At 38.0% G+C, this 144179-nt stretch overlaps 5 protein-coding genes and 1 long non-coding RNA gene across 9 annotated transcripts; 2 read left to right on the top strand and 4 right to left on the bottom strand.

The window, feature by feature from the left end:
- The first annotated feature begins 7123 nt into the window (after nt 1–7123).
- On the top strand, nt 7124–8930 carry GATA6 (GATA transcription factor 6). Its single transcript, XM_088943861.1, has 3 exons — nt 7124–7352; nt 7465–7797; nt 7910–8930. The coding sequence occupies exons 1-3, from the start codon at nt 7236–7238 to the stop codon at nt 8600–8602; spliced, it is 1143 nt and encodes a 380-aa protein (XP_088799987.1). The 5' UTR covers nt 7124–7235; the 3' UTR covers nt 8603–8930.
- Nucleotides 8931–46741: 37811 nt separating this feature from the next.
- On the top strand, nt 46742–48995 carry LOC148851227 (cytochrome P450 84A1-like). The gene is made up of 2 exons (XM_088943198.1): nt 46742–47900; nt 48030–48995. Exons 1-2 carry the CDS (start codon nt 46992–46994, stop codon nt 48651–48653), a joined length of 1533 nt encoding a protein of 510 aa, XP_088799324.1. The 5' UTR covers nt 46742–46991; the 3' UTR covers nt 48654–48995.
- A 6961-nt stretch (nt 48996–55956) lies between these two features.
- Nucleotides 55957–83247, bottom strand: LOC148851226 (coiled-coil 90B-like protein (DUF1640)). The gene is made up of 7 exons (XM_088943860.1): nt 82281–83247; nt 82037–82168; nt 81737–81796; nt 56819–56895; nt 56668–56724; nt 56457–56523; nt 55957–56358 (listed from the first exon to the last, which is right to left on the bottom strand). Exons 1-7 carry the CDS (start codon nt 82545–82547, stop codon nt 56239–56241), a joined length of 780 nt encoding a protein of 259 aa, XP_088799986.1. The 5' UTR covers nt 82548–83247; the 3' UTR covers nt 55957–56238.
- Nucleotides 83248–87952: 4705 nt separating this feature from the next.
- LOC148851225 (uncharacterized) lies at nt 87953–88453 on the bottom strand. Its single transcript, XR_016098961.1, has 2 exons — nt 88362–88453; nt 87953–88213 (listed from the first exon to the last, which is right to left on the bottom strand). It is a non-coding gene; the product is annotated as an uncharacterized LOC148851225 (long non-coding RNA).
- Nucleotides 88454–88676: 223 nt separating this feature from the next.
- On the bottom strand, nt 88677–108333 carry LOC148851224 (altered inheritance of mitochondria protein). The gene is made up of 5 exons (XM_088943679.1): nt 107932–108333; nt 102479–102648; nt 101966–102029; nt 89180–89249; nt 88677–89081 (listed from the first exon to the last, which is right to left on the bottom strand). The coding sequence occupies exons 1-5, from the start codon at nt 108086–108088 to the stop codon at nt 88961–88963; spliced, it is 582 nt and encodes a 193-aa protein (XP_088799805.1). The 5' UTR covers nt 108089–108333; the 3' UTR covers nt 88677–88960.
- A 12700-nt stretch (nt 108334–121033) lies between these two features.
- Nucleotides 121034–137694, bottom strand: LOC148851223 (transmembrane and coiled-coil domain-containing protein STS1-like). Of its 4 annotated transcripts, none has more exons than XR_016099516.1 (16): nt 137012–137694; nt 136472–136553; nt 134686–135177; nt 129856–130021; nt 129597–129749; nt 127906–128003; nt 127514–127605; nt 126005–126075; nt 125774–125909; nt 125541–125600; nt 125347–125432; nt 125188–125267; nt 124749–124819; nt 123083–123140; nt 122761–122975; nt 121034–121290 (listed from the first exon to the last, which is right to left on the bottom strand). XR_016099516.1 is itself a non-coding variant. In XM_088946218.1 (15 exons), exons 1-15 carry the CDS (start codon nt 137233–137235, stop codon nt 122832–122834), a joined length of 2013 nt encoding a protein of 670 aa, XP_088802344.1. In that variant the 5' UTR covers nt 137236–137694; the 3' UTR covers nt 122431–122831. The 4 variants fall into 4 exon arrangements, 2 of the variants coding, with proteins under 2 accessions (XP_088802344.1, XP_088802345.1); XR_016099517.1 differs by having other exon boundaries at nt 125188–125264; nt 137012–137635; XM_088946218.1 differs by lacking the exon at nt 121034–121290 and having other exon boundaries at nt 122431–122975.
- Nucleotides 137695–144179: the final 6485 nt, after the last annotated feature.

Genomic DNA, 144179 nt, shown 5'->3' with positions numbered 1-144179 from the left:
AATACAACCTAAGGGGGAGTTATGACGCTGCACACAATGTGTTTCAATAGATATCGGTGTTTTCAACCCACCGTCAATTCGACCAGTTGAACCATTCAAATCGTTATCTGGTCTTGATTTTAGGTTCAGTTTTGTTGAAATTTGCCATTCAGTGAAAAAAACATTGACTTGATAAAAAAACTATTTGATCAAGTGGTTCAACTGTTGGCTTGTTTGACCTGGTCACTGGAGTTGCTGGTTGCACACTTTATGTATGTGCAAACTTTTGGAGGCTATAACTTTGCACTATGATGTGCGATTGGGGTGAATTTTTTTTTTGGGTAAAAATTTTTAGATCAATGGGTCCCAAGGCACCATCGCTATTTTCACTAAAAAAATTCACTTCAAATAGAATTTTTTAATATTTTTTATAAATAAAAAATAAAAAACTGAATTAAATATAAAATAGTACACATATTATATGAAAAACATAATTATATACTATTTATTAATAATATATGTATTTCTACACACATATATACATATATACACATACACATATTATACACTATATATTAATTAAATATGTGGAACAGTCTGATCCATTCGATCCGGATGATTAGATTGGTGACCTGTGATCTAGAGGCCAAAGCTGGTTAGACTCCGGGTCAACTTTTAAACATTGATGGGTGCATGAAATTGCTCTCTTTCTGTTTCAATGGATTGAAAAATTCCTTTTGTAAGGAGTGAACTCTGAGTTAGGCTGCCAACGATACTAAAAAATGCGAGGCCCAATCCAACATTCGATCCGATTATATCAGATTCGGATGATGTATTTATGTAATCGGATTGGATTCGGATTTGACCCCTTCCAGTCCAATTAAAATCTAAATCCGATTATATTATAATATTTATTGATTTTAATATATAAATTCTATATAGTTATATTTAAAATTATAAAAAATATATTCTATACCTTATATATATAAAATAAATTCAATATGTTATATCTACATGAATTTATTATAAGGTAAAATACGAAAACCTCCCTTTTAGTTTCAATTTAACAAACAACTCCCCTAAACTTTTAAAAAAGTCAACAAAAACCTCCCTTCCGCCATTATTCCAACAGAAAATGTATAAACTTACAAAATTACCCCTAACTAATCGTCATGGCATTTTTTAAGCTTCTTCATTGGATCCTTTGGAGTTACAAACCGACATCACTCATCCACATGTATGGTATAAAACTAATACTTACTAATATTGAAACATAAAGACGAGATATGAATAAAAGGCAAGAGAGATGGAGAGCGAGATTCAGAGTTTGGACGAACACAGAGCGATCAATGAAAAAGCTGTAACACTAGTCTTTAGAAATAGCATTATGTTACATGCAAAAGAAAGTTCAAAGAGCTAAACCAAAGCAAGTACTGACACTCTCAGTTAAAGAAATTCAAATCCCAATTTTTCAGAAGCAAATCGTCCATCACCAAGTACGTACACTAAAAGAATATATAGAATGAATTGTTGTCTTTTCAACTTCATCAAGATCATCTCTAAAAAGAACATTGTAACTATCTCAAACTCAGAGAAGTTGTCTCCTCGCGATGTTATCTTGGTGTTTCTTGTAAACAAAACCTAAGAAGCTAAATATTCAAGTGCCAATGATGAGTGCGGTGGCTATTCCGGCCTTGTTTTAATTTTCAAGGTGTAGCAAGAAGATGAATGACATGTGGCTATCTATCTCGTTTTCCATCCATATTGTCTAGCGGTTAATAATCAATGGTTTTTCTTTTATGCACATCAATCTGCAACTGCATGCATGACTATAAAAAGGTGTTGATGGGGTCATGAATCTTCTCATCAACAAACCATTCCCTGTCCTAGTTAATCGTTGGCTTGTAGTTGGGATTTGGGCTCTCAACCACTCCTCTCTCATTGACACACGACATGGCTTCCTACGTCCCTATAGCTTTTTTGGCACTGTTGTTTTTGTACTTGCACTTCCCATGGAGATGATTGTGACTGGTTTTATCCTTAGTTTGATATATGTAATATGGGTTTAGCATGGTAATAATTTGCAGTGGCGTGGTTTTTATTGCAAGCAAACCCGTGTATGCTGGGTGTTGCCTTCCCAAGACCGGCCAACCTGAACTTGACTTCCTTGTGAAAGGCCTCTAGCTGCCTTACTCTAATGTCGGGAAGCCTTTTACATAGTGCAATATGAGCCCATTCTATCTTGATGAGGTTGATTTACACTTTATACATCACATTCTCTTGAAGTTCAAACTACATTTATATATTATCTCATGACTGGATCATTAATGAAACTAATTAGCAGGGTTGGTCTAGCTTGTTGTAGCCATTTGCATCCTTTTTAAGGAATTTCTAACTAGAATGCACACATTTAAAAGTTCTCACTATGATTATATTCTCTTGTTGATCCAATGCAGCTCTCGAATTTGAAGGACTTGCCTAGCTACTGGTCTAGCATCAAATACCCAAGCAGCAGGAGTCGCCACCTATGGAAAAATACATGAAAAACATATGGTGTTTAGAATGATTTTTGTAATTAAGATGTCAAATCATCCAAACTGGTCCTATGTTTCTTCAGTCCTAGAGGCTAGAATTGATCTGCCCAAAGTGAAGACCAGTTCACATGTATCCTAATAGTACTCCATACTAATTACTATCCTCAGTGGGCGTTTGCGGGACATGGACAATGTTGTTTTTCTGAGTGAAATCTCTATTAAGGAAAAAAAAAAAGACCAAGGGACGGTTGGATAATGGACTCAGTGGTTGAACTTAATGACTTTTTGGTTTGTCTTTCGGTGAACAGTGAACTAAGTTATTAAAAGTTAGGAATTCCTTAAATGACTGAATGGTATGGTAGGTTGATTATTATAACCCTGACATATTATTATATATATAATTATTAATTTTGTCCATTGAAAATGAAAGAATATATAAGTCATTAAATTCAGCAACTTCAGCCAATATCTAACGACCACCAGGATCTCTCTGTTTTCTCGCAAGGATTTACATATTCTCTCTCTCCCCCATCAGTCTCCGTTCATTCAATAAGATAATCTAAATTGAGCAAAAGGATAGTACATATACTCTGATTCTCCATCAACAACCTAACGAAGGGATTGTGGATTGTAGTAACTTCAGCAAACAGCTATCGATTGTCTTAATACGTACAAAGAATTGTAAGTTAAGAATCAGGATGCCATACAGCTAAATAATTATCACCCAGTTCCATAGATCTTTTCTTTTTCAAAATTAAAAAGAGTATAGGTTCAGTTTAGAAAGAGTCCAAATATGTAGAGGGTAAAACCTAGTATTTTGTATTATATAAATATATATATTTCTTTCAAACTAAGCAATAAATGCAAATACAAGTGTAAATATAAGATTCAATATAGTATACAAGGTTTAAGAAATCAGACCGAATACGGAATCATACTGGCCTTCTCTAATTTAAAAAATAAAAAATAAAAACAGCCAAAACCATTGTCGGGATCAATAGTTTGACTATCTGAATTAACGGGTCACTAACTAATTCAACTATTTTTGACTCAAGAATGATTTTGGGGTGAATCAGAACCAAGAACCAATTACCTAACCGATTTCTGGATCAACCAATCCAACCATCTGATCCGATCTGATTTTCAAAACTATGGTTTTGTAGTGATATTTGTATTTTCACTCTTTCCAAAGATAATGACCAGATAAGAAATTGTATAATGAAGCAGCGAACCCACCGTTTGGACATTTGCATATGGCAATTCAAATTTCCAAAATCATAGCAACTTAACAGTGGGGCATTTAATTAATGTTAGCCTAGAAGGTTGCAACTTGGGCCCCGATCCCAAGGCCAGTTGATGCAATGTACCCTACCAATCCAACCCAAGACCACCATTACTGTCGGAGTCATCACACATAAGCCTTCGTTCTGGTCATTAAGCTCAGTTTGTAAGGAATGTGAATACAAATATGTAGAGTATAAAATTTTAATATTTTATATTATTTTATATGTATTTATAGTGTATATATTTGTATTTGTACTTTTTCCAATGAGCTTTAGGGATCAGTCATTCGTGATATAGATATAAGTTTGGCTCCACCATTAGTCAATCATTTGCAATAAAGGCCAAGTTTGAAAGGAGTACAAATGAAAAATGTATAGTATAAATACAAACAAAATAATGTAAAATACAAGATTTTGTACTCTACATATTATTCTTTTTAAATTGAGCCTTAAGAAGGAGTAAAAATGAAAATATGTAGAATGCAAATCTTTTTGCAAATTGAGTATTTGCATTTGTATTTTTTCCAAATTAAGTATTTGTATTTCTTCCAAGCTGAGCCTTAGGCTGTGTTTGGTTGTAATGCATTTTTATTTGTGTATAAAAGCCCAAAAGAAAAGAATGTAAATTCTAGTTTAGTTTTATTTTATTTTACTCCAAATCTTATTTTACTTAATTTGCACTCCAATGAAACAAAATAACATAAAATTTGAAACTAAATTACACCACCATTTTCACCCAAATCATTGGCACTATCATAATTTTGCAATGTAATGAAAAACAGCCTTCAGAGAAAATCTAGAAATCATCCCAATACAAAACACATAGACCTCATTTCTAAATGTTTTGTTTCAACGTCGATCTGAAAGTAACACACCGCACAAGAGAGCCTCCATCTCCATGAAATCATTTCATTTTATATTGGATTATCTAAATGTGAGAACTGCATACATGATATAGGCTCTATACATTTTATGACTGGCGTGGACATGGATCCTATTATCTGACATGAGACACAGTTTGATAAACAGCCATTGCCATCTGTAAATCCAATCTCTTTTGATCTTGCACCCTGTCTAGTTAAATATGGCCATGACCACGTAGCTCCAAGCAGGAGCCATGCATCAATTTTAATAAAATTTGATTCCTAAGATTCGGCATTTGTGATGCGTTGTTCTTATAAATAATATTCCTTTCTAATTTATTCTTCCCATATAATAACATAAATATTGGGTCTATCAAAAAAAGTTCATCAATTATTATATCGAAAAGATATCATACCAGAAAAACTTACAACCAATAAATCAACATTAGTGGTAAACAAATTAAGAGAATTTTTTATCAAAATTCACATGGTATATGTTTGGCATACAGTTCTGAGACATTGTGTTTTTGTTTGAAAACGTTGTTATTAGGTAGGATGTTTCTTAGCTTTCCATATCTATTTTAACACTATTTTGTTTGAAAATGTTGTTGTGCCATGACACTACCACAATATGTTCCCGTTTACATCAATCAACTCCAAATTGAAAAATTGTTGAATTCGACATTTTCTCAAATTACGCCTTTTCAATTTTTAAGATGTAATTTAAGGTATTCTTCTTTATGGAAAAACAGTTCCAAACTTGTTACGGTTTTCTAGAACACCGATTTTTTAACATGATACTGATGTATCACCAAGCAACGGCATCGATGTCAATAAAGTAATATTAATGCTAGCCTGAACCTTCTCATGGCATCCCATAATAATTTGAAAATTGAAAACAAAAGGAAAAAATCCCTGCAAGTTGCAACCTACGGGTTGGCATGAAATCCGGACGCTAATAATGGCCAGACACGCAAAGGAGGTGAAATAAAGACAATATTGGAGAAGCCGAAAACGACTCGGGCCGGCGGTCTCCTCCTCCTGGAGTCATGTTTTACCGAGTAAAATCGTCCGTTTCCCTTTCCCATTTCCCATACGCGTTTTGGACTTTTTACTTTTCATTTTCTAACTTTCTCCTCTTTTCCCTCTGTTGATTCTCATTTCTCGCTGACCAAATGGCGAATGCTCTATTCTCCCTCCGAATTGGGCTTCAGCCGGTGCAAGGCCCGTTCGAAGATATTCCCAACGCAAGGCTGAAAAGGGCTGTTCGAACGGGCCTTGCACTGACTGAAGCCGATCTCTCTCCCTCCCCATTTTGGACGGATATTACGAATTGCCCGGATAAAACTCCAAAAGGCCAAAACACGTGACTAAAAGCAGATGCACGTGCACGGGAGGCTTTGGGCCTTGGAGTTGGACCTGTAGTCTATAGCGAGGCCGCCGGAAGTGGCAAATCACGTAATTTGAACGATTTTCGGGGATTTTTTCTTGTAAGAAACTGAAACCATTCATGTGTCAAATCTCTAGCGATCCAAAAACGTTTGTATCATTTCGGTTCCGCTACTTGGCAACAAAAAAGCTGGCCCCCTGCTTTTTTCTCGTTTGCTTCGAAACTTACTTTGCTCATTACGAAGGGTAGTTTAGGTACTTCATCAGCGTTTGCACCACGTTTCAAAGTATGTAACGGTTTCCCGCTTGAGGACGGACTATCGTATTAAGGTGTAGATAGAAAAAGTAACCTAATCATTGAGCGATCTAACTAATCAGTGTAACCCAGCCTCAGCCCTCAGGTGGAAGAATTATCATGTCTTAGAGATTTGTGTTCTAAGCGAGTGGTACCACAGCTGAGAGCCACCGGATTGGAATGGAGTCCTAGGTGGGACCTTCCTATTTTTAAAATCTGGTGGTTGTGAGGAGCGGTGTCACGTAGGGTCCATCTCATGCAACCACGTCTTAGAGATGAACGGGTAAGAAATGGAGGACAGCCAGAAAGAGCGGCCATCCACGCCGTGTTGGTGGGCAATCGCCAATAGGAAGCAAAAAAGGGACAGCAGCCAGCAGGTAAAAGAGTGGGTGTAGTATTTTTGTAGTTTAGTCAAAAAGTGGGGGCCAGTTTCTTAAAACGAAAATAAGAACCGAAATAAAAACAGAGGGTGGCGGTTTCGTGAGAAATCCGTTTTTGGTTGCTCTTTATCTTTAGGTGGGGGTTGGGACGAAGATTCAAAATTCTTTTTCCTTTTTATTTATTTATTATTGTAGAACCTTGATTTTGATTGCGGTCCGGGTCCGACCTGGCGGGCCAGAGGCCAGCCCTATTCACCGAGATTCGAACTGGAGACCACTGACCAATCTTGACTCTTTAAACAGTTGAAATTTGCAATTTACGTCATTTAAAAATTAAAAATACTGGCTGTATTATTATTGCACCCGTTATTAGTCGTTACAGTAATAAAATTCACAACTTTTAGAAAAAAGGAGGAAAAATATAAAACAAGTGTAGGTGGAGAAATAGTTAAAAGATAAACCAGAAACGGGGGGGCACTTGTTTCGCCACGGACGCTTTCATCCCTCATTCAATGCTGTACCAACCTCTGCCCCTCTTCTTCCCTTTCAACCCTTCCTCAGCCTCCTGCTCCTCCTCTGTAATTTCTACTCCCTCTCATATCGCCTCCTTGCCTCCGTCGTTTCCTCAGGTATTTTAAATGAATCAACAAATAAAATTATCTAAATTCTTTTGGAAACTGTTTCAGGGTATGAACGTTGAACTGAACTTTTTTTCCTGGTTTATTTACATATTTATTATAGGGAAAATCAGGAATGGAGTGTGTAGAAGCAAGAGCCTTGAAAACCAGTTTGTGGCCGGAGATGGGTTTGAAATCGAGCCAACAAGTGTCTTGTGATGATGATTGTTTTGTTAATGGCTCAAATGGCTTTGCTGGGGACGATTTTTTCGTGGACGGCTTTTTTGACTTCTCTAATGGAGATTTGGAAGAGGGTATTTTTGAAGGACAATTAGAAGAGAAGGACCATGCGTCTGTTTCTTCTCAGGAACAAGCGGAGAACGATAACTCCAACTCTAGCGCTTTTTCCGAAAAAGATGATTTTGGGTCTGTTCCCGGCAGCGAACTCAGCGTTCCGGTATGCCGTTTCTCCTTTGAAAGAATAAAAAAACTGTTTTTTCCCTCATTTTCCTTTATTTTTATTTTTTTTTTCGGATAAAAATTCTGATTTGAAGAAACGCGCATAACAGGCGGATGATTTAGCGAACCTTGAATGGTTATCTCATTTCGTGGAGGATTCTTTCTCAGAATTCTCGCAACCTTACCCAGCGGGAAACCCAACAGTGAAACCCCAAGGTGAGTCCTTGAACCGGTATGAAACGGAGCCTGGAACGACAACGGTGAAAGTCCCGGTTTTCCTGACGCCTATACCAGGCAAGGCGAGAAGCAAGCGTGCGAGAACCGGCGGGAGAGTGTGGTCTCTCGCGTCGCCTAGGCTTCCGGAATCCTCTTCGACGTCGTCGTCGTCTTGCTCTTCCACGTCGTCTTCTTCAACGTCCTGTTTTACCTTCCTGAACAGCGGCCATAACCTGGAACGGTTGTGCTATACTGTCGGAAACCCGCCGGCGAAGAAACAAAAGAAGCCGTGGACGGAGACGGGTGGGGCCCAACCGCCCCGCAGGTGCAGCCATTGTCATGTTCAGAAGACCCCACAGTGGAGAACCGGCCCTCTGGGGGCCAAGACCCTGTGTAACGCTTGTGGGGTTCGCTACAAGTCCGGTCGGCTCCTACCGGAGTATCGGCCGGCTTGTAGCCCGACGTTCTCGAATGACGTTCACTCTAACAACCACCGCAAAGTATTGGAGATGCGACGGAAGAAAGAGATGATGATGATGATGAGTGAGCCAGAATCCGGATTGGCTCCGGCGGTGCAGAGCTTCTAAAACATAGATAGGAAATAGGAAACGGGAGAAGAGACTTCAACCCAACCCGGTCGAGCCGTTGCGGTTCGAGTGTATATTCCGCAGTGATAGTGTGTGCAGTGTAGCATAGAATGATAGGAATAGGACCTGTAGGCTTTGTAGTTTTGTAGTCATGTAACGGATCCGGATCAGGCAGTTTCTTTTCTTGTTGGTGTATTTCTTTTCATTGATTTATTTGCAATGTTAGTGTCTTAGAGTAGTGAGCAGAGAAAGGGATAGAGAGAGAGAGAGAGTTCTTCTATTAAATACTTTTAATTGAGATTTTCTGGCTGCTTTTTAAGTGAGGAAACAAGAGTTTCAGCTTTTGCATTGCGGTTTCAACTATCAACTATAGAATTGTTGAAAAGCCAAAGCATTGTGAGAGAGAGAGAGAGACATAAGCCAAACATTTCCTTAATAAGAAGTTATTTATTTATATGAAATGAAATCCGGACAGGTGGTTTGTGCAATGTATTTTAATGTAGTACATTATTATAACGTGACGTGAACGTGATGAATGAGTGGTGCTCTCCAGCTTCCTCCACGTGCCTCCCATTCATTTCAAATCCACTCTCAACCAACATCAACAGAGATAGGCAATATATATAAAGACTGATCGAATGTGGAGATATTCCCGATGCAAGGTTATAAAGATTGTTCGAACGTGAATTGCACTGACTGAATTCGATTTTAAACTGATACATCAATGAAATAAAGGTAATATGCAGTGTGAATAGAAATAAGTAAATGAATATTAATAATAATAATAATCTGATGGTGGAATTCCGACCTTATCAATCACTCCATCAGCTCCCACTGTCTATGATGACTACTAGTACCAGTTTCTCTCTTTCTCTCTCCCTCATTCAGATTCAATCACTCTCAAGGCCATACGTGCGGTGGGAGCGTTGTGCTGGTTAATGTTGCTGGGCGGGGGTGGGAAATGGAATGGCCGAATGGGATGTTGTTGTACACGCACGACGCGCCCACACCCACCATGAGGAGGAGAACTTTGTACTGACGGGACTCATCACCCATCAACTCCATCGTGGCGATGAAGAATCAAGATATACATGGATGGTCAAATTTCAAGTAAAAACCTCAACCTTATAAATTATAATCGGCTTTTGACTTTTGCAGTCAACTTTCTTCTGAATTTTTTAAGTATCAGTGGGCTCGCCTTTGTTTCTCACCATTTATCTCTCTCTCTCTCTCCCCTTTCGTTAGGCAGCAGTCACTTTAGCTATAAGTGGCCTTATGTGATGGTCCTGATGGAAATTGGGGCTGGGGGTACATCATTTTAATTTGAAAATTTCCATCTTCAAAACGGGGGAAAAACTATGATCTCTAACTACAGTTCATTTTATCTCTCCAGAAATCACATGGTTGTATCTCTTACATGTAAATTTCCATTTGTTTGTAGGATAAATCTGATTTGGATGTAAATTTTGCACCTAGCTCAGTTTTGTGTTCATTTGTTTTTGTTATATTTGGGTTTCATGCAAAGTTTGTACTTTTTGCCTCATGATTTGTGATGGAGCGTGATCCGGCCGGTCTTATCTACCCGCTGCCTTGCTTCCGAACGGGGTAGAAGGGAATCTGAAACGGAGGAGATGGGAAAGCTCCGGGGGGAACCCCGTGTAGAGGCTCTGAAGCTCAAGTTAGAATCTTTCAAAAGCAAGGTAATACCAGATAGCGCAAAGTTTGCATACCTCCGTTGTCGGGGGGGGGGGGGGCAGGGGGCTCTTATAGTCACTTCGTGTACTCGTCCCGAGGCCCATGTCAGATCGGGTATGATTACCCTTGCGCTTGTCAACTCGGCCGTCGTCCCTTCTGTTGAGACAGAACCGTCACTGCCTAACCGTTTAACTGGAGATGGCGACGTCAGTGGCGGTGGCAGGTGGGCGTTTAGAGTGTTGTTGCCAAACGTCAGATCCCAAGTCAGTCAGGCGTGGCGTCCTCGGGCACGGACTTCCCTGGTGTCAGGCATGGTACGACTTGTTTGGCTTTGGTGCCTAGAAGATGATGCGAAGTGCTGAACGAGGCGGTCTTGAGCTCGGAGGTATCCTGAACTGTTACAAGGTGGGTCAGTTCGACGAAGTGTATCCCGAGATGTTACAAGGTGGGTCAGTTTGGCGAAGTGTATCCTGAGCTGTTACAAGGTGGGTCAGTTCGGCGATGTTTATCCCGAGCTGTTACAAGGTGGGTCAGTTCGGCGAAGTGTATCCCGTGTCCCCGCCTAGGCTTGGCCCCTTCTGCCGAGCTGTCGTTTCTGCCACGTGTCACATAATGAAGAGGTCGGGCCAAATCTTCCTTCATCAATTGCCCCCCACTCCTTGCGCCGAGGATCTTGCCATGGTGCGGGGAGTTTTCGCGAGGTAGCTGGTGGATTTGTCCCGTCCTTTAAACCTTCACTGTACGAGACGCTTTTGCTAGGGTTCTTTTAGTTTCCGAGGAGGCTGGGAACGTGCTTACTCAAGAACGCTGGTGGTTGTGACCGCGCGCTTTAAATTTCAAACCAACTCGCGCCGCTGGGACGTGACAACGGGTCATCTCAAAAAGGCACGCCACTGCTGTACGTGCACGGTTGACTATCAGGGAGACGTGCGGCGCGTCAGTTTTGAAAAGACGCGTGTCGAAGCGACGTCGGTTTCAAAAGGACGCGCTGACGTTTCGCTTTTTTCGGAAAGACGTGCGCCAATCACGTCTCGACCTAAAGGGTTGTGCGGCCGGTAAGAACGTGGGCCGTCGGATCGTCTTCGGTCTGCACGGTCGATTCTTGGTTACTGTATCTATAAATAGTGGGGGACCCCGGTTGTTTGTCACTTCTGCGGTTTGTCTACTGAGCTCGCGTCCAACCTTTCAGCTCGCGTCCAAGTCTTTTCCAGCTTGCGTCAAGGCTGTTTACACAGTTCACGGTTCTTTAGTTTTTCTTCAAACTTTCCGGTGAGTACTTTCTTGAATTCATCTTTTCCCTAATGTCTAGCTTTGATAGCTCAGACGACTCTTCGAGTAGGGCCGATGTAGGTTCCACCAACCGAGCCGTGTCCGTAGACTGCCTCAGTGATCCTGAGGTGGAATTTGAGGACTACGAACCAGTAGGTCGAGTCGCTTCGGGCAGTTTGGTGTCTACCTCCCGCCGAGGTCGGATGCTAGACCGGTTTGGCCCTTCGACCATGACGCCAGAGGGGCTTCAATCCATACTTCTGTCTTATAATCTTCCCGGGGGGTACACATATTTTATTCCTTCGGGTAGCTTTCCTTGGGAATACAGTCCCGACGAGATCGTGATTTTTCGAGAGTAGCTTGCTGCAGGGTTGCGACTTCCTTTCCATCCCCTTCTCGTCGAAGTCATAAACCACTTCGGTGTCACCATTGGCCAGCTTCATCCGAACTCTATCCGGAACCTGGTGGGGACAATCTCCCTTTTTTGCGAGCAGAACTTTCCCTTAGACTTAGAGATATTCTCCTCTATCTTGATGCTCAAGAGACAGGCGGGTTCTCTTCCTGGGGGGAGACGGGCGTATTACCTTACTCCTCGCCAGGGTTTCAAGCTTCTGCACGATCTTCCTAATAAGGTCCCGACTTGGAAGCGGGACTACTTCGGCGTGCGAAGTGCACAAGGATGGCCCTTTCAGACCGGGTGGGGTGAGGCCGCTCCCGATTTGGGCGTAATTCTTGATAAAGAGACGGTGAAGGGTCTCCGGCAGTGGGCACGGCAAGGCTTAAAGTGCCACCACTACTTAACGAAGGCTAAGCTTTTTGCAGTCGGCCTAAGTTCGGGTAGGTTTCTGGCTATGCGGGTTTTTTTTTTTTTTTTTGATGTCGAACTCGTTTCTGTAGGTGTGATAGATGCGGAGAGAACTCGTGGGGGGCGTTTGTTCCAAGGTATGAAGAGGAGGAAGTGGGTCGCCAAGCGAACTCGTAACGAGCTACCCCTGGATGAGGAGCCCCAAGCCCCAGACCATACGCCAGAGGATCTGCCCAGGGAGCCCGAAGTGACTCCACCGGTGCACGAGACTGCCGGGGCGCCTTTCGCTGAAACCACTCATACGGACGCTCCTGCGTACTCAAGTGCTCCTGCTCACTCCGGGTCTGCTCATACGCGGGCTGGGCCCTCAGGCTCGGGAGCTCAAGGGGAGTTTAGGAGCGTGTTGACGCCGAACTACGCTCTTCAGAAGAGTAGGGATGCTACTTTCCCCGAGGAGGTCGCGGCGTGGACCGATCTTCCCTTGAATCAGGTCGCTTGCCGTGCCGTAACGCATGCCATGGTGGTAAGTTAGATTCTGTCTTCCTTTTTTATTATGTTGCTTCTGCTGTCATTTTGCTCACTTGTTTCTTTTGGTAGGTGAATTCTTTGATTCATGCCTTGGCGGCCCAAGTGGAGAGGAGCTTGCGACAGGCACGAGCTGCTGAGGCTGCCGCTCATGCTGCTGAAGAAGCCTTCCGTGCTGCAGAGGCAAATACCCGGGCTGCTGAGGTGGCTGCTTATGCTGCTGAAAAGGATGCTCGCGTCGCGATGGCCAGACAGGCGATGTCTCAGCGTGACGCCGAGGCCATGGGGGTAGTTGTCAAGCATATGGCGGACTTGAAGTTGGATTTGCAGCATCAAGTCGAGTATCTTCAAGAGGACATTAGGGAGAGAACACAGATTTTTTCCCAAGGCATTGAAGACGCCAAGAAGAAGGCAGTTGAAGACTACATTGCCTCCCCGCGTTTTGACGATCTGATGGTGGACTCTTACAGGAGGGGGTTCAAGTTGAGCCGGTGGATGATCCGGAATACATACCCCGACCTCGATGTAAGTGCCATAACCACTTTGCGCATAACTCAGGAGATGGCCAATGCTGTCGATGGCGAGCCGGACTCTGAAGGAGAGGCAGGGCCTTCGGGTGTTGTTGAAGTGCCTTCCGATGGCGAAGAAGTGGCTCCGGGCATGTAAATTTATTTATTTATTTATTTTGCCAGTATACTGTTTCTTGCAATGGAGTGTCTTTTTCCCCTTGCTCATCTTCCCCGAACTATTTCTTTGCCGGGTTTTTAAATTTCCGTGGCCTTTTATGCCGCGAACTGATTTTTGCCGAGCTGATAATGTGCTGAAGTTCCTCGGCTTGCCTTGTGGCACATGGCCTGATTTCGTCCACTTCGCTAGGTGGTTTATAGGTAGTATCACCTCAAGTTCACGATGTTCCACGTTCGGGGTACTCGTTTGCCCTCCAAGGTTTTTCGTATGTGCCCCCGAGCGCTGTTTTCACTTTATAGGGCCCTTCCCAATTAGGTCCAAGCTTGTCGACGCCGGGTTCGGGCACCATAATCTTACGGAGGACCAGGTCGCCGATTCGGAAGCTTCGTTGCTTTACTCTGCTATTGTAGTAGCAAGCTACCTGCTGCTGGTATGCCGCTGTTCGGATGTGCGCGAGGTCCCTTACCTCGTCCAGTAGGTCGAGGTTGGTGTGTAACTCATCTCCGTTCGTCCGATCGTCGTATGTTTCTAATCGCAACGTCGGTATTTCGATTTCCGCCGGGATCACCGCTTCAGTGCCGTAGGTGAGGTTGAAGGGGGTTTCTCCCGTGGCTGCTTTTTCGGTCGTTTGGTGAGCCCATAAGACACTTGGTAGCTCTTCGGCCCACAATCCCTTAGCACGATCCAGACGTGCTTTCAGTCCGCGCAGGATGGATCTGTTCATCACTTCCGTCTGGCCGTTTGCCTGTGGGTGCGCGACTGACATGAAATTTTGCCGAATTCCCATGTCTTGGCACCACTCTTGGAACTTGATATCCTCGAACTGTTTGCCGTTGTCGGAGATTAGAACCCGAGGTAATCCGAACCGACATACTATGTTCTTCCAAAAGAAGTTCTGTATGTTTCGGGTCGTAACAGTTGCCAGAGGTTCGGCTTCTATCCACTTCGTAAAGTAATCTACTGCAACAACTAAGATTTTTCTTCCGCCTGTTGCTGGTGGGAATGGCCCTAGGAGGTCGATGCCCCATTGTGCAAAGGGCCACGGGCTGGCGAGGTATTTGAGGTCGGAGGCAGGTTGATGGTGGATGTTAGCGTGCTTCTGACACTTGTCGCATTTTCTGACGATCTCGACAGCTTCTGCCTTCATCGTTGGCTAGTAGTATCCTTGTCGAAGTGCCTTTTGGGCGAGTGCTCTGCCCCCCAAGTGTCCGCCGCACAGGCCTTCATGAGTGTCGCGGAGTACAAACTCGGCTTCGGTAGGTCGCAGGCACTGCAAATAGGGGAGCGTGTACGACCGTCGGTATAACCGTTCGTCTATTATGACATATTTGGCCGCCTGGCGCTACACCCTCTTGGCCGCATTGCGTTCTGCAGGGAGGGTTTCGTCTATCAGGAAGCTCGCGAATGGATCGATCCAGCTCGGATCTGCTTCTAAGATGGGAGCGACCTCCTCTGTCCCCCCGAGAATGCTAGGGCGAGGTAAGTCCTCTATGTACACAGTTCTCATATTGTTGTGACTCGTGCTGGCTAACTGGGACAGGGCGTCAGCCTCAGTGTTTTCGGACCTCGGGATTTGCCTGATGATGTGTGACCGGAAGTTGAGCAGGGCTTCTTTTACTTTGGCCAAATATGCAATCATGGAGAGATCGTGTGCTTCGTATTCACCGGTAACTTGGTTTACCACGAGCTGAGAATTGCTGTAGGTGACCAAGTGTTTTGCCTTAACCTTTCGCGCTAGGTCTAGCCCGGCGATCAGTGCTTCGTACTCTGCCTCGTTGTTGGATGCCGCGAACTCAAAGCGTAGTGCGTACTCTACTTTTGTGCCACTCGGGCCGCACAAGACTATTCCAGCTCCGCTGCCCTGCCGGTTCGAGGAACCATCCACGTGAAGGATCCAGGGCTCCTCATCCCAATTTGCTCTTCGCCTGATCAGGAGAGATTCCACACTGGGTGCTACTTCACGGGGTTCGAACTCTATGGGCTCAGGAGCTCCGGGTTCGTCGCAAATGGGGACCTCGGGCTCGACCTGTGGAGCTTCGTGGCTGAAAGTGCACTCGGCGATAAAATCTGCCAAAGCTTGGGCCTTGATAGCGGTTCTTGGTTTGTACTGGAGGTCGTACTCACTGAGTTCGATGGCCCATTTCGTCAGTCGACCGGAGACTTCGGGTTTGAGTAAAACTTGTCTAAGAGGTTTGTTAGTTAGGACGATGACGGTGTGAGCCTGGAAGTACGGGCAGAGTTTCCGAGCTGCTATTACTAGGGCGCATGCTAGTTTTTCTATCTCAGGGTACCTTGCCTCTTCTCCCTGCAAAATTTTACTAACATAATATATGGGTCATTGGACCCGGTCTGTTTCCTTTATTAGTACCGAACTGACCGCCTCGTCGCTCGTCGAGAGGTATAGTTGTAAGACCTCGCCCACCTCGGGCGGGCTAAGGTTGGCACACTAGCGATGTAACCTTTTAGTTCGTCGAACGCGAACTGGTACTCCTGGGTCCATTCGAACCCTTTGCCTTTGCCTGCCTTGAAGAAGGGTAGGCAGCGGTCTGCTGACTTAGATAAGAAGCGGCTTAGAGCGGCTATGCGGCCGTTTAGCCTCTGAACCTCTTTTACTTTCCGAGGAGGTTTCATATCTAGAATGGCTTTTATTTTGTCCGGGTTGGCCTCAATACCGCGCCGATTGACAATGTAGCCTAGGAACTTGCCCGAGGTGACGCCGAAGACACACTTGTTGGGATTCAACTTCATGCTAAACTGACGCAGGATTTGGAAAACAGAATCTAAGTCTTGTATTAACTCTTGTGAAAACTGAGTCTTGACGACCATGTCGTCTACATAGCACTCTATCTTCGTGCCAATCAGGGGCCGAAATAGCTTATTTACAAGTCTTTGGAAAGTTGCCCTGGCATTTTTTAGTCCGAAGGGCATGACTTTGTAGCAATACAGGCCGAACTCGGTAATGAAGCTGGTTTTTTCCTCGTCGGATGGGTCCATCCTAACTTGGTTGTAGCCCGAGTAGGCGTCCAAGAAGCTTAGCAACTCGTTTGCCGAGGTCGCGTCCACTAGGCGGTCAATTTTGGGGAGGGGGAAGCAATCTTTCGGGCAAGCTCGGTTCAGGTCGGTATAGTCGACGCACATGCGCCACTTGCCGCTTGCCTTTTTTACCAACACCGGGTTGGCCACCCAGCTCGGGTAGTGGACTTCCCTTATGAAGTTTGCTGCGAGGAGCTTCTCAACCTCCTCGTCGACCTCTCTCCAGCGTTCTGGGGCTAGGTTGCGTTTCTTCTGTCTAACGGGTCTGACTACAGGGTCAGTATTAAGTTTGTGAGTTATCAGTCTGGGGCTAATGCCGGGCATGTCGGCCGCGGTCCAGGCAAAAATATCTAAATTTTGAAGTAAAAAACTCACCAGTTCGGCTCGTAGGGGGTCTTCGATGGAAGCTCCGATGCTTAGTGTGCAAGCTGGGTCTGTAGCTGAAGTCGGGATTGCGACTGTTTCCTCCGTGGGTGAAGCTCGCTCCTCAGCTTGCTCCGCCGGCCGCTCCAGCTCGAGGTCGTCGGCTGCCTTGGTTTTTCCCTTTAGGGCGGCAACGTAGCACTTGCGGGACTCGAGCTGGTCGCCCCGCGCTACCCCTATACCGAAGTCCGTAGGGAACTTCATGGCCAAATAGTAGGTGGAGACCGCCGCCCGTAGGACATGCGTGATCGTCCACCCTATTATGGCATTGTATGGGGAGGGGGTCGCGACTACTAGGAAATCATGGTTGAGTCTGACCGCACAAGGCCATGTGCCGACTTCCATAGGGACAGTTACTTTTCCGAGGGGCCTAACTTCCTCTCCGCTGAAACCTACCAGGGGAGTGTTCGCGGGCTTCAGCTCGCTCCTCTTTAACTGCAGCTGGTCAAATGCCGATTTGAAGAGGATGTCCGCTGAGCTGCCCGAATCTACGAGTACGCGCCTGACCTCGAAGTCGCTGATCCTTAGCTTAATGACAAGCGCGTCATCATGGGGATAGTGGACTCCTCGCGCGTCGTCCTCCGTGAAAAAGATTGGTTCTTCGGTCTTTGGTCTCTTTGGGGGTTCCTTTTTTCGAAGGCTGCTTCGCGAACTGAAGTCCGGGCTGCTGTCGAGGTACACCCCGCTACCACGGATCCTCCCACTATTACATGGATGGTTCCCCGAACTGGCCTCTCTTCCGGAGGCTGCTTCTGCAACGGTTCGACAGGTCTGTTGCTAGACTCGGGTGCATCCTTTTCTTGCTCCCCTTGCCGACCTGCTTTATTGTTATTGTTGTGCTGTACAAAATTTCTAAAGTATCCGCGACGGATGAGTCCCTCTATCTCGTCCCGGAGGTTATTACACTGTTCGGTGCTATGACCATGGTCTCTATGGAAACTACAATACATATTCTTGTTTCTATCGTTCGGATTTCCCTTCAGGCGAGGTGGCCACTTAACGTACGGAGCGTCTTTGATCGTCATTAAGATCCCTGTCCACCTCGTGTTTAACGGCGTGTAGTCCGTCCGAACTGCTAGGGGGCCCGGAAGGACTGGTTCGGCTTCGGCTCCCGGGTCGGGTTTTTTCTATTCACCGGGTTGGAGAGGTCACCTTCTCTCTTTCTTTTCTCGTTCCCGCCTTCGGTTCGTTGGTTGATTTCTTCCTCTGTCCTCATGAACTTATCCGCGAGTTTGAGGAATTCGGCCACGGTCGCGGGCTGGTTGGCCACCATGTGCCATTTGAACTCTTTGTGCGTCACCCCTCTTTTGGTCGCCGCGAGCTGCACTGCGGGGTTCAACCGCGGTATTTGCAAGCATGCTTCGTTGAACCGCTTGATGTAGCCTCGAATAGATTCTCCTTCTCTTTGGACCACTCCAAAGATGCTTTCCTCTGTTCTGGGGCACCATCGGCTGGTGACGAAGTGTGTGGTGAAGACTTGCACGAACTGGGCCTAGCACTTTATCGACCCGGGGGCCAGGTTCCTGTACCAAGTGCTGGCTAGCCCCCTGAGGGTGGTGGTAAAGGCCACGCACATGCACGATTTGCTGGCCCTGGCGAGGTGCATTTGCGACTGAAAGGCGTCAACATGGTCGTTGGGGTCGAAGGACCCGTCGTACTTGTCCAGAGGTGGGAGCTTGAAGTCTCTGGGTAAGGGGACCGCCAGGAGTTCCGATGCGAGGGGGGAAGGAACGGAGAGAGCCGGGGTAGCCCCTACCTCGTCCGAGCTCGTGGCTTTGCCTCTGAATTCCGACAAGGCGCGGGTGGCGGTTTGGTGACTTCGCCGTTGATCGGGCTTTGTGCTGGCGCTGCTGGCCTCCGTGTTACCGAGCTTGATGGGCCCGGAGTGCTTGCGGTCTGCCGCCAGGGCGCTTAATCGGTTTTCGGTGAGCGGGAGCTCGGGCTGGGAGCGCCGGGGTGCCGACCTCGCGGGCGAGGTTTCCGACCCGCCTGCGGGTTGCGAGGCGAGGATGACATTTTTCTCTCTTCGGCCTGGGGACGAGGCCTGGCTGTTGGGGTGGTTCTGGGGCCGGGAGGCCTTCGCCTGGCGGGGGCGCCCATCCTGCGGGGAGGCCTTGGCCGGCCTCGGAGCGGGGTGGCGAGGTGGAAGTAATGGTTGGTTCAGTGGCAGTTGGGGGAACTGCTGTTGATAGTGATACTGGGAGATGTTGTGCAGCACTTGGTGCTGGTGAAGCTGGTGTTGCTGGAACTGTTGCATTTGGGCTTGCATTGCCCGCATGCACTGCATCAGGTCCTCCAATCGGTCTTGGCTAGCTGCTAGGGGGACGGCAGTTGGTTCAGTGAAGGTTGTCTCAATGGGGAGAGGAAAGGGGACGTTTGTGGTAGGTGGGTTTACGGGTGCCACTGCTTGTGGCGTGTTCAGGATGGGGATCCCATCCGCTGAAAGGGGGATGGTGAACTGTCCAACGCATACTACGGGGACCTGAAGTTGCTCCCCGGTGGCGTTTGTCTTCGTGCCACGTCCGGTGTTGCTGGAGGAGGCAATGAGTGTTGGGTTTTTTGAAGAGAAAAGGGGGTATCGAAGTTTGGAGGGAGGCTTTTTGAAGCGTTTTCCCACAGACAGCGCCAATTGATGGAGCGCGATCCGGCCGGTCTTAGCTGCTCGCTGCCTTGCTTCCGAACGGGGTAGCAGGGAACCTGAAACGGAGGAGATGGGAAAGCTCCGGGGGGAACCCGGTGTAGAGGCTCCGAAGCTCAAGTTAGAATATTTCAAAAGCAAGGTAATACCAGATAGCGCAAAGTTTGCATACCTCCGTTGTCGGGGGGCAGGGGGCTCTTATAGTCACTTCGTGTACTCGTCCCGAGGCCCTTGTCAGGTCGGGTATGATTACCCTTGCGCTTGTCAACTCGACCGTCGTCCCTTCTGTTGAGACAAAACCGTCACTGCCTAACCGTCTAACTGGAGATGGCGGCGTCAGTGGCGGTGGCAGGTGGCCGTTTAGAGTGCTGCTGCCAAACGTCAGATCCCAAGTCAGTCAGGCGTGGCGTCCTCAGGCACGGACTTCCCTGGTGTCAGGCATGGTACGACTTGTTTGGCTTTGGTGCCTAGAAGATGATGCGAAGTGCCGAGCGAGGCGGTCTTGAGCTCGGAGGTATCCCGAACTGTTACAAGGTGGGTCAGTTCGGCGAAGTGTCCTGAGCTGTTACAATGTGGGTCAGTTCGGCGAAGTGTATCCCGAGCTGTTACAAGGTGGGTCAGTTCGGTGAAGTGTTCCGAGTTGTTACAAGGTGGGTCAGTTCGGCGAAGTGTATCCCGAGCTGTTACAAGGTGGGTCAGTTCGGCGAAGTGTATCCCGAGCTGTTACAAGGTGGGTCAGTTCGACGATGTTTATCCTGAGCTGTTACAAGGTGGGTCAGTTCGGCGATGTTTATCCCGAGCTGTTACAAGGTGGGTCAGTTCGGCGAAGTGTATCCCATGTCCCCGCCTAGGCTTGGCCCCTTCTGCCGAGCTGTTACAAGGTGGGTCAGTTTGGATGTAAATTTTGCACCTCGCTCAATTTTGTGTTCATTTGTTTTTGTTATATTTGGGTTTCATGCAAAGTTTGTACTTTTTGCCTCATGATTTGCAGCTTAAAAAATTGATACAAAGTTTGCATTATCTTCTTCCAGCCCCAACTTTAATTTCTTATATAAAAGTTGGAACCTCATTATCTTTCTTCCTATTTTAATTTATTCCCAAACAAATATAACCCTCGCATCTCCACCCTCTTTCTTATAAAGTGGGTACTGCATCATTTTACTTAGTTCACAAATGAGACAATTAATTTTTAAATAAGGCTCAGTTTTGAAAGAGTAAAAATCAAATATATACAAACAAGGTTTTGCACTCTAGGCATTTATATTTATACTCATTCCAAACTGAGCCCAAAGTACACTATAATTTACACTCATTCCATTCGCACTCGTATACATTTCCACCAAGGCAAATGAAATTTGTACTTTGCCTTTGTAACCGGAGGATATGGGATGTGATAAGGAAAGAATTGATTAAACACAGAAATGTTGTAGGAATGGGAAAGTATGGATTTATGTCTGTATCTCTAGTCTCTACTTTGTGCAATTTCACTTGGGTTCACTTTGGACGTCCATCATGGGTTCAAGCTTTTGTGCAATTGGAATAAGCATTTTGTTGATATGCATGCAAATAAATATATAATAAATAAAGGGTTCCACTATGATATCAGAAAAATATTACAACTAATCAATCGACTTTGTAAAAATGTAACCAAGTGGGTTTTCATCAAAATTCATGATGGGTTTTGACTGGTCAAAATTTGTTCCGCCGGTATCATGTTTTTCCAGCATCACGCTCCTCCTAAAGCATTGTTTTCTCTAAAAGAAATCAACTAAATTCAGCTTTAGGCTTTTTTTACTCTATTTTATATGGTTTCTGAATCAAGAGAATATAATCTGTTGCCACATTTTCCAACTCTATCTTATCTTCACAGGCAATGCATTTATTATGTATTCAATTTTATGAAGCTTCCCGTAAAACTGTTCAACAGAAGAACAGAAGCCTATGCTTTTGCATAGAGCACAATAGTAATTAATAATAATGATGATGATGTTTTATAAAAACCATAAATAAAAAATAATGAAGTGGATTAATAGTAACAAGACAATATGCATGGAAAAAAGGTCATGAGTTTGAATCTTGACATATATTTCTTAAAAGCCATGAGCCCCTGATTATGGGACGTATTCTTACCCTTCTTATGTACGCTTTCATTATTCAATAATATCCATATTATTGGCTTTTTAGTTTTCATTTCCACTAAGAAAATAAAATATAAACAAATTATTCCGGATTATTTTGTAAAGAAAAACAAATTATTCTTGGATTATTTTGTCAACTCATGGGTTTCTTTATTGAAAGAGGTTATGTTTATGTTTATGTATGTATGTATACATGCAATTCTCTAATCCAGCCTGATATATTATCAATTTGAGAGTGAGCTGAGTTTGAGTTGAATGCATGGTCGACTGATGCTCAATTGTATCCATTCAATAAACAGGTATTGATCAAGGATTTAAGATGGGCCAGAGTTCTTATACACACGTCAAGTTAGGTAGATGCCGGAAAAGGTTTCAAGCTACGTCACCTCTTCACATGCGTCAAGTTTCAGCCCAATAAATCAATCCAAGAAAGCCCAAATAAAGCCTGTTGAAGTGCAGATGTGATGAGGACCATATCTTCATGTCAACCTTCCACATGGTTAAAAGAAGGGAAACATTGTTCATACAGCCTAAGGGTTCTAAGAACCCACTTAGATAAAACTTTCTGCCAAGGATGATGGGCCTTCTGAGTCATACTCAAAGAATCAAAGAGATGAGGCGGCTAAGGAAGCAAAATTAGAACAAGACATCTCTGGTACCCACTCAACCCAAAAAAACCTATATTGGGTACCCTTAGCTTGAAGAGTCAGATTGTGCCACGTTATCACTCTACATGTAATATATGTATTATAATGTATAATTAGATTTTATATGTATATTTAATTTATATTTTAAAACTTTTATTTATAAAAAAATATTAAAAATCACGACTATTAAAAAAACAAAATTTATAAGGAATCTATCATATGATTCTTAGAGCAGGTGATAAATCTCTTAGATGAACCGAATGGCTCATGGAAATTAAGAAATATCGTCTAATGATGTTTGGTAATTGGTATGGAGTCTCTCTCATGTCTCTCCTTTTCGGAAATGAAAACGCATCTGCTGCGACTGTGGTCACAGCACTCTAGCTCTTGCGACTCCCCAGACCCCAATGAAACACAGACATATCAGCGACATAAAAATAGAAAAGAGCTTGAATTTAGAAGTTTTATTTTGTTACATTGGGGGTCGCAAGGAAGTGCTGCAACTATGCCGTAGCCGAAATGAACTCTGGATTATGGGCACTTAATTGCATTGCTGATGGTTGTTACTTGTTAATTTGCTATTGACGTTGCCTTGCGATCCATGAATACTATCAAAATTTCTTCAAAAGTAAATGAATAAATTTTCATAAAATACACACATCGTAATTTCATGATCTTTTAATATGAAAGTAATAAAAAGGAAAGGAGTCAAGGGATTTTCTGTTTTTCTTTTTGTGGCAACTTAAAAAGTTTTCCTGACCCAATCGTTAAAGGGAAAAAAGGAAGGAAAAAAGAAAAGCGCATTTGATCAGACCCGGTATTTCAAACAATGGTCTCTTTATTTTTAAGCATCGAAGCTAAAGTAATCAGTGGTGGAAAAGCCATTTGGACCCTTTTTTTTTGTTCCCACCACCAAGCAATATCAGATTCTATTGGTACACTGTACATCCCATTTGATGTATCAGTGTGTGTTGATATTATGAACCTTGCTAGGGTTGGTATAATATCATTTAGTCTCCGAAATGGCCTGTTATGTGGGAATTGCAAGTAGGGCTGTCAATGGGTCGGGTCTATCAGACAGACTTCAACTGATCAAACTAATTATAATGGTATTAGTTCTATCATTTTGTCCTAATTAATAATTGGGTCGGTTCTATTTTTCGCCTATCTTGAATCGTTTTAGATTTGGAGCCGTTTATTTTATTATATATATAATATTTTCTTAATTTTTTTTATAATTTTATCATATTTTATGTTTGAAATGGTAAATTTGATAGATAATAAATAAGATAATATTAATTAAAAATGTTTAATTTATTAACAGATAAATAGTTCAGTATCTTCTATCATTTTTATTAAGGATATACTATCAAAATTTAAATTTTAAATTATAAGTGAAATAAAAAAATATAGTTTTCAGTATAACTAGGTCTATCGGGTTTGAACCCGATTACTGGGTTGGTTCTAAGTCAATGATTTTGTCCCAATCAATAATCGATTGAAGACTGGTTTTACCTAGACTTAACTAGGGGTGTTAACGGTATTCAAAAATCCGATTTCAAATTCGGTATTCTACAAAATTGAATACGGATAATTGGAATATCTAATCAGTTAAATTTGGATATCCTATTCATACAAAATAGTTAATCGGATTTGAATGCGAATATGACCTGATTTGATTAGACAAATATCCAAATTTGATCGATTATTTAATTCTTATATATAATATATAAAAGATTTTATATAATAATTAAATTATATAATTATATACTTTATATAAAAATATTTATTTTATATATTTATTAATTACCTAAAATAATTAATTAGTTGAATTCAAATCGAATTGAATATTTGAATATTTAATTGAATTCAAATTCGAATATTAATTTTCAATATCCATAGGATATCAAGTCAAATTTGGATATATTGAATTTTCTAATTAGATTCAAATTTAGATATTGTCTGATTTGATTAGAATTCAATCTGTTTACACCCCTAAACTTAACCCATTGACAATCCTAAGCGCAAGTATTCAACCTTTTGTGTGCATTCCTTTGGCTTAGTTTGTGTGTAGTGTTAATTTCATTTGCATTAGTGTAAATGCATGGGATTGTAGGCTGAATGTATAGAATATTCTTGATTTAAATTTGACTTTATCTTATAGTTGTTAATGGTCCTCACCTTATAAAAGAGAATGGAGGCATTGGGGATCTACTGCTTACCATGGTGGTGTATTGCTTGCTACGTAACACATCAGTAGTGAACACACCAATGTTCATTACCCATGGGATCCACATACCAGTGTATGGAGCATTGGCTTGTTCACTTGTGACTTGTAACACATAGCAAATGATACACAACCAACCAAGCAAGCAAGCAGCAGATTTGAGCTCAAATAGAGGTAGGGGAGAACTATTTATTTAGGGCAGATTTGAGCTCAAATAGAGGTAGAAAAACATATGTGATGTAGGGGTGTCTAACTGACCTACAGACCTTGACATGAGGCATCAGTTGGATGCATTGTGGCTGTCCCATGCATCATGGCATGTGGCGCCGGCCGGATGCTTCCTGACCACTTATCACCAACTAGTGCCAACCGTCGCCACCTGTTCCCAATTCCTTCTCCTCTTAGGCAACTCTGATTCTAAAAAGGGGCTCCTACATTGAAATAAGGATTCACTGGAATTTAAGCTCTAAGTCTCATTTCTTGTTTGATCCGACCCTTCATAGCTCTCGGCTAATTTGATCATTAGAGTTTTCATCCCTAAGATAACTCCCTACGCCTAGGTTGGACCCGTTGACCTTGAACATTGAAAATTATGTTGTTTCCCTCACTCTATATTTGATAACAACAATATGAAATATGAGAATCTTCAAAAGATGCGGTTTACTTAATATAGAGAAAGAGTATACAAACAGAAAAAGGCTGATGGTTATGACTGTAGATTGTAAAAATATTGACCAAATAACCCGATCAGTTGGGAGTTGACTTGTGATCCTCGACTGACCAAAGGATGTATTGTACAGACCGATAAGAAGTCAGCCACATGTCAAGTTATGATTAGTCCACAAAATGAAGACTAAAGGGGCGTTCTCCAACATCAATATTTTTATTTTCATTTGCTTTTTAAATTATTACATTAGCAAAAGCAAACACACGTTTTTGAGCTGTATTTCTGTTTTGAAAAGCAAAAAAGCCAAAATCAATTAGTTTTACTTTAAAAATACCATGAAAACAATAGTTTTTTTAAATAAAAGAAAATTTTGTGGTATTGAAATTATATGATTTATGGAATTTGAGATAAATAACCCATAGAAAGAAGGCATGCTCTTTAAAGTTATACTTTGTTCGAAGGAAAAAGTCTTTTCCCTATTTCTTCAAACCAAACGCAGTATAAGGGTTTAACCACACTGTACTATGGGGTCAGTGACAGTTACACCCTGAACTTTCAATTGCGGCGAAGACTCACCCTCTACAAATACCCAAGCCATTAAATCAGATGGCATAATGTGTTAAATTATCAAAATACCCACTTGAACATTCCTTATTTTCTTTTTCTCGTCCTTCTTCTCTTAAACCCTAATTGACCCAAAAATACCCCTACTTTTTCCAAACAAAACAACTAAAAATAACAAGTCATTTTGTTGACATAAAAACAAGTTTCTTTAAATTTTTTGTTTCATTTTAGTGACATGAAATTATTTGAAAATATAAAAATTATCCACTCGTTTTTTCAATACATAAATAAGAAAAAGGATAATTTAGGATTTAAAAATTTTAAACAATTGAATGAAAATCCTTTTGGAAGTTAACCAACATAACTCTAATGGAGGAAATTATTTGTGGCAATGTGAAAGTTCAAAGAGGTAATTGTAACTAACCCATAATACAAGGGGTCTTTATAATTTACCCAAAAACTAACAAACTAGTACAGAATATGTTTTCGTTTTTTTTTTTTTTTGTGTTTTTCTAAGAATATCTAACATACCCTGTTGCATGAATCAAGAATCTTGCTGTTATAACAGAGAAAAGAAAAGTGTTAAAAGAATCAACGAGTTGACTAAGAAGAATCATTTATTGTTCATTTTTCAATTGATAATATAATTAGGAAGAGCGTTTTCATTCAGTTTGAAGTAAAGATACAAACCGATACGCTGCTAGATGGGCAGAGTCCAAACCAATCCTGACAAATAGTAAAGCCTAAAGGAGTAGAAGCATGAACAACTTTGTTTGCCAAGAAATATTTAATGGTCTAGCTAGTTCTAAAATATCCAACACCAAGAAGTAGATGTCCTTTAGGCATCCTTAGACCCTAACCAAAGATTAAAATATCGATATAGAGTATTGTATCGGACAACTCAGATATGGATATGTTTTAAAAATATATAGATATAAATGAAAGATATGGAAACATTTAGATACACTAGGGAAATGCATAAAAATCACATAAATCATGTGATTATGCAGAAATGCACATTTTAGTAGATTATACGAATAAATTGTTGTTATAATTTAAGGTAGATAAGATAAACTCTTGTTATAATTTTCAGTTTTATTAAAGTTTTGGGAAAATTAAATCTTAAATTATTTAGTTCAGTTTTTATATTTATAAATTTCAAATTTTATTAATTTTTTGAAAAATTTTATTTATTTAGTATTTTATATAAACAATAATTCCATTTTTTCAAATAATAAATACATATTCATTTTTATCATATAATTTATATGTAAAATAGAATATATAAATCATTTTCAGTTTTTTATTAAATTTTAAATTATTTATTCCAATTTTTATAATTACAATTCTATTTTTAGTTTTTATAATTATAATTTTTAATTTTTATTAAATTTAAAAAACAATCCAAAATCGCAAAAAACCCAAAATCAGTCAATATACAATTTCATGAAACTAGGCATTGATATGCTTTCATATTGGTGCGTATCAGACTATATCCATTGATAAAGTGCAATACCACCCAATAGGGAGGTGTATTGTGTTGATATGCATGATTCATAGGGCTGTCAATGGGTCGGGTCCTACCCGATGGACTGATGGATCTAAAGCATTTATTAGGCTGGTTCTAGTTTGAGGAACTGGAACCAACATGTCAGTTTTGGGTCCTAATATAGTGTCCCGATTATTATCAGTCCGAAACCGGTTCCATGCAGTCCCAAATTGGTTTAGACCTGACCTGTGCTATATACATTATATATATAATATACTAAATAAATTATATAATGTATAATATATTAAGCATATATATTTACTTTATTATCTGTTTATTATAATCGGGTCTATCGAGTCAGACCTAATTGTCTCAAGAAACGATCGGTTCATTTCTGAGTCTAGAAATTACAGACTCTATTTGGTTTGGGTCGATTCCAAACCCTCAATATTTTATGTCGGGTTGGTTCGGATTCTAGCCGGTCCCAACCCAGACCGAACCTGTTGACAGCCCTAATGATTTATAGAATGGCCATAGATATGAATATGATACACCCCACATGAAATATTGGCCCTAACCACCCTTTAGCAGATTTAATTTACTCTTTGCATTTAGATTCAACAACGCTTCCACTCACATTCAAAAACGATGCTAATTTGACTGCATTCAGAACTGAACCAGCAACAAGGTGGCCTAATTTTGCATCTACAACAAAAGGAGTCGCGAGCCACTAAACCAAAAGATGCAACACCTGGGGACCTAAACCCCACATCAGCATTCATCTTCAAAAAACTACCTCCTTGTAGGGTTGCAACTTGGGTCGGGTTGGCCAAACCCAATCCGAAAAAGTCGGGTTGATGATTGGGTTGAAATTCTTGAACCCGACCTTTGTTTGGGTTGGGTTAGGGTTGACCCCTCGGGCAACCTGACCCAACCCAAACCCGACCCCCTGTAGTACTAGACTATTAGTCTACAACTCTACTACATGACATATATATAATTATATATAGGGGTAATAGCATATAAGGACAACTTTTGGGGTTTAATATCAATAAAAGTAATGTTTTTTAAAATAAATTCAAAAATAGGTTAACTTTTTAAAAATAATATCAATAAAAGGCAAAAACATTGTTCATCATCTTCTTCTTGCCATTTGTTCACCAACAATGTCGTCCACTGCTGCCTGCCGCCGCCTCTGCACAACCCAACTTGATTTGTTTAGATGCATGATAGTTGTATAGCCCCCTTTCTTTAAGTTATTCACATGTATTTGACTACTTGTCTTTTCCTTTTGCCTTGTAATTTTTATGTGTGATCTATCTAATAGATTCAAATGATTTGATTGATCCTATGGGTTGTTATTAATGATTTTATTTCTATAATTTTGTGTTTCATTATTGTTGATTTCATGAATTTATATTTTTGAGAAAAAATCTATCATAAGTCATAACTCACGATAAATAAATACTTATTTTTATACTAGATTTTAAGGGATGAGAAAATTGGGTTGGGCCCAACCCAACCCAAAGTTGACATCGGGTTGGGTAGTTCGGATTGAGTTAGGGTTAGGGTTGGGGGTTTAGAACATAGGGTTGGACTCAACCCGACAAACTGGCCCTACTTGCAGCCCTACCTCCTCGAGCATACCAAGGAACTTTTTTGGAAACCTGTCAATTACGACTAAATTAAATCTCTGTGATATCTGCACAACCCGGATTAATGCAGTCTATGACTTAACTTGTCAACATTAATTGAGTTGCTGTTAATTATGTTTGAGTGTGAACAACTGGTTTTTATCGGCAAATTTTACCCTAGTCCGACTATTCTTGTGATCGAGTAGAGGTTTAGATAACACAATCAAGGTTGAGGCAGTTAGAATTGTATAATGACCGAACTACATACTCAGAAATGCATGGTAAGGAAGAAAAGATCGAAGTAATTTGCTTTGAAAATAACTGGAAACAAGAACTTGAAGGGTTAACCTTGTTGGCTTTTTTGCTGTTTTTTGTTGTTAAAGAGAAAAGAAAGGAAGGGAAGATGATAAATGTGCTGTTGAACGTAACTCACATGCTGATGATCGGTTGTTTCGTTTCGTTTTCCCCATGGTGTATGAAATGGGTAATTTCTTCTATTAATTGTTCTCTGATCTGGGTGTTGGATTATGATTCATCTGTTACGCATGATGCACCATGGAGTGGTGAAGAGAAAAATCGCAGTTGCGAATGAATAATGACTGAAACGAGTGGGAAAGAGTGGTAATAAGAAGAACGTAAAATGTGAAGCGGAATATTTATTAGTGAGAAGCAGCTAGCTTCTGGCTTCTGGCATCAAATCTATTGGGTGCATGTAGATGGAGCAAGCATATTGATGAATTGAAACGCAGATCGAAGTGTTTTCGCTTTTCAGTACAAGAGAAGATTGCACAGTTACTCAAAGACGATCCATTCACCATGCCATCAAGATGCATGGGTAGTTTGGATAAGAAGGCACGCAAAGCTACACTAACTTGTGCTTCACAATATCACTCAAAGTCTGTCCCCAAAACAAAAGCAATAAGAAAAATCATCCAACCCCAAATACCCAATAGAATCAGCAGTCTTATCTAATGAGAATTGAGAAGTGAACAAACAAACAAACAGACACAGCAAACACCCAACAGACGCGGGAACATGCACTCACACCAGCAAGTGTAATTGACCAGACCTCTGAACTAATAAGCCAATAAGGGTGGAAGATGATCAGAGAGAGAGAGAGAGAGACGGTGGTGGTGGAAGGCTCAAGGTCGTCGGCAATGTGCACGGCACATGTATTCGCAGTCGTAAAAGCAGGGTCCACCACAGTGAAGAGGGCAGTCGAGTTTCATGCCCATACAACGTCCTTTGCCCATGCATTGTGCGTACTCTCCCATCTTATATAACTCGTTCTTGCGATTTCTCCAATTATGATTCTGGCTCCTTCTGCTGCCTCTTTCTCCATTTGGGTTGGTTGCTCCACCGCATCCCCATCTAAACCATCCCCCACCCCCGCCACCTGCTCCCCATCCCCAGCTCACTCCACCACCACCTCCTCCTCCTCCACCACTACCCCATCCCCATCCATAACCTCCACCACTTCCACCCCCGCCACCGCCGCCTCCACGACTTCCACCCCCGCCACCGCCACCTCCACTACTTCCACCCCCACCACCGCCACCTCCACTACTTCCACCCCCGCCACCGCCACCTCCACCACTTCCACCCCCTCCACCGCCACCTCCACTACTTCCACCGCCACCTCCCCCTCTTTCACCCCCACCCCCACCCCCCCCCCCACCACCACCTCCTCCTCCTCCTCCTCCTCCACCACCACCTCCTCCACCACCACCTCCTCCACCACTACCTCCTCCTCCTCCTCTTCCCCCTCCCTGACCACCTCCACCTCCACGTCCATTGCCATTATTATAATTGTTTAATGCAACTTTACTATTTGAAGTCGTGTTACTCCGTTCAGCAACAGAACCATTGGTTCTGTGTGGAATATTAAATGAAGAAATGCCATTGTTTCCATGAGGAGCAAGCACTTTCCCTCGAGCATCACCCTCTTTCATTGCATCAGGTCTCAACCCATCGAGCTGATATGGGCTGAATACAATGGAAAGAAACAAGAGAGCACACAGACGTCTTGCAGTCTCCATCTTCATCTACGTATGCTGACACATTCGAGTCCCTCCCTCTTATAGATCTGGTATTCGAATCTGAATTGAATTGCCAACTAGGCTTTGTCCCCATTAAATCTTCAGAGAGAGAGAGAGAGAGAGAGAGAGAGAGAGAGAGAGAGAGAGATGCCTTAGAAAGCACATTGTCCCCACCTGCAGTTGAGGAGGCCAGGTTTTCCTCCAGTAGCACCAATGCACGCACACAATTGGAGGTATCTTTTGTAGCAGTACTATACATTATACAGTAGATGTCAAGAAATTAACTCTGCACGCGCATACTTATCTCAGCCTCAGCAGCTACTCTAGCTTTCATTGATCCCCGCCAGCCGTGGGACCACGACTCGTCCATGACGCGGTGCTCACATCTGCTGCGGCCAATCTTGAAGCCCCCCAGTCAAAAACAGACACTCCGCCCTTTGCTTAATTAAGCTCAAAACGCCGGAGTATCTGTCTGTTGATTCGACCGCTGCGCTGGCCTTTCCGTGATTCATTGGAGGATGACATGAAAATTCAGATGTATGTTTCTCAGTCGATCGAGTAGACCTACTGAATTAAACAATTTGCCAACCTGGGCCAAGGGAGCGAATGAGAATGACCGAGTTCTGTGGGGCAATTGGCCAAGGGCTCAACACTCAACAGCTAGTAGAAAAAACAAATTCAAACAATAAAGGAAAAGAAAACAGGGAAAGAGGCATGATAGTGTCTGGCAAAGGATGACAACCCTCAGGCTGCGTCGCTTAGGTTAAAATGATTGGCAATTTTATTTACAACCTTTTTATTTTTTTGATTGATGGGATTGCTCGTTGCATTGTCAAGATTGCACCCATTCCATCACGGATCTTGGTAAAATCACAAAAGGAACGAGAAAGAGAAAAAGAAGAATGAAAGAAAAAGGAGGAAGCTAGCTAGGTTCCTCGCTGAGGCCACAATTTTCTTAAGGTTCCATCAATTCTAGCCGAAAGAGAGCACCCCATCTGTAATTTACATTGTCCTGTTAATTGATGCCATTGAGTTTGCATAAAAATGTTTTCTTTTCAGGATTTGATTGGGAATTTGGGATAATAAGCTTCCTGTTGACTGTTGTGCATTAATTTACAAAATCTTTCTCTGGTAATATCTTCTTTTATTTCATTTTTTCTAGGATTAATTAATTAACGTTTTTATATTATTTATACTTGTATATACTTGTATTTTCAATTTTCTCAATTGTTAACAGGAACCGCTGAATGATTCCTACAGACTGTCGAAGTAGGCCACCTGTTTTTAAGACCCATTTAGTATTAGACCAGAAGCTGGTTTGGGTACATCCATTATTTCGTTTTTCTTTTTTAAATCCGGAAGGCAAGTTGGAAGAATTATTAATCTGTGGATAAATGAACGGAAGATATCACGATTGCACGACGGAGTCTCAGTGTCTCACTCTCACAGTCTCGCTGAATAACATAGGAAATTAAGAATGACAAAAGCCACCAACTGAGCTTCAACGATGAAGAAAGGGCTTAGAAAGAGTAGGCCCGCATTTCTAACACATGAGCTGTGGGCTTCAAAGCCCATACAATATGAACCTGGTTGAAATGACGAGAGGTTTTCAAATCCCATCATGTAGGAAGCTTAATTTCCTGTACAAACCCACCGATATAGGCATCCAAACGGTCCATCAGATAGGGGACCCACTGGAATAGCCACGTGTTCAATCGTAGAGTCCATATCATCAATCCATGTACCCTGCCTTATATTGATGTCTTTTACAGTAAATACCAGTTCTTCAAAATGGACTCATTTCAGACATAGCAAAGTTTTTTTGGGACAAAATTTTCTTTGTTATTGGAAGGTGGAGAAAAGAACTTAGAGACTCCTATATCCTTTGTATTCCAAACCAAATTTCAAAGTAGAGGATTACATGGTGATGTCAGAGTCTAATGTAAGCTTTGAGTGGCAATTAAAGCATCACATTTGTTTACAGCCTCATGTCTAATGGGTTATGCTTTCTTTATTGCGTGCAAATGAATCTCCTTTAACTGAATATTTTATTGCTGGAACTTTCCTCCTAGGCTTATTTTAATCCGAACTCGATCAGTTGTGGGAATGACTACTGTCTCTTTCCGTTCAGCACTCAGCAGTGGAAAAATCCATATGGGTGTTCCTCTTTTAGGAAGAAAGTGAAACTCACCCTCATTTTTTTTTAGCACGTGGGCCTCACAATTAGTCTTGGACTCTCTGGGCTTTATGGCCCAAACCGACCAACAGTATTTTGGAAAACATGGCTAAGGGTTTTGCGTTATGGTACATCATATTCACTTCTCAGCTACCAAAGAATTCTCAAAGGGTTTGATCACTTCCCTCTCTTAACGCTAATGAGATGATTACAAGAATAGCTGAACCAGGAAATTCGAATCAAAACCCTTTGAACGGAGGACTGGTTCAAATGCAAAATCTACATTAACATTTGGCAAAAGCCCTAGAATTTTATAGGTTGGGCTTGTAATGTTTGTGTCTCAACCTTGGACACAGAAAAGTGGAATTATATGGTTATAAGAGATCATTAATCCACTTATTCTGCTGGGTTACTCAATGTTGGATAGGAATAGACTTTATTTTGAGTGCGGGGTGGGGAAGGGGGGAATGCTGAAGAGTTGAATCAAGGAACAGTTTTTACTCTCCACCATCATCATAATACTTTTTGGGTGGGCAACAGATGGATTGGTTGGTTATATAACATATGATGAGAATAGTTTTGGAAATTCTTTGGAAGACCGAAATGAGCCCCACAAAATAATGGTGGTCAGTGGGAGTCTGGGGTTTGTTATTGAGTTTGGAGGAACTAACCAACACAAAGTGGCGTAAAAGGGAGGGATGATCATCCTGATATCACAACTCACTTTATTATAAAATTTTATACATACATACATATACATAAAGAGGGAGATTCACTACGCAAGGATTGCTCATGAATTCTTTCTTCCAAGTAATTTGAAGGAAAGCTTGCATCCTAATCCGTTGGTGGATTGGCTAAATAGTTTAAAGTTTGGGTTAGGCAGAAGTTTCCAACCTGGCTTGGTTTGACATCGAAAAGGTCTCACTTGATCCCCCTCCCCCTTTTTCAAGCATATTTTTCTTGTTGAATCACTCGAGTGTTGTCAATGTGGAGTCCAATTCATTGTATACATCGACTTGTAATGATCAGAGCTTTTGATTTCTTTCCATTTTGGCATTTCGTTGGTCCACCCAGTCGAAATAACTGATTTTCTTTTTCCAAAATTTCAGAAGACTTTAAAAACATTTGTGTTTTATTTATGTTATGATGAAGGATAATTTAACACAACTTAGTAAGTAGATGTCATGTGGACGTGATCTGTCTAAAGGATAACAACTCAATAAGAGGAGCCTAGTCAGTAGTTTCAGAGTTCGGGTGTTTAGTCACCTCGGTACAAAACCACCTCGACATAAAGGCACATTGACACATAAGCCAGTTTGGGGCCCAAGAACCGAAGTAACACGTAATCGACTCCAGAAGCTTCCCAGCGGACTCTGAACCTCATGGGATCACGCCGCGTAATGGCAGTTCTTATCCTCTCTCTGCTCGGATTAGGTGGTAACAATAGACTTCATTGACTGATACGTTACTCTTCGACTAAAGCGGAAACGGATCTCATCTACTCAAGTCGAAGATCCCGAAACAGTCTTTTTGTGAGACCCATGGCAGTTCAACTATATAAGAGCAACAACCCCTCTAGGGCCCATGTACGCGCGATTACTTGCATACAAGCTCTCTAGCACTTAAACTTTATCTTGCAACCACAACAAAACTACTAACTTAAACATCGAAATGACCTCACTAGGTCATCCACACCGGTCTCTCTGATCCATATTTTGCAGTTTGATTCAAATCGCCACATGAACATGTCTAGGCAACCTTCCAACTAAAAGCTTCCGGATTGGGCATCATTACATATTAACTAGGTTTCTTCTACATCCGCTCTTATTATATAACTTCTATCTATATTTTCTTTATATTTTTATATTCCCTTCAAAACAAAATGCTGCAAAGAAAAATTTTTGAATATTTATTTATTTTTAAATCTTCAACCATCAAATTTAAAAGTTTCATCCAATAAACACGTGGTAAGTTAAAAAGAGCTTAATGGTATAGATTAAGGAAGGTCAGGGTGTTTTATCTCCACTCACTCCATTACTCACATTGCTGAATTTGCCGATGGGTCCAGTTTTTTTGGAATAGTTTGTTGACTTAGGCCGGGAAGTGGCCCACTGGGTCAGTGCATTGATTTCGACTCAATCCAAGCAGCCAAGCCCAGAAACAACAGTACTATAGTGGTTCTGCCAAAATCCAGCAAATTCTAACGACGAATCATGGGCTTATCCTAACTTTTTAAGTTCACAAACTGACACATCCGCAGAATCAGGCAGTTGTTTCTGTCTTGAGAACCAAAATCATATATGTTGGTGAGCACCCCTTCACTTAACTAACCCTGAAAAACATTGGCTCATTGGGAGGACATGCATCCAATCAAACATATTTTACATTCAAGCACCGTTCGTTTTTCGGTAAGTTTTTTATCCGTGTAAATGTATTTATTCGCGCAAATGTCCCTTTTATCTAGATAATGTATTTATTCATTTTTTTAAGTAAATAAGATAATGACCGTTTTATCCATAAAAATCCATTATTAAAAGGGACGTTTTTCTCTTATTCAAGTGTTGACAACTTTTTCTCAGGTGATAAAGTTATTTACCTATTTGAAAGAAAAATAAACTTTCCTTGATCCTCACAATCTCATTGACCAACTTTCCTCATTCTCAAAATCCAAAAAAATAACATCCTCTTAAATTTAAGGGTTTAAAGATTTAGAGGTTAGGGTTTAGATAGCAAAACCAAGAGACGGTCGAATGCTTTCGTTAACCCATGGTAGAAGTGAATTAAAGCCCAAAATAAGAGTTGGCCACCCATATGCACTTTTGCAATAGGGCTTGAATGGATCTCCTCCATGCTCTTATCGACTTGTTTATCCATGTTTAGGTAGAGCATTACTATATTAACCAATTCTCGCAAAACTAGAGATCTATGGCAGTTCATTTCTCATTTATACTTGAAATCTGCAATAAGCTCAAACCCGGTAACCCATGGTTGGATGAAAGTGTCTGACCACTTCTTGATTTTCGCATTTAAAATTTAAACCCTAAACTATAAATTCTTAATTTCCTCCTTACAGAATTGATCCTCACATCTACCTCACACACCACCGCAGATTGGTAACATCTTTGTATTTGTATTTTTTATTCATGAGGAAATATTCCCAATGCATGGCTACATGTATTGTCAAATGGCTGTGAGAACCAATTCTGTGAGAAGGAAATCCAGATTCTCCTGTTCAATACAGAAATCTTTGCAAATTATTTATTCTAAGAAATTTATTCATTTATTCCTTTCATAGATCAAGATCTTTTATTAAGGGCCACTGGTACTGCTTTCTATTGCAGAAGAAGAATTATATTTGATGTTAGAAATATCTGCAATGTTTATATTCTGGAATTTCTAGTTATTTTGGACAATAGTAACTTCTTTCTATTATAAATCGTTTTTTTTTTGGCAAAATAAGTAAGCAAAAGACTAAGGGTCTGTTTAGTTCAGTCAGAATTGGAACCAGAATTGAAATTGGGAGGGAATGTTGATTTCTTAAGTAAGGGAATGCCATTCCACAAAAAAATGGGAATAGAATTCCTTTTTCATAAAACCAAACAGTTGAAATCAGATTGGACCATTTCAATTCGAATTCAGATTCAATACCCCTGTTACCATGAACCAAAAGGCACCCTAATTAGAAAATTGGGCGTCTCCTTTTGTATAAAAACACGTCGCAAACATTGATGGTAGAAAAGGTCATAAGTTTAAAAGCCATTTGAATTTAATTTCCAGTCTAAAGCTTGACTTGATTTTGGTAACCATCGTTTCATCACCAAAAGAGAAAATGGGTTTCTTGACTGTTGTGAACATTATCACGTTGGCTATACAACATTTGGTGACTTTCGTGTTCCTGCTTTCTCATGAGTCATGAATGTCCCATTGGACCTTTCTGATTGATTCTTCATTCTCCAAGTATAATAACAACAATTTAGTCCATTAAATTCCTTCCGCCACAAAACTCCCGACCCCAAAATATCCATTGCGTATAACAATTAACTTAATGGGTGCCCGGCCCATCAGTCTGTCCTATTTGTTTTCCTTCACCACGTAATCACAAGGCCCAAAATGTTGCCCCTGGACCCTGGGTGAGTTCACATTGGAGGAGCGGCATTTTCAATGATGCTAAGACGTAAGAGCATTTGAACAAGCAACTTATCGACACATAGTCAGATTTATATATGTCAGTTCATGGCGGTTGGGCAAGCAAAGCATTGAAAAGAGTTTGGAATTTCTATCCATCACAATTCTACTTACACTATTTGTGGTGACACCTCTCCGTTGGAATTGAAGCTAATGGGTTGGCCAGGTGGAAACACCATCTATTTAGTTGGTGTGGGTGGGAAATCAAAAATAAATGCATCAATCATATCAAGCCCATTACATAGCAAGTAAAAATCCCATCAGATTTTACATTAATTGTATTGTCAGCAACAATACTGTTTATTTACTTTTCACATTTCATAATATCTACTTATCAACAAGATTTTAATCACATTAAAAATGTCAACTTTGACGTTTTGTTTTGTCATTGGTTTACATTATACTGTTTATTTACTTTTGTCATTGGTTTACATTAAAGACGTTTTTTTTTTTCTTTTTTTTTTTCTTTTTGTAAAATCCCAAGTTTTATGAAAATCAAGCTTAAAATTAGGAGTAGATGGGCAAGTAACGATTTGAATGGTGTGAACATCTAGATTAACAATGGATTGAAAACATTACCATTCAATGTAATATTCAAAGCTGAGATCTCAACTTTAAATGTTTTTCTTAGGGGGTGTTTTGTATTGTGGATGAGAAATTGGTGAGTGTGGATTGGTCCACACCGCACTCTATGGCAAGGACCAATCCACACCACATCATAGTCCACAACTGTTTTGAACAGTGGATAGATTGTATGGATCGGATCAATTCACACCCACGGTAATATTTTGTAGGTAGTCCACACCACACATTTTTATTCCATTTATCTCATATACATTTTATGGGAAATCTATACAATCAATTATAAATGTCTAATTTTTTTATTTTATATAGTAAATAAATTGAAAAAAAGCATCAATAAATTAATATGTAGGCAACAATTACACTTTTTAAATAATTAAAAATATTGCTTTGAAAATAAAAAATAATAATATTTTAAATATTATTTTCTTGATAAAAGTATTAAAAAAGTTAATATTTAAATAACAAAAAAAGAGTGGAGAACGAGAACCGTCAGACTTGTGCTAGAATTAACATTAAAAATTATTATTTTATTGATAAAATATAAAAAATAAAATAAAAATTAAAAATTATTAAAAGATTAAATAAAACGAGAGTAATTAGAACAATTTGGAAAAAGAAAACCTTCCCACACCAAGTATAGACCATTCACAAAAAAATACTTTGGATGATAAATTGGGGTGTGGCATACCCTTGTCTATACACAGTATTACACAGTATTGATATTGATGAACAGTAGATTCTGAGCCGTGTATAATGAATTTGGCACAATGGCACCCAATCAATCGAGAATGAACACATCAATATTTTGTAATTATACACATAGGATGGGATCCATAGCCATTTTAATGGTGCCATGCTTCCGAAATTCGCATGAGAACATTTCTCAAAAAAGAGATGAATTTGGAAATCGTTGAGTAGGATGATTTGGTGATTTAAACACTACTTTTTTACTTTTCTCCCTGAAATGTCTTGTCAGTTTGTCATATTATATGTGAGAGTTGCTTCGGCTGCATTTGGAATCGATGTAAAACATCTTTGATGTAAAACTACATCTATGAGATTTGAACTGTAAAAATTAATTGTTGAGGCTCAGTTTGAAACTAGTACAAATACAAATATGTAGAGTGCAAAACCTTGCATTTTGTATGCATTTACACTGTATATATTTGTATTTGGACTCCTTCCAATGTAACAACAAAAGCATAGAGTTTTATATCGATTTTATCGATGTAGTATTTACATCAATAATCAATGTAAAATTTTACTTTAGATGAAGTTTTTCATTAATTTACAACGTAAAACTCCACTCCATCCAAACACCAGCAAAGTCGATCCGGAATGGAGTTTTACATCGATCTTGATTTACACTCTTTTCAAACATCGACAAAACCGAACCGACATAAATATTTAGATCAACCTTAATTTACATCGCTTCCAAACACAGCCGAATCAGTTAAAATGGTTATACTTCACCCCATGGGGCAATAAACACTAATTTAATGTTTTTAGCAATAACTTCTCGCACATGCATTTTTAAAATATGTCTATTTTAATTATAAATAGCCTTAAATAATAGTTGTATGACAAATTATATTGATTAACTCAAAATGATTGATGTAAAAACAGCAATGGTATCAAATCAATTCGGTCAAACCTACCCAGATAGCCATCATTCCCACAATATCCATTTAATTTATTCAAATGTTTGCATGCTTTTTATAAGATAATGCCTCATAGACTTTGCCTTCATCGAGTTCTCACCTTTTTAGGCTATATTAGGTTTGAAGGAAAAGGTAGGGAAAAGAAGGGAAAGATAGGAAAATCTATACATAGCCTTCAAACCAAGGTTTGTATAGGTTCCCCTATCTTTTCCTTCCTTTCCCTACCTTTTCCTTCAAACCAAACATAGCCTTAAAGGCAGAGAAATATTCAAGAAGCGTGTTTATTGATGTATATTCTATTCATGGTTAGTTGAAGATTCAGTTAAGTTGGTTAAGCTGGATTGAAGTTGAAGCGGATAACTTAAAAAATTAGGATTGTTCATGAAGTGAATCAAACCGGCCCACAATTTGATTTGATTGGTTTCTAAATGATATTGGTCAGTTTTGGTTCATAAAAAATGCAACCCCCAAATAGTTGGGTTCTTTTCGCTTTATAAGTGTGTAAATCGAAAATTAACAAAACAGACCCAATTACATGATCATCTATCTTAGGCTGTTTTTTTTTTGTCCCGATACATGCGAGAGATAGAAGAAAAAGCTAGAGCAGTAGGGATGGCAACAGGGCGGGTTCGGAGAGGGTTTTGTAAATTCTAGACCTTACTCGCCTCCAACCTCCCAACTCATATTCACGCCCAAAACCCGTAGCAGGTTGGATTTTGAGAATACAAACCCTTCCCACACATGAAAGTGCAAAACCCTCCCCGACCCTATCCTCCCCACATTCAAGGGCAAGGGCGGGTTGATTTTAGAACTTGCATCTAATTTCCTATTATTTCTTGTCATATATATAAGCAATAAATAAATAAAATAATACAAATAAATAACAGAATTTCTAAATTTTTTATTAAAACAAATAGAAAACACATAAACTATAAATTATCATTCACATAAAATTCAAAATATTATTAAACTCAACACCTATTACATAAAGTTCATATGCTTTCTAACAATATGTGGATTGTGGAGGGTTTAGCCTAATACCATACCCTACTCTTAAGGGTTGTAGAATCCCAAAACCCATCCTACCAGCGAGGAAGGCTCCTACCAGCTGCGTCAAGGAGAATTAAATAATTAATATCCTAGGGGATCACATAGAAGAAAACAAATCACATCTTTCTAGTCCTTTGTTAGTCATCCAATCTGCAGCATAGTTAGGTTTAGACATCTAATGGAACTGGAAACGTTAGGTTGATACATCTAATATAGCCTCCCAACTGCAAACAACCACTCTCTCACTCTTTCTCCACATGTAGTTCCCAAAAAATGTGACCAAATGGTAATGCATTAAGGTTGTGTTTGGTTTAAAGGAAAAAGTAGGAAAAGGTTTTTCCTACGTTTTCCTTCAAACCAAACATAACCTAAAAGTTATCATTCTCCTAGTTCCCAAAAAAATGAGCCATGATCACATGGCCCAGGCGAAAAGCATGGAGTTTTTGGGATTTTGTCTTGGATAATAATCTTGATATTTCAAGGGGCGCTTCCCTACATTTACTGTTTTATTCCTGTATCAGTAAATGCATACACTTATTTAGGTAAATATTTCTTAAAAAATATTTATCCGGATAAAAGTACTTATCGGTGTTATTTTATTTTTTAAGTCAAAAAGTATATAATGATTGATTTATCTAAAAATGTGACATCAATCAAAGGGCAATATTGTCACATCAAGTATTATCGATTTTTGGCAGCCATGGGTAAATAAGAGTATTACTTCCCCAAGTAAATGAACTTCTAGGAATTGTTCTTTTCTGTGGGACCTACTAATACCGAAAAATGAATGTGATTTTAATTCTTTTCTATGGGACCTACCGACTTACTACCCCCTATTTCTTGAAAAACAAATGAGGCCTTGGAACCAACATTTAGGTTATATTTGGTTTGAAGGAAAAGTTTGGGAAAGAAAGGGGAAGGTAAAGAAACCAATACAAGGGTTGTAAAGGCTTCCCTTCCCCTTTCCTACTTTTTCCTTCAAACCAAAACCTTAATTAGATAATGAGGCTTTTAAGAGGAAAAAAAAAAAATCTACGGTAAATGTAATATATAAGAAATGCTGCTGGTGCTGGAAATTAATTAATTGCATGTAAGGTGAGTTTTGAGATGTGATCACAAAGTATTATCTGGGTGTTGATGTATTGTTCTCAAAGTATGACTATCATATCATATATTGTGTATGATAATCCTTTATTAAGTTGTACTTTACTATAAGATACAGTTCAGTGGATTACACACAAGAATATGTATTGATAGAGATTCATCCCAACTGATCGACTTGTCTTACCCCTTGATCATGACAATGCAATTTGTGAATGTGTTTTGTCGCATCAAATGTCAGACACCTAATAATAATGATGCTGATGATGAAAGTTGGAATCTGACAAATCAATGACACAGATGAGACTGATCTACTAATAACCATGGGGACTTAGTTATAAATCATTCAATAAAAGACAAAGATGGGAGCTAAACATGGATAAAAGAAGGTGGTAAGGTGTTCTATCACTATTAGAAACTCTTCTTGATGATCACGTTTCAACTTAAAAGAATAACAAGAGGAGAAAGGTGTTCTGTTTTAATTCAAGAGTACAGGCGTGGTCTTTGTTTATCAAATTTGATTAACTCAGACAAGAAAACGATTTCGCTTAGTTGGACCAATTGATGCACATGAACCATCCAGTCCATTCAGTAGTTCTGTTGCTTAATTAAATGGAACTCGATCGGCTAGCTCCAAGACCAAAACTAGTGCTGGCACCGTTGGATCCAATCTCTTTTAATTGGAATGGTCGTAAGCTCGACAAACTATGATGGATTACCCAAAACTCCGGAAAGGGGATTGAAACTTTGGAAGAAGACCCAACAACGCAAAAACATTCCAACCAGACAGCGAAGCATACCAGCGTTATCGTGTAGGTTTCTTCTATTATTTTATCTTTATATATATAAGCGAGACCGGATGTATGAAATGTCAAATTTAACGTTTCATGCATTGATGGGTCTCGATTTTTGAGATACATAAATATTTGTTGAAATATATATATAGATCTAGTGTAACACTATTTTTTTGAAAAACGATCATGATTCCATAATCTCCTTGATCATCAAGCCGATTATTCGAAATGGTATGATGCGAACAAAACAGCCAACATTACTGAAATTAAAGCAGCAAGTATTCGAGGAGGGGATCGACAACTTTGGCCAAGCGCTCATCTTAGATTTGGACCGACATCTTTACATCTCTCACATAGTCACATGCCAGCTTAAAAGTTTAAACAGAGAAAGCAAGGAGCCCAGCTGGTGTATGTGACGAAGCAGCTCAGCTCATGTTAATGAAAGAGATTCGATTTTAGCATGAATTTCTTCATTGCCGAGCTGTTTGGTTAATACGCGTACGTATTATTTGGAATTGTTTGTATACGTGCAGACCAGTCATTTATGGACTGACTGTGATTGTGAAGTCTGAAGAGCCGATTCAGCTTTAGTTATTGGGAAATTTCCGGATAAGTATGTATTTTGGCTCGAATGATAATTTGGTTTTTGAATTTTAAAATTTGACAATTATTATAACGAACAACGACACGACTACACCGCCTTTGCTGAAGTCTGAAGAGCCGATTCAGCTTTAGTTATTGGGAAATTTCCGGATAAGTATGTACTTTGGTTCGAATGATAATTTGGTTTTTGAATTTTAAAATTTGACAATTTAATACTTGAATTTTTGAAACACGATAATCTAATTACCTGTTGTTAATGGACCGTAAGTTATGTATATTACATAATTTTATGTGTGATTTAAGATTTTTAAAATTTTTAAAATTATTCGTAAAAATAAAACACATTATTAATCATCTTCTTCTTCAAGAATAGAAAGTTTGGCCTCTGTCCTTAGAGGTTGGAGGTTTCCTTTTTCCGGTTTTAGGTTTTGGTTTATCTGGAGTTTTGTACATCTCTTCCGATACATCCTTTGTTCTTTTAATGAAAGTTAACCTTTTCTCTCTCTCATAAAAAAAGTAATCCACACATATTTACCATTACATATCATTAGAATAAAAGCCTAAGTGAAAAATAAAAATAAAGGTTATTGTGGCTGATGCTTACAATCCATCAGATAGGGAACCCAATGGATTGGTATTGTGTTCAATCCCAATAGCCGTATCAGCCTTGTACCTAATCTTATGCCTATTTTAAACACATGGCAATGGCTTTTCAGCCAAAAACCTTCATGAAGGCAGGAATGGAGGGAGAGGAAGCCGCAGATTCCCTTTGAGCTCCAAGTTTACCTTATTGAAGATTCCCAAGTCAAGTCATGGCATTCAAGGTTTAAAATTTCGATACTATACGCTCAATATGAGGCATATCGTATCGTATATTTGAAAAACTGATATAGGATACACATGAAAATCGGGCGTTGTCTTTTTTCATGCATATCAAACCCATATCATGGGCGTATTGGGGGTGTATCGGGACGAATCGGTAGCGTATCAACGAAAAAAATACAATAAAAAATTGAAAAAAAAAATAAAGGGAGAAATCAAGCTTCTTTTCCCTTAAATAAGCCTTCTTTCACCCCTAAATGACTCTAAAACTCCAAACCTCATTCCTAGAGTACTAGATTTGCAAGAAACAAGTGTGAACCGTTAATTTTTTTTTTTGAAGATTTTTCAAATTTTGAAAAAATATGGAAAAATAAGTACATTTTTATCAATTTTTATAATATCTTGTGATTTCTTTTTTTCTAGGATGTATAAATTTATGTTGATCTACATTTCTTATATTCAAAATCACAATTTTTCTTGTGCTATCAATAGATTTATGGAAATTTCATGAAGAGATTTGGGGAAAATATGAATTAACAAAAAATTTAAAAAATGTATTTTTTTCTTTGCCTATAAAGACTAAATATGTTTTAAATCTATGGATTTATCTATCATATCTATAGAGCAATTGAAATTTCTTCTTTAATATTTTTTTTATATTTTTAGAATTGAAATATAAATAATAATTAATAATATTTTATCATTTGATCACAATAATTGAATATATCATAATTCTATGGATGATCTATCATATCCATAGACCAATTGAAATTTCTTCTTTAATAATTATTTTTTATTTTTAGAATTAAAAATAAATAATTAATTAATTATATTTTATCACTTGATCACAATGATTGAATATATTGTAATTCTATGGATAATCTATCATATCCACAAAGCAATTGAAATTTCTTCTTAAACAACTATTTTTTGAATATATTATATAATGTTTATTTATTTTATATAAATTTTGAAAATAAATAATAAATAATTATTAATTATAATTTCACTTAGAAGTTGTATCAATGCATGTTTTATGGATGGATAGGAGGGTTGGGTTTTTTCCATCCCATAAAACACTAAAACTTAAGAATTATAATTTTTAATGAAATTATAATTAACTACAATATATTTCTTCATAAAACCATTAAAATATATTAATTTAATGAATATACACCTCATTGAGGTGTATATTAATTTTATGATTTATTAAAGTATTTATAGTGCTTTCAAGTATATATATACGTATCTTAGTTTTTCTACGATACACATACATATCCAAAGCGTATCCCAATATGTCTCTTAAAATTGTCTTTTCAATACACTTGGTGTTTCTAATACTTTGAACCTTAACGGCACTATCTATGGTGGACCTGCCATGGATACATTGGATTGATATGCACCTTTATCATTATTAATTTTTGATAGAAATGCTTATGGAGTATATGATGTTGATCAAAGAACTCAACTCGAACCAACATAAATACAAAATCAGGAAGAACATTAAATTGAAAAAACCCAAACAAGTGGGAAAAAAATTAATAAAATTAACTTAGGTCCCATTTGGCAAGTTATTTTGAGAAGATCTTCTTGTACCTTTGACAGTCAAAAGATGCATTGAGATTTTGACATAAGATCTGGGCAGCCCGAAGACCGTTTGGCGGACGTGCATCTTTCCGTGTGTCGTTTTGGGTCTTTCCGCGCAAATTAAAATGCGAAAGATGCGAGAAGCTTCATTTGGAGCTTCTCGAAATTAGCCCAAGATAGGCTTCTCGCATCTTTTCGGTGTCCCATCTTTTGGCAATTAGATCTTTTGTGTGCCAAACAGAAATAGACCGATTTTTTGTCTTTCCGACTTGTAAACAGTCGGAAGACCATGCGCCAAACAGACCCTTAATTTGTTGCATCTAGAAATTAGAATGGTGAGTGTGTCATAGGAATTATAGCAAGAGATCAATTTGGGGAAACCCTCCTAGCCCAAGCAGAACCAGTTGACACAACCTCCATTAATATACCCGAAGCTTAGGCTGCCACATAAGTGCATTCGATGGCAATCTTGGAAATAGCTTGGACTAGATCCACCATGGAGAATCAAGGGATTAAATTAACTTTGGGGATGTTTGGAACCGTGGTCATTTTTCAAAAAAATGGTGCCACATCGGATCTATATAGGCGTTTCAACAAACACCCATATATTTGAATGTTTGATTCAGGTGTTTATTGAAAAATCAGGCATGCCTTCTAAATCGGGACCCACCTATGTATAAAATGCATTTATTGAAAAATTTAACATTCATGCATCGGTGAACCGTTTCCCCCAACACGTAGTTGACTAATGTATTAGGTCACCTATGCTAGGTAATTTTATATATCCTTTGGGTATCATGACTACTGCGCTATCTGATTGTGTGTAGCCCTTTTTCCTTGTTTGATTATATGGGTAGTGATCTAGACCTACTATGTAAAAGTCCATAGGGCTCACAAAAGATATTAATCAATCCTATATAAAAATTTGATCAGTTACAGTGTGAACATCGGAGGCCTTTAAGCTGTTTTGGTTATACATCATTATCCTTTTCTGTGTCTTGACATGTTTGCAACCATTTTATTTGTAAGATCAGTTACTAAAAGGAACATTAATAATAAAAAAATAAAAACACGTCTCCCCAACAAATGTCATCCAACCATTTTTTTTCGGGGGTTAGAAATATCATCAAAAACATTAATGGAGATGTTGTCCTTCAAGGCTTCAACTAGTATAGAAGGGTCTCCAAGCCATCCCTCGTCGTCCCATAAAGCGAGTCTGAGTGATATATTATTGCGTTGTGTTGCAGTGTTGGCAAGTGTGCGAGGTGCGACGTTTCAGAGATACCTATAAATTAGTGGGATAGAATAAGAGAAGAAGGTGGAGAGGGAAATTAAAGAAGAATTTATGGAGTCTGCAGCTCTGCACCCTTTGTACATGATATTGTTCTATGCGGTTCCACCACTACTGTTTTTGCTGGGTGTGTTTGTTCGGTTTCAACGGAAACCGTACCCTCCTGGGCCAAAAGGGTTGCCGGTGATCGGGAACATGAATATAATAGACCAACTGACTCATCGAGGGCTTGCCAAGCTTGCTAAAGAATATGGAGGGCTCATTCATCTCCGGCTTGGCTTCTTACACATGGTGGTGGTGTCCACCCCAGAGATGGCTCGTCAGGTTCTTCAAGTACAAGACAACATCTTCTCCAACCGGCCGGCCAATATCGCCATTAGTTACTTAACATACGACCGGTCGGACATGGCCTTCGCTCACTACGGTCCCTTCTGGCGTCAGATGCGTAAGATCTGTGCCATGAAGGTGTTTAGCCGCAAGCGGGCCGAGTCATGGACGTCTGTGCGCGAAGAGGTTGATTCTATTATTCGATCAGTAGCAGGAAAAGCCGGTTCCCCAGTCAACCTGGGTGAGTTGGTATTCTCACTCACCATGAACATAACCTACCGAGCTGCTTTCGGGTCGGACATACGTCAAGACCAGGAGAAGTTCATCGCCATATTGCAGGAATTCTCGAAGCTCTTCGGAGCTTTCAACCTGGGCGATTTCATTCCTTGGCTTGGCGGACTCGACCTGCAGGGTTTCAACAAGAGACTCTATGGAGCCCGACGGTCCTTGGACGCTTTCATCGACAAAATCATCGACGCTCACTTGGCAAAGCGGAAGAACAAGAGAGCCAATGAGACGGAAGAAGATAATGATATGGTAGATGATCTGCTTGCCTTTTATGACGAAGAAGATGACGAAAAAGATGAATCAGGCAACTTACAACTGAGCAGAGTTAACATCAAGGCAATAATCATGGTATGTGAACTGAAACTTGAAAAAGAAGGAAAACGATTAATGACCCACCACCAGACCAGATTTATATATTTTACTGTTTCTTCTCCTCATTATCGATTATGTCACTGATTTTATCAAAAATTATGATAGGATGTGATGTTTGGTGGCACCGAGACTGTCGCGTCGGCAATCGAGTGGGCCATGGCGGAGATGATGAGAAGTCCAGATGACCTGAAGCGAGTACAACAGGAACTCGTGGACGTGGTGGGTCTGGATCGAAGAGTTCAGGATTCAGATCTTGAGAAGCTAACCTTCCTTAGGTGTGTAGTAAAAGAGACACTCCGACTCCACCCGCCCATCCCACTCCTCCTCCACGAGACTGCGGAGGACGCAGAAGTCGGTGGCTACTTCATCCCGAAGCAAGCGCGGGTGGTGATTAACTCTTGGGCGATCAACCGAGACCCGGCAGCCTGGGACGAACCGGAAACGTTTAAACCATCAAGGTTTCTGAAGGAGGGAGCACCGGATTTCAGAGGAAGCAACTTTGAGTTCATACCATTTGGATCAGGTCGGCGTTCCTGCCCTGGTATGCAACTGGGGCTCTACACTTTGGAGTTGGCCGTGGCTCATCTGCTTCATTGCTTTACGTGGGAACTACCAGATGGGATGAAACCCAGCGAGCTCGACATGAACGATGTCTTCGGGCTCACCGTTCCCAGAGCTGAACGACTAGTTGCCATACCGACTCCTTGCTTGCAGTGTCCCCTCTTCTGAGATATGAGATCTGGTTCCAAGAACCAAGAACCAATCATTCATCTTCTATTCTGTCCTCATATGACTATTTTAGTGAAATAATTTCCTTGCCTCTGTGTTTTTCCTTTTTTGGTGGAGAAACAGACAATCACAGGAAAAAGAAAACTCGAATTGAATTGTCTTTCATGTATAATATAATATTGTTTGTGTATCGAAAGAGAGAGAGAGAGAGAGAAACATAAACATTTTTGTTCTGTGATTCTGTTTGGTTTCCCAGAAAATAACAACGAAACCGAAAATTGGAATGGTTTTTTAGTAATTTCATAAATATTATTAATAACTTTTACTCAACATTGGGTTCGATTTTTCTTTTGGTATATCTGTTATTTTTTACTGTAACCAGAAAAACTTACAACCAATATTAAGGTATCATATTTTCCGGCATCATAGATTTTATTCTATATTTTTCATCAACTAAACAGTAAACACATTCATGCGGCTTGACTTGAGGATATGTTTTGTCGATTCCGGATTTCCTGCCTACGATAATTCTCTTCACGCCTACTCATACTATACTACCCCTTGTAAATTGGGAATATCTCCCCCTTCATAATATTAATCAGAGAACGAGATGTGCTACATGTATAACTATAATTGATGTGGACAGAGTTCTTGTGAGTAGGAAATCCAAACTCTATTTTAACGGATACCAACATTCCGCGTCTAATAGTAATAACAATGTGTGGATGTGTAGACTTGGTGACGGTTACACTGTCTTGGGTTCAGGTTCGGGCTCGGGCTTCATGCTAGGCCATTAGAATTTCAACAAAGTGAAACCCGAGCTTCACCCATGAACATATACACATGTCTACAGAGAAATGAACCAGGCCGTAGATTGAATTGCTCATGAAGCCCATATTGTTATTTCGGTGTTTGTATCTTTTAACTTATCTTACCTTCCCTCTTCTTTTTTCCTCTATTTATTTAGCCGGGGGTGCACTATCCCCCGTTTGTTGTAATGCTTTCAGGATTCAAAAACAAATAAAAAGAGAAATCAGATTTGCTACATCGCAGTAGTGCATTAAAAATCTCTATTTTATATATACGTGGCCATTTCTTTCTTTACTTCAAAATTCACCCCAAAAGCCCCTTTCTGATTTTCTAAATTTTTTAGTTCTACTAAATTGGGAATTCAACGACTACAAGCCTTCCAATATCAGAGGAAGTTTAAAACCTCTTTACTCCTAAAATTTTTCCCACTATTTTCTCTCTCATATTAATTACAAAATCATATCCCACCTTTTTCTCCTAAAATCTCACACCCCTTCCATTTCCTTTCAAGAAAACTTTACATCACATCTCTTAAAGAGGATAATTAGATTACACTTCTCAACTATCCCACGTGTTGCTAGCTTCTCCTAAGATAATGAAAAATAATTTTTGGTAATTTTAGTAATTTGAAAATTAATTTTGATAAATTATTTTGGTAGATTTCGTAATTAATTTTGATAGATTAGGAATTTATTTTGGGAACTTTGGTAAATCAATAACACTTGTAAAGAATTACCGAAAATTGATTCAAGGAAATTCGTTTTGCTTAATTTTGGTAAATTAATAATTTACTAAAAACTACTAATTAATTTTCGCAATTATCAACCAACAATTTTATTAACTTAATGACTTTAGAAAATTCATTTAGAGACAATTAATTTATGTAAATTATTTTTGGCAATTTTCATAATGAATTTTGATAAATTAATTTTGTCAACTTTGTTAAGTTTTGTTATATTCCCAAAAATTAATTTCACTAAATTAATTTTGATTTATTTTGGTAAATTAAAGATTAACCAAATATTATTATTTTTCTAATTTATGAATGAATAATTTTGGTAATTTTATGAAATTATTAATTTATTGGTTTTGTTAATTTTGGTAATTTATTAACTTAAAAAAAGTGAAGTAATTTAGATAATTTTGGTAATTTTTGTACTTTAACTTTGGTGATTAATTTTTTTATATATCAACTTGATTTGGTGTGACCCAAAAACAAGTCAGCTGAGCCCCAAAAACAAGTCAGCCTGAAGAAGACCTGACCAGCCAACCAATCCGGGGAAACTGAAGCGAGTCCAATTAATTAACCAATGATAACGCCTCATTTCACGACAGCCATCCAAGTGCCCATTTGGTGAAAAACAAACAAAGCCCAATAAGGTTAAGGTTGAGTTAAGAAATCAACCTTCTAGTGAAGTTAATTTTGCTAGTTTTTTTGAAGCAGCTCAATCAAACCTGAAGCCCTCCCAAACTAATTATGATTATAAGCGTATATTCCCCACAATCACTCAATTGTTTCATTTCACTTGCATGACTCATGAGGAACTTTATTGGTTAAGCAGCCCTTAGCGTAGCCATTAACTGCATCTCATTCCATCTCTCTTTGCAGCACAATGCGCCACATTCCATTATATAACCTATTTACAAAACAAAACTTACAATCTTGAAAGACAACCCACCACCACCAGGGCCTTTGAGCCCAGCCCAAAGACCCAAGCGTGAAACAGTGTAAAATAATTTGGACTAGCTTGAGCTATACCCTTAAAGTAAAAAATATTAACAAGGCACTTTTTACAATGACTTTTGAGACAATTTACTAGAGGCGGGTTATTTTGTTCAAGAGGCCACCTTCGACCAATCCATTTTCTTTGCAAATAAAATATCAATGTTCAAAGAATTGAACCAGGCATCAAATCAAATAAGGGAGAGATTCACAGGTCAAAAGTTCAACCAAGGTTGGGCATATACATATGTTGAAAATATATAATTATACTATAACATATATTTTTTATTTTAGTTTCATTTTTTTATAATAACAATTATGATTTGTCTTAAGGTCAAAAAAGGCATTTTCTGAAAAAAAAAATAATGAGGCAAGTGCCTTGAGAATGTGTAAATGTTGAAAGTTACCCAAAATAAAAAATGATCACCCCAATCGGATATCCAAATGCAAAGTTATGACCCCTAGAAGTTTGTATTGGTGTTTAACAAATTCAAAAAATCAGACAATTTTCTAAAATCAAGACCAAGCCAGTTCACTAGTTTTTTAATTGGACCAATTGGGTAGATACTTTTGTTGAATTTGGATTAGCTGAATGCTTTAGCCCTTCAGCGGGCTGTGGAACCAGTGATGAGGTTTCACGCCAATAATAAATTCATGGGCCCCATTTATTTAATACTGGTGTGGAACCTTGATCATTGGTTACCATTGATTTTTTATGACTTTCAATTTTAGGGGTATAACCAAATTAACTGGCCAAGGGCTCTTAATCATGGTACAACCAGTCAGTGGGCTTTATGTGCACCCTACTCTGTCACATCCACAATTCCCCTATATAATACCAAAAGATAAAATAAAATAAAATCCCACCAATACTCTTTCAAGCTAATAAAATTTGAAAATGGTCATAATGCCCTCCAAAGACAATATAAAATGATTTTTATGATCATTAAACCCTGCATAGTTATTTCACCCACCATTATTATCCAAACTTTATTCATAACCCACTTTTCCAAGTGGAGGTAAGCCCTGAATAAGTTATCACATACTTAGATAGTTTAATTTTTCTAGTTTTGCTTGCATATCCCCTAAAATAAATTAAACAACAAGCTCTTTTGTTATGAAGGGATATTGGGTGGCCTTGATATTACATTTGATCACTAAGGCTCGGTTTGGAAGGAGTACAAATACAAATATGTTGCACTGTATTCCTTCCAAACTGAGCCTAAGGTGGCATTCCATAAAGCTAAACTCCAATTTGTATGCATGTTATTTATACATATGCATTCTTTTTCAATTATATACATGCACTATAAGCATTAAAAGCCTTTGAAACCCAGCCAACACATACACATCCTGCCTGACCAAGTGACCAAGCCCAAGCCTCGCCAAGTTATGTTGGGTTGGCAAACTCAAGCTTTGACTGAAAGTTAGATTAGACCTAAGTCCCCAACTGGCTAGACCAATCAACCCCATCAGCTGGCCAGGTTTTTCCGTCTGTTTAATGCCTTAGCTATTTAATTGAAAAAAAAAAAAACACTCACACACACACAAAAGATGGTGACTCTCTCAACGACCTGCTGATTTGGCAAATTAAAGTGCTTAATTGTTTGACCTAGTCAGTGGTTCACAAGTTAGACATTTAGGTCATGTTTGGTTCAATTCTCATTCTTTCTCATTTTTATCCAAGATGAAATTCTAAAATGAAAAATAATAAATAAAAATAGGCAGAATGAGAAAATATTGCTATGAGCCAAACACTTTTTTTCCTAAAAATGATTTCTTTTCAGACTAACAAGTGTCCCATGTTACTCAATTTCATTCTTCAAAAAAAAGTGTCCGTATTGGCAAACTGCCAGCCTATGTCTCCAATAGTCAATGTTTACCAATTGGCATAGATGTTTTGTAAAAGTACTTTCATAAAAGTGTTTTTATAAAAGTACTTTCATAAAAGTGCTATCATAAAAGTGCTTTCATGTAAAAGTAGTTTTATAAAATTGTTTTTATAAAAATACTTTTGTAAAAGTACTTTCGTAAAAGTAAGCATATATGACAACAGTCTTATAGGTAGAGTTTCCTCAAAGAATGAAATGAGCAAGATGGGGCATGATTATTTTTCACGTTGTAGGCCAGTCAATTTTTGTGCTTTGGGGCTGATTTTTCATTTTAAAAAGAATGTGGCCGTTGGTATTAATTTTGTAACTAAACACTCTAATGTTATCCATTATTCCCTATTCTTACCTAAAATGAGCAAGAATTAAGAGGATGAGGTTCAGAGCAGTGAACCAAAAATGGCCTTATTCTCTCTTTATTTTTGTATTTTATACATTTTCGTAATTAATAACAATAATTCTCAAAAATTCAGATGCATGCTCAATTTTTCCCAAAAATTCAGTAATTTCTGTATTTTATATTTTATATTTTTTATTATTTGTTTTATAATATCACAGGTGGCCCATTTGAGTTGGACTACTGCCGACCTCACCTAGAGGAAAAAGTGGTTCCATTTCATTCTAAATTTTTAAAACGCCAACTAGCCCATTTACTCCATATAAGTAGAGAGTATGAATCCTGACCTCACTATGCTATGTCAGAATAGTTCTCTTTAAAATGATTCTTAAGGAAAATCACTATTGGACTGTAAGGTTATGTTTGGTTTGAAGGAAAAAAGGTAAGCAAATCTTGTTACTTTTCTTTCAAACCAAACATAGCCTAACAGAACCCAATTTGAAATCTTCTGCTCTCATTCAGCAAGCCTTGAATGAAGGCTCTAACTTCTGCTGTCATTCAGCAAGTATTGGAGGTTTTTCTTTTGTGTATATCATGGGTTTCTAGTTTGTATGTACTATTTAAGAATTGAGTTTGAGATCTTTTGTCAACAAAATACGTTCCAACCCTCTACCAACATGATATCACGTCACACATATCACCATGAGATTGGAGATGTAAAAAATTTTGCTTCACAGGTGATCCGGGCTCTGAATTTATATTACCTGAATCAATACCAAATCCATGGGCAGGACAAAGAGCGGCTGTAATTGCAGTTTTCTGAGATGGAGTGCAGTTGACGTTGGAAATTGAGAGCCCCGAATTAACCTAACACAAATGGTTTTGTTGACGTTGTATTTGTTGCTTATTACGTGAAAAGATTTATTAGACATGGCAATGTCTCGTACCTATCCACCAACTAGTTTTCGATTAGTCCCAATTAGTATTAATAGTTGCACTTGCGTTTAACGTCTTCTCTCAAGAAAACAGTACTGTATATTTTTCATTAAGCTGCTTTTAGTAAATATGTAGAAAAGCATATGTATCGATATAAATACATATATCAAAACTCACTTATGAATTTTGATAAATAATACTTGATTGGTTATCAATTTTATAATTTTACTTGACTGATCAGAAGTTTTTAGATATTATATCTTTTTTATATTATAGTCGAATCCAAATTAAAAAAAAAAAAAGAAAGTGAGAATGAAATTTGATTCTGTTTTAAACCACTGACCCAGGCGATTGAACCGATCAAACCGTTTGAACATTTTAATGGTTTTGGCCATTTTTTATTTTTTAAACTTTGTTTTTTGTCAAAACGGGCCAACCTTTCGATTCGAACAATCAGACCATTCAACCCGGGAACCAGACCCCTGACCGGTTGGTTCTCCGGGTCGATTTTAAAAACCTGTTCAAATGTTCTGATGCTGCTAGTTTGCTACAGTGAGCAAGAGCAACAGAACAAGGTAAAAAAGCTCGTTTCTTGCTAATTGGTACCTACAGTGGTTTTAGACAGCTATGGCTTGCCTCCTGATGCGTTATCGGAGGATGAGAAACTACGGAGAACTGATACGACCTAGGAGATGAAGAAAGCTAAACCCACTCCCTGGAGTAGAAATGATGATTTACTTCCACGCTTTTCCTGTTTATTAGTTTGTCTTACACTTGTGCTTATGAGGGTATTTTTCTCTTTCATATGGCATTGACCGAGGGAGGTCTGTTGCGTAATATTATAGATTAAAGAACCTTACCATGGATACATGCAAAATTGCCTATCTTGACGGCAATCCCAAGCAGCTTCAACTTTCCCACCAAAATGACAAGTTGAATCTAAACTCTATTGCTAGAGGGTATGCATATGGGCAATAAAGAGTAGCAGTACAGCATATACATTCCATGGTTAAATTATTGTCAGTCAATTTTTTTTTTTTTGATAATTATCTTGCCCTTCAAATCTCATACTTTGTGACTGTTGACTGAATAATTGATCTAAGATAATTCATGCGAAGTTTGTTAGGAGCAAGAAGTTAATAATGCGAGGAGTACAAAAAACCCAACTCACCACCCACTTCCCCCAACATAACCAAAAGGCAAAACAGCACCTGATAAGCTATAGAAGAAAAAGATCGAACAACAACAAAAGAAAAAATCCAGCATCAACCCTCAATCATGCAGGACAATCAGTCAAGGAAACCTACCAGCCCAACCCACGCAAGAGAACAAGGTAAAACACCCATGGCCTCAAATTGCATGAAAGCCTCTAGCTTCACCATTAAAGAATTCTCCAGTTTCATTTCTTCCCAGGCCTCAAAATCAAAATTTATTACTCCCTATTTTCTTTTCCTTTTTGTTTCTTTTTTTTCCCTCCAATTTTAGAAACATGTTAATATTGCCACCATATTCATTTGCTCTTCCTAAATTCATACAATTCCTCCTATTTTATATTTAAACACAAACCTTGAAGTTTCCTCTTAAGCATGCAAATTTTGAATACTCAAATAGCAAAAGGCACATTTAACATGCACAAATTTTATTTATTTTCCAAATGGCATGAACATAATAAGAAATGACACAAGAAATAAGGGTATCACCTCCCCCCCCCCAAAAAAAAAAAAAGACAACTATTCAAAATGGACATGTTTCTTTGAGCCACATTTGCCAACCAACGCTGACACTGAATTTCAAAATCTTCAGCACCCAGTATCCCAGGAAAAAAATGAATGGGCTAATATATCTTTTGCTCACCTTAAATTGAAAGAGTAACAATAATACAATATTTCTTTACATCAGAATGCGGACTATAGCAAGACCAACAGCACATATGGACACAAGGGTACCTATGCAGTATTTGATTACATCATACTTAGCTGCTTCTAACTGAGCCTTTAATGCATGAATTTCCTGTAAAAAAGAATCAAGAGATCCCAGATTTAATGCAATAAGCCCAACTGCTTTTCTATCATATCTTAAATATCAACTGCATTAATCACAAAGCTCACCCGGTCAAGCTTGTTAGTAAGGTTGGTTGTTTCTGCATTTTGGTTGGCCAGTTCATCACGAATACGCCTACATTGATTGGCTAACAGTTACTAAGAAGGATATAATAGAGGTAACACAGAAGAACTCATCTGATTAAGGTAGCAAAGGACCACAATACTTAACCATGCAATTTTTAGAAAGTAAGGAATTTACGGTTTTTATTTTTTATACCCTCTTTCAAGATTCAAATCCAAACGTTGACCTGCAGTAACTTTGTCAATCTCATACCTGTGTCAAATCAATGTTCTTAAGTGTAAATATTTTGATTCAAAGTACATAGTCATAGGAAATGGCATAAAGAATTAAAATTCTACAGGCATACCTCAATTCACTGCGCATCTTCTCTATGTCACTCCGAAGTTTTTCAGTCTCTCGTTGCAACAAAGAAAAATGATTCTCCTGCATTAAGAATTTAGAACTACCTTAAGAAATAAAAGAATCATAAAATCAAGATAGAGAAAAAAAACAACGTCCAAGGTCCATATGGAGAATAATAGAGGGGTAAGAAAAGAAAAAGAAGCAAGGCTTGATCAAGCTTGATCAAGTCTCAAGAATACATATGCGTAAGAATAAAAAGACAAAACAAGTAAATATGTTAGAAAGAAGGCTAAATATACAACCATGAAATTTAACATTTACAGGAAATGGCTGTGGTGGCATGTTACAATATGGTTTTCTCAAGTTCAAATTCATTTAAAGGAAACAAACGACTTTATTCTTGCAAAAGTTAAATTTATCTTCGGAACATCGAACTAGTTAGTTATATATACATAATAAGTCCATTAGTGGTACAAATAATAGAGGACGTCCACCACTAGGAATGATCAAATTTGGCTACCAAACCAAAAACCAAGCTTTGGTTTTCAGTTTGGAAAAAAATTCAATTGAACCAAACCAAAATATGAAAACTGATATTATTTATTAATATAAAATATATTTTATTAATATATTAATAAAAATATAATATATTCTCTTTTTATTAATGGGCCCAAACTGAACTGAATTCGGTTTGGTTCATTAAAATGGATAAAACCAAAATGTCAGTTAGATTCTCAATTCTAACCAAACCAAACGAATGAACACCCTTATCCACCATGCAATATGGGCAAAATCTTCAACCCAAGAACAAAAGCCACACTGAATAATCCAATTCGATTTAGTTTATATGGTTTTCAGTTCGGTTTGGCAAAAAAATTCAACCAAGCCGAACCAAAAATTGAATAAACTGATATATATGTATTAATATAATTTATACTAATATATATTATTTATTTATTATTAATATAACATATGTTTTATTAATAGATATATACTAATACAAATATAATATACTCTCTTTTTGTTAATGGGCCCAAGCCAAACCAGACCAAATTGAATTTGATTCAGTTTGGTTCATTAAATTGGATAAACCAACATGTTGTTTAGATTGGCGGTTATAACCAAATCAACTGAATGAACACCCCTATCCACCACTTTTATCTGGCAAGTAATATAGGAAAAATCTTCAGCCCATTATCAAGTTACTAAGTTTTTTTTTTTTTTTTTTTTTTGTTAAGTAACAGAATTGTATTAGATTAGAAAAAGAGCCCCAAACTGTCCTATGTAGAACAATTGAAGGTGGCTCAATTGGTAAGTTCTCTGGTTGATTGTGGGGGAGGCGTGGGATCAAATCCTATTGCCACCAGGGTTTGGGGTTATGGGTATGGGTATGGGCTACCCTCTGTTGTGCAGCCCCATGAAGCCAAAAAACTGTCCTGTGTAGAGTGTAGACAGTAGGGAGAGTACAAGAAGCAGCTATAAGCTGAACACACCAAACAGATATAGATAATAACAACCCCAATTACACCCTTGACACTTGATTGAGCAGTTCCCCTTCCTAAATTTTTAGCATCCCTCACCAAAAGTCTAATAAACTACCAAGCTGGTTCTGCTTCTCAGTTGAGCCATGAAATCACTACTTTGCAGTCACCTTCAATAATCATTCCCCCCAATTCATAATGTTATTAATTTAAGCCCTTGTATTACTGCCAACAGTTCAGCATTTGGATAAAATAAAACGTTGCACACGTATGAATGACATGTGGCATCTATATATGCTGCCACATGGTGTATCCAAATACCATGTGACATGCATATATACTACCATATGGTATCCATATATCCACCATGTCACATTTTATTGAATACATTTAAGTGCCACATGGCATCTATATATAATGCCACATGGCACATATATGTCATTGAATACATTCTAGTGCCAGTTGGCATCATATATTCTGCCATATAGCACACATGAAATGATTCCACATATCATCCATATATGCTGTCACATGGCACACACTTGTCAATGAAAACATTCTAGTGCCATGTGGCATTATTATATGCTGATACATGGCACGTGTCATTGAATACATTCAACTGTCATGTGGATCCATATGTGCTATCATATGGCAATACATGTCATTGATGTCATATGACATCCATATATGCTGTCACGTAAAATATACATGTCATTGATACCATATAACATTTCCATTGGGGCACACACGTCATTAATATCATGTGGCATCCATATATGCTGCTCCGTGGCCTACACAAATTTTATTGAATACAAAATTCACATGGCATCCATATGTGCTGCCACATGACACACTACATTCAAGTGTCATGAGTATCCATATATGCAGCCATGTAGTGGAAGCTTAAATTCCACACATGCAGTTGATGCACATGTTATAGAATGTATAAAATATTTTTAGGCCCCAAAAGCACGAATTATCAAAAGCCAGCTTCAAAATTGAATTTAAGACTGTCAACCCAGGATGGATGGCAATCATTCAGCCTCGTTCTGCCCACTGAATAACCAGCTATAGTTTGCAACCCTCTTTATAGGTGTTCTATTTTAACACCTTTGAACTCGTTACAAACCAGCATCCAATGGTCCACCCTTAGATCAAATTTGTCAATAGCTCCACCCCCAATTGCTTGTTATCAAATAACCTTGCACTCCTTTCCACCCAAATGATCCATAAAATTGCTGCCCTTATATAATGCCAAAGCAATTTCATTCTTTTGGTGTGACAGCCAAGAAAACTTTGTGAAAACAACTTCATGGTACTTTGAGGGGCAACCTGATTTTTACAAAACAAAGAAAAGAAACAGCTCCAAATCTGGCAAGAAAATTGACAAGATATGAAAATGTGGTTTGAGCATTCCCCACTCTTGAGGCAAAGAACATATTCATGTGGGATACGTACCAACATTTCCTGTTCCTCTGGAGTCTATCATATGTATTGATAAGTTTAAGTATATAGTAATATATATACCTTGTAGCATCCATCCTTGGCCTCTGGTTCAAACTCCTACAATAGTCTTTAATTGACATTTGTTTTATACATCCATTAAGGAGCCATTGCTTGGTGTAATGGTAAAGGCTAGGGATGACAAGCATGAAAACATAGTCTGTATCCAGACCCCCCATATCTGTATCCATGTTACGCATCTATATCTGGGCATCACAGATCAAGAATCTTCACAACTGATCACCTTATCTCAAGAAGAGATATTCAAAATGAATGCTCTCTTTGCCACTAGGTGAAGAATCAATGGCCCACTTGCTACTGCTTTGCCCCTCTCCTACCAGATGTAGTGCCACTTTATCAAGTTATTACTATCAGAAAGAATGAAAGATAAACTTGGTAGAAAAGGTAATTGGGGAATTTTTTTATTATCTTTGTAATTTTTATTGGTATAAATAAAACAATGCTATTTAGAACGAATCTCTTTTTTGTTGGGCTACTTGTAGTTCTAGCTACCTAACCCCTTTAATTTCAGCATCATATAAAACAAGTGTTCCCTATTAACCCCCTGTTGGGCTAGAGAGTCAGCCAAGTCATTTGCCAATCTGTGAATCCAAACAAAGGAGTGCACCATTTATCTTGCCAAGTGCTTCATTTCTCTCAATGCATGCCAATGTAGCCAAGTTGCTTGACCATTTTTTTAACCATCCTATGACCATTTAGGAATCCCCTCTCACTGCTAGATTTCTCAGTTTCAGAGTTCCACCCAATCTTCAAACCTTGTAGGAGAGCAATCAATTCAGCTCTTATTGAGTCCCCCAACTAACGAGTCCTGAAAAAAGCACAATGATACTCCCACTGAGATTCTGAAAGCACCTCATATACCTAAAATGCCCAGACTACCCATTATGCATCCATCAAAGTTCAACTTGATTTGGTGTGGTGGTGGTGGTGGTTGCAAATCCCTTTGTATAATAAGCACAGCTGTTAATGGTAGCACAGCTGATGGAATAATCTGGAGGTGGTAAAAATCAGGCAGATTCACTGTAAGATCCTTCTCCAATTTTCTAGCAACATTGGAGGATCAGGTTGTACCAGTAAATATTATTTGGTGTAAAATGGCCTGCATTTATGAACAGGGAATCCTCAGAAGAGACAAATCTGATGATGAAGGGTATGGTGGTGCACTCTCCTAATTGTGTGTTGTATGGTGATCATTTTAAATCTATCAATCACTTGCTGTTGCATTATGAATTTTCCACAAAATATGGTCCAGAATTTGAGGTATGTTTTTAGAAAGTAACTGCTGTCCTGAATCTGTTGCAGAGTTTGTAAAAGGCTAGAGGGTACAAGGCTTGAGCAAGGGAGGGAGATTGGTTCAGAACATTGTTCCTGCTGTAGTCTTTTGGTGTTTTTCTGTTTTTTTTTATAGTCTTTTGGTGTATTGGGAAGATAGAAATGCCAGGATATTCAAAAACAAGGGAGGCTCTACAAATTCTGTGTTCCAAAAAATCTTGGGAAAGATGTATTCTTGGCTGGCTACTAACAAGTTGTTCGAAGACAAACTATAATGACCTTTTGTACATGAGATTATTTTTGTAAAGATGTGGGATTTGGTTTATAGAACTGTGGGGGCAGCAGTATGTACACTCCCTGTGTACAGCCTCTTGTTGTACAGGGATACTTTTTGGTTATATTAATGAAATACATATTGTACATTTTATCAAAAAGCAAAAAGCCAAGCTGTTGATGATTGGGCCACATCCAACCATCCTCCAAGGGTAATTGGAAGATTGAGAAGCTGTTATTTTTCTGGTTAATTGGTCATCCATCTTGACAGATTTTTTAATGCTTATCTTTCACTCAGTTTTTTACCAACTGGCGTGTAATCTTTTCCAACTTTTAGATGTTATATAGGCCATGAGCATCATACATGAGTCACATGCTGTATAGATGAAAACATTGTACATAGGACCCCTGGTCTTTTTTGATTACCTATCAAAAAGCTAAACCTACTAAAACCAAAAATAGCTGCAAATGTGCAAGGTTGTCCAGTTCTGAAAAGGTAATGAAGTTCTTGTCTCCAGTCCCCTCTAGTTATCTTATGCATTTTACCTTTGAGAGATAAATAAAAAAATGAAATATGGTATGACATGACCAGTGTTTTAAAAGGCGTGGGAGGCATACACCTAGAGGTGCATCTCCAGGCGAGGCGCTCTCAAAACACCCTGAGGAGTATGCCAGAGGTGCTGACACCTCTAAGGGGTACGCCTCAGGTGCAAGAGGCGCGCCTCTTGCGCTGTTTTCATGAGGCGTGCTAGAGGCGTACGCCTCATGCACATCTTATATAAAAAGACAGAAAAAAAAAAAGAAAAAAGAAAGGAAAAAAAAGGGAAAGAAAAAGCTTTTTTCATGAGGCGTACGCCTCATGCACATCTTATATAAAAAGACAGAAAAAAAAAAAGAAAAAAGAAAGGAAAGGAAAGGGAAAGAAAGAGAAGGGAAAGAAAAAGAAAGTGAAGCAAAAAAGAGAAAGGAAAGAAAAGAAAAGGGAAGGGAAGATAAGATAAGGGTAAAGAAAGTGGTACGCCTCAGGTGCAAGAGGCGCGCCTCTTGCGCTGTTTTCATGAGGCGTGCTAGAGGCGTACGCCTCATGCACATCTTATATAAAAAGACAGAAAAAAAAAAAGAAAAAAGAAAGGAAAAAAAAGGGAAAGAAAAAGCTTTTTTCATGAGGCGTACGCCTCATGCACATCTTATATAAAAAGACAGAAAAAAAAAAAGAAAAAAGAAAGGAAAGGAAAGGGAAAGAAAGAGAAGGGAAAGAAAAAGAAAGTGAAGCAAAAAAGAGAAAGGAAAGAAAAGAAAAGGGAAGGGAAGATAAGATAAGGGTAAAGAAAGTGGTTTGCCCCCTGCCCCTTCGGCTGGTTGGCTTCGCCCCCCAGACCCCCACTCCACCCCCTTTTCGATGCATCCCAATTTTTTGTTTTTTTGAGTTATGGGGGTCTTGTCGAAGCGGAGGCGAATGTTATGCATCTTTGCTCTTCTTAATATAAAAAGATTTTTATTAAAAATAAAGAAAAAACAAATTGTTCTTCTCATTTTTGTTATCCCACTTCAACTCTTTCCAAAATTTTCACAATCCATGGAAAGAGTTGAAATATGGGAGCAAGCAAAAATGGTTTGGTATATAACAAACAAAAAATTGCTAGAATGGGAAAATTTTGAGTTAAAACTAAAAACTATAAAATTAAAAAAAAAAATCAAGATCAGTTCCAATCTTCTATTAATGTTGAATGAACATCTTTTGATGAAGAAATTATTGGCTGTTGATGGTTGTAATGGATGCTTAAAAGATGAGAAAGAAACTAGAGATAGAAAAAAGGGAAAATTAGTAATCACTCAATAGGATGCATAGAATCACTCTAAGTAGGCAGGTCAATGGATTGGGTTAAGTAGTAAACCCACCTTGAGCCAACCCAATATGGTCATTCAGGTTTGGTTGAGTAAGTCTAAATCAGGCTTCAAGTCGAGTTCAACCTGCACCAAGTTCAGGTTGAGTAAGTCTAAATCAGGCATCAAGAGGTGGGGGTGGGTCCAGTTCAATTAAGTAATCCTATTTCATTTATTAGTGTTGGTTTGGGTTCAGGTTAGAGTGACTTCAAGTTCAGGTTGAACAAATCCCACACCAAACCTGACATACTGACATCCCTAACTCAAATAAGTGGGAATCACTCACCAAAAGCATAATATGTACAAAAATCATTCCAATATTAATCCCCACTTTTTTACTCTAAATACATGTAGACACCATAGGGGCGGCCAATCCCACTAGAACTAAGAAAAACCAAAACCACAAAATTGTTACTATAGTAAGAAAATAGAAAAACTCCTAAACTAATTAACCAATGACTGAAATTTTCGAGAAAACTCCCTCCCAGATCCCAAAACTCCATATTTTTCTCTTTGGCCCTTGTATCAAGATGCCAAAACTCTAACTTTATCAAATGTAATGTGACATTCATGAAGGACCAATTAACCAGTTGGCCTCTGTCCCCCAACTGGTGTTGCTTGTGTAAGGTGAATGGTGAGACAGCTTTCCATTTCTTAATCTCCTGCCTTTTTGTTCGCTGCATCTGGGAATGGTTTTTTTTTCTCATTTTGGTTGCAGGTGAGACTTCCGATAGTTTGGAGAGGTTGTTTGGCCCTAATGTATTAAAAAGCGGTAAAAGGAGGGGTAGGTTGTTGTGGAGATGTACAAGAGCAGCAGTGGTGTGGACAGTCTGGGAAGAAAGAATCTGAGAACCTTTGAGGAAAAGGAGAGGAGCAAAGCAGTAATTAGGGGCCTCAGGCACTGGAGGGGTAATTAGGGATGAGAGTGGTGCTATTTGGGCCTTCTTTTCTGGCCAATTGAACAAGGGGATTCAGTAAAAGCAGAATTTCTAGCATCAGTTTTTGGAGTAGAAAGAGCAAAAGAAATGGGCATTAATAGGCTAATTGTTGAAGGAGATTCTAAGATTGTAGTGGAATAGCTGAGGAAAGCTGAAGGGGTGATTTGGCAACTCAAAAATGAATTTAGGCAGTTCAAATGGAAGGATTTGTATATCCAAATCAGATGGATCAGGAGATCTGCGAATAGCTTGGCTGACAGTTTAGATAAGCAAGGGGTTCAAAGAAACAATATGTATTGGGCACATTTGCAATTTTTGGGGGGCTAGTTCTATTTTGGACCGTCCTTTCACAATTCCTTGTTGTAATCTGCTCTTTATTCTTCTAATCATTAAAACTTTTTCTGTGTTGCTGATAAAAAAAGCAATTAAAAATCCAACCGATGGTCAGTCTCCTAATCTCCATACTCTCAATCCTCAACTCTGGAAACATGGAAGGCATCACATTCCAAAGAGATGTTCAATTTTGCAAAACCAATCTGGGAGAACACTGCAGGCCAATGCAAGTAAGTTACTAATTCCAGCACATTCAATGTTCAGATGTTAAAACTAATTTTCACTATTCAGTTTCAGTTTACAAATGTTCTCATAATTTAGAAATGGATATGGCATTAAACAGAATGGAATGGTGAAACAGGATTCATGTAGCCAACACCATATAGTTGGGATAAGGCTTAGATGATTATGAGTTTTCAGTTTAACAAATGGCACCCAAGTCTTTGAATTTTAATTGCAAACAATTCCATCTCCAATTATGTTATCCGCAGAACTAGCATATTCTAGAATCTTGGGTTAGGAAGAATGCTGAAAGTTCTATTAAGCAAGAATGTCATTCTCCTCCTTGATTACATCAAAGAAGTTTTCTTATCAAATGTCATATTTGGTCATTTGAACACCATGGTGCATGTGGGTGAACAATTTTGTCTTTCTTCATAAAGAAAATTTTAGGAGGTTTATAGACCACATATGATATGGATCTCCAACCAAGAGATAATTCATTGGGAAATCAATACTCGTGCAATGCACCAAAGAGAAAGGGTTTGGTATCTGTCTTCCTATGCCTGTAACCCATGGCTAAAGTGGGAGTAAATCATCTCTTTTCTGACATAACTTTGTTAATTAAAACCCTAGCGTTCTTTGTCATAGCCCTACCCTCTAATTTTCATAGTTGTCCACTAAGCTATAGATCAAGAACCACCTTTTCTAGGCCCATCATAGTGTATTCTGCTCAATCACCATCTCTCATATTGCATAGCAATGATTGGGATTAAAAAGTTAGTGCTTAATTCTAAGATAGAAGTAGGGATGACCACGAGCCGAGCTTCTCACGAGCTATTCGAGCCCGGCTCGTGAAAAGCTCGATTCGGCTCAGTTTTTACTTTAAATCAAGCTTCAAGCCAAGCTCAAACCTGATATATAGGCTCGTTTGCTGATCAAGCTGAGCTCGAGCCCAGTGAAGCTCGGCTCGTGAGGCTCACGAGCCTAATCAAGCCTAGTATAATAAATAAATACTTTTTTATTATATACATACATACATATATATAATATTTTTATTTTTTATGTATAATAGTAAATAATTTTTATAATTCTTACTTTTTGTATGTAAAACAAAAACATTTTTATATGTATATTTTTTATTTTTTATATGTATAATAATAAATAATTTTTATAATTCTTAATTTTTTATGTAAAATAGATAAAATATTTTTATATGTATAATTTTATTTTTTAGAAAAAAAACTCGGCTTGCAATCGAGCTCAAGCCGAGCTCGAGCCTAATACAATTTCAGCAAGCCAAGCTTGAATAGACAAGTATTCGGCTTGGTTCGGCTTGGATCCACCCCTAGATAGAAGAATGATGTAGGATAGATATGGTGATGTAGTAGGGCTGGAACAAACTAATACAAGACAGAAAGAGAGAGGAAGAGAGATTGTTCCAGCCCTACTACATCACCGGTGTCCAAGCCAACATTAGTGCCTTGCACAACATAGATATTCCCTCCAGCACCTGGATCAGCTTGTGGAGGATAGTTGGATATGGAATTGGAGTTTGGATGGTCATTTCTCTGTCAGATCTTTTCTAGACATTTGTCTAATCTCAGTCCAGTGGATTTTCCGGCTGCAAAAGTTTGGAATTCTGTAGCCCCCTCAAAGGTTAATGCTTTAGTTTGGGCTACTTTAGACAGATGTTTAACTAAAACACATTTGCTTAAAAGAGGTATGCAGATCCAGGAATTAACTTGTGTGCTATGTGGGCAAAATCAAGAAGACAGCAGCCATCTATTCATTCACTGCTCTGTCTCAACAAAAATCTGGAATCACTTTCTTTCAGCACTGGGTATTAGCTGGGTCCAATGTTGCGCGGAGGCGTGATGCGAGGCATTCCACTACCTAGAGGTGTGAGGCGTAGTTCAGAACATAAGAGGCATAAGCCTACTTAAGAGGAGGGGGATGGGGAGGAAGAAAGAGGAAGAAGGATCTCATTTTTCTTTATTTTTAATAAAAATCCTTTATATTAAGAAGAATGAAGATGCATATCACTAGTTAAAAGGGGGGGAGGTAAAAAAGGTGCACACCTGGGCTGAGGCACAAGGCACATCAGGTGTGCACCTTTTGAAAGGGGTGAGCCTCAGGCGCAAGGCGCATACCCTAAAATGCACCTCGCCTGTGCGCCTCAGGCGCGCCTTTTAAATCACTGATCCAAATTCAACCGATTACGATATTCAAATTATCCGAATTTGATTCAATAATGCTAAATTCAAATTCAAAATCAGATTTTAGAACATCGTTGACACCCCTACATCCATGTCACAACTTCATTGCATATTGTAAAATGACAATGAGGGGAATTGAACTCATAACCTCTTATTTACAAAGAATTGTATGTTATCTTTAACACACAACACCATTAAGCTACAAAAAACAATTTACAAGACTTGAACCGAAAATATCAACAATAAACCACAGTTAACACACATGTTATATTATACGTAAAATAATGTATATTTATATATATATGATATCACAGGTCATAGGGTCAACCCAGTGGTTGAACCACTTCAACTAAAACTATGACCCAGTGGCCTTTCTGATTTGGTGAAAATTCCAGGTCTTACAACATTGCTACCTATAAATCCTCAAGCCAAGCTACCAACCAAGGAGTTAGACAACCTCTAGAGCCAACCTAGATGTTCACTCTGAAGGCCAGAACCTTAGCCTCTCTAGTATCACATCCAAAGGCTCTTAACACCATCTCTAAATGAACCAGCAATCACCGGTAAATGGTGACTCCCCCCCTCCTTCCCCAACACACACACAAAAAACTGCCATCAGCCTGAAAACCTGAAGCAAAAATTTGATCTATCTGGAAGCAAATCCCCTAATTCAATGAGGCCAACCACTAAATGCTATCTTGTTGCACCCCTAGATGGCTCCCTCACTCTAAAGGGCCCCTGGTTCATGAAGCAGACACTGAAATTGAGCTAAATTGCTCCTTAAGGAGGGAGAACCCAAACCTGAGAAGTTTCCAAGAGAAAAGGATTTTTTTTTGGCTAAGCAATTGGCTCAATGGTTAGTAGTCAGAATTGTTAAGGTGGAATTTGATTCCAGATCTACAGTTCAATTCCCCTAACACTTTACCAACTGGCCTAGCCTAGAAGTAGGGGATCTTACCACATGAGACCAACCCTGAACAGTATAACTGCAAGACAACCTCATGCATAACCAATGTTCCACTCTACTGGTAGTAATGCTACCAGTATAGTTATAGAAAATAGAATGAAGAAGCTCACTGTTCTATGATATAGATGTGTTCATCTGACCAAAGCTCTCTTAAGTCTTAATATCCAAAAGACACTTCAGAAGCCAGAAGTTCACTGAGCTTCTGAAGTGAGGTAAGAGCCCTTCTCACCAGAATTTGTATAGGGAGGAAATCAAATGGAGCCTAATAAGTGGACCTTGGAATCTGGCTCTCTTTTTTAATGAAATAAGGTGCAACTGATGGATCAGTTCAGATGAAATGGATTCCAAATCTGGGGTCAGAATGGCTTTTCCGTAATTGTATCACAATAGCTCTTTACCCAAGTAGTTTACCAGAGGGAGGACTAAGGGGCTGCCTGTGATTTCTTTATTATTTTTCTTTTGGATAATAGCTGGTTGTGATGTTTTATAGTATATCTAAACCTATGTAACAAGCAAATATCACATACTGATGTCTAACTCTGATATGTCACATGTATTTGACACAACTTGGGAAAACCCAAAGAGTAAATGTGTCCTTGAGAGTTTAATCAATATACCATAAGATATAAATTGTAGATTTACCTATAAGTGCAATTTAACAGAAATAACTTAGAATAAGCTGGTGTACATGAAAAACAGAAATTATATTCATATAATGATAATACAAACATATGAAGAAAACATTTCCCAATAAACAAAAACTATAAAACCAAAAAATAGCATTATCAGTCCGCCTTCAAAAAACCATAGATCCTTTTTTGAGGAATTGTTTAGATAAGAATTTTCCAAATATTAATTGGAGAAGTCAAATATATGGGGACATAAAGTTGAACTAGACTAGGAATTGAATGCATAAACCAATCTAGAGGTTCCCACGTTAGATAGGTAATTTGGAATCACCACATCATCCACCTTGCTAAACGACCCCTTTAGAAACCTATTTTCCTTAACTTATTTTTGGAAGATAAATCATCTAGCAAAGAGATCTATGCAGCCAAGAATCACCAAGCTAAATGACCTCCGATGTAGGATTGACCTGAAAAAGAAACAAGTTAAAAAATCACCCAAGAATTAGCACCTAGGCTTACTAGGAATCAACACCTAGTAGCCTCCTGAAAAATGCAGCATCATCAAACAAAAATTTGGCATTAGTACTAAAGAAAACTAAGCCAAAGCAAATTTTACTCCAGTTATCATCCTCCTCTTTCACAGCAACAAAATGGACCTTTATCATACTTGTTTCCCTAATCAAAAGACTCCCAGTCACTCTCCAGCTCATACCCATGGTTGGACTAACTTCAATCTTCAAGATTGACTATAAGTCCCTTAAAAGACCTAAAAATCGACTTTTTCTCCACTGCAAGCTTGACATAAGTTTATGACAAGGAAACAACTTTTAAAATCAATACCCAACAAAAATCCTTTAAACTACTAGAACTCTGACTCAAAACAACCAAAAAATATATATAATTCCCATCATAAATTCGTCAGTTGTACCTAAATCTACCATAACTTGCTTAATGTGATCTTCAGCTTGTTGGGTAGATGATTGAATAGCTTTCTAATAACACCAACATCAGGCAAATTTAATGAGTTCTGAGACACTCCAAATTGTTGCTGCAAGCAGAATAACAGACATGAGATGTTTTCTCTCCAGTTTCAACTTGAAGATCAAGTAATTCCCCTTCATTTCTGAATTTTAGCATCCTGCATCAACCCCACTTCCTGAAAAAAAAAAGGACTTCGTACAATTATCTTATTGATTACTTTTGGCCCCATCATTGATAAATTTACAACAGTAATTACAATTCTTGTTTCTTAAGCTGAAGGGAAACGAGTTTATTACCAATACCAGATATTCAATTCCCCATTTTTCTTGTTTCTTGTTCTTTCTATTCTTTTGCATCAAGCTGAAGGGAAATAAGTTTATTACATTCTATCTAAAAGCCATGTTATCAATCATTTCCTTCCAACCGTTTCATTCTTAGAGACCATTAAAATCTGCTTTCCCTTCATCACCTTCTATGTATGAATTCACAGTAATTCAATCTACTCTGATGATGTTCTGATAAAAAGATAATAAAAAACAAACTAGCCTGAGTTGCATAAAGAATCTCTAAATGAGAAATATTGAGTGGTAGGTCCAATCCCCTGCAAATGGGTTTGCATAGGCAGCCATAAGTCAGTGAATTTTACTTTATCCGCCCCTTTGTGACCATGAAATTCTCCTTTTTCATTTGGATAGGAAGCTCTATATTCACAAGATGATTAAGGGAAAACGTTTGCCTTTCTTCCTACTCAAAGAAAAAATATTTTTCTTTTGTTTTATTTCTTTATGTTCTTGGTGTTATCCCTATCAAGATAGCTTTTCTTTAGTCAGTTCCATTACATTGCTAACTTTGCTCACTTCTGTCCTTTGAGAAACCTTTTGGATTTAGTTTTGTTTAGGAATACATTACCCCCTTGTCAATTTGCTTTCTACCAATATCTCTTAATGATCCAAAGAAATAAACGCCATTAACCAATGTTGGTCCCAGCTATCTGGGGTCTTGGGAGGAGTAGACTGGATACAGTCCTAACCTTTGACATGTTTTGCACAAAGTGGCTGTGTAGAGAGACTGGGCCAAATGGGCCCTAGTATCTGTTTTTATGTTTAAGTAGTATGTTATTTGTTTTGTATGTTAATGGGCCTGTTAATCTCTTTCATAAGTTCTTTTAAAGTTCTTGTTTAACTGGCCGCCCACTTAAGGGAAGACTTGTAATTAACCCAGTTATTGAAGATTAATAAAGGAATTAGTGAGGGGTGAGAGGAGATCATCGAACTCCTTCTTACTCTCTTCTTCTCCGTCTTTTTATTCTTCTTCTTGCTGTTTTCTTCTTCTTTTTCTTTTCTCCTATAATCTGAAATATTTTACTGTTATTTTATTGGACTGAATCACATCTTGGTATCAAAGCAGGTCTTCCTCCTCTTTTAGTTTTCTTTTCTTTTCCCATACACCCTTAGATTAGAAGAGTGTATGGAGAGATAAGTTGTTGATTATTCAGAGAACATTTTTGCCTAGTTGGTAGAGGATTTGGAGAGTCAAAATCTGGCTGTAGATTTCCAAGAAAGGGGGGTTGCTGATTTTTTGCCCAAAACCCTAGCTGACTAGAGAGTTTCCAGCTACAAGTTAAAAAGACTGCTTTGGTGTGGCACTCAAGGCTTGGAGGGCTCCTTTTGATCTCCAGAAGTAGGCAATTATAGTTGGAAGAGGTTTTGGAAGCTCTGGTAGGAGCGGCTACTTCTCTCTTTCTCTCCGGAAGTTGGGTGCAATGAAACCCTAGTTTTGGGACTTTTAGGTGTTGAACTAACCTTAAGTCTATAAAGATTGAAAACCTTGTTTTTTGACTTTTGTTTGGTCAATGGAGCAATTTGGAAGTGAGATGAAGCAGATCCCAATGTCAGGGGTTGGTCCAGTAGATTCCCTTTTGACAGGAACGACTACAATCAAACTGGATGGAACAAATTATTTGGCATGGGCACAATCTATAAAGATTTATGTTTGTAGTAGAGGTAAACCGAGGTTTCTCACGGGCAATAAGGAGAAACTGGCAGAGACTAATCCTACATATGAGAAGTGGATGTAGGAGAACTACACAGTGATTGGATGGTTAGCCAATTCTATGCAGCCTCACATAAGTTAACATTATCTCTGGATGACTTCAGCTAAGGAGATTTGGGATAGTGTTATAGAAACGCACTTTTAGAAATTGAATGTTGCAAGGGCCTACAAGTTGAAGAATGATGTGAAAAGTCTAAAATAGGGGGAGAAGAGCGTAGTTGTCTACAACTCAATGTTGAAGTCACTATGGCAGGAGATTGACATTATAGAAACAATGGTACGAGAGAGCACCAAGGATGTGGAGACATTCAAATATTCATGGAACGAAACAGGGTGTTTGAGTTTCTTCAAGACTCAACCCAGAGTTCAACATTACTAGGGAGAATAAGGATGAGATCACTTTTTCCCGGGCATATGCTATGGTAAGCAGTAAGGAGAGCAAGCAGAAAATACAATTACAAGGTCCACCTACAGAACACTTTGCACATGCTAGAATAAAGCTAAAGGATCCAACTGAGAAGAAAGAAGTGATATGTGAATACTACAAGAAACTAAGGCATACTAAGGACACCTGCTGGAAACTTCATCTAGATCTTCTCTCAAACAGGTTTCGAAATAACAGCAATAACAGTAATTTTAAGAAGAATGGTCAAAGTGGAAAGCCTAAGAATGCTAATGTTGTCACAGTACCTGAAGGAGGGAATAGGAGAAGTGAAGAAAAATCAGTAATGGAGCAGCTGGCAGTAGTAAAGGTAGAGTTTGAAAAGTATGGGAAGTTATTGTATCACTTGGAAACCATTGTCCCAGCATCCAACCCTTCCGGCAACACCTCATCATCCGCATTCGCTCACTCAAGTACACGTGCTTCTACAAATCATGCTACTGTTTCAGATAATCATAAAATCCCTTGGATTATTGATTCTGGTGCATCAGACCATATGACCAGTTTATCTAACCTCTTTTGTTCATATCAACTCCTCTCTGGTAGAGAGAACAAATCCCTTGCTGATGGGTTTCTTGCTCCCATCTCTGGCAAAGGGGATATCAAGGCCTCTAACACCCTTGTCTTATCCTCTATTTTTCATGTCCCCAAACTTAATACCAACCTTTTATCTGTTAGTACCTTAACTAAATCTATGAATTGTAGCATAACCTTTTTTCCTACCCATTGTGTTTTTCAGGACCTAGCATATCAAAGGACGGCTGGGAGTGGCCATGGGGCGAATGGAATATACTTGTTGGACACACCTGATAGGAGTCTTGGACCACCTAATGGAGTAACCTTGGAGTTTGTTTTGTCAGTCTTTTGATAGATTCATGTCATGTCATTTATAGTTTGGTCATTTACATTTTTCTGTTTTGAGTCATTTGTTTCCCAATATGCTTAAGGGAATGTCTTTATCGAGTCTTCATTGTGAGTCATGTGAACTTGCAAAGCATTGTAGACATTCTTCTTTAGTAAGCAATAAAAGATCTATTTCTCTCTTTCATATTGTGCACTCTGATGTATGGGGGCCATATCATCTGCCTACTATGGGAGATTACAAGTATTTTATCCTCTTCATTGACAATTATTCTCGTTATACTTGGATTTACCTTATGAAATCTCAAGATGAACTTCCAACCATTGTGCAAAAGTTTCATGAACTTATTCTTACTCAGTTTAACACCTAGATCAAAATATTCCACTCTAATAATGCTAAGGAATATTTTGAAAAGAACATTTCATCATACTTTGAGACCTTTGGGTTTATTCATCAGAGTTCTTGTTCCTACACTCCACAACAGAATGGAGTGGCGGAATAGAAGAACCACCATGTAGTTGAGGATGCTATATGCCTCTTGTTTGCACCACATGTTCCTATCAAATTTTAGGGGGATGTTGTTCTTACTACCACATATTTGATTAATCGTATGCCTTCTCGGGTTCTAGGTTTCAAAACCCCATTTAGCCTTCTCTTTCCGGATGAGGACCTCTTTTCTCTTCCTCTCCGAGTTTTTGGATGCACTTGCTATGTACATGTTCATAATCATCAGAGACATAAACTTGGGCCTGAGGCACATAAGTGTGTCTTCTTAGGATATGCCTCCTAATAGAAGGGATATTGTTGTTTTGATCCAGTTCGTGGCATCCGTTTTGTCTCTAGGGATGTCATATTTGCTAAGTCTACTCCTTTCTTTGATGTTTCTCCTAAGGGGGAGCATTCTGAGGAACCATTTGCTATGTCCCTAGTTGTTCCTCTTCCAGTTCCCTTTGAATCTTCTGTTGAGACATCTTCCTCAATTGATTCTCCTTCCATTGGGTCCACCACTCATGTTCCTGCTCCTCCTACTCCTCCAGATCACCCTCCTAGTTTTCACTCAGATCCCATTGTCCAAAGGTGGTACCAAAGACAAAGATTCAAGCACGGGAAAGTTGTTTCTGTTGAGTTGGGCCTGGTTGTTTTTATTCTTATTTTAAGTTGTTTAGTTAGGAAGTTGTTGGGCTTTAGGCTCATTAGTTTGTGTTTTTAAGTTGTGACTGTTTAGCTACATTAGTAGTCGCCCTACTAAGGGCATCCTTGTAATATCTCATCCTTTAAGTTAAGTATAAATATAATGAGGGGTTGGCGGCTAGGGTTAATCTAAGAATCCCGGTTGACCTCCTACTCTTTTCTCCTTCTCTTTTCTTCTCTACTGCTGAAATCCCCATCTTCCTCCTCTTTTCCTTCACAAGAAATTCGACTAAATTTGCAATCAGTGATTTCTACTTGGTATCAGAGCAAGCCGAAGGTTCCTTGAGTTGTTTTCTCATGCAGCCCTAGATCGGCTGACTGCATGGTGATTTAAGAGGCTGATTGAATCTCAGGTAAGCCCAATTTTTTGATTTTTTGGTGGATCTGTTTTCCCTGTAGCTAGTATAGGGTTTCTCATCAAAATCAGGAAAAACTAGAGAAAGGGGAACAATCATGTTTCTGTTGGACTCTTCAATTGACCTAGGAAGTGGTGCCCTAATTTTTAGGGTTCCTTGGAGTTTTCTGTAAGGGACGGTTCAAGTCCTGCCTAATTTGGAGGCTTCCAGAGAGAGCGACTACTCTTCTCTCTCTTCTCCCGTCCCGCAAAAAAAAGGAATCTTTTGTGGGAAGACAGTCTAGGGCACCAGAAAGGTGTTGTTGGTTCCAAAAGTGTTTCATTTGATCTTCTTGCATATTTCAGTAATTTTCTTTACACTTTTTGAGGAGTTGAAAATAAGCCCAGGAGTGAAATGAGACCAGTGGGATGAGGTGTTGGAGACCTTTTCGAGACTGAGACCATTACTATAGTTAGGTTGGATGATGTAAATTACTTAGAATGGTTACAATCTACAAAGATAGCCATTGGTGCTCATGGGAAATTAGGGTAAATCACTGGTGAAGAAGTGAAACCCAAAACTAGCAACTCCCAGTGGGTATAGGAGAATTATATGGTGATGACTTAGTTGTGTAATTCCATGTTGCCCCATATAAGTAAACTTTTTTTATGGGCAAATACAGCTAAGGAAATATGGGATGGAGTTGCAGAAACCTAATCACAAAAGGAGAATGTTGCTAGGGCTTATCAGTTGATAAATCAGATTATTTCTACAAGGCAGGGAGATAGACTTGTTGCAGCCTATTTTTCAGCCCTTATAACCCTGTAGCAGGAGATTGACCATTTAGAGACATTTGCTTGGGAAACCACTAAGGATGCAGCTACCTATCAGAAACATCTAGAGAAGTATAGGGTGTTTGAATTTCTTACTGGCCTTAATCCTGAGTACGATATTGCAAAACAGCATCTTCTTTCCAGGGACAGTGTTACCCTCTCCCAGGCATATGCCTTTGTGTCAGGGGAGGAGAACAGGAGAGATGTGATGATGAAAAATCCTGTTTCTGATCAATCTACCATGGTGAGTACTGTGAAATGTAAACAAAGTGGAGATCGAGGTGGCAGTGAAATCGAGAAGGAAGATAAAAGAGATTTGGTCTGTGACTACTGTAAGAAGCCTAAACACATAAGAGATACTTGCTGGAAGCTTCACCCACATCTTGTGCCGACTACACTGAAAAATAAGAAGTGAAATGCACACATGGCAGTTACCGATGACATTTTGGCCCCTCCTACTACAACTGCTGCAGTAAGGGCCGAACTTGAGAGGTATGGGTAACTTCTGAACCAGCGGGATACAGCCAGTTCTAGTTCAGCAACAAGCGGACAGCAAGGTACAGGTGGTACTGGTGGAGTCCACTCGACTTCCTTTGCTCACACAGGTAGTTCACACGTCACTACAAATTATGTTTCTACTTCAGGTAAGGAGGGACCTCCTTGTATTATAGATTCTGGAGCCTCAGAGCACATGACCCATAGCTCTACTATTTTTTATTCTTACCAGCTCTGTTCTGGCAGAGATAGGGTCTCCACAGCTGATGGATCCCATGTTCCCATTGATGGGAAGGGATCTGTCAAGATTAGTGATTCTATTTCTCTACCCTCTGTCCTTCATATTCCCAAATTGAGCACTAATTTGTTATATGTTAGTAGTTTGATTAAGAACCTGAACTGCTCAGTAATTTTTTCTCCTGGTCATTGAATTTTGCAAGATCTGGATTCAAAGAGGACGATTGGGAGTGGTCGTGAAGTGAATGGGATCTACCTCCTAGATGTGCTTCCTTCTCATCAGAGTCATCATGTCAGCAGGGATAGTGAGTCAGGGTCTGTGAGTCAAATTATGCTTTGGCATAATCGTTTGGGCCATTTACCTTTTTCTTCTTTGAGTCTTTTGTTTCCAAAACTTTTTGAGTCTATTAGTTTGTCAAGTCTGAAGTGTGAAGGTTGTCAACTTGGAAAGCATTGTAGACATTCATTTAAACCTAGTAATAAAAGGTGTTCTTCTTTTGATGTTATTCATTTTGATGCGTGGGGACCTTACCATGTTCCTTTTATGGGAGGCTATCGATATTTTCTCTTATTTGTGGATGATTTCTCATGATACTCTTGGATTTACCTTATGAGATCCCGCAATGAAGTACCATCCTTGGTGAGGCAATTTCATCAGGCGGTGCTAACATAGTTTGGAACAAGAATAAAGGTGTTCAGATTAGACAATGCCAGGGAATATTTTGAAAAACACCTTGCCTCATATCTGCTAGAATATGGTGTTGTCCATCAAAGCAGTTGTCCCTACAGTCCATAGCAGAATGGTGTTGCAAAAATGAAGAACAGACACATTGTTGAGATTGCAAGAAACACGATGATCACATCTACAGTTCCAGTTCGGTTTTGGGGTGATGCAGTTCTCACAACAGTATATTTGATTAACAGAGTGCCCTCTCGTATACTTGGATTCAGCACCCCATTCAGTCTCCTTTTTCCTGAGGGAGAGATGTTTCATATTCCTCTCAGGGTGTTTGGGTGTATCTGCTTTGCACATATCCTTGGTCCTCACCGCTCGAAGCTTGACCCTAAGGCAAAGAAGTGTGTCTTCCTTGGATATGCAAAAATCCGAAAAGGTACTACTGCTATGATCCAGTCTCTGGGAGCCGATATGTTACCATGGATGTCACCTTTTTTTAATCCACATACTTCTTCTCAAAGGATCCTTCTCAGGGGGAGTGTTTTGGGGAAGTGAATCAGTAGTCTATTCCTCTCCCAGTTCCAGTCCCTGTGTCTACTCTTGTGCTTGACCCTCCTGTGTCACCTACCTCACCAGCATTACTTATGACAGACTTTACAAGAAGGTTGATTCCACTACAACAGAACTCACATCACTTCTTGTCGGTTCCTTGGACACTCCAGATTCAGCTGACATGGATTCAGGTATTCCTCTTGGTCCCGCTATTGTTTCAGTTCCCATTGATTCTACTAACCCTGTTACAAATAACCTTGCTCTTCCTATTGCTCTCAAAAAAGGAAAGAGAAAATGTACTGCTCATTGTATTTCACAGTACTTATCCTACTATGGACTTTCTCCTTCCTACCGTGTTTTTCTTTCCTCTCTTTGACTCAGTGTCTATACCCAAGAATGTTAGTGAGGCTTTCTCCAAACCTGAGTGGAAGACAGCTATGCAAGAAAATATGGCAGCTTTGATTAAGAATCAGACATTGGACATTATGGATCTACTAGAAAGCAATGAGACAGTTGGATGCAGATGGGTTTACATAATAAAATATAAGGCAGACGGAAGTATAGAAAGGTATAAGGCAAGACTTGTTGCAGAAAGGTACACACAGACCTATGGCATTGATTACTTAAGAGACTTTTGCACAAATTGCAAAGATGACCTCTGTTCGAATACTTCTTTCTCTTGCTACCTCATACTCTTGGCCCTTGTTTCAACTTGATGTGAAAAATGCTTTCCTAAATGGGGATCTGCAAGAAGAAGTGTATATGGATCTTCTTGTTGGCTTCTACAATGATGCTGAAAAGGGAAAGATATGCAGGCTTAAGAAGTCACTTTATGGATTGAAACAATCTCCCAGAACATGGTTTGACAGATTCAGAAAGGCCTTGATTGCTTTTGGCTACACTCAGACTCAATCCGATCATACCTTGTTTGTGAAGTGAAGGGGATCTTTGGTGTCAATCCTAATTGTTTATGTGGATGATATTGTTGTCACGGGGAATGACCTAAGTGAGATTGATTGTCTGAAAAGGAATCTACATAAAGAATTTGAAATTAAGGATCTTGGAGAACTGAGATACTTCTTAGGCATTGAAATTGCAAAGTCAAAACATGGAATTTTTATCTCTCAAAGGAATTATGTCTTGGATCTTCTTCAAGAGACAGGGGAGCTTGGAACGAAGGCAATCAGTACCCCTATTGATCAGAACCATAGAATCAATGCATCAGAAGGTGAGCCAGTAAAGGACATTGGGAGATATCAGAGACTTGTGGGTCAACTACTATACATGTGTATGACAAGACCAAACATTTCCTATGCAATAAGTGTGGTAAGTCAATACATGCATGCTCCACGAATCCAGCATTGGGAGGTAGTTAACAGGATTCTTGCTTATCTGAAGGGACACCCGGGCAGAGGCATATTGTTTACTAATCATGGACAGTTGAAACTAGAGGCTTATACAGATGCAGATTGGGCAGGATGCCTTGATGACAGGAGATCAACTTCAGGAGTGTGCACCCTACCCTTGTTGGGGGTAACCTTGTCTCATGGAAGAGTAAGAAACAAACAGTGGTGGTAAGATCAAGTGCTAAAGCTGAATACAAGGCCGTGGCACATGGAGTTTCAGAACTTATCTGGATTCGTTCCCTATTAGAAGAAATTGGTGTACAAGCAGAAGAACCTATGTGTTGTACTGTGATAACCAGGCAGCAATTAGCATTGCCCATAATCTAGTCCAGCATGACCGAACTAAGCACATTGAAGTGGATAGACATTTTATCAGAGAAAGAGTGATTTATGGAGAAGTTTGTCTTCCATACATTGCTTATGATCTGCAGTTCGCTAATGTTCTCACAAAAGGTGTTGCAAAGAACAAGCTGGAGCAGGATCTACGCAAGTTGGGAATGTGTGACATTTACTCCCAACTTGAGGGAGAGTGTCGAGTTGGGACTAGTTGTTTTTATTCTTATTTTAAGTTGTTTAGTTAGGATTATGTTTTTAAGTTGTGTTTGTTCAGCTACATTAGTAGCCGCCCTACTAAGGGCATCCTTATAAGATCTCATCCTTTAAGTTAAGTATAAATATAATGAGGGGTTGGCGACTAGGGTTAATCTAAGAATCCTGGTTGACTTCCTACTCTTTTTCTCCTTCTCTTTTCTTCTCTACTGCTGAAATCTTCATCTTCCTCATCTTTCCCTTCACAAAAAATTCGACTAAATCTGCAATCAGTGATTTCTACTATTTCCACTCCTTCAATAGAGCCTCTGGCACCTCCCATCACTTCTGAGGTAACAGGTCAACCTTCATCTAACCCTTCTACTATCTCCCTAGACCTTGAGCTTCTTATTGCCCTTCGCAAAGGCAAGTGGAAGTGTACAGCACATTGTATCTCCAAACACATATCCTATAGCCTTTTATCCCCTACCTATTACTCTTTTCTTGCCTGTGTTTCTACCCATGTGATTCCCAAGTCTGTACTAGAAGCCCTATCTAAACCTGAACGGAGGGATGGTATAATGATTGAACTAGATGCTTTGCATAAAAGCCATACTTGGGATATTATGGATTTGCCTAAAGGGAAGGAACCAGTGAGTTGTAAATGGGTGTTTACTTTTTTTTTATAATTAAATGGATGCTTACTATTAAGTATCATTCCGATGGCGCTATTAAGAGATTTAAGGTTAAATTGATTGCTAAAGGCTACACTCAGATGTATAGCATTGATTACCTTGAGACTTTTGCTCCTGTAGCTAAGATGACTTCAGTTCAAATTTTATTGTCTTTAGCTGTTACTTTTGATTGGCCCCTCCACTAGTTTGATGTTAAAAATGTTTTCTTGAATGGAAACCTACATGAAGAGGTCTATATGTCTTTGCCTCTAGAGGTGTATGGAAAGGAAATGCAAGGGAAGGTGTATAAACTGCAGAAATCCATTTATGGTCTAAAACAATCTCCTCGAGCATGGTTTGAGAGATTGAGAGCTGCCCTTATCTCCTTTGGTTACACACAAACCCAATCTAACCATACTTTGTTTCTAAAAAGAAGTAACTCCTTGATGACTTTTCTGATTGTTTGTGTTGGTGACATTGTGGTTACAGGTAATAACACCCAAGAAGTGATTAAACTCAAAAGATTTCTTAACTCTAAATTTGAGATCAAGGAATTGGGGGATCTCAAATATTCTTGGGAATTGAAATTGCTAGATCTAAGGATGGTATCTTCATTTCTCAACACAAGTATGTTCTTAAACTCTTTGTAGAAACTGGTAAACTTGGTGTTAAATTGGCTTCCACCCCTATAGACCTCAATCATAAGCTCTCTGCTATTGATAGTGAATTGTTGTCTAATAGGGGAGTGTTTCAGAGACTGCTAGGGAAGTTGTTATATCTCTGCATGACTCGGCCAGATATTTCCTATGTAGTGAGTGTTATTAGTCAGTTTATGCATTCTCCCAGTGATACACATTTGGCTGTTGCAAAAAGAGTTTTGTGTTTCTTGAAAGGCCAAGGAAAGTTATTGATGATAATAGATCCACCTCAAGATATTGTGCTTTGATGGCAGGGAACAATGTCTCATGGAGGAGTAAGAAGCAGTCTGTAGTAGCAAAATCCTCAGTTGAACTACAGTACAAGGTAATGGCACATGGAATGTCAAAATTACTGTGGCTGATATCACTTTGGAAGAGTTGGATATTGACTATGAAAAGCCAATGATGTTCAATTATGACAATCAGGCAGCTATCAACATTGCACATAATCCTCTTCAACATAACAGAACTAAGCACATAGAGGTTGATAGACATTTTATATTGGAGAGAGTTGTTTCAGGGGAAGTTTGCTTGCAATTTATCTCTTCAAAAGAGCAGTTGGTTGATGTTTTAACCAAAGGTGTTCCATAAGAGAAGCTGACACACTATATAAGCAAGTTGGGCATGATTGACATCTATGCTCAGTTTGAGGGGGACTGTAGAGAGACTAGGCCGAATGGATCTTAGTATTTGTTTTTATGTTTAAGTAGTATGTTATTTGTTTCGTATATTAATGGGTTTATGGGCCTGTTAATCTCTTCTATAATAAGTTCTTTTAAAGTTCTTGCTTAGTTGGTCGCCCACTTAAGGGCAGACTTGTAATTAACCCAGTTAATGAAGATTAATAGAAGAATTAATGAGGGGTGAGAGGAGATCATCAAACTCCTTCTTACTCTCTTCTTCTCCATCCTTTTCTTCTTGTTGTTGTTTTCTTCTTCTTCTTCTTCTTCTTCTTCTTCTTCTTCTTCTTCTCTCCTATAATTTGAAATATTTTACTAGTCTTTTATTGGATTGAATCACATCTGGCTGCTCTCAGACTCGAACCGAAGTACTTGGGGTGTTTTGACATGATGCATCCTTTGTAATCATAACCTTTTCATCATTTTTTTCTCAATGGAACTCCACCAGGTCCAACTCATTGGAAAGATGCAAGCATGGAAAACTAAAACAATATTGAAGATTCCATATTTGTAGAAAGAAAATGCAGGATTCAATTAGTACCTGTGAATTTTGCACCTGGGATTTGAATTTTGACAAGTTAGCTTCTTGTATCATTTCGATCTAGAAAAACACATAATTAATAGGTTAGAAGTAATAGAATAGGAAGTTGGTTGCATTAAATATTGCACAAACGCACACCCTTAAAAAAAACTGTTTATTCAAAATCAGAGAAGAAAGTATTGTCCTTATATGGAAAAATAAATGATCAATGGCCCCAAAAATCAAAATACAAAGCAAAAGATTATCTCAATGAGAGAAACAACATAAAGGATCAAATGGAGAAAAAACGAAAATCCTTACTTTCTGCATCTCTCCTTTCAAAACAAAGGATTGAGAAACATTTTCCAAGCTGTCATTCAAAACCTCAGTGATAGCAGTTGTTATCGCTTCGGCTTGATTAGAAGGCACGCCTTGTGCTTCTAATCTCCTAACCTGAACGTGAACGTCAGATGCAAACTTTCTCATCATTTCATACAGTAAGCTAAGCAATAAAAACCTATTTATTTTAAGCATTGACTCGTTATATACATTGAAGATTAATTACCAAAGCCAATGTATCGACAAGAAATGCACGCTTGCCATTTGATTTCATCATCTGAAGCTGAGATATCAGCCTGCAATCGAACCTGTTAAATGATGATGAATTAAAGGCCAAAGAAGCAGGCATCCTAAACGAATGAGCACCAAGCAAGAACCGGTCTACGGCATTTGCCGTATTTGATCCTTCAATGCCTCTCAACTTAGTTAAGTAAATCCATGAATTCGCCCCCAACAATACCGCTCGCCTATAAGAAGCAACGGCGACGGCCATTCGTTTCTTCAACTGAAATAAGATAAGAGAATCCAACAAAACCGAGTATCTACAAAGAGAAGTACCAATCCTTCGTTTTTCTCATTCCAAAAATTGGCTTCAAAAATCACGTCTCAATCGCTCGCTCGTTCAAAGATGAAAGGTAAAAGAACAAAGAAAAAAAGAACTGCTATTGGTTATAGTCGATTCAATTTCTTCAACAACGAATCCGCATTCATTGCATTGGCTTGGGCAATCCAGTCAAACGAGAGTTCAAAGAGACCAACAAAAGAAATTCTGCCTTGCGCTTCAAGAGAGCAATAATAATACCTCTCTCTCTATCCCAACCTAGTAGGAAGGAGACGAAGCACAGGATAGAGAGAGAAAGAGTAAAAACCAAAAATGGGATGCCTGAATCGCAGAGAATCTACTAGATGGGACGAAACACAAACATCGTTAGGAGAAATAGGTAATAATAACATCGATTCGACAATCTATTTCAGGGTGTCAATGTTTTCCGACTTCGGATTCGAGGCCCTCCTCAGAAATCGGGAGAATTTTAACTAGGATTAAGAGTTGCTTTCCTCTCCTATACAAGCGGATGCTTGCCGGCCAGACAAACCCATATGTTTTGCTTGCCGTTGCGTAACCTTCGTTTGTGTGTTTTGCGCTTGCGGCTCAACTATCTAACCTCTCTCTCTCTCTCTCTCTCTGATAGCGCGTCACTTCCCACGTGGACCGTCGAGAAATATGCTTGATTTAGAAAATTAAATTACAGTAAATTAGCCACGTGGAGATTTACAAGCGTTCAAGCGCACGTTGGCTATTTGGTTGTTAAAACGCTCACCAAATCACCTAGACCAAGATGGGGTATGTGGATATTTGGAGACAATTGAAGTTGAACCTGCCAAAAATGGTTTTGGTCAAATTTTAGTATATTTTTGCTGAAGCATCCTCAAAAGTTTGGTAATTGTAATCACCTCCTTTCAATTTTTTGACATAATTATAACTATACCCTCTTTTTATTTTTTAAGTTTTTATCACATATGAATCATTAATCCAAATAATTTCAATCTCTTTTTTGAAATTAACTTATTTTTCAAATTTGCCTTTTATATCAATCACTCAAAGGTACGCTTGTTCATGGGTTGGGCTTTGAATCCAACTTTACATCGTCTCGGGCTCAGGCTTTGGGCTGGGTATAATTTTATACTGTTTCGGGCTCTAAAATCTAAAAAGAAGCATAGGTGCTTTTTTACTTTTAGAGGTTCTAAATCAATAAGTTTGTTTATTTTTTATCAACCCTACAACATCTTAAATTCACTAATTTTACTATTTTACTCCCACAGCATACTATTTGGTAATTTTTTGTTTAATTTGCATCATCTCATAAAAAATTGTTACCAACTTCAAAATAATGTTGAAATAATATGAATAAAAAATAATAAATTAACAAATATCATAATTAAAATTATTAAAATAATTAATAACTAATAATTCATAAAAATAATTCATAATTCATAATTTACAAAAATAAAAACTGAAAATAATTTCTAAATTTTAATATAATAAATAAAAAATACTAATTAATAAAAATAATCAATAATTAATAAATAACACAAGTAAATTTAATAAAAATAATTAATGACTAACAAAAATATTAAAATAATTAATTCTTAATAAAAATTAAAATAATTAATAATTAATACAAATAATTCATAATTCATAATTTACATAAATAAAAAATAAAATATTTTTTTAAAATAAATAAAATAATTAAAATTACTAATTAAAAAAATAATTAATAATTAATAAATAACACAAGTAAAATTAACAAAAATAGTTAATCACTAATAAAATATTAAAATCATTAATGATTGATAAAAAACTAATTTATTCAATTCAAAATAATATTAAAATATTTAATAATTAATAAAAATTAGATAATTAATAATTACTTCAAATAAAGTGTATACAAATTTGAAAAATTAAAAAATAAATTACTAAAAATCAAATGATAATACCCATTTCCAATCCTATTGATAAGTGTCACCCATTGTTGATATTTTCTCTTCAAATAATCGAACCCATTCTTAAGTTGTTTCTATAAAAAAATCTTTTGGATATTTTCCATTAACTTTGTCTGAATCTGTGCTTAAGATTCTTTCTTCAATGAACCACTTTGTCTCCCATGGGTGGACACCTCATCAATGCATAGGTCTAACAATAGTTTTTGTAAGGCTGGGTCCTTCCAAGTGGCTTTATCTCCAATAACCATTCCTAACCCCCTATAAATGATAAAGTATAACCCATGTCAAAGTAGAAAATCCAATCTCAAAGAATTTAGAGTTATCACAAGAAGAAAAATCTCAAAACAATAAGAAATCATAGATAACTTGAAATTATCTGCATTTATCATGTTATTCTATGTATGCATTAATGTCATGATCCAAACTCACTTGGACTGTTCCTAATAACAATGATTTGATTAAGACCACATATTGTCACTAGAATCCATGATATTAATCAAATTAAAAAGGAAATAACATCATAGATGGATCCCAATATCAATAGCACCCCACAGAAGTATGATTAATTCGAAATCCATATAAATTGCACTAGGTGGCTGTGTTAAGGGGTGTTTAACCAATAATAATGCCCCAAATTTAACCAATAATGCACATGGATGAAACAATAAAATATTATTGGTTAAACAGCCCTCAAATAATCCGAACTCCAATATACTAATTTCTATGTGGAATATATATCAGGGTCTAGGGAGGGAAACTGAAATTCTATTGTCAAACAAATTGGTCATCTATTGACTTTGATCACCAACTTTAAGCGGATCAAGAGCTAAGATTATTACAGAAGTGGAGTGAGCAAAGAAAGCACTCAACACTAAAAATTGCTATTGCATGGTTATCTTATTTGCAAAATTTAAGAACATCCTTTCAAAGGAAAAAGAAAACACCGTCATCTTATTTTCGTTTAAAATCCTAGACCTGATAGGATGTCTTTAGTTTATTCGATTCTTCCTCCGCTTTGCTTTTGCTTCTGATTCTGGAAAACTTGCTTAATGACAGAGAAGAGAAGGTATTTTCCATTTCAGGTCTTTCTCCAACAACCCCTTTAAACCACTACTAGGATTCTAATCATTAATTCCTTTGGCATCAAAGCTTCGAAGGTGAAGTGGTGAACTACTTACTCTACTTGTCCAGGAACCAGTTTAAACAAGGTGAACTATTAGGATCGAATTCAAATCGGGTCAGGCAATATATGTATTCGAGTCCGATTAGACAATCCGATATTCGAATTTGATTTGATATCCGACGGATGTTGAAAATTAATATTTGAATTCGAATTCGATTAAATATCTGAATATTCGATAATTAGAATTCGATTAATTAATTATTTTAGATAATTAATAAATATTTTATTGATATAAAGTATATAAACTATAAATTATTTATATAACTTAATTATTATATGGGTTGGACTCTGATATGGAAAAGATATAATATCTGAAAAACTTCTGACCAGTTAATTGGAATCATAAATGACAGCCAATCAGATGCTATTTATCAAAATTCATTGGGTGGGTTTTGATTGGTCAAAACTCTTTCCATACCATATCTTTTCCACATCATAGATTTTCCCTTATTATATATATAAATTATATAAAACATTTTTATATATTATATATAAGAATTAAATAATCGGTTGAATTCAGATATTTATCAAATCGAATCAAGTCATATCCGAATTTGACCGATTAGATATTCGAATTATCCGAATTCGATTATATTGAATATCGAATTCAAAATCGGATTTTTGAATACCGTTTACACCCCTAACTACTACAAGAATGTTGGATGAAATAGAACAAGAAACAATGACAATAAAGGACAATAGAGACATATCTGCTAGAAACTGGAGAAAATCAAGAAAGAATGGAGAAAATTGAAGTCAAGTCGAGAATACTGGATACCGAGAAACAAGAGAAACAAAAATCAGTAGCAGTGGATTAAACTCGTGGAAGAAATCGTGAAAAAATCGAAGCCACCTTCAAATCGAAAGATACCTGTGAGAGAACTCGACGGTGGTGGAGCTTTCGTTCTTGTTCTAGTGAGGAATTGAATGACGTATTTTTTGACTTTATATGAAGGACAAAACAAGTCATTTTTAAATTGTTATGAGGACATTTATGTCCTTCGCACAGGTCTAAAACGCATCTTACCGCATTAAGAACCCGATCCGCCTCTTATAATCTAAGATCTGAATTTGAGTTTCTGGCCTACTAATAAGAGGGCAACCCAAACGAGATTGGCATCTGAAAAGCAGTGTTTCTGAAAACGGTTATCAAACGCCACCTTACTTGTAATTGTGTCCCAAAGTTCAAAGAAGATGATTGCAATTACCAAACTTCAAGGGAGGATTTTACAATGATACAAAACTTCAGGGTTACCCTCTTTTTTTCGGTGGCTTACAAATAGTTTGAACTTTGAACTTTGGACCACCTAAGCAATCAGGTTGAGACCGAGACTCAGCGACGGCGATCATGACCGATTTTTCTATTTGCATTTTGCAGGTAGGCTACTCCATTTTGGCAACTGATAAGAGTGCTTGCAATTAGACAAAGAGACATGAAATCGCCATTTTGGAGCGTTTCTTACTTTCCTCCTCCATAATTTGATACGAAAGATAAGGACTGAAGTCAAACAAACCTGAGCGGTCTGGCGCCAATACAAAACTTCGATAACTAACGCAAAGAAAGAATGGAGTTGTAAGTAACGGCTACCAATTCTAATACTATTTTGCAAGTAACAGCCAAACAAATTAGTCAAGTTGTAATAAATAAAGAAAAATCTATGCTCTAGAAAGAGTTGAGCTTTGTCCAATCAAACCCCCGGTGGTTACCACTTTAAAGATACAAGATGATGTTACTAGTTTTTATGTATCATAGTCAAACTAATAGCAATAATATTTCTTTTGTGAGATTCCTAAATTATATTTGTTTTGATTGAAAATAGAAGACAAAAGGTTGAAGAGAAGTTTTAGGCTCAGTTTGGAAGCAATACAAATGCAAATATGTACAGCGAAAATACATACAAAATAATAAAAAATATAAGGTTTTGCACTCCACATATTTACATTTATACTCCCTCCTTCCAAACTCAGCCTTTGGGAAATTTATCCAATAAAAAATAGCTCTTAATGAGCTCATATAATTGCTTAAGCTGCATTTGATTGCAGTGAAAACTGTAAATTACATTTATACTGTTGCAAATGAATAGGAGTGCAAATAGGTTGAATATATTTTGATCTTGTCTTATTTGTTCATGAAAAGTAAAATGGCATTGTCCCACAAAATGGAACGGAGGTAGGAGGGCGATTATTTACTCGAGAATGAGGAAGTAAGATGATATGATCTCCCTATTTTATATGAGAGAGAATTGATGTAAAAGAAAGATGGTACAAATTTACATCAGTCTATAAAATCATTGAAATGTAAAATATACTACCAGCAAGTGCATATACACAAAGTACAAATTGTGTATTAGATAAAAATGTAAATCATAATTACAAACAAACAGCAAAACAGGACTGCATACAAAGTTTGTATCTGGCTCAGATTCATACCGCAACCAGCCTGAAGAATTTTCCCCTTTACTTTTTTTAATTATCTGTCAAACCAAACAACATTAGCTAAGACTTCAGAAAGAGAGTAGATTTCTTAAATCTAAACTAATCCATGACGTTGAGATCGGCCACATCCTGTTCCTGCCGCATTCCACCTAAACCCAATTTAATTTAGCAGTAAAACAGTTGTACCTGACGCATGGCAATTCGGATTCGGTACTCTGGATATAGTCTTTGTTGTCCACAAGCAAACGATTCAGAAGTCAGAACATCTGATAAGTGAACCCTAGCCCCCACCCCCACCCCCCACCCCCTTGGTCCTGGCAAAAGAAAAACAAAAAGGTAAATCTGCAATGCGAGAAAGGTATGGATCCAACTATTTTATGTTATTGATTGATTGATTGATTGGTTACAAGTTCTTACAATATCATAGTCGAACAACCACCATCACCCCACCAAAAAATAACAAAAAATTCCAGGGCTCACGTATGTGTAATGTGCACAATCTTTACGAGAAAGGCAATTTGTCATTATTACTGTCGGTTATCATTAACTATAATATTGATCGGGTAAACAAATAAAACCATCCAAGGCATGCATTGTAACCACCAGTTTCCCCATGTCAAACAACAGTATTATTGCTTCATAGACAATAGAAAAAGAAAGAAAGAGGCGCAAACAGCAAAAATTGCAAATTTGGATGATTAGACCAGACGAGGCTAATTTCCCGCTTCTTGGAATCTTGACAACATTCCTTCATTATTGTACATGGCAGCCGTGATTCAGCAACCTTACTTGGGTCGCCTTCGGTAAGGATATAGTATGTCATCAAGATTGTCCTTTATATAGCTACCCACTCTATACATGTTCCTGGCCACGCCTGAAGCAACCAGGCTTGCATTTCTGGTAAACCTGCACGGTACAAGCTTCAGGATTTAGTGTACTTCACCCCCCCCCCAAAAAAAAAAAAAACAAAGAGCTTAAAGGATAATAGCTTTGTGCATTCTTGCCTGCTCAAGAACTCCTCTCCAATGGAATGAGCTGGTTTATGTGTTCGAGGCTGAGGGAAAACATGGCCATCTTCAAATAACAAAATTCCTTGTTAGCCACAAAAAAAAAAAAAGTAGCAGAAATCTCAAGTCAATATTGTTCAGAACAATTAATCACAGTTATTATGTTCAGCAACTACAGATCAAATGCTAATGGATCATGCTCATGCTCCACTGTCACACGCTCCAGCTTGAGCCAGCCTTACTACCGAGGATGCCGTTGTGCCGCATCAGTCACACACCTGATCCGTTGACTGCCATTACAACGTATAACATCTTTTGTCTTTTTCTTCATCATGTAACCAATCATTACTCGTTATTGGCTGTAATGGTCAGATGACCAGCTTATATATTGGCAATGATTATTAATGAAATAAATCGATTACCATACAATTTACCCATTTTATCTCTTATTTCCCCTTTGGGCGGTGCAAATACACTGTAGCTCAGAATCAGGCACAGCTCTCAGCCCCACAACGGGGTGAGCTCTGTGACATCCAAATAAGGAATTTGACTAAAGAAGAATGAAATCTATAGGGTTGACCATCAATTCTCAGTAACGGTATTTCATAGATATCATCCAGAATCAAGAGAATGTCAACTGCAGGCAGTTTTGTACTTCTCATTCCCCTATGCTTAGGGCATGAGATTCCTTTTCTTCATTAATAGCTTTAACTTGTTACTAATCAAAAAATCACAAAATGAATTGATCAGCTAAGCAGATAATCAAAATCCATCCGCCATTGTCCTGCACCATGGTTAATGGCATTCTTGTACTGCACAGAAACCATTCTCGGATAGTTAATCACTATTTTTATTGATGATACGCAAAGTATAATATGATTTCTATTAATAAGAGGAGGGCAAGACACCCTCAAAAGCATGTACAAGAATATCTTTACAAGTATACCATGGCTCCCCTACCAAGGTATACATATAGGTGTATTATATAAAAAAATGACGGACTTCCAATGATACAAAAAACTCTGTAGGTGTATAAGAAAAAGGTTTCTAGACTCCCGTGCACCAAACTAGAGTCCATTCAATCTTGTTAATCACAATTAACAAGCTCAGGTGGGGCAACTACAGCTTCAAACACACGGCTGTTCCTTTCTTTTTCACCCCCCCCCAACACAGGGCTAGAGGTAGCAACTTCGAAATGATCTTACCTTTAGAGGAGAAAACTTTTTGTTTTTTTTTTTTTTTGACAAGTAGAAGAGAAAACTTTCTCTTACCAAAAAAAAAGGAGAGAAACCTTTCAAATGCCAAGAGGCTAGAAGGTAAGGCCTGATCTGGGGGAAAGAAAGCACCCCACCATCCACTGAACAATTGAATGAACTAAAAACACATTATCAATAATACAATTCAGAATGACTGATCAACAAAATAATACAATTCAGAATGAGATCGATCATGGTCCTATTTTATAGAAAAACAGTAAAGAAACGGATTCTGAGTGCTAGACTTGACTAATCTGTTACAACTTACAAATAACAAAACAGAAACTTGGAGATGCAGCCAAAATTGGTCAGAATCAGCTCTCATAGTGGTCTAATTATTAGCATTGTTTGTCTTGAGCAGTTCACATCAAACACTTATTACCTTCTTTTTCTCTTTTTTTAATCAATATGAAACATATATTTCATCAAGGAAGCTGATCAAACAGTGAAGACCCAAACCAATTGATGCCTTTGATAATAATAATAAAAAAAGGCATGCCTGGGGAAGGGACAGATGTATGCAGTCTTACCCCTGCAGATAAACAGACTCCAAAGATTTGAACCCTGATCACCCAGGTTGCAATGGAGCAACCCAACCGTTGCGCCAAGGCACACCCACCTCTCTTGACTCAAACTTAGCCACAATAATTTCCATCATAGTGTGTTGATTCTTCATTAAATATCCACAACTTCACTACAAGAGATGTGCTCACTATTTTCAACTGCCTCAAACCAAGCCATCTATCAACCAAGTGATATTTGATTTCATCCTTCAACTCCTTCCATATAAAATCTCTTCATAACTTTTCCAAGCAGATGGCTACACTTGTGGAAATTGAGAGTAGAGATAGGAAGTAGAGAGGTACGCTAGATAAATTTTGGATAAGTATCTAAGTTTCCACAAGGAAAGCCTGTGTCAAATAATTAAACCATCAGCTCTTTTGGGACACAAAGCCTGTATGCTCCTTGTAGGCTTGTATACTCTCTTCCTCTTTCCTTTTAATGACTTTTGAAATTTTCTTTTATTATAAAAAGGCCCAAGTAACTTCAAAGGCAACTTGCTCAAGTTGTAGCTAAAGCCATATCGGTGTTGTTTCCTTATGCCACCACGGTACCACCATAATCTCACTTTTTAATAAGCTGGTGCATTCATTAGTCAATTTAAATCTGAAAGCAGCACTCTCTTTTTGGTGGATTCAGAAGGGACCTCCACCAAAGTTGTGCAGCTATTCAAACATCCATTTAGCACTCTATAGGTGCTGTCAAGTGCCCATAAGAAGTTTTATATGGAAAACCAAGGTGCTGTGTGGTTCTTTGAACAAGGCTTGATCTGACATTAGTAGTTTTTTATATATGATAAGACTATTCTGACATTAGAAGGTAATGAGAGAGAAGGTTCCAAATACCTTCCCCCTCTCAGGAATGAATCCCTTACCCAACCCTGCGTGGACCCTTTGAATCACAAGCTAAGACTTAATTAAAAAATATAGAGAAAAAAAAAAAAAACAAGCCACTTTAGAGTTTAGAATTAACAGTTGACCAGTCCTAAGCCTTTAGGGAAGCAACCCAGATAAGAAATCACAATTCACAATAGGGAAGCAAAGGATCTTTGAGGATCATCTTTACAGTATTTTAAAGGAAACAGGACAATTCTTGGGCCGTTTTACATTGCTCTTCTTGTGCTGGCAACCATATTGTGTTAACCAAACTCTTTTTTTTATAAATATTAAGTAAAGCCATTGCATGTTAACCAACTCTTTTAGCATAGGCAACAATGAGATTTCATAATAATGCCACCTAAAGGAATTCTAGACCCTATAATTGGAGGTTGTGTTTTGGATAGGGAGGGGAGTGAGTTGTGGACCTTTACTATGATCATTGGAGACGCAAATACTTTTCTGATAAGTCATTTTTGAAATTTTATTGGAGAGGCAAATTCTAGCAAGGCAGAAATAATGCCACTTCTATTTGGCCTTAGATTTGCAAAAAACATAGTTTCTCTGGAAATTCAAGAGGATTTGCTAATTACAACAGATGTTATACATGAGGAGAGAAGGCCCTTGATCTGTCCAACCATCTAATGGAATTCAGATTTCTATTACCAGCTTCATTTTAAAACAGTTTAATACTAGGGCTTATTTGTTGGCTAAGGTTGTGATAGCATGCAGATAGAAAGTGGTAGCACCATGGGGCCTCTAAGAGAGGTGAGGCTTTGGAGACTGGCATTAAGGATATGGGATGATCACTAGGATGCATCAATTTTATGAAAAATGCCATAAAATGAGGGAGGAACGTAAATTCATAATGTGGCTTATCCTAGGTTGTATTTGCTTCTCCCTCAAAATTTTCAGACTGAAATGTTTCAGATGTTACTTCGGTGCCTTTCATAGCAAAATGTCTGTTTTCCACCTCTTCTAATTTATTTTTGCAAAAAGGCAAGGAAAATGAAATTTTCATTGTAAAAGGGAAGAAAATAAATATAGCTCAAAATTTTCATCCTGAATTTTTTTTTCCATTCATCTTGTATAGAAACAAAATGCAGCTGAGGGACAAAAGAATCGCCATTTCTTCCTTTATAACAAAGTTGAATTTCTAGCATAGTTGTCAAAGCATCACATAGGTGAAGACCTAGGCAACAAAGTACTTTGGGGGGACCATTTAGAGATGGGCAGGTGGGACCATGAAAATGAGCCCACCCAATGTACAAGGTGCAAACCAGCAGTCAGTAAGGCAAGTGCCTAGGCATGACAAGAAGTTATACGTTTAACTTATTAGTAGGTGTATTAGGCATGACAAGAAGTTATATGAGCCTACCCAATGTAAAAGGTCAAAGGAGGCGTATTGCCATTGTCTCCGAAAAATTCGAACTTGATACAAGCTGATCTCTAGGGGGTGGGGTGTTGGTGATTACAGAGAGGGGAAGAGGGGCATGGTCCAGAATCATTCTTAAATAAGATGAGGTAAGTTGGATTGTAGGTGCTTTGGAAAAATTACTAGAAAACCGCAATAGACTTTTTGAACCGTTAAGACGAGCAGACAGGGGAAGGATAACCTCATTTTCAGTTGCTGAAAATAGATGGGGAAGATACATAGGGTTAAGCCTTTGGGAAGGAGCGAGAAGAACAAGAAACATTTATATTATTCCAGAAGAAGCTAACACTTAAGGGTGGGAAACGATGTCAAAAACTTTGAGTTCGTTTCTCGTCAGAAAGGAAAGACCAGAAGTTGTTCCCCATCGACAGAGGAATTCCCAAGCTTAGAGAAAGGAAGAAGTAGAGTGAAGGTGGTTGGAGGAAGAGCTTTCATATCCGTGGTCCATAGAATTGGTCCGTTTGGAAATTGGAAGACAGCCTTCATATGCACCAAGCCAGAGGATGTAAGTTGGAGAGACATGGAACTGGACATCTCAGCGAACCTGCATTCCCCGATACTGTTAACTCTGAAACCCTTTGAGAGAAACAAGGCAGTGGGGTTTGCCCTGTCGGAGGAGACAATCAGCAAGTGGGCGAAGTTGAGATCAGTGTTTGTGTATGGGAAGAAGGTGTTGATTGACCGGTGGTGGCCGAAACTGAATGAAAACCTTGCAAATCTGAGTTTTCATGGTTGGATAGTGATACACAGCCTTTTCATCTGTGGACAGTGGAGACGTTTAACCTAATAGGAAGTCTCTGTGGGGGATTGGAGGTTATTGACAATCAAACAAGAGATTTCTAGGAGCTTCGATTTGCCAGGATTAGGGTGAAAGGGAGAGAAGTGTTCACGATACCTAGAGTAGTTCCCATTCTCAACAGAGAAGTTTGGTTCCACTATTCAATCGAGGTTGAAAGGAAGAAGATCAAGCCTGGGGAGGAAGAAACTGAGTCAACTAACCAACCCGAGCCCAGCACACGTGGCAAGTTAGGGAGAGTCACATCGCCAACTACTAACCAGGTGAACTTGCGTGGGGTGCATGACCAACTTGCAACAGAAGAGGTTACGTTGGGAAGAAGCAAAGCCAAGCGCAATGACTGTTTTAGGAAGTTTGGCAGTAACGTGGAGGAAGCTTGGGGAAGAAAAGGAAAGTCCACTCAAAATTTAAATTTTAAGCAAAAAGTTGTTCAAGGAGAAAGAGAAAGCTGGAAGCAGACGGGCAATCCCAACAAAACCCGACCCGAGAGGGAGACCTGATCCTCTTTTCTAGTTCCTAATAGACCTGAGAGTTTGGGCTGAATAAAGACAAAAGCCCATTTTGTTCAAGCTGACGAGATTGACAACACCCCTGCTAACCCTCTACTCTCTGGAGAAGGCTTTCCTGAAACACCTCTCTCTAGCGGAGGAGAAGTTAGGGGGGTTAATCGCCCTCCCACACCATTAACTTCAGGGAGCTCGAGTTCAGAGAGGTAAGAGTTGGAGGTGGAGACTGATTCAGAGTTGAGTTCATACTGATCCGAAGTAGATGTCGACAGTCAGGAGGTAGCTCTAGAAAGAGTTCAAGTATTGTTCGAGAACAGAGGAAATTGGGGAAGTGTGGACATTTTGAAGCCAATGCAGCTAATTAATCTACAGTATAGTCAATCTGAAGACAGACACTGAGAGAAAGGAGGAAATCTGGAACTTGCGGTAACCACCCTTCCAAGCTCTCCAATTGACCCCTTAGTTTGTCACACTTCAACTATTTCTTCTCCTGGTTTCTCTACCTCTGATCCTTGCTCCAATCCCCTTGTTTCCTGTGTTTCAGACAAGGCTCAAAATATTGTTACGTATCGGCCGATACGTATCGTATTGGGGCCTTCCCGATACGCCCCTACAAGGGGTGTATCGAGTCAGGCCATAGTTCAGAGGGTAGCCGGCACTTAAACTGACCCCTCTGAACTGGTTTTGAAAAAATAAATAAATAAAACATAAACAAAGCACCGATACAGGCCGACAGAACCTTGGTTTCAAGTGAAGGTGGCATTCTATCCCAACCGTCGACAAGTCTCTGCGATCAAGGAGCCACTCAATTTGCGAAGAGCTGCAAGATAATCAACGACAAAGAGAATAGTGGGCCAGGCTTGAAGCAGCAAAGAGAAATAAAGGGAAGTAGTAAAGGAAAGAAATCGAAAGTAGGAGGGAAGAAGGGGACAAACAGAAAGCTCAAAAGACTTCGATGGGGTTTTGTCAACCAGGGAGTAGGACCTGAAATCAGTATTGATAAAAGGTTAAGTAAGGGAAAGGCAGTCGTACACAAGGGAGCTGGGAGGGATTATGAAGAGAAGCTTGGTTAAGGATACCCCAAGGAAGGAAAACCCTAACATAGTAATTTTACAAGAAAGAAAGAAGTCATTAACAGAAAGTTAATTAAAGCAATTTGGGGAATCAGAGGAAGAAAATGGGCAAATCTCCCAGCAACGGGAACAGCAGGTGGAATTCTTATTGTTTGGAAAGAAGAGGCGATTATTGGATTAGAAGTAGACAAAGGGGAGTTTTCCATTTCTATCTTGTTCACAAACATTTCCGACAGGAGCAATTGGATTCTGACGGGTGTGTGGGCCTAATTCTCCATCACAGAGAGGAAGATTATGGGAGGAACAGGATTCTTTGCATGAATCGGAGGACCTGCCTTGGTGTGTTGGTGGCGACTTTAATGTCACGAGGTATTGCAGTGAGAGCTCAAACTATAGGAGTAACAAGAAGCATGAAGGAGTTCTCGAACTTTATTGCTAGACACAATCTTAAAGACCTCCCTCTTAGCAACGGCTCCTTTACCTGGTCTAATATGCGGGAGTGTGCAGTAAGCAGCAGACTGGATAGATTTCTCATATCCAATGACTGGGAGGAACTATACCCCAACTGTGTGCAGTCTATTAAGCCTTGTTGGACATCTGATCATTGGCCGGTAATTCTACAGAATGAAGTATCCAAGAAAGGAAAGGCATCTTTCAATCTGGAAAAGGTGTGGACCACTCACAAGGACTTCCGACAAAAAGTTTCTGAATGGTGAAAGGAATGCAAAGTGGATGGTTGGGTAGGATTTAGGTTTCAGCAGAAGTTAAAACACTTAAAAGGGAAGCTAAAAGTGTGGGGGTAAAGAGGAGTTTAAAAAGTTTGTGGAAGACAAAAATAAACTAACTCAAGAGCTAGATGATCTGGACCAAAGAAAGCAACTAGGGACTTCGGATGAGGAGGGTAGAAGCAGAAGAGAAACTCTAAAAAAGGATTGGGAGAAGCTTATAAGAAGGGAAGAAATCTTTTGGAGGCAAAGGTCTCGAGTGAGATGGTTGAAGGAAGGAGATAATAATTCAAAGTTCTTTCATAGTTATGCATCAGGGAGAAGAAGGAAAAACTATGTCTCAAAGCTGAGAATGGGGCAGAGAGAGACACAGGACAAACGAGAAATTTCAGAAGCCATAGAGCAAGGTTCAAAATATCGACACGTATCAGCCGATACGTGTCGTTGCGGGACCCGTCCGATACGCCCCTATAGTGGGTGTATTGGGGGTCTGACCAGTTCAGGGGGTGGAGGAGCCCTAAACCGGCCCCCCTGAACCGGTTTCAGAAAAAAAAAAAAAACAGTATTGATTCGCCCGATACGCCGGTAGGGGCGTATCGGGCGTATCGATATTTTGAACCTTACCATAGAGAAATTTTTCAAAGGTTTGTACTCAAAAGATGGGTCCTGTAGGATTCCTTTGAATAACTGGGAGGGACCTAAGTTGTCGGAGAACAAAAAGTTGTGGCTAGAAAGAAGCTTTGAAGTGCAAGAAATTAAGGAAGCAATGTTTAAGATGGATGGTGATAAAGCTCCTGGTCCAGATGGATTCCCTATCCTTTTCTTTCAATTGTGTTGGGATACAATTAAGTCTGATCTGTTGGAGGTGTTTTCAGATTTCTACATTTCAGTCATCATGATTAAAGGCAACAACTCGACCTTTATCACTCTAGTTCCAAAGAAAGAGGGGACCTTGGAAGTAAAAGATTTCAAACCTATCAGTTTGGTGGGGAGCTTATACAAAATTGTGGCTAAAGTTCTGGCGACTAGACTAAAGGAGGTGCTGAAAGATTTAATTTCAAGCAACCAATTTGCCTTTGTGAAAGGGAGACAAATTATTGACAGTATACTTGTGGCAAATGAATGTGTAGAAGAAAGAAGACAGAGTGGCAAGGCAAGGGTAGTAATCAAGCTGGATCTAGAAAAGGCCTACAATAAAGTGGATTGGGACTGCTAATTGGAGATTCTAAACCTGAGAGGCTTTGGAAGGAGATGGGTGAGGTGGATTAGAGGGTGTATAAGTTCGGCTTGGTTTTCAATCCTAATAAATGGAGAGACGACTGGCTATTTTAATGCAGACAGGGGCCTGAGACAAGGGTGCCCTCTCTCCCCCCTACTTTGATGTTTGCAGATGACATAATCTTGTTCTTGGAGGCGGATTGGGAAAACATTTCCAAACTAAAAAGGGTATTAAATATTTTTGAGCTGGTGACTGGGCTTAGAATTAACTTCAACAAAAGCAGTATTGTAGGCATAAATGTAAATGGCTCTCTGCTAGAAAGGTTCAAGGAGCTGTTAGGTTGTAAATTGGAGAAACTTCCTATCGCCTATTTGGGAATGCCTCTTGGTGGGAATCCAAGGAGTCAAAGTTTTTGGGATCCAGTGGTAGAAAAACGCGAGAGAAGACTGGCTACATGAAAGAAAAGCTACCTGTCAAAAGGGAGTAGACTCACACTTATCAAGGCTTCCCTTGCCAATTTGCCAACCTATTACTTGTCGGTTTTCAGTATCCCGGGCAAAGTAAAAAGTAAGATTGAGAAGCTTCAGCGGGATTTCCTATGGGAAGGAGGCGGCAAAAAGAAGGGTCATCTAGTTTCATGGAATCAGGTGTATAAGCCCAAGAACCTTGGTGGTTTGGGGCTAGGACATATCAAAGAAAGGAACCTAGCTCTGCTTGGAAAGTGGTTGTGGAGGTTCCCCTTGGGGACGGAAGCGTTGTGTACAAAAATCATTAAGAGCAAGTACGGAAGACACGCCAATAGTTGGGATAGCAAGGTCCACCCAAACTGAGTTAAAGCCTCTAACCATTGGGAAGGTATTTCTTCTGTTTATGACCTCTTTATTGATTCTATAAGATACCAGGTGGGAAATGGGAATAGAACCAAACTCTGGACTGATTTATGGTGGGGAGAGGACACCCTTGCAAAGCCACGGTAGCCTATAGCCTCAGTCACTCTCCCTCAGGAATCAGTTGGAATCTGAACCTCAGAAGGCCTCTAAGAGAGATAGAGCTTGCTGAAATAGCAAACTTGCTAAACTCTCTAAGTGAGGTTTACAACTCCCCGGCCTCCCCTGACCAAAGGATCTGGAAACTTAACCCTGCCAGCAAGTTCTAAACTAACTCCTTTTTTAAGGCTCTAGTTTCAGAAGATCAGATCACTCCCTTCCCGGTTAAGAACGTTTGGAGACCACATCCCCCTAGAGTTTCTTTCTTTGTCTGGGAAGCCTGCTTGAAGAAAATAAATACTTGTGATTTAATACAAAAAAAAAAAAAGCTTAGAGGAAGGTTATGTATCTCCCCTCATGTCTGTCCTCTCTGCCTTGGTGATGGTGAAACAGCTAATCACATTCTTCTCCACTGCCCTGTCACTAGGAAGGTTTGGTGTTTCTTCCTAAACTTAGTTGGTTACAACTGGCTTTTCCCTGAGAAGGTAGTGGACCTCCTGTGGCAGTGGAAAGGCAAAGGTCTAGGAAAAAGAGGAAGGGTATATTGGAGTACAGTGACACATGCAGTCCTTTGGGGTATTTGGGAAGAAAGGAACAACAGAACCTTTCAAAGCAAATTCAGAAATGTGGAAGACCTAATCTCTTACATAACTTTCCTCTGTAACCTTTGGGTGGTTAATTCTGAAGCTTTCAAAGGTCTGTCTCTAAATGACCTCCAAAGTAACCTTCCAGCCATCCTGCAATCCTCTCCTAGATCTGAATTGACCATGAGAAGCCTTATTAGGAAGGAAGGTGGGATGATCCTACACTTTGATGGTAGTGCCCGAGGATCTACCAGCCAAACAGGAATTGGTGGTGTCTTCTGTGGGGAGAGGGCGATCAGCTGGGCTTATAGTGGTCCGATTGGGAGAGCTGATGCTACAAAAGCACAGGTCTTGTCAGCACTTACAGGAATTTGGCTTGCTAAACAGCTGGGCTTTTGCTCCTTAACTATAAAAGGGGACTCTACAAATACGATAGCCAGGCTAAGGGAGAAGGAAGGAGGGCCTTGGAGACTTGCTCATCTGCTAGCTGAAGCTCGAGATATCTTAAGAGTCATTGAATGTAAATCTGGACTGGATTCCTAGGGAGCAAAACACTGTTGCAGATAGCCTTGCAAAATCAGGGGTTTCTAGGGAAAGTTTGTATAGTGACTTCTGCTTACCTCTATAATTCTGCCTCAGCTTCTTTAGTTTGCAGTACATTTTCTCATGTACTTATTCCCGTTTTAATTTAATAAAAGTTACCTTTGCTTAAAAAAAAAAAAAAAAGAACTTATTGGTAGGGACGGTGCATATTGATCCAGGTACATACCATTTTCAAAGTTGGCATGAACCAAGAACAGTGGCACCCTCCCTCTGCCCCTTCAATGTGTGACTGTATGTGTGTGTGTGCATGAACGTGCACATATAAGAGCACACAAAACAATGGACACTTGACATGACATGTGCACTTCTCTCTTTGCCTCCTTCCCTGTATGAAGGAAAAGGGGATTTGGCCTAGGGGTGACCATTCCTAGCCCAGCCCAGAAGCCTGGTCCTGCCCTGCCTGCTAATTTCCAGGCCTGGGACTATGTTTTGTGTCCAGGTCTCCACCCAATATTTTTAAGCCAGACCCTGCCCAGAATTTTATGTGTCCATGGGCCTGGGCCTAGGTTAACCCCCTGATACCATCCACTAGGTGCTAAGCCCAGGTCCATCTACGATCACACCTAGATTGGCCCCTGCATCATCCCTTGATCTTCATTCGTGAAATAGGGGCTTGACCCCCTTTTATTTTGTACTTTTCATTGATCATTTAATTATTTTATAAATATCAGTCTACTTATGATTTGCTTCTCAACTTATCAGTCATAACAAGTCCTTTTTTGTCATTATTTCCATGTAGGAAACCCAATTGAACATGAACTAACCATCATGATGCTTTTTAGGGTATGAAGATTTCATGTGTACTGGTTCAGTAGGAACTCCTGAATCCTGATCCTCAAAGCACATATTGAATATGCAGTCAAGGCATTCTCCTGTTGCCTATCTTAGCACCATCACAATTGTCATTTCTAAAGAGATATGTCAAGAAATAAGAAACATTCTGAAACTACATCAAGAACTAATCAAGAGCCTTTCAAAAATTGCATGTAATAGCAAGACCAAGGAGAAATCAGATCGGGTTGCAAGAAACAGAAGAGCAGGGAAAGATCTTAGACACTTATTTTGATTGATAATAAAACTTTATTGCTATTTAAGAATGAATAATGTATTTTGCAAGGTATAAAGTTCCCCACTTATAGGTCATATTGTAATGTCTATTCCTTTATGGCATTAATTACAAATGAGCCCAAAACAATTGTTCCCCATGAACCCCTTGTCTAGCCCACTTATAGGTCTACTATTTAAGATCTTAAACACTTCTCCTGGCTGTATTTCAACTTCAAGAAAAGAAAATAAAAAAGAATATTGGCTAATGGCTACTATATGACAAGTTGATCCCACAAACTAACACTGAACAAAACACTCTTAAACACTAATACTAGGTCCATCAATGCTTAAAAGGAAATAAATAAACACTCTTAAACACTACTATATAGAACTTCACAGAAATTATAAAAGTAAAACAGCCATTGAAAATTCAGATCTAAGCAGATTTTGATTTTTTTTCTCACATAAAGGAAAGATTTTTTGAGTACCTATCAAAAAAAAAAAGATTTTTTGATCTGACTTAAACTACACTCCTAGCTAACAAGCCTTAGTTGGTTGATGAGGTGGCCGGCCTCACTTCCATATTCCCTAAATTGTCTATTCAATCTTTCTTGATAGCTGGGAATGAGGCCACAGCTATTTACAGTCACTCTTCTTCAATTTCAGATCTAACCTCCCAATGCTTAAAAAGCATATCATATTTGGTCTAACCATACACACACTACTGCATCATTTTGGCGTCTTTGAGAGTAGAAACAAATGTGCCATGGTGTCAGTCTATAGCATACTTAACTAGGGAAAAAACTGTAGAGCCGGTTATTTTAGTGCCCCCACTCCCAATGAAAACTCTTATCTTATACATCATTCTGAGACGGTGAGACTTCCCCTCTTGATAGAAATAGAAATTTTGTTATTCAAAAAGCAAATATACAATTAATGATTTTTTGGCTTATACTTAAGGAAATCTTGAATATATAAACACATCCAAGCTGAGAGTGTAACCAGTTACAAATAAAAATTTATGAAAAGAAAAAGTTTCTTAGCCACTAAGTTGCAGAAGTTCTCACAAAGCAAATATCACAACTAACGTAAATATATAAGATGGCTTTTTTATTACCTTCTCTGTTGTGAGTATGAACAGGAGCATGGTCAGCAGTTGAAGGTCTTTTATCCACCAAAAGCTGCAGCAAAATATATTCATGGGAGTTAAGAATATGGTGAAACAAGTAACACAACAACATGAGACAAAAACCATGAGATATCTAATTCAGGTTGCATAGCAAGAAATCCTAGAAGTTCTTATACAGCACATCGTCACCAAAAATTACGATAATACTACACACATAAGAATCAACAAGATTAGCTAAATTAGAAAATATAAATCCCCACCAGGAAAAATCCAACAACAATAATAAATAAAACTTGACAACAGAAACAATTATAGATTGATAAAAGCAAACAGGCTCTTTTTTTGTGTGTGTGTGTGTGCCAATGGTTGATTAGTCACCATAGTATATTTGTAACATACAAGGGAAACAACAATAATCATGATGCACCACTAATTAGAAATTTGGTATTAAGATGTCAAATATTGACATAGCTCAAAGTTGAAGTGAATGGAGATAGTAACCTCTATACCAACACAGAATGGCAATTCTGCCTGTTTCTCTTTTGAATCTGTTGAAGCATCTTTTCCTTCCAAGTATACAGAATAACCAACACAAGCATACTTGAAATCTGTAAGACCACGCCCCTCTTTAGAAGCTTCCATTTCAGATTCTCCCACAATGTAGCCAGGCACTGTTCATAAACTTCAAAAATCAGGAAATGGTAGTTGGAAATATATTGGGTGGATAAGTAACAGATCAAAGAGATTTGGTTGATAAAGAAAGAAAAGAAGTACAACTGCCTAGCAAAGTTGCAGTAGATAAGTTTTCCCATAGAAAAAAAATTAATTAGGAAAATGGTATCCTACAACGTAAGATGCATACTGGTACACAAGTAAATAATTCAGTAGCAACTACACTTCAAAATGAAACACTGAAGAATGAATCAAATTATTTATCATCAAAAATTAGCAAATCTTTGTATTATTCCCCATTTCTTTGTCACTAACCAACTCTATAAGAAATTATAATTTTCAGAATGCTTTTCCCATTTAGATTTTAATAGAAACGTGAAGCTTAAGATATTGAAATTGAAAGTTGTATGATGTCTAAATTGAAAGACCAGATAAGTCAATGTTAAACTAGTCAGTGGGTGAAGAAAGGTATTGAGCCCAGGTGTATGGCATCAAAAAGCATAGATTTCTAAAATATTCTTAACAAAATACTTGACAAAATCATACAATGGCCTTTCAGTTCAGAACTTGAAAAAAAAAATCCAAAAATTGAAGCAGAAAATGACTTGAGGAATGTTGATTCAGGAACTGATCAATAGCGCATCTTTCTGGTAGGTTAAATGCATAATAGGTAATAAACTAAATTGCAACAGATTAAGTCATCTGCCAAAAGCAGTAGCCTCCTGAAAGGAAATTTGACCCTGTGAAATACAGATTGCTCAGCATCCACGTGTAGGAACTCAAAACGAACACCAGCAGCACTAAACTAGCTATACCATGGCAATTTGAAAACACCACAAAATGACAAGGCAGACACCCCACCACCAGATACCCAAATGAGCAATTAAGCTTCTTCACAACTCTTTTGTTTCTCTTAAAGAGAACCTTAGGGCTCAAGGATAACTGCTTCTAATAAAACCATAAAACAATCACTTGGAAGTCCTCTTCCACTTTTTTTTTTTTTTTGATAAATGAAGTTCTCTTCAACTTTAAAATTATGCCATCCAATAGAGAAGGCTATCTTTAACCCTTGGAGGAGTGCTGACAATTTAGCCCTTCAGGATGTTCCTTCACCAACAGGACCTTAGTAACTAAGCAGAATATTTCCAGCATGATCTCTAAAGATCCCAAGTTCCAGAAGAACCAGGTAATCCAAACAGCACCTGTCAGAGTTCAGTTTCATGCCGCATATTTCCAGAGCTATCCAAGTTGTTATTCCCACCTGTCTTATGGGAGCAAAACTAGCAAGTATCTGCCAACCTGTCAAAAGAATACATTGAGACTCCTATGAATTCCTCTTCTCTAATCATCACCAAGTATAAACTCCTGCAGTGATCAAGTTGTTCATCATATTAACTTCTTGTTCTTTGTCTTCAAAAAGTACAGCATTTTGTTCACCCCAAATCATAATCATCATCTAAGCCTTATCCCAACTATATGGGGTCAGCAACATGAATCCTGTTTTTCCAGTCCGTTCTGTTTAATACCATATTTGTTGTTAAATTATGAGCGCTTAAATCATTTCTTACTACTTTGGTCCATGTCCTTTTTGGTCTGTCCCTAGCCCTCCTAGCCACCTCAACTTGCAATAGATCACTTCTTATGAGTGCTGTCATTGGTCTTTTATGCACATGAACAAACCATCTTATTCTACTTTCTCTCATTTTTAGCACCTATTGGAGCTACTCCTAGGTTCCTTCAAATGACTTCAGTTATGGCCCAAACCTTTCTAGTTTTTTTTTTAAAAAGGTAAGGTAAAATTTTATTAATAGAACAGCAAATTACAACAGAGGTCCCCAAAGACAAGGAGCCAAACACACTAGATCAAACTGCATTATATCATAACTCAAGAAGGTCCCTACATCTCAACTGAGAGCTGAGGACTGAGTTTTGAAGACCCTTGACCACAGCAACCCAGTTTTGAAGATCCTTTCTAGTTTTTCAACTCATTCATCTCAACATACACATTTTGTTCATCCCAAATACTCCAAAAAAAAAGCAGCTGTAGTACAATTACTACATGAGTTTTTCCCTTGTCAGTATTGGAACCAAATAGGCTAAAAACAAATACAGAATATCCAGTGGGGGATGCATCATCAAAATTGTTCGGTTGTCTAGAAAGTATTTAAGGAAAAAATTGAAATCTGAACTGGTATAATCTCAGAAAAATAACCATTTTCTAGTTAAATTTTCAAAATGGACTTCTAGCAAGTACTGCCAATGTTATCTCTCACTTCCACTCATCTTTTGACTAAATTTCTAGTGCTTGAGCAAGATCACCTATTAACTGAGGCAGAAAAACATTAGGGAAGAGAGTAAAAGAGGATTGAATTAGACAACAACAACACCCTCACAGAGAAAGGGGTTTTTGAGAATAACTGCTGAGAAGGGAAAGGGAACATTTTTTTATCAATAAGGGAAAGGGAACATTAAATGAATTATTTCAGAACGTAAGGGATAAAGGCCTAGAAAGGGATGCAGGGAAATATATATCTGCTGCTAGAGGTCCACAGAGAGGTTAGTGTGGTAGTCTGCAAATCATTGATCAAATCCTTACAGCCAATGAAAGCTTGGAGGACTACAGAAGGAATGGAAAGAAAGGGGTAGTGTGTAAACTTGATTTGGAAAAGGTGTATGATCTGGTGGATTGGTCCTTCCTTTTGGAGGTTTTAAGGAACTTTAGATTTGGTGAGAAGTGGTGTAAGTGGATTGAGGGTTGTCTTGATCTTGTCATTATTCAGTCCTGGTGAATGGAACAGTAGTGGATCATTTCCCAGCCATCAAAGGTATTAAACAAGGTGACCCTCTCAACCCTTTCCTGTTTCCTATGATTGTGGAGGTACTTAGGAAGCTAATTGACAGAGCTGATGTATCTTCAGTTTGCCGATGATACCATTTTGTTTTGTGAATGGGATGATATTAGCAGGGTTAGGAATCTGAAGCTGGTAGTACAGTTATCAGAAAGGGTGTCAAATCTCAAAATAAATTTCAGCAAGAGTTGTGTGGTGGGGGGTCAACATGAATGAGATAGAGATACAGGAATATGCTTCCATATTGGGATGTGAGATTTCTCAGTGGCCAATGAAATATCTGGGACTCCCTTGGGCTCTTTTTTAATCTTCTTTCATTGTAATTTTCTGATGGGGAGATAAGACTCTTTATCTCCCCCTTTTTTGTACTTAAAGCTTCTTAATTCTTAATAAAGTTTCTGTTATCGATAAAAAAAATTAACTCTAGAAATACTAGTTTTTGGAACCCTGTGGTAGACAGATTTACCAAAAGGTTGGCCACATGGAACAAAAATTACCTTTCCTTGGGAGAGAGAATCACTTTGATTAGGTTCACTTTGGCAAACTTACCTTTGTATTTTCTCTCTGTATTTAGAATTCCAGTGGGAGTGGGCAGAAGAATAGAAAATTTGATGAGGGACTTTTTGAAGGCGCTAGGGTAGGAGAAGAAGGACCATAGAGTCAATTGGGAGATTGTTTGTAGAAGCAGAAAGAATGGGGGTTTAGGTCTTGGGAATGTCCAAATGAGGAATCAAGGTCTTGGGAATGTCTTCACAGGCTAGGGCTACAAATAGTATCCATTTGTCCAGGTTCAATCTGATTAAGGTAATCCAAATCAGAAATGTTTAAAATGGGATTAAATATGGATCCACCAAGTTTAATTCAAATCTGACTATTACAATATATATGCATATATCTATATACAATTGACATATTTTGTTAGCAAAGTCAATTTAAGAGTTGAATTTTTTACTCAAGGATTATAGGCTAGTCACATGAGTCATGAAACACAATACCAAAGCCATTTCAAGTCCACTTCAATATGAATGTACAATACATTGATAGAGACCAAACATTTTCAGTAAATTCCCTTCTAAAGCTATGTCATCAAATAGAGACCAAATATTTTTCACTAAACTTCCTTCCATCCCTATCATTTTTAAAAGAAACTTTCCTCTTTTGAAAAATGAAATACTCATCCATGATCCATGTCAAAAGAAAACTCCTAATAGAGAAAACAAGGATCGGGAAAAACGTCCCTGATTCCTCCAGATCCTCATATTATGCAGTGAGAAAATAGATATTGATACTAGACCTGACAATTGTCCCAATTCTTCCTTAAACAACATGCACATACCAAGAATCAGCTTTCATGAATGTAGTGGTGGACAGATCATCTTATTTGAACTGCTGCATAAGCCAAGACTTCTAACAGTCATGTGTCAACAGACAAGACCACTCAATTTTCAATGATCAACAGAGAGAATGTACAAGTACAATCTCATATCATCTTGCAGAAATCAAAAATTATTCCTCCACCAACATAAACCAAGAAGAAAATGAGGTTGTATCTTCCTAAAGTTTAATGAATGTTCTACTAATGCTACTGATCAATATTGTATGCAAAGAATGTAAATAAGACTAAAACTTATCAAAATGAATGTAAATAAGAATAAAGAAAGAAAATAGGATGCCAGAACAGAGTTATATTCACAGTCTGTGCAACACTTCTTGGGTATAATGTCAGGTGTACCACATAGAAGGTCCATTGGTCACCCTTTTGTGCAATACACTCCTCACTAATATACTGATTTGTTCTGAAAAGTATGTAGTACAACCAAATCCCATCTTATAAAGCGACTGCAGTAGATCTAAAGGAAAGGAACAACTAAGCTGTTTATTGAGGCTAGCGGCTGATCATCAGTGAGAGAATTATTTATGACTTTCTGTTCTTTTAACAGAGAACTAACTCTGAGACCCTCTTGTTTACAGCAGCACCGGCAGTTCTTTACGCATTAGTGAATACAACCAATGTATGTATAGATACAGATCATCTTGGCGAATAAAATAACAAGTTATAATCCCCCAATAAACATAGAAGAAAGGAACAGAGAAGCATGCCTTTACATTCAAAACCACACCATCATTAAATCTACAATTCGGAACAAACCGCTTTGACGTATCTAAGGAAAATACCGTAGATCAAACTATAACAAAAATTTTTCCGGGAAAAAAAAAAGCACAATCATCAATAGGATGCATGAATTAACAAGACAAAAAAAGGCACTGAACCACATAAATGTGAGAAAGAAAGTTACAATCTTTACATACCAGGAAATCTTCAATCTCTTTTTAGCCGATCAAATAGACAGAAAAAGAACATCAGGAAAATGGAAAAAACCCAATTCCTAAAAACACCAAAAAAAGGAGGGAGAGAGAGAAAGAGAGAGAGACCTTGTTGAAGAGTTCTGCTAACCCCGACACAGCGAGGATTGCGAGATTTCGATTTAAGAATCGACGAGTAATAGAGACATCCTTTGCATGACTTTCCCTTCATTCCCTTTGCCTGGATTTGGTTTTGGTCTCCTTCGTCTTCCTTACCCACCGCCATCGCTTTTCAAGCTGCTTCGTTCTCTCTCTGTCTCTCCGCCTATCTGGCTTCGTTGGGCAAATTATACGATCCTATCTCTTGTTCTGATGGAGTACCTCCGCAGCTACTGCCAAAATTTTGCCATTGGAGGGGGGAAATGGTCTGGACTCTGGATGTCACCTGAAAACTGGAAGGGGTCCGAATCCGATTAATCTTATTTTATTTAGAGAATATCACATTAAGGCCCCATTTCTATCTAGGTCTCCATTGTATTTTTCGTACATCTATTTTACATTTTTACCTCTCTGCCGGTTTAAGCTAAGAAACTCGTATACACGTCGTCTCCTTAGAGGATGTTCGACAACATTAACAAAATTTTATATTTTTGTCAAATGTATTTATAGAAAGGTTTTAAAAATCGGATCGGACACGGAATCGTTTTTGGGACCGGTTGTTGGGTCGAATCGTCTGTTTGTTTATTTTTTTAAATGGATGGTCTGTTCTGATTAAAAAAAAAGAAATTAAAAATTATACCTCTTGTAAATAAAAATTAGGTTCACTAAATGAGCTTATTGATGAAGGGGTAGCAGATTTATGCCTCTTGCTTATTAGAGACCAGAATTTTTATTTTTCACTAGGATACTAGTTTCAGAAGTGGAATATGCACTTGTACAACTTGTAGATTTTTTATTCCATGTTATTTCATATTCATATAAAATTATACATTTTAAATAATAAACTATCAATTTCTTCTTTTTTATTTATAACTTCAATATTCATATTTCCGCAATATGTTTCAAGTAAAATATCTAAACCATCTTTTATAATCTTATGATCTAATATTGTAGCTAAGCAATAAATATGAGAATGTTCGCCCAATACTTTTTGAATTTATTTTACATTATTTCAACAATACTTTTAAATTGTGAATCGTTTATATAATTTGTAAAACAATCACTAATCATTGTTAATTGATAAGCTAAATTACAACTATTTGGGTAATAAGCACCCAATAATTCATTAATTGCATCATATAAATATTTTAAAAAATCTTTTATACAAATTGTCATTTACCGGTCTTTCTCAAATATAATATCATGTGACATTTTTGCATTATAAAAATCACTAAGAATTTGCTTGTAATAAATACAACTTTCTAACATAGCATAGGTAGAATTACATCTATGTTTAACATTCAATACAAAATGTTTATATTTTAAACTATAATTTTGACATAAATATTTAAATTATTGTTTTCTTGCTCCAAAATTTTTAATATATATAATACAATTTATAATTTTAGAAATATGATTAGAAATAACACTTAGAACATATTGAATACATAAATTCAGGATATAATATGCACATATGATATGAAATAATTTACCATTTAAATATGATTTCAATTAAGATTTTAAAATATTTATTGTTGAACCATTATAACTATCATTTTCAAAACTAATAGAAAATAGTTTATTGTAAATTCCATAAGCATGTAAAGTATTTAAAATACTTGCAGCATTAGTTAGGCCATTTAAGCCTAGTAAAACTTATAATTCTTTTTTGTAAAAGCCAGTTTTCATCAATAAAATGACTAATAACACAAATATAAATTATATTAAATTTAGAGGTCCAAATATTAGAAGTAATTGTACCTTTAGAATTAAGAGTTTATAAAATAAAAATTAATTTTTGTTTTTATGAAGATTTTTTTTACATAAAATTCTTTCTACTTTGGTATATTAAACTAATGAAAATGGTTATTTAGCATGTACAATATATTTTGCTAACTATTGCCTTATTTTTTCTTGTAAATATTTAAAAGTACCAAAAAAACCCACACCCAAATTGTGTTTGTGTATGTTGTTTCTTTCCCTTATTCTTATTCTTCTTTCTCATTGGAGAGCAAATGTTTGCCCAAGTGGTCAATACCACCTTTGCTACAATAGCTAAAGTCTTTCCTACATTTTTAGCAAATGACATTTTTTCCCTTCCCTTCAACCTCCTATATTTTAAATATTTTTCCAAACCGAGCTAATCAATTTAGTGGCCTTCTTTTTCTTTCCCTTAGTGTTGCTAGGGGTGTTAACTGAACCGTATGATTTTTTTTTAATCGAATCGGTACTACTGATTGGCCAGTTCAGTTCGTCATTTTTTTGTTTTTACAATATATATTATAAAAATATATATTTATATATACAATGCATATTTATTAATATATAATATATAATATACATAAATACATAGAAAATATATAGAAATATATGTATACCGGTCGGCTCTATTAACCATTGGTTTCCTATATTGGTTAACCGAACCCGACCGGTACCTTCATTTTTAAAAAACCAAACCAACTGTTTCGATCAACCAAAATTTTGGTTCAATTTTGGTTGGTTCAGTTGTTGGTTTTTTTTTTTCACTCCTAAGTATCAGTACTAGGGGTGGAAATTCCACCAATATCAATAACATCCATATTGGTGCTAACACTATCATTTTGCGAATGAATATCGTCAGCGTTGAACATATTGATGTTGGGAATTTGGTTTTGGGAGGAGTCAGGCATTTTTAAATTCATAAAAGATAAAAATTAATTTGATTGAACTTACCCGAATTGCCAGTTCGGAATCTCAACTTGATTTCAATGGTTAAAACCTCTAAGCCTCTCAAACTGCTAACTTGAGATTCTTGAGCAAGTCTTCTTTTGTTTAGAATTGGAGAGTAGAGAGAGTATGATAATGTATGAGAGATTGAGGGAGTATGAAAAGAAAATTGTTGAATTGGTGTGATGAGAATGGTGGATGATAGGGCTATTTATAGGAATTGAAAATAATTCAATTGCACAAAATACATTAAAAAACTAATATTTCTAGTTATTGAGAGGGGTACTTTCGTCATTATAAAGTTATTTATCATTTTACCTAAATGCCCTCAAACTAGTTGCTATATAGCTATTGAGGGGGCATTGTTGTCATTTTCCTCCCCATAAAGCCAAAATACATAAATACCCTCTGTATAGTTTTTTTATAGCTGTTGAGGTGGTACTTTTATAAAAAAAAAACCCTAAAAAAGCTTAAACTAGCTGTTGGGAGAGGTACCCTAATGGCTAGTTTCTCGGGTAGGCCATGCTCGGCCCACAAGCCATGTTGGGCCGGGCCATGCTGACACACGAGTTGCGGGTGGTGTCGTGCCATATCGGCCCATAGACCTAAAACCCCAAACACGGCATGGCCACATAATCATATTGTGCCTAGCTCTACCCACATTTTGTCATATTGAGTCGTGTCAAACCAACTAAAAATCATGCCGGGCCACGAGCAGCACATCCTGTTTTACAATTTTAGGGTAAAGCAACCCCAAAGGTCAGCGGCAGAGCCAGCCTATGGCCAATAAATCCCCACTTAAACTACACTTCCCCCTATATATTCCACCCCCTCCCTCAACACCCCACCCCAATGGTTAGCCCCCAAATTAAACCCCCTCCATGTTTATAGTTGATTTGGTGAATGAAGCGTTGAAATTAAACCATATAATAGTTAAACTGTTTGCTTGGATAACCGTCAAAGGCTGATAATTAATTTTTATAATTTAAATGTTTTGTTATACCTATTATGATATCATAAATGGATCCACTCAAACTCGATAATTGGACTGCTAAATAATAGTAATTTTCAATAATGTAATTATTGAAGTTACAAAAAATAATAAGAAAATGATTGATAATTATAAATAATTATTTTAATTACAAAAAATATTTTGGACATGGATGTTCTCATTATTTAATTATAAAAAAATGTTCAATTATTATTGTTGTTGTTATTATTATTATTATGCAATTAATTAAATTATCAAAATTATCATAATCAATGAATAATAATAATTCTTCTTATTATTATTTAATTATCAATAAAAACAAAATAAAAAATTAAATAACAATAATTTTTAATAATTTAAAAATTAAAATTACATGAAATAATAAGAAAATGATTGATAATTATCAAAATAATTATTTTGAGTATTACTGGTGTTATTATTTAATTATCAATGAGTCAAAAATATTACAATAATTAAATAACTATAATTCTCAACAATAGCAATAATATAATCTATCTATCTATCTATACTAAAGTAGAGCTTGTCATGTCAACAGTCCTCTCCTTGCTTGATTACCCAAACTGAGCAATTCTAGAGGGGTGCAAGATTCCATCTAGAAGTACTAGGATTTGCCACATAACATGTATTATCTCATTTTTCTCCTTTCATTTTTATTAGAAAACTAACTATCTTCCATTTTCTCCTAAATCTCTCTCTCTCTCTCTCTCTCTCTCTCCCTAATTTCTATTTATCTCCTAAATTATCTCTAATTCCTATTTATCCTCTTCCTCAGTTTTCATCTATATCTATTTAAGAAAGTTTCAATTAAAATATTTAACAATTGTTTAAATATTATCATGACATTATGTTAATAGCTTTAAAATATTTATTAAAAACACACAAATAATTATAATAGGTTTAATAATATTCATATTATTAATAATTTTATATTTTTATGAGATTCATAATGAAATTATAATTTTATCGATTACTTAATTAATTTAATAACTAAATAATATTTAAAAAAATACAAACAAAAATGATTTAAATAAAAAATATTAAAAATAGCTAAATAATTATGCAACAAAATATTTAAAATGACATAATAACTTAAAAAAATAAAATTTAAATAACAACAAAGATTAAATATTTAAATAATAAAATATTTAACATAACTTATGATTTATACTAGATTTCATAACTTTTGAATTAATAATAATTTTATATTTTACAAAATTAATAATGAAATTATGTAATAATAGTATAAATTATAATTTTATGGATTATTAAAATTCATAAATAATTAATATTTTAAAATTTTAAATAATGACATTATTTAAATAATTAAATAATATTATAAATATCTAATTTCAAATACTTTAAATATCAAAATATTAATAACTAAATCATATCTTATATATTATTTCAAAAACAAAAAAATAGACTAAATAACAAGATTATGTTATAACTTTAAAAAAGCTATCAAAAGCACAAAAGTAATTATAACTAGTGGGGCCCATGCGATGCACAAGATGCAACACCCCTCCATGTCCCTCGCCCCTGTATTCAAGATGCTCTACCCCATCCCTGCCCCGTCTTCGGTGGCAGGGCAGGTTAGAGATGAGACATGCATTCCCCATCAGGGATGAGGAATCTCAAATTTTCCCCATCCCGAGACAACCACCTAAAAAAATCTAATTTATGTATATTTTACAAATATGATTATGAGAAATTGGGGTATTTTAGGAATTAGATTATGACAATTTGGGGGTATTTTATAAATGTAATTGTGGGATCCTAGGATAATAAGAATATGAGGAAAAACATAAAGATACTTTAAAAGTCAATATTAAATCTACTAATATTTTACTAAATTACTATCGGGTTTGGGGAATTATATGCAAACCTTGTCCCTTCCCTATCCTTGATTTGGAGCAAAAATATTTTCCCCATCCCTATTTAAGATAAGGGAAAACTTGCCTCGTTCGGGGTGGGGCAGGGTATTATTTATGTTTTATGCTATTTTTAAATAATTTTTAAATGTTTTTAATATAAGAGTTGGATACTAAATCATATTTTAAATATTATTAAAAAACAAAATAAAAGATTAAATAACAAAATTCTATAGTAACTTTAATAAGAATATAAAATATAAATAAATGCAAAAATAAATAATCATCATGTATGACGACAATCAACTGATAATATAATTAGGACTCTGGAGCCCATCCAACAGAGGAAACATGAAAGAAAGGAGAATAATGGGACCATCACGAGTATGGAAGTCACCTCCAAGTTAGGTGGCAACGCTTCTTTTGGTTGATCATGAATTTTAAGTCTAAGCTCCTCACAATGCACGTAGACTGGCTAGAATTTATCTTTAAGAGAAAGGTAGGGAAACCTATACATAACCTAATAGTATGTTCGAATTATGGGAATTGGGAGATAGAAATAGAAAATGTAGGTTGAAATTATAATTTTGGGCATGTTGATGTGTCAAATTCAAGTCAATTAGAATATTCATAGATTTTTAGTTCATTCATTTAGTGGTAATTTGATTTTTTTTATCCCATGTCTTTATTGAGTAATATAGATTAATAATATATTAATAATTATGAAATCAGTAATAATAATAAGTATACTATTATTACTATTATTTACTAATAATATATTCTTATTATGTGTGTATTGATTTTGAAATTAGTAATATTAAATTATTATTATTATGAAGTAACTAATTTGTTATAATTACGATTTTTAGTTAATTCATGAAATAATAATTGCTTTTATAATTGTTTTAGTTTAAAAATAATGAATAATTGAAAGTTTATAATTTAACTTTCACTAAATGAAATATTTATTGGAGAATAATAATAGCATTAATTATAATTACTTATAATAATAATAATGTAAATAATAATTATTTATAAAAAATTAATATGAAATAATATAAATATAAAATGATTATATCCCAATTAATAATTAACATTATTAAAATACGTATTAATTACCATTAATTAATTAACATTCCAAAGTAATAATTATCATTATTATAATTAAGGAATTAATTATCAGTAATTAATTTTTATTATAAATCATTATTATTAGTAATAATTAATTATAATTATTGATAATAATAATATAATTAATTATTTTATATAAATGTATGAATAATAATTTTTGATAATAATTCTAATATAAATAATTAACATTCAATATTTATTTTCAAAATAATTAATATGAGTTAAAATAAATATAAAATTATTATTTCTGAATTATTAATTACCATTATGAAAATCGCTATTAATTATCATTCCGAATTAATAATGAGAAATATTATCAGTAATTAAGTATTAGTAGCAATTATTATAAGAAATTATTATCAGTAATTAATTATTATTAGTGAGTTATTATTATTGGTAATTAATAGTCAAAATTAATTAAGTGAAAGTCATTAATTATTATTAGTACCCCCTCTCTTTCAAAATGTTGACTCGTCATCATCAATGACAACAACTTAATAAATACATAATTGATAAAAATAGGTAAATATCATTAATTTATTTTTTTTTATCTTTTGGAAAACTGAATAAGAGAAAAATAAAATGGTTAGCATTGCAAATAAAAAATTATTTGGATTTTTGAAAAAAAATATTGAACAAAAAAAACCAATTATTCGAAAATAAGGTCATTAATGAAAGAGTAATTTAAATTATTCTGTAAATAAGAAATTTAAGAAATTAATAATTAATAATTAATTATCTATCCGAATTAAAATGGGTAATTTCAACAAATAATTTTAAGTAATTAAAATTTTCTATAAACATTTTTTAATAATAATCAGTATTATTAATAATTGTGAAATCAATAACTAATAATATATTCTTATTATGCGTATTGATTTTGAAATCTGTAATATTAAAGTATTATTATTATCATTACTATTGTTATTATTATTATTATTATTATTATTATTATTATTATTTTATTTTTATTAAGTAATTAATCTGTTATAATTATGATTTTTAGTTAATTAATAAAATAATATTTGCTTTTATAATTCTTTAAGTTTAACAATTTTGAATAATTGAAAGTTTTATAATTTAACTTTCACTAAATGAAATATTTATTGGATAATGATAATAGTATTAATTATAATTACTTGTAACAATAATAATAATGTAAATAAGTAACACTAATTATATATTTATAAAATAATTAATATGATTTAATATTAATATAAAATGATTATATCCCAGTTATTAGTTATCATTAATTAATTAACATTATGAAGTAATAATTATCATCACGAGTATTAGTAATAATTAATTATAATTATTGATAATAATATAACTATATTCATTAATATAATATTATTAATTAGAATTACTTATAATAATATAATTAATGATTTCATATAAATGTATAAATTATAGTTTTTGATAATAATTATAATATAAATAATTACCATTAAATATTTATTTTCGAAATAATTAGTATGAGAATATAAATATAAAATGATTATTTCTAAATTATTAATTACCATTATGAAAATATTTATTAATTATCATTTCGAATTAAAAATAAGCAATATTTTTAATATTAAATTATTAGTAATTAAGTATTAGCAACAATTATTATAAGAAATTATTTTTTGAATTAATAATGAGCAATATTATCACTAATTAATTATTATCAGCAATTAAGTAATATGAGTAATTATTATAAGAAATTATTTTCAGTAATTAATTATTATAAGTGAGTAAGTATTATTAGTAATTAATAGTTGTAATTAATTAATTAGAAGTAGTTAACAATAATTATTATTAGTAATCAATAGTTGGATTAATTAATTAATTTATTAGCTAAAAATAATTAATAGCACAACTTCCTTTTTTTAGGAAATGATTGAAAGTGCCAATTTTCCACTTCTCATAACTTTGCATAGTAGTGGACTCTACTCTGCATTTGAGTGGGCTATTTTCTTGAATTACCACTAATCAGAATTTGACACATGTCTTACCACTAATCAGAATTTGACACATGTCTATTATATTTAAGTATTTGAAATGACAAGTGTGTGAATGTAAATGGACCACATGTTTGACTGTAGAGGGCTAGGGCTCTGGATATAAATAGATAGAAATAGAGAGATACGTGGGATTTTCTTCAACTACTCATACGTGAATCTCAATAATATACTCCACTGAATGGAGCGGATCTGAATCGAATCACACCAAGTTCTGATTCGATTAAATATTTGGCGGATGTGAAGAGTTAACAACTGAATTCGATTCGACTGGTTAATTGAATATTGGTAAATGAAAAAGTAAACTGAGTGGTCTTGTCACTGAGAAGATAATCGAGTGTTTTGTAAGAGATATGTAGTAGGCTATTGGTAAATCAAAGATGAACAGTACGCGGACTATAAAAATATATTATATAATATTATATTTATATTTATAATATAATCAAATTCGAATATTTATCTAATCCAATCAACTTAAATTCGAATTTGATTCGATTAATAAAAATGAATATTCCAATTCGACCGTTTATACTATTTGAATAATCCGAATTCAATTTGATTATATGAATCTCAAATTTGAAATCAGTTTTTCTGATACCATTAACACCCCTACCCCTGAGCCATCGCATTCAACCAATGGGTATATTGCATATAACTTAGATCAGACAAGTTTCCTAAAGAGAGTAGACCGTGACTGGCTTTGGAACCATTACTTGAATGCAACAGTTCAATGCTATTGGTGGTTAGAGGTAAACCCATACAAACCGGCTCATTGTTAGCATTGCACAAATGTGAAAAGTTCACGAATCTCGAAAGACTTCGAAGAGCCCTAACAATGTTTGATTTGATCTTGTCGTCATCCTTAGTCAACCACAGAGCACATTCAGCCAATAGGATTATCAAGCAGGAATCATAATCTAGGTCTACATTTCCTACGGGCTACGGAGCACCTCTGCAAATTCAGATAATTTGCTCAGTGATTTGCTAAAGCCCATAAGGTGTTATTCGCATTGAGACCAAGGGATCATATGTGTTAATCTCCACAGCATGGCGAAACTCCTCATTGAGGATCTTTGTGCTGTAGGAACATGCAATAACACCAATGTTCTTTTTCCTTCGTCATATAATGTCGCACTAAGAGAATAAGAAACAATGAAGCCCTATTTTTCCCTCGTGAGAAAGAGAAAAACAGAGGAAGTGCATTTGAAACATTGATTTACTTACCGAAGAAGGGTGCATTAGAAACACAATGGGGTGGAGCCCCTGTTTCGATGTGTAGAAGGAGAAAGGCAGAGCCCCTGTTTTGTTGACCAATTGAAAAAACAACGATTTATTTACCTGTGACTAGATGACAATACAGATTGTCTCCGAAATGATAAAATGCTCGATTGAACAGAAGAGGATGGCCCAGAGTCACAACACATGCATAGAGATCTACTGCTTTGTGGTGGACATGCTCCAAACAGAGAGAGTAGAGAAAGACGATGAAAACACTGCAAATACGTCCAAAGGAGAGAATAGAGAGAGTACCTAATGGGGTTAGCAAGAAATATAGAGAGAAATTAGGAGGCTAGAAGTCGGCCCTTTCTTATTATATCACGAATGTGAGACGTGATAGACTTCATTTCCTATTCTTTGTCACGATCTATTCATAATTTTCTTTTGGAAAAATTTTCGATTGGTATCCTAGTTTGGATCAAGTGATAATTTGGTCATTAAACTTTAAAATACGATAATTCAATACTCAAACTTTCAAAATGTGATAATTCAGTACCTGCCCTTAGCCGGTCTATTAAATCAGTCGTTAAGTGACATTTGAAAAGTCAAAAATGCCCTTCAAATGTTATCTAATTCTCTTTTTTCAACCATCCCAATGTTGATAAAAAACTGAACAGTCCCAAATTCATGGGCAGGATGTGGTTTGGGGGAGGGGGGGGGGAAGATTAGGAGGGGTCTGCAAAAAAGATTTTTAAGGGGGAGTGCAGTCCAAAAATCCCTTCAGTCTTTTTTGTTATTTGAAAATTACTTCTCATGGGGGGGGGCTAAGAGGGGTCTGCAAAAAAAGATTTTTAAGGGGGAGTGCAGTCCAAAAATCCCTTTGGTCTTTTTTGTTATTTGAAAATTACTTCTCATTAGACTGTTATTTGAAAAAACTGAACAGTCCCAAATTCATGGGCAGGATGTGGGTTGGGGGGGGGGGGGGGGCGCTAAGAGGGGTCTGCAAAAAAAGATTTTTAAGGGGGAGTGCAGTCCAAAAATCCCTTTGGTCTTTTTTGTTATTTGAAAATTACTTCTCATTAGACTGTAAAAAAACATAAGAGAAGTATATGATTTACAAAACCTTCTTCCAGGATTGTTATTTGGAGGTATCCAAAAACCAATAAAAGTTTCATAATGTCAATTTAGGAGAGGTTTTAGATAGGGGTGCTCATAAAAAACCCAAAAATCAAATTGAATCGATGAATTCAAACCAAAACAACCAGTTAATTGAATGATCGATTTGGTATATATTTTTGAAAAATCAAGGCCGGCTGGTATATATATTATATATAATAATCAATATATTTATAATATATAAATAGTATTTATGTAAATATATTAGATATCATAAAAAAGCTAAAATCGGTCAACCGATTGATTATATTCGGTTTCAGTTCGAGAAATCTAAAAAACCCTATGGACCGGTTCAGTTTTAGAAATTTGCCCACCGTTGGGTCAACTAAACCGTGAACACCCCTTGTTTCAGATAGTTTCCCTTAAAACTATAAACCTGTACTTACATGATGGATCCCAATGCATGACATATGGGGCAAGCAGCAAGATAAGAAGCCAAGCCCATTTAGATCTTCTTACAAAAAAAAAATAAAAAAATAAAAAAAACATAAAAATAAAAAGATAAACCCATTTAGATCTAGCTTCTCAAACCTAAATTTGAGCCACAGTGGAAAAATAGCTTTTATCAGAAGCCCATGTCAAATTTGAATCTTGAATGAATACCGGTTGGCTAGTTATCGATTTTTCAATACTATATATTTTTAGTACGTTAATTAATGGGAGTGTGGGATTCTGAGACAGAAAAACCGGAAGTTTAATGGGTTATGGTGGAAGACTACATTGTAGCTTTGGGGAATTGAGTTGGTGGAAAGGTTGTAAGGAAAAGTGAGCAAAAATGTGTGAGAATGTATTTCAAAAATTCCCCCAAAAGAGGGCTCCGGTGCCCTATTTATAAGAAAAGTCTACCATGCATTCTATGTGTGTATAAAATAGAAATCTATAATATTTTTAAGAAGAAAACTCTTTAGGCCACGTTCGTTTGTGGTATAAATATCAGACCAATGCTTTACCCACACCCACCCACACACAAAAAAAAAAAAAAAATCAGACCAATGTAATATTGCACCTTGATTCAATTTTCCACACATTTGGTAGAAGTATCCTTTTTCTTTCTTTGAAAGAATAGTAGAGGTGTAAATTGATGTTAAACTGCATACACGTTAGATTTTTACATTGAGGCTCAGTTTGGAAGGAGTATAAATACAAACATGTACAGTGCAAATGCATACAAAATACACAGTTTTGCACTCTACATATTTACATTTGTACTCCTTCCAAACTATGGCTGGAAGGATCGGTTTATCCATTTCATTTTAGTGGCAGAACTAGCAAGAGATCTCTTGTTCCAACAGAATGGAGACAAGAGTTGAACACTTGGAAGAAGCATTGCAAAAACCAAAAGAAGTAGAGTGCCTTGAAAAATTGTTCCCACTTCCCAAACTAATCTAAAATCAGGTAGTGGAATTAGTTGAGTATCTCAGATTATCTAAGTATGGTTGAACTTGCAAGCAAAATATCTCCTTGTAAGGGAATGAAGTTGAGAAACAACCACCACATATTCAGATAATCAGAATGGCTTGCTACTTATTAGGGGCTTGATCCCATTTCAGTTTCAAACGGATCGGTGGGTTTATAAGACACATTTCAATTTCCAAGTCACCCAAAACTGAAATGAGCTGCATCATCCTTTTACAACCCAAAACAACAATAAGAGCAGCCATCAGATTCAAACCCTTCAGAGTTCAGGCCTGTGGACTTAAACCAAACTAATAACATTGCTCTCCGAACTAACATTGTTATCCTGTTATAGAGCACCTGATCAACCATCTGAATTTCGAGAGCTCGTATAATTTGCATCTCGTCATCATTATCATCCAAATTTTGCGAGCTAGAATTCTAAATTCTTGTTTAATGATCATTATTTGTAGAATTATCCTAAATGATCATTAATTGCAAGCTCCAACCTCAACCATGGAATTTTATCAGTTCAAAAGGGCTAAATTGGACACTTATGCCGATAATGCCTCATTGCCAACTTGCCAATTAACCCTCGAGTTCACGGGAAGCGTGCACATGTGAATGAAAAATGAGCACGTCACCTTATTAAGTTAACAGGAATTTAATGGAATTGCTTTGTTAAAAAACGAGTAAACGACAACCTCCTCCATTTGAATTCCCCTCTTACCGTCTTTCAGCATCAAACCACAGTAACCAAATCGGGAGATCGACGATCGGTGACCGGCGGTAAAATCATAATCTTCTTCTCTTCCTGTCACAGATGGAATTGAAGTTTAGGATGTATAGGTAGAAAAAGAAAAATAAAAAAACAATGAAGAAGGCCAAAATCAATTGGAACACTCGCTCTTGCATTGCCATTGACATATTAGCTGATTTCATGCATCATGAGATCAATATATATTCTGCTCTAGTATTCAAACTTTCAGGTAATCTTTTGCTACCAACTTCCGTGTGTCGGGATCAGATCGACTGTAATCCAAACTTCATGTAATTGTGCTACAGCTAATTGCTTATTGGATTTTTCAGTCCTAAATGTACTTAGTGAGGATTGTGGAACTCTTTAAATCTACTAGAAATGAGGTTTAACTATGTAGTTTTGATTGCCCTTTTTTTTTTGCTATTCAAGGAATAAGACAAAACAAGAAATAAAAAACAACTGATTTTTTATTTTATTATCCCTACATGGATTTTCTCTCCTAATACCTCAAGTAGCAATTCGGCTTTATTCATGCTTTCCTTTTCTCCCCCTCAAATGTCAGAGCTTAACCTACTTTAATGATCTTAATTTTGAAGGTTACGCTCACTTTACTCCGACAACAACTAGTAGTGATTGATTCCTTGCTGCTGGATCAGACAGAGGGTGTTAGGGTTCTGAGGCACAGCCTTAAGATTTCAGAGAATTGTTGTCGATAAAAATAAGAAAAAAGAATAAAAAAAGGGGAAGAAGAAGATGGAGGACAAAGAGAAGAAGAATTTATCGTGAGTCTCTAGTCGTCGGTTGATGCCTCACGCCGATTGTTGTGGTGGCTTGTGGTCTAGTTGCAGTATGTTGAGACTTGAGAGATAGTGAGAAGGGAATTCGAATGAGAAAATGAAGTATTATTGGGTTTTATTATTTTTTTTTCGTCTTTTAATGACTGATTCAACCAGTTAGACCATTACTAACCGAGCAGCCCTGTTAAACTCCTGTTAGCTTACTAAAACGACGTGTTCATTTTTCATTAGCAGGTGCACACTTCCTGTGAACCGAAGGGTCCATAAGATTGCGCTCCTCTTTCTGACAAGAAACCCAGAAGAACAACGAATAAGAAATGGATAGATCGTTGTTTGCATTCTATAATAGTCTTTTCAATCTTTTCAATCTTACCATTATTCTGAGCTGGACTGATTAGTCATTCTCCCTTCTTGAAACAGTAGATTAAATTTTAATCCATTTGCTAAAACATAAAGGGTACTTAGCTTAACCCAGAAGCTTAACAAAAAAAAAACAGAAGATTTGACCTAACTAGTAGATCTGTTATTCTAAGCGACGGTAATTAATTTTCACTTTATTATTAATTAACTTTTGAAATTTGATTTAGCCAAGGCAGCAGGGCAAAACGATTTTTGGGACGCCAGAGAACATCATGAAAGCAAGTGATGGCCAAGGGGCAAGTGGTGCAAGGCTGACATATTGAAAAATTGTCTCAATCTGGTATATGAATTGCACGCTTTGTCATACCATTCATTCTTTGTGCCGCATGATGCTTCAGGAAGAGCGATGAAGTTTGCTGCAGGTCGGAGTGGGAGTGACTAAATTTTTTCATTTTTTTCTTCATCAGACTTGTCCGAACTCCTGAAGATAGGGTAATACGTATCCAGTTCAAGACGTTCCAGTATTTCTTGTGTTGTCCAGAGGTACGAGGAGTGACCTTCAATCAGCTCTGTTACATCAACCTAAGGAAACAAAATTAAACCCATTATTTTCTGAAGCATTCAACAGGATTTTGAAAGTTATGACGTTTGGTTATGGTGTTCGACTATGAGAGAATGAGAAGGCATACGTTCTCTATCCCTTGAACTTCCACAGGTTGAATTCCAGCTAATCCTTCACTAAGAAGACTGCACTATGAAACTGATCCTGTTAAGTATGTTGAAAGGACAAAGGCATAAAGCACTACTAATCTAATAGCTCTGGGAAATGCTACAACCTCAATATTTCAATAATCATTGATGACTCATCCTAATCATCAGATTGATGAATCATCCACTCCAGATTTTGCTGTGTCCACTATTTCCACTATGCTGTGATTTGGCTGTCTCTCCAACCCCCAATCAGATCCAAGCAACTGTCCTTCCACTTGTGTTTGGTGTTCTTGGTGTTCTCAGGTCATTGAAAGACACCTAAATGCTTGCTTGGAGTTTGGGAGTAGTGAAAGTTTGATGGGTTATGTTGATTTAGATTATGCTAATGATATCGATAAGAGAAGTTCACTTACATATTATGTGTTTTCTATTGGTGGTTGTACTATTAGTTGGAAAGCTACTCTATAATCCACAATTGCTTTATCTACTATTGAGGCTGATTATATGACAGTGACTGAGGCAATTAAAGTTATTTGGTTGTGAGGTTTGTTTAGTGAGCTTAGTTTGGGTATCATCTATTGTGATAGTTACAGTGATATTCATCTGACAAGGAATTAAATGTATCATGAGAGGATGAAGCTATTCATCTGACAAAGAATTAAATGTATCATGAGAGGATGAAGTGCATTGATGTTAGGTATCATTTTGTTCACAATATTGAACAAGAAGATATTTTAGTGAAGAAGATTGGAATTGAAGACAACCTAGCTGATGTGTTAACAAAGCCTTTTCCTATGGCTAAGCTCAAGCATTGCTTAGACTTGATTGGTGTTTAAAGGACTTGAGTTATGCCCATTGGGGCTTATGTAGCTAAGGTAGAGAGAGAGTTGCCATTTGTGATGCTTGATGGAATCTTGGAACTCAAGTCAAGGTGGAGATTTGTTGAGTTGTGTCTTGAATTTTTTGTTGCAACCTACTCCATGTGGAGAAAAACTTGAAGGCAATGTTTCATAGTGGTTTGTGGTGGAAGCTGAGGGCTTTGATCACTAGGGTGTTGGGATTTTTCTCTTTTATGTAATCTTTGGTTTGCACTAGAAGATAAGAGTGAGCAAGTATTGTAAGTTAGAGCTTGGGTATATTGGGGTTTAGGGTTTCTAAGAGAGAGAGAAAGAGAAATTGCACAACATTGTATTCTCAATTTCCGCTTTCTATAGTGGACTTTTGCTCCTCTATTGCTCGTAGATGTAGGCTATAAGCCAAACCACATAAATTTGTATGTGTTTTCTTGAGTTTCTCTGTTTTCATTTTTCTCCTTATTTTCCTTGGTCTTTGCCAACTGATTTTGGTCTTGGGTTCATCCTATATATATAATGAAAATAAATATAATTAAGCCATTAAGGGAGTACGTTACCAGTGCTTGCATGCATGCAAGAACACAAAACACAAGTAAAAGGGAAGATTGAGAGTTGTCCAGATCTGGTTGAGAACACAGCCAAGTCCACAACATAGTTGACAGCATATTTGGACTCAGTTGCAAGGCATTGTTGAGCTGAATTATGCAGTGTATATGTACCATAACATTCTATTGGGATACCCTGTTGGCAAAACACTCCACAAATCTTTTTTCAACTTTTTCACACATACCTTGCACGGAAAGCGATTCCAAGGGTCCAATCGTTGGTGGAATAAGCATTCACAAATCTCCCAGCCACCATCTGCAGAGCATCATTAGGTCTAAAAGGAATTCCAGAGAGTATGGATCAAATACAAAATTGTTTGATAAAGCAGTTAGACAGATAAAAGTGTCCAAATCCTCTACTAGCCAATGAGGAGTGGATCCTTTACTGGCCCAATGATATCATGCCAACTCATTGAGTAGTAAGTGGGTAAAGAAATAACCACTAATACCAGAAAGACATGATACCAGAAGGGCTTTGACCAATAAACCCCCTTCTCCGGTGAATTTTGATGAATACCACCTTAACATCAATGAGTTGGCATGATATCATTGGGCCAGTAGAGTAGAGGATCCTCTCCTCACTAGCCAGTAGAGGATTTGGAACTGGCAAAAAGTTTCCAATACCCTTCTAACAGTGTCCCAGTTTTCATCTCTTATTGAAATTGGTGCCCCAAGAAGAACGACCCTTTCCACAATTCCAGCTGCTGAAATTCAGGAATTATTTTAGAACAATTCAATCAATTCAATGTATCAAATAATGAAATTCTTTAAAGTTTCCAATACCTCCATTATCTTCTATCTCAGCCAAACACTGGAGACATTTGAAGACAATACGGGCCCCCAGTGAAAAAGCTATAAGTGTCACTGGTCTGAAGAATTTCACAAAGCCAGGGAATGGTAGATTAATATATATTAATCAAAATTTATTTTCAAGGAACATAATATGAATTTCCTTAAATTTGATAGGATTCAGATACCTGTTCCCCTGCAATCCTTTCACTAAAACTTCAGCAAGCAGTTTTCCTGCTTTGTCTGATCTGAAAAATACAGAAAATTAAATTAACAAGAAATCCATAGACATCATAGTTGATCATAATTCCCAATGCTGCATTTCTGTCCGGAGAACTACTAGAGATAGGATGGAAATACAGTATGCAGCTCCATTCCCATCTTATAGTGATATTCATACAACATCATCATGGATTTAGACCTGTCCACTGCAATTGTCCATTTGCTGTCTATATAATCAGTAGCCGCAAGTAAGGCTGTTGGCCATGCCAGTGCAGTTACCAGTGAGCTCAATACAGTCATCATGGCACCTCGTTTCATCAATTCCGATGTGATTCCTGCAGCAGGTAGAAACAATGTCAACATATCACATGATGGTGATGATCACAGTACCCTAAATGGGAACAATTATGAGGTTGTCCAATCCAATTACTTGAAGTTAGCCAATCCTGGATTGCCTTGCTCACTGCAATCAGATTCTCAGACTCCCATTGTAGCACATACCTACAAATTTGAAGCAACATTGTCATATATGTATAAAGCAAGATTCTTAGGCTCATGAAATTCCTATCACATGGGCAAAGAATCTTGTGTATACAAACAGATCAAACAGAATCAGCATCATCTTAAACATTATTCAGAATGTTCTTGCATGACAAGGGGAATAATTTGGTTTAGATAAGAATACATGATTCTTTAACCTAGCACATTATCTTTTTTAATCAGTAAAGGATAAAGTAGTTTTATCATACAACAGAATGAAGGAAATCGCAGGGATAAATGAGAGAACAGTGCTACTCTCCCCAATCTGTTGCTAACCTACAACCAAGTCACCCTAGGGAGAGCTATCCTTTATATTCATCACTATAACATAAAATATATATTGCAAGAATCAACCTCAAGGACCACTATATCCAATTTCCAAGTTCAAATCCTTGATACATACTAAGAAGAACTAAAACAAGAGGAAGACCTATCACCTTATTAGTGTCCCAAGAACAAACCAGTTCCACACAAGGATGCTGCACTTTGATAATCACAAAATAATATGCTAACTGAAATATGTAAATAATGTGCCCAAATAATTCATTTAGGAGAACATAGGTGCAAACTCTAAGGCTATGTTTGGTTTGAAGGAAAATATAGGAAAGGAAGGGAGACATAGGAAAACTTTTACAACCCTTGTATTGGTTTCCCTGTCTTTCCCTTCCTTTACCTACCTTTTCCTTCAAACCAAACATAGCCTAAATGATGGAAAGTGGCATATTCTGCATGCATGTGTCCAAGCAATAATATCATGGAAAGTCACAAATTTTGCAGTCATATGTATTGATGGAGGATATTAGGTCTGGACCTGGACAGTTTATGTTCTTTTCTAGGTAAAACTAAGAGGTTACTTGATAATTTTCTCTAGGTAAATTGTTGGTTGATAATATCCAAAGAACATATAAAACCAAGAAAATTATCATATAGTTGATACTAATTGGTTCATTGCATTACCTTGCCCATCATTGGGCTACCATTTTCCAAGTAAAAGTCTAAAATCTTTTCTTCTACAGTTGCACTTGTTGTGAAAAATAACAAGAAATAGTACAGCAATGGGAAAGATATCACAAATATGGAAAAATGAAACTATATATGTATTTGATGCTTTGAGTGGTTTGAAGTGATTCAATAAACGAAGAAAGAACATGATGAAAGAGAAAAAACACTAACAACTTTTTTGATCAGTAATTTGATGATTGAAAAGAATATACAATATCTATTTACAAAGCTACAGTAGCTATATAAAATTCACAAACACATTCGTTGGAGCAAACTTGGTTCTAAGAAATACTAAAATTTTATCAAGACAAATTTATCATGTAGAACTACATGGTGAGAAAGGAGACAAAGACATTAAAAGTAAGGAATATCAAAAGAGTTTGTAAATTTGTCCTACCTCTCCAAGTTGTCCTCTACTCCCTCCCAAGGCCTTATAAAATCTTCCTCTTCTAAGGCAATTCCAGAAATCAAGATGCTAATAGCTAGACGCTGACAATAAGAAAGTTCATCAAGAACAAGATCAAGTGATAAATCACAAAAAGGAGAAGCCTTGTTCCAATAAAAAACTTGGTTTTGGAGTTAAAAGTCAAGATGAAATCCTTGGGAATCCCACAAACAAGTCAAGAACAACCCAGTTAAGGGAGCTTGTCTTGTAATGATGTATTAAGGGTTAGGCAGCAGGAGTACACTTAAAATTAAGGGATACATGGCATAATATTGTGCACATTATATTATTTTTTCATGATCAATAAAGTCTCCGTTACCAACCAAAAAAATAAAATAACTCACTCCTTGGTTATGATTCGGTCCAATAGCTTTGAATTCAAATTCATCAACATCTCCAATTCTTCTAGCCATTTTCATCCCACTTAGCCCAGCTCCAGCCACTACATTACACAAAGTAAGCATAAGAAGATAGAATTAATGCTCTACTGGACATAGTACTTGGATATATAAAAACAGAATGGAAGGAAAAGGAGATATAAAATGATGACCATGTACACCCCCAGTCAAGTTACTCTAGAAAGGTATCCCATCATATTTCCAGTTTTAGACTCCAATCCCCTTTGCCTAAGCATAGTTAGACTTACAAATTGTGCATTTTTATATGTATTCAAGTTAAGAATATCAGAAGAATATCCCCGTATTAAAGAAGGATTGAGAGGATCAAACTGTTTAGGGCTCGATTCCCTTGTTCCTGGTACTTGTTTGACTTGATTCCTGGTGCACAGTCTGGATGGTTTTCTGATGTGTAAGAGACGGTTGGTGGCAGGAGGGCTTATCCAGATGCTTCGAAGAATGATCCAGCAGTTAAGGAAAGGAATCTGGATCGACATGTGCTTGTTAGTGGGTTAGGTGATTCAGGTCTTCACCCAGTCCGAGGTGAGATCAAATCAGCCCCCCACAACATCCCACAGCACATCCCCATCGTGTATTGGGAACATCTTCCAATGATAATACGAGAAACGATGATGTCATAATCGGGAGATGTTCCCAATACATGGCAGGGATGTGCTATGGGATGTTGTGGGGGGCTGATTTGAAATCGTCCAAGATAATGTTATTTTGAGTGGGGACAGGGAGTTCGGATGGGCTGTCCATAGAGCGCACCAGACAGACACCCCACAGCCCATCTTCTCATGCATTGGAAACATCTCCCGTGCTTGTCATGGGGAGATGTTCCCAATTCATGGAGGGGATGGGCTGTGGGGAGTCAGCCCATCCCATCTTGTTTCAGCTGGAATCAAGTCCGAGTGGATGTTTTGTTGACCTTCCCACAGCCCAAATGGGTTGGAACTCCAAAACATCTACTCAGAACAAAGGGTTTAAATCTTACCCCTGTTCAGTCCGAGTAGATGTTTTGGAGTTCCAACCCAAACAAAAAAAATAGTATAGGGAAAAAGAAGGTCACCAACTTCTAAAAAGCCACTCAACCAAAGGTAGGGAAGAAAAGAAACAGCCAAAGTGTTCTTAGTCCTGGGCCAAAGCCACTCTTTCCATTCTCAGTTCGAGGAAGGAGAAAGAAGTTAAGGCTGCCATCAGAAAAAATAGGTCTAGAGTGTATTGTCCTGCTCTGATACCATGTTTTTCCAGAAAAGAAGAGGGAAAGAGGAGAGAAGAAAAAAGAATGTGAGGAATCAAAAAGTTCTCGCTGGGGGTGCAAGAGAATGTATTTATATTATAGGGAAACTAAAAGAACATAATAAAAGATAAAAAGGCAAAAGTGCCCTTGCAGCACTAAAAGTTGAAGGTAGAAATGAAACCCTATTAAATAATGTAAAAAGAAAGTTGACTCAAACGTATAATATAATATAGAACTCTTAAAAGCACCAGAGTTGATATGGCAAATTTATTTTTTATCAGCAGTAGATTTACTGAAGCATCGGTATTGTCGGATGTGCTTCAAAAGATATATAAAGAATTCCATATTCAATATACAAGCCTTTGATATAACCAAATTGATAAAACCACTGATTCACCTCCAAATGATGCAGCAACGGCTACAGAACCAGCAACTGACCCTGCAGCACTCGCTGCAGCAGCAAATCCACTTGCTCCAATCACAGGTACAAGAGTTCCCAATGTAGGAGCTAATGCACCAAAGCCCGCAGCAATTGCTGGAGCTGCTAGACCTGTTAAGCAATGATATATGAAGTAAAAGCTTGGAAGCATCATCAGAAATTCCAAAGAAATCTCTAATTTGTGAAATTGTAAGAAGATAAGCTAAGTATGTCGTACCACCAGTGATGGCCAACAAGGTCCCTCCAGTCAATGCAGCTGCTCCAATAATGCCTCCACGTTTCCATCTATCCCATGAATTTTTTGGGGACTTGGTTTCCTCCATTTCTTCTTTATTTTTCATTAGAGTTATTGCAGAGAGAGCAACCATTACCTCCATAGCTTCCTAAAAATCAGAAAGGGTTTATTAATAGACATGTATTATAGTTCAGAGTGTCAAACAGTCAAATGTTTTTGTAAGTACTTATTGAAAAGGATAACAAACTTAAATATTGCAGACATGTATAACCTAACTGTTGGAAAACGTGGGGTTACTGGTTCAGATCTGAAAATAGAATTGTATATATTCCTAGGATTGTGGAATGATTGATTTAGAGAGTTTTTCTTTCTATTTTTGTACTTTCTATTTTCTCTTCTTTCCATTTTTTCTTCTTTCTATTTTCTTTTCTTTCTATTTTTCTTTCTTTCTATTTACTGCAGTAGCTTACTGTATAAATATGCCCATTGGCAATAGAATGAAACATATCAGTATTCTACCATTCCAAAACATGGTATCAGAGCTCTGGGTTTGTCAACCTTGAGATTTTTTCGGCCTTCATTGCCAGTTTTTTGTGTTTTTCTCTTCTGGTCTTCAGTGTTGATCTGTAACCAGAAGTGTTCATTTATTCTCCTTTCATGCTGACCTTATTTTTCCTCCATTAACAATGTCCGACATGACTGCAACAAGTGCTCCCATCCAAACCAAATGGATCCGAGGCCTTATCTTCCATTAATGAGGGCTCCCCCTGAAGATAAGGTTGAGTGAAAAAAGATTTTCCTTCCTCAAATGTGACATCGATGGAGGTGTAGAATTTTCTGGTGGCTGGATGATAACATTTATAACCTTTCTGAGTTGGGGAATATCCCAAGAAGACACACCTGATTGCTCGTGGGTCTAATTTTCCCTTATTATGGACATGAACAAAGGCAGTGCAGCCAAAAATTCTTGGTGTGAGATTATTTGAGGCTCGAATATCAGGGTAAAATTGAGAAAGGACTTGTATTGGGCTTCGGTTGTCAAGAACTTTAGATGGTAGTCTATTTATGGTGTAGGCAGCAGTAAGGACAACTTCCCCCCAATATTGTTTTGGCACCTGATTTTGAAAGAGAAAGGCTCGTGTGGTTTGCAAAAGATGGCCATTTTTTCTCTCAACTACCCCATTCTGTTGGGGAGTGTTAACACAGGAGGATTCATGCACAATGCCTTCTTTCTGAAAAAATGGGGACAAATTCTGATTAAAATAATCTATAGCATTATCAGATCGAAACCTTTTAATTCTCACACCAAACTGAGTTTGGACTATGTTATAAAAGTTGGGAAGAATCGTACCCACATCAGATTTAGACTTAAGAAGAAAAATCCATGTGACCCTAGTGCAATCATCAATAAAGGTGATGAACCATCTAGAACCAGTAATGTTGGGAATTTGAGAAGGGCCCCATATATCCGAATGAATCAAATAAAAAGGAGTTGAAGATCTTTTATTGCTGATTGGGAAAGAAACCCTTTTGTGCTTAGCAAGTTCACAAACATCACAATGAAGGGTTTCAACATCAATTCCTTTAAACAAGGAAGGAAGCATTGTTTTTAAAATAGGAAATGAAGGATGACCAAAACGGAAATGATAATGCCAAATTAAATCTTTATTGGAGGTAGATAAGAATGACACGTGTGTGACATGCATAACAGTGTAAGATGATTTGCTGGTTGCTTCAAAGTAGTAGAGTCCATCTCTCTCCTTAGCAAGCCCAATCTTCTTCCCCGAAACCTGGTCCTGAAATACACAGTAAGAAGGGAAGAACACAACATTGCAGTTCACATCCTGGGTGAGTTTATGTATAGAGATAAGGCTAGTGGATAACTTAGGAACATGAAGCACATTTTTAAGTAATAGGGATGGAGTAATTTGAATATTCCCTATCCTTGCCACTATGGTGAAAGAACCATCAGCAACAGAAAATTTTCTATTACTAGGACAGGGTGTATTGGTGAGAAAATGTAGTGAAGAGGGTGTCATGTGGTCAGTAGCTCCAGAATCAAGAATCCATGGAAAAACACTAGCCGAGGCATGTAATCCTAGAGATAAAGACTCACTTGAGAGACCAAGAGAGGTAGAACCACTTCCTGGTTTCAAGGATTTCAGGAAGCACCTTAGCCTTTCAATTTCTTCATCATTAAATGGTCCCTGACTTGAGTGTTCTTGCTGCGGGGTTGTGGAGACATTATGGGCCTGTTGAACTCCTTTTGAAACTCCTCGATTTCCCCATTCCTTGCTGAATGTGGGAGGTTTCCCATGAAGTTTCCAGCACCGATCTTTCGTGTGTCTGGGATTCTAGCAATAAGTGCACCAAAGGTTATCATTAGAGTCACGGGTGGTTGTGTCACGAGCCAAGTTGTGATTGTTCTCACCCTTTGAACCATTGTAACTTCCTCCCCTTGCCACCATGGCTGAGCCTTCGGGATCTTTAGGCTCAAGCATGATTCCACGGTGGCTTTCCTCAGCTCTGACAAGGGCTATGACTTCATTCAATGGAGGCACTTCTTCTTTGCCAAGAATTTGTATTCGGACCTGATCAAATTCAGCATTCAGTCTGACCAAAAAATCATACACCCTATCTCTTTCAATAAAATTCTTCAAGATCACAGCATCATCTGCACACTTTGTCTCAAGAACCCGATAATGATCAAGCTCATGCCATAAATTTTGCAGCAGATTTGCATACTTTGTAACACTCCTGCTCCCTTGTTTGGCTGCCACAGTCTTCACTTTGATCTCATAGACACGAGCAGCGTCATGGGCTTTGGAATAGGTTTGTCGGACAGCATCCCAAATAGCCTTTGCAGAGGGAAGAAACATACAAGTATCACTGATCTCGGGTGTCATTGAACTCCACAACCATGACATAATCATGGAGTCCTCTTCATCCCAAGCATCAAAATTTGGCTCGCCCAACCTTGTTCCTGTTCCAAGGAGGTGACTAATTTTTCGTTTTCCCTTCAAATAGGTACGCACTAGTTGTGACCACTTCAAGTAATTCTGGCCATTCAGTATATATGTTGCCTAAATATTCTGCAAATCACCAGTGTGAGGATGAGAGTTTGTTGCTCCTTCATCGGTTTGGATGGGAGCACTTGTTGCAGTCATGTCGGACATTGTTAATGGAGGAAAAATAAGGCCAGCAAGAAAGGAGAATAAAGGAACACTTCTGGTTACAGATCAACACTGAAGGCCAGAAAAGAAAAACACAAAAAACTGGCAATGAAGGCCGAAAAAATCTCAAGGTTGACAAACCTAGAGCTCTGATACCATGTTTTGGAATGGTAGAATACTAATATGTTTCATTCTATTGCCAATGGGCATATTTATACAGTAAGCTATTGCAATAAATAGAAAGAAAGAAAAATAGAAAGAAAAGAAAATAGAAAGAAGAGAAAATACAAAATACAAAAATAGAAACAAAAACTTTCTAAATCAATCATTCCACAATCCTAGGAATATATACAATTCTATTTTCAGATCTGAACCAGTAACCCCACGTTTTCCAACACTAACTTATCCATAAAAAAAGATTTTGTTCACGCAATGCCAGAATGCTATAATATCTAAGTCAATCAAAGACATAAAAACAGAACTCCCTGATCATAAAAATGCTTATGGTCTCTTCTAACCGTATTGGATCCTTATAGCATGGCTAATCTAAAATGATGATACAAGACCCATAAATCCTCTTGATGACAAATTTTTAACATAGATAGTTTGCAAATATTTTTTGTCTTGATATTAGTTTCACATACTTGTTCAATCTTCTTCTATTTTTTCTTTATCCTTAGGCTCACTGGATGTTTTTAGACCAGCTTACATCATTTCTTTTACTTTAATAATTGAATATATGTCAACTTTTCAATAACATAGATACAAACGTTTCTGAAAAAAGGCATTTGGATATGATTTTAGATATTCATAGCCACGAATAGACCAGATGAATCTATAATTGGTTTGTTAAAAGGAATGTGATAAATAAAGTTTGATGACTTCTCTTTTGTCTTTCCATCTATTGTTCTTCTATTTCAAACTACACACCCATGGTTTGCAAAACTAGGAGTTGACAACTAACATAATGGATGAACTACACTTGCAGAACAGGATTGCATGTTTCTCTGCTTTGAAATTCTCACTTGGATCAAATTGTTGCTTGATGTTTCTTCTATTTCTTTCGTTCAATCACCACTGATTTTTTAAAAGGCCAAAAGGCGAATGAGATATTTATTAATATATGGCAAAAAACTGTATATGAGAGGATTTACTAACCAAAATGGCCCTTTTCATCCAACATCTAGGTAAGATGTCTGACATAGAATGGCCCTTTGTACCTGTCTACATATAACAGGTACCATAATCAGTGTGGTACCAATGGTGCCAAGGTGAATGGTTAGGATATCTTTGATGCTTTAAAGAGGCCTTTTCCCTCTGAGATAAAATATATTAAGCTTGAAGGACTTCATGCAATTGAATCCCACAATCTGGATGATTGTTTTTCTGTTTCTTAAAAAACATATATTAAGGTTTTTCCCCAATATGGATGATTTTGTTTCTTAAAACAAAAAACAACAGCCACATCGGAAAAAAGCAACTGTTTTTTCTTCTGATGTAGCAGTGCTTTTCTGACATGACATTATTGACAAACACCCCCTATATGCCCCACCCATGTAAAGGAGGCAAAGAAGCAGCAATTTGAACTACAATCATACATAAGTATCATACAAATAGAAACACTTTTTGGCTGACAAACCATTTTGATCCACTTGAAATTTAGCCATGTTGCTAGCAAGTGCAGAGCCACACGATGTCGAGCATCATAACCTTTTCTTAGCTGAGTATCTTTCTTGTCATCTTCAGGTGTACCTGCTAAACAGGCAGAAAGAAGCTCATATAGAAATGCTACCTTCCTTTCATAACTGAGAAGTGTTTCCTCTTCAACAGGTTTCTCCTCAAATCCCTTGGTAGATTTGTCAGAAGCATCTTCTTTGTTGGACAATGTGTAGGAACTTGTATGCTGAGAGGTTTCAGTGGGCACATCAGGTGCTTCAGAGGTTTCAGTAGAGATTCTCTCCTGGCATTTTTGTTCATACTCAAGGTGTTTCACTTCTCTTTTACCCTCGGAAGAAACAATTTTTGTTTGCATTTTCATTTCCATAGCATCAACAGCTTTTGTCAAAGCAAGTTCCTGGTCCAACCTTTCTGAGGAAGTTTCACCATTTTCTTTTGAAAGTAACCTTAACAACTGTGGTAGCATAGCCATCAATAATTAATTAAAGATGTATAACTGCAGTTAGTGAAAAGTTAAAAGGGAAGAACCCAAGCTGTTACACATCCAATAAAAAACATTGTAGAAGAGTTATACAAAGTCTCTCAATGTTAAAAAAGACTACTAATGTCTCATAACTCCAAACATTCTCAAAAGGAGAAACATATTGGTTACTCATAGTCACAAATTGAGAGGCCCAAAGACATGATAAAATAGCACATATTGTTTAGTATCTACATGATAACGTACACTAGTTTACTCAGGTGAAGGAACTGACATTTTTCTATAATGGTATTTCACCTTTTATAGTTCTCCAAATATAAAGTTTTTCCATCAATGAAAAATGGTCATAAACTTCATGATTCTCTGTACAAAAGCTAGAATGGAGGTTATATCATCTAGTCAGATATGAAACTGCATTAATAACACGTAAGTTCTCATTTCATCTCATTTTATTTCTTTTTTCTAAGAGCTTGAATTTAATTACTTATCTTCAAAGTGAGCTGTTCTAAAAGATCTGAGAACAGTAGTGCCTGAGATATACAAGTCAGGTGGAAAAAAAATTCTCAACTTGATTCAGGAACTTTTTTAGGTGAGAAAATTGGACCTCGTTTTTCAGAACAAAGTGAAACCTACGATGGAGAAGATTGTGTAGGATAAAATAAAAGTAAAACCTGAAAGGCAAAAAAAAAACCCAAAGATTAAAAGCTGAGAATCAAACACGACTTCCAACTTTTAGATCTGAGACCGGGCATTCGATTAATACTTTTCCTTTCTACATTTACAGAAAGAAAGGAAACTGCCAGTACACTGTTGTTTTCTTAGCACCCAAGGTTGAAAGCTGAGAACAAAACACCAGAAATGTTAGAAAAACTGAGACCGGGCATTCAATTGACACATTTCAGTTCTAAATTAACAGGGAGAGGAAAACTGCCAGCATGTAGTTTTTTTGTTGTCATTTCAAGCTTCTGAAATATAACGTGCCAAAATATACAGGTCAAGTTCTACCCACCATGTTTTGTTGTCATTTCAAAATTTTTTCACAATTGTATTAGGCCCTTTGAACCAAAATACTTATTAAAGAAATAATATACCTTTCAACACTATTTCCCAAGGAAGAAAGTGTATAAGTTCTATTATGGATTCCAAGGCATAGTCAACCTCTTCTTTGTGGTCATTAAGCACTCATTCACAAAGAAAATCATATTTCCTATAATATTCAACACGATGTTTCAAAGGCATGAATGACGAGAGAGAGAGAGAGAGATACAGCTCCAACATGATCCTTGGCTGGAGAGAATCGAGCAGTTTCCTCCAAACGAGGCCAGTCTTCACAGTCTATCTCTAGGGACCTGTTTATAACATAAAAATAATAAAAACAATTAACCGAAATGCTCCACAACCTGTTTACAGTACAATACAAACTACTAAATTGATGAAGGAAACCAATCAAAATATAATCGGGTAATTCTCAAAAGTCGGGTGGGGAAAAGTACGTCCAATCAGAGCATAATAGTATAGCCTAGCTTCCAAGATTAAAAAAAAAAGAAAAGAAAAAAGTCATTACCCCAGCCAAAATGAACATAACACACTTTCACAATTTAAATTCTAAACTAAGCATCTTACGGGATAAAATTCAAACTATTCGACGTTCATTGCAGAAATTAGCTTAGACTGAAAACTTTTGAAAGAAGGCATGAACAATGGTGAATCACAATTAATCCAAAACACAAGTAATCTCATTTAAGTTGTTTCAAGCACTATTTCAACGATTCGTTTGTAAGAAGATAAAGATGAAAATAGAAGAGACCTGAATACAGGGCGGAGGAGACCGGAGTTTTCGTGGATCCAGAGTTGAGGCTCCTCTGAGGGAGAATCACTACCCCTACCGTTGCTTGTACGCCCATTGGTAGTCTCTTCGTCCGGGAGAATAAAAAGGCGGGCCTGGTGGATCTGAGCCTGGTGAAGAGCAAGAGCGAGAAGAGCCCCTGCCGCGTATCTCTGCTTGGGCGTCAATCTCGACGACGTCGCCATTAACTGATGGTTCACAGCCTATCAACATGCATTGAAAAATCCTCTGCACTGAACCAAACAATTGAATGTTTTTAAATTAAATTAAACGAAGACTGATGTTCTGTTTTCATTTCATCGTCGTAGCCTCGTAGGAACATCTGATCTGAAAGTTCAGGCGGCTGACGGGCTTTCTTCATCACTCAACAACAACATCATCATCATCATCATGAGGATCGTTTACCGTTTCAAACTCTCATCGTGCATGCCACATGTAGATACTGGATACGGATTGCTTTGCTGCCATCTGGCACCATGAAACGTAGATCTTTTGTTTGCTGCCACTTGGATTGGAATCTTACGAAGAAACAACATTATGACATGGTTGACCTTTTTTTACTTTTTTTTTTTTTCTGGCTGTGACTCGTGGAGTCTTAGGGCGTTCCAGGTGCTGCCGTGCCGGATACATGACACGGGCTGGGTGAACTATGCACGGAGAATCATTTCCGTTCTTTATGCAAAATTATGGTAGTACATAAGACCTAAACTAGAAAAAAATAAAACCCTAGGAATATCAGGCCGATTCGAGTATCTTGACATGTGGCGTTGGCTGGGTATCCAAGCCGTTCATCACCAACTATTGCCATTTGTCGCCACCTGCTCCTCCTTTTAAGGCAATTCTAACGATAAAAAAGGGCTTTCACACAAGAACTTAATTTTTAAGTCACCTCTCTTGCGAAGTATGACCCCTTGCAACCTTCTATTAATTTGATCGTTGGAGTCTTTGCCCCTAGGATAATTCTCGGGGCCTCTGATACCTTTCTCTCAGTAGGTTAGATCCGTCGGGCTCGGACGCTAGAAATTATATTGTTGCACTCGGCTCCATATTTGATAGCAATAATTGGCACCGTCTGTGGGTATGCATTCAAAACTTTCCCTTAAGAAAAAAAAAAACCTAATTTAATCAATTATTGTCCTTGAAATGACTGACAAGCAAGACCCCATCCCTGATGTCTAGAACTTAATCACAATTGACCAATTCGAACTAGTCCTAAACTGGCTGGACAACTTGGCCCAATGATTGGACAACATAGGGCGTCTGACAAGAAGCCACCCACAGGGTGGCCGCCCTATCGGAGGCCATGGACAACATAGCAGGCAATCCGCCTATACCTCGATAAGCCAAAGCTAGGGCGGCCTGGAGAGAGCCGACCCCTCAGAGTTAGATAGCAGTAGCCGACGGGGTGGAAAACCCCGTTCCAAGACCCCTCGGCTCCCTAGCTAAGGGGCCGACCTCGTAGGGTCCCATGCCAAGCAAAAGAATCTCGGTTGTCAACACCATTGTGAGGTGACCAGTCGGGGTGGCGATAGACACTCGGGCCACTACAGTCCCCCTCCAAGGGTAGGAGGCCGACACCACACCTCTAACCCACTAGTTTCTGACCTTCACGACCTCCTTAATGATCGTCATGCCCGCAAGGCTCAGGACATGCCAACGTCCAAGCACTTTGGGATCGGGGCCAACCCGTCCCACGTGAGAGAGAACCGAGACCAAGTCGAAGCAACGGTGCCATACATCGACTACGCCTTGGAGATATTCAAGAGCATATTGGCGCCATTCAGGACTAGCTTCAATAGGTAAAGGAGGGTCAAGGTAACTCCTCCACCAGCTGCCCTCCCACCAAATTTCAAGGCCCCAACATTGGAGACCTACGATAGGAGTACAGACCCTGATGACCACCTAGAAAGCTTTTGGGCCCTCATGCTCCTACACGGATACTCCGATACCCTCATGTGTTGGGCTTTCCAAGCCACTTTATGAGCAGCCGATGGTGTTAGAAAACCGTCATCTCTTAGATGTCTGTCAAGCAGAAGGGTGAGGAGAGCCTTCGGGCATACATGAAGAGGTTCAACCAGGAAGAACTCGAGGTCAAGGACCGACCCCTCGGTCTCCATGCACGCATCCATCAGTGGACTCCGGCCTAGACCCCTTAGTTGGTCAATTTCCAAGACTTTGCCCAAGACTAAAGCCGAGTTCTCTTGAAGAAGGTTCAGAAGTACATCACCACCAAAGAGGCCAAAGCTAACAAATGCCTCCAAGAACTAGAGGCCGAGCTTAGAAGAGGGCCTAGTGACAAGAAGAGGAAGGAAAGGGATGGTCGCGGCAATGGTCCCACCAACAAATGTGGAGAGAAGAAGCCATTGGCCTCTTCCTTCAATAAGTATACGATGCTAAACTCACCTGGAACGCACATACTGATGCAAGTAGGGAAGGAAGAATTCATGAAGTGGTCTGCTAAATTGAAGAGGAATCTGATAAGGGGAACCCAAAGAAGTAGTGCAAGTACCACCGCAACACTGGCCATGGCACTAAGGACTGCTACAGATCAAGTCCCTCATCCATCGTGGGCACATAAAGTATTTTGTTGAAAGTGATGCCCCAAAATCATCCTCGCAGAAACCACAGGCCGAGCCCTACAATCATCGCCCCTGGTCAAAGTCATTAAAGTCATAGTTGGAGGCTCGGCCTCGTGGGGAGCATCTACCTAATCTAGGAAAGCATACGCCCATTAGTACAATATCAAAAGCCAAGCACCAAAGAGGCCAAGATCGGAAGACCCCATTTCCTTCTCAGGCGATGACCTACGGGGAGTATTTATGCCCCACGATGACGTGTTGTTGGTGTCACTAACCATCACCAACTACATGGTGAAAAGAATCCTCATAGACAAAGGCTCCTTAGCTAATATCCTGTTCAATAAGACATTTGAAAAGATGTAGCTGACACTGAACTGACTGCAGCCTGTTGACGTGCCACTCGTCGGCTTCTCCAGAGCAGTTGCTAGACTTGAAGGAAAAATAACCCTACTGGTTACTATAAGGACTGAACCTCGACACGTTACTTGAATGACTGAGTTCTTGGTCATGAAGATACGCTCACCTTACAATGCTATCATGGGGAGGCCGGACCCTTCACGCACTCAAGGTGGTGGTCTCGTCTTACCAGCAAGCTGCTAGATAATGATACGTTGCACCGCTAAAACACAAGAACAAGGAAACCCTACCATTGGAGGGGCTCGCCCTCAAGGATGAACTGGTATGCTGTACTTGACGGCAAGTTGTATAGAAATTCTTTCACCCTGCCTTACCTTAGATGCTTCCGCCAAGAGGAAGGCAAGTATGCGCTAAGAGAGATTGATGAAGGCATCTGCAATAACCATATAAGGGGTAGGGCCCTGGCACAAAAGGCACTCGGACAAGGATATTTTTGGTCATCCATCCAGAAGGACGCTATTAGGTTGGAACAAAAGTACAACTGATGCGAAAGGCACTCCAACATCATTCATCGACCTATGACGACCCCCTCAGCCCTCAGTAGCTCTTGGTCCTTTGCAAAATGGGGAATGGACCTCATTGGGCCTTTCCCCCAACCACTAGGAACAATAGATACCTCCTCGTGGCAGTAGTTTACTTCACTAAGTGAGTCGGAGCCGAAGCCTTGGAAACTATTACAACCAAGACAATTTAGAGCTTCTTTTGGAAAAATATCATTTGTCAATTTAGCATCCCATACATGCTAGTCATCGACAATGGCCGACAGCTTGATGACTCCAAGTTCAGAGAATGGTGTGGAAGCCTAGAAATAAGGTAGGTACACCTCAGTTGGTTACCCTCAAATAATGAGCTAGCCAAGGTCACCAATAAGACGATCCTAGATGGATTGAAGGCAAGGTTAGACAGAGCCAAAGGGCTTTGGGCAGACGAACTGTACAACATTCTCCCAGCATACTTAACGACACCTTGGACCGCCATGAGTGGAACCCCCTTTAACTTGACATATGAGACATAGGTTGTCATCCCAATAGAGATTGACCAACTGACACTTCAAACCGAGGCATACCAGGAAGCCGAGAATAGTGAAGAGTTAGGAACAACCTCAACATATTGGAAGGTGTCCGAGAGCAAGCCCAAATCAGGGTCGTGGCATACCAACAAAGAGTTGCAAGATACTACAATTCCCGAGTCAGAGAGTGTCACTTCAAGGAAGGTGACCTCGTCCTTAGAAAAGCCATGGTTCCTGAGTTTGGCATCGGAAATCTTGGACCAAATTGGTAAGAACCCAAGAGAACAAAGCAAGTAGTAGGACCCAACATCTTTCGGATAGAGTATATGGGTGGAAGACCTGTACCTCGTACATGGAACTCTAAAAATCTTTAGATGTATTATCAGTAGCAGTGTAAATACTTTAGTGGAAAATTGTAAATGAAAAGTACAAGTTCCTTTCACCTTTGATCTTTCTTTGTGTAAGTGTTCTTGTCCCCTACAACTGATAGGACCCCTTGGCCAACCGACTGTAGCATATTACCTTTCTTAAAGCTATACGCACGGACCAGACGTCGACCCAAGGCATATGACACTTTGCGAGTCATACGCCTACCAGCCTTTCGACCTTCTATGACTAAGGCAAGAGCTTTCGAGACCTTGAAAACTGTTGATAAGTTAGGCCATGACCCTGACCTCGACCTCAAAGACCCTTAAAGAAGTGAATCTTTGGAGGGCAAAGATCCAACGCCAGCCAATTACTTAATAAAAAACACGACAAATGACAAACTAAGTAAACGCCACTTTCCCACTAAGGCAACCGCTTGTGACCTCAACCACAAAGCCCTTGCTTAATGACACACTAAGCATGATGTCGACCTTAACCATAATCCCCTTCTTTCTTTTTCGCCAAGGCAAGGGATTCCAAAACTTTGATAGCTTCTATGGAACAACTTGTGGTGTCGACATCGGCCTAAAAGACTGATACAAAAACGTCCTCACGAAAGACTAAGTAAAGAGCACTTTTACAATAAATAATTACTTTATTAAAGGATAACAAGTTTTTTTACAAAGATGCCTCTTCGGTGGGAGGCACTGACCCCTTGCAACAAAAAAAGGAGAAAAGAAGAAAGGAAGAACATCTTTTGGCAAGAAACTTAAGTTTCACTTACTCAAGTGTCTTTACAAAAAAATGGCCTCTTATGAGGGAGGCATCGTCCCCTTACAAAAAAGAAAGAAGAAAAAACATACAAGTTTCAGGGGCACGTAGGCCCAAACTAAAGAAAAACAAGAAAATAATTTATTGGCCCCCTCTAGTCTGAGAGGCAGCCTAGGTAGTGGCATCAACAGTAGTAACAATAGTGGGGTTGTCATCCTACCCCAATATATCTACTATCTGTTGAGCTTCAGTAGTGAACGGATCTAATTGGCTGATGTCGAAGCTTAGAAGGATCTTTGTCACTTGAGCCTTGTAATTGCCAAAGCCCTCTAAGTAAGCCTGGGAGGAAAAGGTGGCCAGGTCCGTTTCGTGCTCCTCTGAGGTCTTGTACTTTTTGACCACCTTTGCGGCCAACTCCTCTAGCTATTGCTCCATTGATGCCAAGGAGGACTTTAGCTCCTTCACGAGCTACCTATTATTTGCCACCTCGACCTCTACCTTCTTGCGACACTCATACACATCGCGTGTCTGGCCCTCAGCAGCCCTCTCGACTGGACTACACCTCGGTCGTCTGCTGCTTTAGGCACTCAATCTCCTCTTGCGCCTACCAAAGCTACTGAATCAGCACCTCAACCTTATTGCAAAGGCCAACTGAGCAAGAGACCATTTGTACATGAAAAGGAAAAACGTCAGTTACATTCCGCCAAGAAGACCTTGGCAACACAACAAACTGAAAAAGTATGTGCATACCTTAGCAGCCTTGTTTGAAAGTGTGTCCTAGACCAAATCCATAGAATGCTACATCCAGGACTGGTGGTCCCTGGGAAGGACTATATCGACTGCTAGCTGCCGACCGACGCAAAGAATTGACAGGGAGTCTCCCTCTTGGACACCCCACTACGGTTGGAATGTCTTACTAGCGATGATCGGCTTGTTCTCCTGGGGTCAGACGACCAAGGCACTGCCTAATGTGACCTACCTGAGGTCCCCTTGGGCCAACTTTGCTCACACAGCTGAAGTCTTTTTGCATGAGGGTCTTGGGCCGTTTCTACAGGGCACTTCTGCGCCAATGTCTTCTTATGGACCACCTCAACCTCGACCCGTTGTCTGGTGGCACCCTCCTCCGACGAACGCCGACACATGCTCTTGACATCTCCCTTCATTACTATTGCCCTCCATTTCTACGAACAAGAGAAACAAACGAGTTAGAAGAGCACCAACAAAGATCAAGCAATTTCACAACTAACAAATAGTGGGAGCATCCATATCAAGGGGGATAGGACTAAGGCCAGCCATCACCAAGGCCTCCTCCTTCACCAAGTCTCCAACATGAATCGTCCCACCCAGTCGAAGCCAATTCATCATTGCCTTATCCTTGTTGCTATTGTGTGGCTGGATCCTCTTGGCTAGCGTATCTGGGTTCCCCCAACTGGACTGAAAGGACCAGCCTTGGGGGCAACTAACAAAGAAGAATTTCTTCTTCCAACTGAGGGCAAACGATGAGTTGTCCACCACCCTTTCCCGTCGGCCTTGGAAGTACCACAAGCCATCCCTGTTAGGATGCTTCCTCAGTTTGAACAAACTCTAAAATATGTTCAGTGTCATTGACACCTCTTGGAAATGGGCTATCACCAATACAACCATTATCGTCCTAACAACATTGGGAGCGAGCTAGCCAAGGGTGAGGTTATAGTAGTTCAAGATCTTGAGAATGAAGGGGTGCAAGGGGAACCGTAACCCGAAGTGAAGGTAATGCTCATGGACGCACACCTCCCCTTCAAGAACAAGCTAAGGCATGTCACCTACGTGGGGGACTCTAACCCTATAGTCCCCCAGAATGTAGTACTTCTCAGCCAACGCGCTAGCTTGCCCATTACCGAGAGTGCTATCTAGGTCAGAGCGGGGATAACACCCCAGCATCACGCCTAGGATCTCTACCTCAGTATGGGATCCTCGGCCTCTTCCACATCTACCGCATCAGGGATCC

Source organism: Nelumbo lutea, chromosome 5, assembly GCF_056320005.1.
Source record: "Nelumbo lutea isolate HS-2025 chromosome 5, American lotus-T2T, whole genome shotgun sequence".
Lineage (NCBI taxonomy): Eukaryota > Viridiplantae > Streptophyta > Magnoliopsida > Proteales > Nelumbonaceae > Nelumbo > Nelumbo lutea.
This window is presented reverse-complemented; position numbering and strand designations above follow the sequence as displayed.

Bases quoted from the DNA above. Each gene is read 5' to 3' on its own strand.
- GATA6 (XM_088943861.1), top strand. From the start codon at position 7,236: ATGCTGTACCAACCTCTGCCCCTCTTCTTCCCTTTCAACCCTTCCTCA. The intron at 7,353-7,464 runs GTATTTTAAATG...TATTTATTATAG, and splicing joins TGCCTCCGTCGTTTCCTCAG to GGAAAATCAGGAATGGAGTG. The intron at 7,798-7,909 runs GTATGCCGTTTC...CGCGCATAACAG, and splicing joins GCAGCGAACTCAGCGTTCCG to GCGGATGATTTAGCGAACCT.
- LOC148851227 (XM_088943198.1), top strand. From the start codon at position 46,992: ATGGAGTCTGCAGCTCTGCACCCTTTGTACATGATATTGTTCTATGCG. The intron at 47,901-48,029 runs GTATGTGAACTG...AAATTATGATAG, and splicing joins ACATCAAGGCAATAATCATG to GATGTGATGTTTGGTGGCAC.
- LOC148851226 (XM_088943860.1), bottom strand. From the start codon at position 82,547: ATGGCCGTCGCCGTTGCTTCTTATAGGCGAGCGGTATTGTTGGGGGCG. The intron at 56,896-81,736 runs GTACTAATTGAA...TTCTTAATGCAG, and splicing joins CCCAGGTGCAAAATTCACAG to GAGAATCATTTTTCTTTGTT. The intron at 56,725-56,818 runs GTATGCCTGTAG...GATTTGACACAG, and splicing joins AAGATGCGCAGTGAATTGAG to GTATGAGATTGACAAAGTTA.
- LOC148851224 (XM_088943679.1), bottom strand. From the start codon at position 108,088: ATGGCGGTGGGTAAGGAAGACGAAGGAGACCAAAACCAAATCCAGGCA. The intron at 102,649-107,931 runs GTCTCTCTCTCT...GTTTATGAACAG, and splicing joins TAGCAGAACTCTTCAACAAG to TGCCTGGCTACATTGTGGGA. The intron at 102,030-102,478 runs GTTACTATCTCC...ATTTTGCTGCAG, and splicing joins CATTCTGTGTTGGTATAGAG to CTTTTGGTGGATAAAAGACC.
- LOC148851223 (XM_088946218.1), bottom strand. From the start codon at position 137,235: ATGGCGACGTCGTCGAGATTGACGCCCAAGCAGAGATACGCGGCAGGG. The intron at 126,076-127,513 runs GTAGGACAAATT...TCAAATTTGTAG, and splicing joins GTAGAGGACAACTTGGAGAG to GTATGTGCTACAATGGGAGT. The intron at 125,433-125,540 runs GTATCTGAATCC...GAAATTCTTCAG, and splicing joins AAAGGATTGCAGGGGAACAG to ACCAGTGACACTTATAGCTT.